This window comes from Megalops cyprinoides, chromosome 3 (assembly GCF_013368585.1).
Source record: "Megalops cyprinoides isolate fMegCyp1 chromosome 3, fMegCyp1.pri, whole genome shotgun sequence".
In the NCBI taxonomy this organism is placed as follows: domain Eukaryota; kingdom Metazoa; phylum Chordata; class Actinopteri; order Elopiformes; family Megalopidae; genus Megalops; species Megalops cyprinoides.
In genome coordinates, this window is record NC_050585.1 from 36,829,914 (window position 1) to 36,974,092 (window position 144,179).

General features: G+C 42.8%; 3 protein-coding genes across 8 annotated transcripts; 2 read left to right on the forward strand and 1 right to left on the reverse strand.

The window, feature by feature from the left end:
• The first annotated feature begins 19,182 nt into the window (after positions 1-19,182).
• Positions 19,183-66,561, forward strand: tiam1a (TIAM Rac1 associated GEF 1a). Of its 4 annotated transcripts, XM_036524179.1 has the most exons (28): positions 19,183-19,341; positions 34,855-34,950; positions 35,371-36,295; positions 37,582-38,053; positions 38,766-38,938; positions 39,330-39,554; positions 40,432-40,617; positions 42,137-42,283; positions 42,520-42,594; positions 43,568-43,738; positions 45,470-45,574; positions 46,178-46,259; positions 46,504-46,590; positions 48,065-48,277; positions 49,266-49,366; positions 55,110-55,163; positions 58,995-59,180; positions 59,555-59,623; positions 60,133-60,258; positions 60,488-60,596; positions 61,161-61,340; positions 61,565-61,683; positions 62,651-62,759; positions 63,237-63,295; positions 63,962-64,064; positions 64,920-65,007; positions 65,487-65,659; positions 65,856-66,561. In XM_036524179.1, exons 3-28 carry the CDS (start codon positions 35,381-35,383, stop codon positions 66,362-66,364), a joined length of 4,836 nt encoding a protein of 1,611 aa, XP_036380072.1. In that variant the 5' UTR covers positions 19,183-19,341; positions 34,855-34,950; positions 35,371-35,380; the 3' UTR covers positions 66,365-66,561. The 4 variants fall into 4 exon arrangements, with proteins under 4 accessions (XP_036380072.1, XP_036380070.1, XP_036380069.1 ...); XM_036524177.1 differs by lacking the exon at positions 55,110-55,163 and having other exon boundaries at positions 34,855-34,973; XM_036524176.1 differs by lacking the exon at positions 55,110-55,163.
• An 8,968-nt stretch (positions 66,562-75,529) lies between these two features.
• Positions 75,530-116,803, forward strand: grik1a (glutamate receptor, ionotropic, kainate 1a). 3 transcript variants are annotated; one of them, XM_036523358.1, is made up of 17 exons: positions 75,530-75,920; positions 88,413-88,580; positions 89,050-89,307; positions 94,332-94,513; positions 96,072-96,125; positions 96,358-96,531; positions 97,060-97,203; positions 99,555-99,662; positions 100,033-100,077; positions 101,329-101,442; positions 101,864-102,067; positions 102,669-102,892; positions 104,386-104,504; positions 107,849-108,066; positions 110,774-110,999; positions 111,662-111,912; positions 116,370-116,803. In XM_036523358.1, exons 1-17 carry the CDS (start codon positions 75,803-75,805, stop codon positions 116,523-116,525), a joined length of 2,763 nt encoding a protein of 920 aa, XP_036379251.1. In that variant the 5' UTR covers positions 75,530-75,802; the 3' UTR covers positions 116,526-116,803. The 3 variants fall into 3 exon arrangements, with proteins under 3 accessions (XP_036379251.1, XP_036379252.1, XP_036379253.1); XM_036523359.1 differs by lacking the exon at positions 100,033-100,077; XM_036523360.1 differs by lacking the exons at positions 100,033-100,077; positions 116,370-116,803 and adding an exon at positions 113,226-114,835.
• Positions 116,804-135,551: 18,748 nt separating this feature from the next.
• Positions 135,552-141,861, reverse strand: bach1b (BTB and CNC homology 1, basic leucine zipper transcription factor 1 b). The gene is made up of 5 exons (XM_036523860.1): positions 141,759-141,861; positions 139,922-140,173; positions 138,463-139,650; positions 136,508-136,714; positions 135,552-136,001 (listed from the first exon to the last, which is right to left on the reverse strand). The coding sequence occupies exons 2-5, from the start codon at positions 140,171-140,173 to the stop codon at positions 135,552-135,554; spliced, it is 2,097 nt and encodes a 698-aa protein (XP_036379753.1). The 5' UTR covers positions 141,759-141,861.
• Between the last annotated feature and the right edge of the window lie 2,318 nt (positions 141,862-144,179).

Consider the following 144,179-nt stretch of genomic DNA (forward strand, 5'->3'; position numbering starts at 1 on the left):
AAGCATGTCCCTTCAGTCCATAGTTTAGTGCTCTGTTTGAGCAGTTTGTTACATATATACAACTGCACACATTTTTGGTAGACTAAAATCATAAATGTGCCAGGTTAATTTCCACAGGGTGGTTCCATCATGTTAATTGTCATCCTGGTGCGCCTTCTATGCTGAGAGTCTGTCACATACAGACGACCCAAACTGAGGACAAGTAAAACCAGAGATACTCTGTGATGACAAACCGCTTTGAAGTAAATAGAAAATATGCTGTAATAGAAAATATGCTGTACAACAATGAAATTTTCCAGAATGTTGCAACATTGCAATGTACTTGGTATTTTTCCATGTGATCTGTGTTTCTGTGGGTGTGAATGGATGGTTTCAAAATAAGCTGTTTTCCCACGTGAGTTCGCCATTAGCTAACTCAAGCGGGAAAACTGATGAACATGGTTCGTAGCTTCACCGCATAAGGTTATACGTTACGCCTGGCGATCGATTTTGATGTTGCTCTGAAGCGGACATATGACTCTATTTGATGCTGGTATTATACAGCTGCCTATGCCGCCAGCCAACACACGCAGATGGTGGCCCTCTCAGTGCTGAAATTACATGCTCTAAGACCTGGTATCAATGGAGGGGTTTCCTGTCTGAAGAAATTGAGCAGTCTTCGAGCATCCTGTGGAAAATGACACATTAATGTATTTAGCATAGAAAATTCTCTGGTGATGGCACCCTCGTTTGCAGCTGACACATTTTTTTACAATAAAGTTCTTAAGTGTGTGTGTGTGTTTTTTTCCCCAGAAAGCAGGGATACACATTTAAATCAGCTGCCAACAGCTGATTTTTTACGTTATATATTTATAGGCTGTATCTCAGGATGCAATGACTTTACAAAGAATGACAACAGAGATGTCATGTTACCAACACAAAAGTCATCGCTTTACCTGTAGAAATTCCGTCAAGCCGCAAATTGGCTCCTGTGTGGAGTGAGTGGCATGTTTAAGCTGCAGCCGTGCACCGTTGCCAGGCGTATGCTGCGCCTCCCTTCGAAGCAGTGCTGTAACAACGTGGCAGCGTGTAAAATCTGGACTCGCTGGTGACTGAAACTAAGCACTGCTCGCATATCGACCACTTTATAACCAAAGTGAAGATGGTGTTGGTGGGTAAATTTCTAAGCAACATGCAATTTTCTGTCGTAGATTGCTGAAATAACGTTGACGATGCCAGTTAAGAAAAACAGCCTACCCCGGGTCCTAATGATTGCGGAGAGCGTGATTGTTTTTTGGTTTTGCTGGAGTGCTAACTGCTACAGTTTGATAGACAACCGGACAATTAATAGCTTGCTCCTATCTAAAATGAACATAATTGTCTTGTCGTTTTACTGATTAAATCCAAGGTTGTTAAATATTTAAACGTTTTAATCAAGTGTGCTTAATGCAACATGCCCAGGTGTGTTGTGGCAGTGTTTCAGTTGCCAGTTACCGATTTCTAACCTATTTCCCAGACATACCAATTTATGTATTTTGTTTTTTGGTAGCCACGTGCTCTGATAAAAAAATCAGGCTGTCAGTTAAATTTAGTCTTATATTCCTTTGAAATACATTAGAATCCACGTGAGATTATGTTAATTTATGTCACCTCCATCTCCCCAGGAAGCCTATAGATATATATCAGTAAATCTTCTTGATCTACCTGCATCTACCCATTTTGTTTCATGTGGAAACGCTGTGAACTACACGATGGGATTTACTGGGGATTGGTAAACAGGAAAATCGAGTGTTGTTTACCACCAGAATCCACTTCTTGTCTACTTCTGTCATGGGATGACTTCCTTCCGAAGGATGAGGTCCTTCGACTTTGCGTCCAAACTGTATGATTTTAACAGAATTCAATTCAATATTATAATTTCCCCCCAAATCTAAATCTAGGCAGATATAAAAATTTTGCTATGGGTGATGAGGAGTTTAGTATGCTGATTGTTGTGAGTTTTTTGAGATGTCCCCAGTTTACACGAGCCCGTGAAAAATCAGAGGATGTGGACAGTGAGGGAAAACGTCCAGGACTAATTAAGCTTTTCTGACAACAAGGTTATGGTCGTTCATTGTTTGACGCAAATAATTTGTGAAGTGTGGCTAATTCCAGTGCGATTTGACGTAATATGTAGAGGTGACTAATCTGCGAAAGCACATTAGGGTACTCTGGGCTGATAGGACCAACTGGTCATTTAAATGGTATAACATTTTCCAACTTGCCGTCAAGCGATGTTTTCGTCATGAAAACAGTTGTTGAAAAAATGTTGAAGGTTGTTTTTCATCATCATTACCCCTGTTAAATGATTTTGTAGAGTGCCACAAAATAAGCAAAAAAGGTTGAAATGCAAAATAATGTGAAGTTCGGTTTTTTTTTAAATGTGTCATCGTGTTGATCTGCCTACTTAATAGTAACTGTATCGTGGACGTTTCCAGTTATATAGAAAATTGGACCACAAGACATTTCCGATGTTTGCTCCCTGGCACAATGTTGTTACAAACTCTTTAAATGACGATCGTGACGGGTTGTTGACTCAAATTTGATTCTGAATCGAAATTAAATTCTCACTGATTTTGCTCCTATCTCCAGATTGAGATTGTAGTGTAGCTGACATGAGCTGGCGCTGTCATGAACCCTCAAGAAATCAGGAATTTAACACGCAAACACATTTAAATAGAGACTCAGTCAAATTGTTGAGTGGTTTGATGCTTTGTACTTAAAATTTTAAATCTAAAGTTGAAGCCAGTGTTACATTTTATGCTACCACTGACCGTTTTATGTTATGAGGGTGGACAGATAGTGAGAGAACAGTTTATATGCAGAGAAATCACAGAGGATACACAGCTGGGGTGAATAAATTGACATATTCGCTGAAGCATATGCAGTCAGTCAAGCATGATGACAGGAGAAGCCCATATAAATAGCCATATCAAAAATATTTATGGGAAGAAGAAGCAATGAATAATGAATGAGATGTCCAGTGGAGCCAGAAAATTGCACACAGCCAGTCATACTCAAGAAGATACAGCCTGCTTAACTAAAACAAGCAACACTTCAAAAGTGAGACTGACGCTTGAATCATTATTACGTTTCTAATCATTTACAAACATGACAAAAAATATATATTTCTGTTTTTTTATATAAATTTTTACAAACATTACATATGCACATAATCACTGGCACATTACTACAATGCTATTTTACAGATGTATGATGCCAGTATCTAATGTATATAGGTCACACGTACATTTATGAAACAAAAAAAACAAAAAACAAAAAACACTGAATGCATTAATTTCATGCTTTTGAGTTTTGAAGAGTATGATTACTCAATGACCAGAGGGCTTTTATCTTCCTGCCAGCAAGTCACATGACACACATACTTCTACTGAGGACAGTGTCAGCCCTAGTGAACCCAGTAGCCTACATTACTAAATTTCACTGCACTTTAGCTATAAAGCTATCTACAGTGGGCAGTGTAAAGTGGATTGTGTATGAGAGTGGGTGGGCTGGCTTATTGCAAATGGGACCTGGGAGGGAATGGGGGAGGGGAGGGTCACTGAATAACAGAAACTAATCTGTCCTCTCATTTTCATCGTCTGCGGGTACCAGGTACTGTGTAATAAAAATTTCTACTACTGAGGGACAACCCAATTAAACTGAAAGGGAGTCTTGCCTTTACATCCAATAACAGAGTAAGAACAGGGTAAAATTGTTATGGGGAAGGCTGCACGTTTTGAAAATGTGAAAATAGAGAATAGAAAGTAGTAGTAGAGTTTTCACTTTCTGTGAAAACAGAAAGTGCCATCTGTTTGCAAAGGGATGGATCAGATGGATTAACTTAGTGCTCAACAACTAAATTGCCCTGGCAATTCTGATTTACAAGTTCTTGGTGCTTCCAACCAGACACTTACCTTGAATTTTATTTTCTCACAGAAAAAGTCAACATGTCAAATAACAATTTGTTTTAACTACTGCATTTGAACCATTTGTTTTAATTTTTTGTGACTGTTTTTTATTTTCACGTGAAGTCTTTAAGGCACTGCCAGACAGCTTTGGGCAGTGCCTTTTTGCCTCCGGGCAAGCGGGCTTCCAGGGCACTCTGGTTATTACAGCTGATCTTGCTTGTCTGTGTCTGAAGGTGTGAATGAGGGCTCAGCGTGGGAGGCTGACTGCGCAGGACAAGCACCTGGAACGTAAGCTGCTTGGCTGAGTGCACCGATATGTTGCTCTCACATGACCACATAGAAAACAAGTAGAGCTCCCTCTGCAGGTGTACTAGGGGACTGTGAGGGTATCAGACAGTGAATTTCATCTACTAAGCCAAAATATTGAAATATCTGTTGAGCTTGTGTCTTCATCGTCTAAATGACAAACACAACAGTGTGTTGTTAAGTTGGAATTGCATATACTGGATGGATCAAACACTAAGGAGTAGACATGAGCTGGGTTTTTGACTTTATATTTCAGAGGTGCTATGGGTAATAGAAATAATTATTATCTGTAAGCCACGCCGCATAGTCACAAGAGCAATGTGGAGTGTGTTATACAATAGGAGAACGTGGTGAACATGGATAGGTGGAAGCAACATTTTTCTCCGAATCTTAGAGCTTGAATGGGCAGAGGCTGGTGCCATCATTTGATAGCTTCATGTTTTTGAATCATTGAAGGGGATTGTTTACTCTCCTCCTCTGAGTGAATAGAAATCAGTCTCCTAGCAACACAGGTTTTATCCCTGTAGTTGTTCGGCAGACAGAGATATGGAGGCGGTGCAGTTTTTGTTGTTGAGGTTACATAAGACACGCTGTGTTCAAAAGAGCCCTCCTGACAACAGCATGTCAGAACACATTTTCAAGGGTTTCCCTCTTTCCAGATGTGGCTTCAGGAAGTAGGTTCACTGCTCACCGTTGATCTCTAATTATTTAAAATGAAGTAGTCAGTTCTGAGTTTTCTAAGAGTATGAATTGATGAAGATGATTAAGTGGTGGTGATGATAAATGTCTGATTTTGAGTAGCTAGAGGGAACCATCTCCTTTTAGAAAAATCATTATCAGTTTCCTTCAAATTAAAGTTTGCTGGAAGTTTGTGACTTGACTTTTGGTCCTTATGCAATTTTTGCTGATGGTGTACTCACTATAAGCTCTTTCAATTTAGAATATTCTAATGCTAGACCAATCCAGTTCTCTGGTATACAAATATTCAATGTCGCCCCACTAAGTTAACCATAGCAGTTTCACAGTGATGGCTGCTCCTTTTCTCTTCACATCCAAGTAAACAGAGCCAGCTTCCGCCCCACTCAGTTCTGGTGCTCAGGAGACATTTTTGACTTGCTGTTAGATGTCAGAGGTCAAATGACACACATGCCCTCTCACAATGTACTGGGTCAGTGACTACACTCCTTCAATTGCTGGCTCGTGACATGAGCTTTGACCTTCGGCTTAGCTGTTATTTGCCTAATTGTTCTAAATAAACTGTCTGAGAGGGGGGCTGAGGACCAGTCTGTTTCCCACATTCACAAGGATTCCTATGTGATTTCCATTGCTGGGGAGAACCTTCTGGTACAGGCTTTTTCCCTCAGACGTCATGCGCTTGTAAGCTCCTAATAGAAAGGCAAGTTCAGTGGGTTATGCTTAAAGCTCACTCGAGCTTCGGAGCCCAGCACAGCTGTGATAAATCTCACAGGGCCATTGCTAACCTATATTTGAACCTATACATATTTAAAGGAAATAGAAAGCAGCTCAGGCAGAATCGGGGACATCTGCTCCTGATTTGGAGGCCTTATCAGATTAGTTTGAATTAAAAAACTGGGAGAAAACAAAACACGCAGGAATGAAACAAAAAGCTTTTCTTCGCTGCCGGTTCCATGGGTGGAAGAGGTCACACTGCAGCCTTTACTTGTTGGAAGTGTATTTATGAAGTTATTTGTCACTAAAAGTGGTGGTGTTGTTTTCCGTGTCAAGTGGGGATTACTCATCATTGTTTCATTCAGCTGACCATCCAAAGTAATTTAAAGATATTAACTAATTTGCGCTGCCGTTTCAATCACTTCTTAAGGGCACAGCAGCAGTGGCTAAATTGGGAATGGGATCCATGAAGACCTCTGTGAACCTGCACGAAGGGAATTTGACCCCTCACCCGATCCTTACAAAGTGCCAGACGGTGTTGAGTTAGCCTTCTGGCTCTCTGCTTGTCCAGAGGTACCAGCTGGAGTCTGATTGCTCAGAGACATTCTACTCTCAGCTGCCAGCTCTAGAAGCAAGAGGACCCTGTGGTCCATAGGGGATGTGAATCATATTTCACTTTGGTGTACTATATTTTAGTAAAAATCTACTCAACAACCTGCTACCTGGAGCATGTCTTTCCATAGTGATTGCTCGCCTGGTAGTTTGTTAAGGTGATCTAAGCCTTATTTCTTTAGATAGAATTCAAAGGCATTTGCTGGCTGCCAATCTGTTCTAACATGTGGACGTAACTAGACACATTTTGTGGTCACACAAGTCAAAGAACACTCCCGAGGATACCTGCCAGCCCTCTGAGATAGTACAACACACACTCTTTATGCTAAAACTGTAGCCAAGATTCTGTGCCCCATCGCTAATGTGTACGCCTGTGGGACTTTGACTTCTTGGCACATTCCTGCTATAATGCAGGGAAGAGCTGGAATTTAAAAGGTCACCTCAGACATATTAAGAAGATAATGGGTTCAGGGTGTACTTGGCACGCTGAGCAATTGCACATTGGCCTTCTTGCAGGTGGCTAAATAGATCTCTCACTCTCTCTGATTTTTATGGTTGTAGGGCGGTCCGCAAGAGCAGAGGGAAGAAAGCCAGCTTTCAAGTGACGGTTTGAGTAGCAGCCGTTCAAACACCACAGTCAAATACCCGCGGCAATGCAAATGATTGCTATAAGTGCTGAGAGGTTAGGTGACTGTTTCGGCAAATTCAGAGTGCACTGGCACTCTCTTACAAATACAGTGTTGACCATGAAATACAAACAAGCAGCGCTGATTGATTTGGACCACTGAAACATAAGGCCAATCCATGAGAAGCATGCTGATCAAGGTAGGAGAGCCGTCTGAGCATGTCGTAATAGGCATTCTGTATTCGAGAAGTGTATCAGGAGCTGTGCCTTCAGAGCCACCAAAAACAGGCATCAATAACATCTGCAGCTGTGTGTCAGCTAAAAAGCCAGTATAAGTGTATGCTGTAGGGGTGGCAGGGGGAGGTTAGCCTGGGAGTGGACAGACCCAGTCCCAGGGGGCAGGAAGGTGATCTCTTGGGTGTGTGTGAGTTCTTCCATGCAGGTGAGAAGTACTCTGATGCTCGCTGTGGAGCAGACTGGGGCAGGTCTCACTCTTCTCTGCCTGCCAGCAATAGGGTGAGGCCCCATTGCCTCAAACCCTTCCTGTTTTTTTTTTATTATTGATTGCTTTCTAAAGCAAGTGAAATTGTCGCTCTTCCTCATTTAAAAAGTTTCTGACATAAAGTACAAACGATTTTTTGAAAGGTACGCACTCTGCATAATTTAATTTTTTTCTGGCACATATCTAATTGTTCATTCATTTGCTAAGGATCCTAAATAAGGACTTTACCATTCTTGTTGAGGTTTGCATTTTGTGTGTGTATTTCTTCAAAGAGATCCCAAATTTGCATTTTTCTCTTTTTTTGCATATCTGCAACTTTTTTTTTAAATCAATTGATGTTGATTCCAAGGCAGAAACATCTGAAGAAATTAAGATTAAATAGACTTTTATTAGAATCTCAGCTCTTTGGAGCACTGGTTTTCCTGGTTTATGAAATGTTAAGAAATTCTATATGAGCTGTTTTAAAATGTTGCCAGGGCAAATCAATAAATCAGAAGAAATTTAACTTATTGCTGCTGATGCACTGCAATGCAGTTACAATGGGAACACATAGCATTATATAACCACTTTTACAAATCTCAGGCAAGTTACCAAATACGTTTGATAATGTTCTCGTTGTCAAATCAAAGAAAGTATAAAGGTGTTTCAGTAATTCTGCTTCATTAACAAGCTTCTGTCATACCCACAGCTCCAGCAATTGAGGCCCCCCAGACCTGGGCTGTAATTAGCGTGTTTTAATTAAAAAGGTAATATCTTTGTCAGGATACAGCAGACACCCCAAGGCACTTTGAGAATTTCAGATTGTGAAAAAGGGAGAAGTAATTGGAAGACATTGTGTTCTGTGTGCCCTAGCATTGAAATGCAGCAGGCACACAGTTCCCTTTCAGATGCTGAGAAGAGGACAGTGAATTTCTGGAAACATCTGAAGAATCTTGTCAACCTCAACCATAAAACAATTCTCTGCAGATTGATGTGCACGCTATGTTCTGCACTCAGTGGATGAGGGACTTGGGGATGGGGGGAAAAACATTTTAGCTGTGCCCAGTTTCATAACAGTTTTCCTCCTGACAGATTTATAGAGGTATCATTTGCAAGGTCAATCTGTTTTCATCAAACATAGTTGTGGACAACAATCAACTTGTACTGAACATGACCATGGACAGCAGGTTTCAGTGAGGTCTCTGAAAGTGTGGTAACAGGGAACAGAAGTAGAATGTTATTTAAAAGAACACTTCTCCTTTCCTCATCACCCTTCACACATTTCACGCACTAATGGTTCTCTTTGTGTCTTGTGATAGAAATTAACCCTTGGCTCAGGGTTATCCCAGCATTCTTAACTGTGCTGTCATGTAATCACCAATGGAGGGGGTTGCTTCTGGTTGAACGTCCCAACTTGAAAAATATTGGTGATAATGAGATTGTATTTACAGACTATAAAAGTGCATGCGTGTTCATTTAAATCCCCTGAAGAACCAACATGAAAAGGTTTTCCCTTGAAATTTTTTTTTCTTGGCAGTGCGTACAGTATATTGCAGCAGAATGTAAATAATTCAATATGAAATACACAGCTTATTGTAGCAAGAAAGGAATTGTTAATGGAGGGAATTTTCTTACAGATGCATGCCCTACTTTCTAGTGATTCTGTGTTTCCTCCTGTTTTAATATATATGTGTGTGTATATATGTAATTGGTGTAGTTGGACTGAATACTGGGAAAATGACTCACTCATCTGTTTGTCAATGTTCCCTTGAAACAAGGGCCTGGTGCCAGTACTACACCATTGTAATCTGTCTATACCTTTTTTGGTTTATTACATAAAACTTTTATGGATCCCACAGACTGCTGAATGATATGTTTTTAACTAAAAAAGTAAGATTTGCTTAAATGAATTTCTCAGAATTAAGTACAAATGTCAAAGCGTTATTATGGATTTCAGGCCTACTTTTTTCTTGCTGAAATTATACAAGCGTGCACATACCATACCATGGCTGTAAATGCACAACAAAAGATATGACTGTTGAAGAATTTTGGAGGGCAAGCACTTGTGTCAGATTGTGATTCATAGTACACCCACATTTTAAAGGCCTTCAGCAAATATCTAGAGAATTTACACTACTGTGGCATGTTTATCATTTTGTGAAGTAACATGTCTTTTTTCAAGACCTCTCGACTAAAAAAAAGGAGGGATGGAGGTGGTTGTGGGCGGTGGCTTTGGTGAATAATAACTTTTGCTGTGTTTGCTCTCATGATTTTAAATCCTAGTAACGTTCTTCAGCTCCCCCCCCCTCAACTGGTTGGTACATGCTTAGAGCTTGCACCAAAGAAACGCGTGTGGTTGCTGATGGGGCCTATCCTCACAGTGGGTGGCATCAGTTTAGTGTCTCCATTGAGGGAGGATTATACCAACACTCTCCTTTGGGACAAGGTATCAGCCTGTCTCCCAGGGAATATTATCCTCTGATGTCTTAATCCTCATCGCCACTCCTCCTGCTAGCTCTCTTCTGCAAGTGAAGCTTAGGTGTTTTTTTACAGTAAGTGGTGGTATGGTTTTAGGTGGCTGTAGAGACTTAGAATGTGCAGTGTGCGCGGGAGAAATACTTAAGGGACAAGTTAATGGGAACGGACATATAGAATTGTCAAGCTGGAGCTGTAGTCTGATTATGTCGTTGTCGCTTGACCTGGAAATAAGTGATCCCCATGTTGGGTGGGTTCGAGGGGGGGAGATGCTGGCGGCAGACTTTTCTGGCTTTGGCATGCCAGTTTTCATTTGTATGCTGTGTGTCTCTTGAAAGGGTCTCTGTGTTTCATTTTTCAAAGTAATATATGCAGAGGAGGATGAGGGGTTACTGTGCAACATCAGGGTAATGCTGATGAAATCGAAGGAAGAGGCTATTTGGAGGAGCAGGTTGTCTTTATAGGTCAGTGCTGTTCTTGTAACATGGTTTATTAATGCCATGAGGTGCATGCCATCCTATGAAAGTAAGAGAAAGAGGAAAATATGGGTCTAAGTGTAATGTGAGCTCAAGTGATTTAGTGGTTTCACAAACTGAACGCAAATGACTGCGTTGCACCTCAGATTTAATTTCACAATTGCAAGTTGCTAAGAGCGATACTGTAAATGTCTCCAGACACAAACAATGCCGCATATCCCATGCCCCACAAAATGAGGTTATCCTAACATTACATATATTTAGTAGGGACTCATGGGAAATGCATCTAATGCAGGATTAATAGATACTGTAGGACACAAAATGACCCATTGGTGTGTTTGCAGTTTCACTAAAGATTAGCCAATAGGGACTAGAATGAAGACAGGAACACACAGGTGTCCTTGTAAGGAAAAAAAATATGAATGCTGCATTTTCAGACAACACAGTCTAGTGCTTTGACTTTCTGCTAATTTTATCTCATTCCTAGCATTTATGATAATATTCTGATTGGTTGGATTTTTTGGTCCAGCTCTGTATAGAAAGCTTTGAGTGAGGGGGTTGTGTGTATGTATGATTACCAGCTTGTACAGAACACTGTCTGCATTGCTGCAACACTATAGCAGAATGATCGTGTAAGGTGCCAGTTTCTTATAGTGAGGCTGACAGTGATTAAGGGGAGTTCGTGTTCTGTGGTGACAGAGATCATTTGGAAAGACATGCTGTCCAAAAGAGAAATGTTGTAGAACCAATTCAGTGTTATTCAATCACAGTTTGACATTATTCATTTGCTCCGCAGATGCCCATGTCTAACATAGTGTACATTTTTCACATTACGTATTGAGAAGACATACTTACTGCACCTGCAGTTGGCTACCTTGCTCAGGGGTAAAAGGCTTTAGCACCTGTTACCTTCTGTGGCCTGTTGCATATATATTTTGAAGATGATGGAATCCTAAAAATTAGATTAGATTAGATTCTTTGTGCTTTTTATTCATGCATGAATGTTGTTTGTGTTCAGGGCCCTGTGTGCTCATTCACAAACCCTTAGTGCCTTTTGTCATCAGGTCCATCTTTGTCAGTTAGAAAGCATGACAGTGTGTGTGTGTGTGTGTGTGTTTGGCTGGACAGTTATTGGATAATTAGTTGCCTGCTTAATTGAAAAGCCACACCCACCAGGTTATCTCATTGAAAGGGGCTGTGGGAAAAGGCCAGAGCAAAGACAAGACTAGGGGTTTTTTTTTGGTTGTACTTTTGGTTGTACGCCTTTTATATGTTTTTGTCCTTGTTTTAAAATGTTTATCCATTTTCCATATGCCTGATTATCCTGCTTTTAACATGCCTTATTTGTGTGTAATAAATTACGCATTGATCTCCATCCCAGTGTGTTTTTATTTTAAACAAAAACTTTTATATGAAAAGCAGTGGCCAGCTTCTCAAATGGCGGTGGCTGGGAGCCTGAGGCAAATGTAACATTGCTAGTGATGGCTGATGCACAAGGAGGACAAATTTACCCATAAATACATTTGTTTCAAAATGCAATACAAAACAAGGGACCTAGCCTCAAGCATAGCCACAGCAAACAATTCCTGAGGAAAAACACGGAGACTCCTGCTTACCAGCCACACTCCTGTATTTAGTAGTCCCATTGATAATGTAGTACAGGCTTGTTAACAGAATGGCTAGTTCACATATACAGTTACACAGGCTATTACACAGACAATGACAATCACCTGTGTAATAACCTATTCTACATGAATTGATTGAGGAGTACTACAGTTGTTAATTGGGACAGATGAAAAACAGAGGATCCTCAGTTAAACACTTTTAAAGAACAGATTAAACATGAAACATTTCAGTTTTGGATGGGGTGTGGCACAGATATAGGCTCTCCTTCACATATATTGCGTCATACTGTATGTGGACTGATTGCCAGGTTTGTCTTGTGAGAGAGCTCTGCTAACCCCTCAGAGAACAAGGAAGGCCTTATAGTGTCCAAAGACTTGTGAGGACACAAGTGCATCTGTAGGCCTACAGGTTTTCCAAACAGAGGTTCCCTTTGTTCAGTATATATTTTTTAAAATACTCTGTTTAATGTCACTAAATATGCGCTGGATAACTGAGTTAAGCGTTCTTGCATTGCATGTTCTGGAACGTGCTCTGCGGTGCTTGGCTCCCAGTCAGCAGATGGTTTAGTAAAGAAGATGAGCCGTGCGTGATCTGCTCTCTCTACAACCCCACGTTTGTTTACACACAGGTGGTCTCAGACGGACCCGGGTCCGGGAGCAGCTGCTGCACGAAAACACAGGGCGCTAGATTCAGCGTGCGATGCGCCGTGCCTGGCCGTTGCTGCCGACTTGTCCTGTTTGCGTGCCTTATCTCTGTGCGTGCCACGGGTTATCTTTCCACCTGGGTCTGGTTTTGCATTATGAGGAAACGCAAATGGCAACGGTGCCGCTCGTGTTAGTGATCCTATGAGGAAATACCCAAGACCGCGCTTTTGGGATTTTGCTGGATGATTGTTGTGACGCCTCAGATTTGTTTGTAACATTTCATCTAGCGAGCATTAAGACCATTTCAAAGCCTGAGCTGGTGTAGCTTCCTGGGGTGGTCCTCATTCCTCATAAAAGCAAAATCCCGTGTTTTATCACCATCCTTGCTCATCATTTAAACCTGAAGAGCTTGATGTTGCGTTTTTCTCCTTTGTACAAAAGCTTCTGAGTGCTGTGTGGAGCTACTCTTGTATATAATTATACAGAGTAATTGCTAAAGGAAAAGAGATCTTTCAGGAGCCCAGTTTTATACTTTTAGAGAAGATTGCTTTCTGTGGACTGGAAAGGCTTGAGAAAGAGCTTCGTCCTGTATCAAAGCATTAAGGTTGGGGATGAGGGTATTTTTAAATTTTATCTTATAGATGAGACTGAAATACAAGTGTCACAGTCACTGAGGTCAAATGATAGTGCATTTAAATAGACTTCTTTGTAAGTCCTTTTCCTTAATCTGCATTCTGAGAAGCTCATTGTGCACCCTATTATCAGTTTTTCTTGGAATGTCGAGAAAGCACAGACGTCTTGCGTCCAAGAAAATAAATAAGGGCAGAAAGAGACAAAAATAAACGGCCAGCTTGAGCGTTTATATTAACAAGGCAACTTCAGGACTTTGGATCAAGACCCTCCTTGAAAGGTTCTGAAGTCGTTCACCAGGCAAAGGGATTTTAATAAGGATTCTTGTACAAGTCCAATCGAAGCTGTTTTGGGGAAACAGAACCAAACATGACCAGTCAGGACCAGTGGAAAACATGAGAGGAGAGGAAAGAAATGTAACAATTTCATTGTGGTGAGTGAGTGTTCACACATATAACTGTAGCTGACTTTCATAAAAGTTGGAAAGCACTGTCTGCTGGTGAAAGACTGGAGTTGGTGTGTTGATTCTATTATCAGGAGGCATTTCTCCAGTGATCACTCCTCGGGAACTTTTGCCAGATGAGATTTGGATGCTGTTCCACCCCATGGTGGCAAGATGGCTTCTGGTGCCTGGATCCTGATCTGCGGCGGCAAGGCTGGAATGGTCAGATCTCCCGAGAGCAGATGGCATCTTGTAGCTTGTCTCGGGTTGCTGAGGCTCGCTCTCTAGTCCCTAGGAACACTGTGTTGGATATGGAGTGCTGAGTGCTGTGGAGTGCTCTCATTCCGCGTGGAAGCTCCTGTCCCTACGTGCCCATCTTTTATATATTAGGATTCATCAAAGTTTGGTTTCATCATATAATCCTCGCTGCCACTTTAACCTGTCAGCGTGCATATAACATGGCGCTTTGCATGAAATTAACCCATTTTTACTTGACATCCACGCCGCGCAACAATCAGCCCTGGTGCAGCGTAAGGCGATCAGCGAATGTTATAAAAAGAAGGGGGATAATTTGACTACTGATCAACCTTCATGTCGCTGGCATGTACGCCTTTGCATACATTTACATGCTAATTTCCCCACCGCCATTGCGACTGCCAAGTTCGGGATAAGGTCTAAATCCATGTGTATATATATTCCTCATATTTGGAGGGGCGGCGCTCACCACCCCTGGTTCATTTTTGCACATCATTTGAGCATTTGCCTTAATTTGCTCTCTGCACCAGAGTTCCCGGGCTTTGATGTAAATTGGAGAGCGCCAGCTCTAGAGCAGATCACTGCGGCTCTCCACTAATTATCTTGAGGGTTCTGCTCTTTCAAGTGCCTGAGTGCGCTGCATTTCTCTGCATGGCCCCTGACTGTAAATCTGCACACTCCTCTTTCCTGGGGTGTGTGCTGCACCAGGGGTGAAGGATTCTCAGTGTGCTCCCCAAATCAAATGAGCCCTTAAAATATCCCATCGCCCTCGCTCTCTTGCCTGCACCAACTGTGACTTTTTGGTAACTTCTCCCTTGCGCTTGCTTGGGCGATTGATATATTTAAGAGGTATTTAAAGAGGCTGGTCAGGCACAATTTCTGTGTTTGAGCAGCCTGTCTCTTCTAAAGTAACAAAATCTCATTAATGTGGGTACAGCTCAGTACATTCTGTCCGTGGGAATTACCTGATTTAAGAGCATGTACAGCACAATTTTTCAGTATTCTCTCAAAAATTGTAACTCTACAAAAATATTTAGTGAACTTTAAACCTGTGAATATCTGTTGGAGAAAGCCAGTGGGAGCACTCTGTGCACTTTTGGTATTGATGCAAAAGTAGGTTGTAGTGCGTTAACTTAAATAAGCTCCAATTTATTGCTCTTCTTCTGCAAAAAAAGTGAACATTCTGTGCTGTAGATATATCACTCCAGCTATCATTGTGAAAAAGAGGGATGTCTTATCAGCTCCCATAGGCCGATCCTGATAGTTGTGACTGCTCACCACTGATTGCTGATTGCTCGTGTCAGCAGCGGAAGTTACAGCATGAACATACGGAGATAAGGCGCTGGTTTTAGCAACTAGGAGAAACACTAACAGTAGAATCACATCCTCTGTACGTCACATTCCCCGTTTTAGTCTGTGAGAAAAGGAATCCTTGCACACTCTCTTCCCCCTCCTGGGTAAAACCTCCGGATTGTGTCACGTAAATGTGCATCATGTTTTGTTCCTCCTTTCGGATTGCTGCAGTCTCAGTCCCAGTTCTGTAGGTTTATAATTCTGAATATTAACCTTTGAAAAAAACATTGCTAGCAGACAAGCACAAGGGAATATATTGGTTTTTTAAATTTAGCCAGATCCACTGTTTGCATAAATAGCTTTTCCCTGCTTTTGTTAGTTTCCAAAGGGCATTGCAGTGCATTATCTCTCCGGCATGAATATTTATAATTTGGTTATAGGGCTCTAAATAGCTACAAGCAAATTTGGAAGTGACCTTGGCACATGTGACAGATATGATTAAGCTGAAATCCGAGACAGAGCAGCGCTTTTGTGTAATACCTGGCTCCGTACATACAGTAAGACCTTTCTGATGGTAATGGGGAATTTAATAGCTGAAGACAGGGAGCTGCTGAATTAACTGTAAGCCAGTGCTATTGTTAGTCCTGAGGTAGGTTTATTATGTATCCCCTCAGTTTGACTGGTGATAACTTTATCAGATTTGGCAAGATGGGGAAAAGGGGGGTGGGGAGTGTGGCGGTAAACCAGGCAATGTGTGGGATTACAAAATGTACATTAAATGCAGAGAGCAGCAATGTGGGTGATGACAAAGTGACGATTAAATGGGTTAAATGCCAATTGTGGGGATAGCAAAGTAATGCTTAAATGGGTTAAATGTCACTTCTTAGGATAACAAAGCGGTGAGTTAAATGGGTAAAATGGCAATGTGGGGGACTGAAAGAACGGTGATTGAATGCGTATAATAGCAATGTGGGACGAAAATCTGTATTAAAGCAGAGGAAATCCAATCTGGCTCAGATTCCCCATGTATGATTTGGACTGGTGAGAGGCTCTAGCTAACTGTCTTCCCTGGACCCAGCCCACTATAAATAACATAATTGAAGAAATCAGCAGTTGTTGCCTGACCTTTGACCTGAGGGTGGGTGGAGCTAAAGCCTGAATGCATGTATGGTGGCTAAAGTTGCAGTGATGTAGGGCCTGTAATGTGCACTGCCAGCCTGCGGGGCACACCAGTGGGGAATCCTGTGCATTTGAGATTTTGGCAATAACAATGAGGAGGCAACATGTGTGGGCACTGCATGCCCGTGAAGTGGTAAATGTGGTGACACCGCCGTCTGTAACTACTGAACCTGCCAGGCTGTCTCGGTACGTACTGGGCGGTAATTCAGACTCAGCGCAGAGGGCTGTGGCTTCACATGCTGTGTGGGACCCAGTTGCATGTACTCTTTCATTGCCCGAGAAATTAAAAAAACAGCGGTGGGAAAACCATTCCCAGCTTGCTGTGGATGAAAGCCTCAGTCAGAATGAAAGAGCTGTATCAATTGGCGCGACGGAGCCGTTTCCCAGACTACATGTCTGCTATACTGGAGGAGGACAGAGACAGACAGACTGAGTGATAGAGAGAGAGAGAGAGAGAGAGAGAGAGAGAAAGAGTGTAAGGGAGTCTCTTCTGAAGCAGAGCTGTTGAAATGACCCCCTCGCTGTTATCACCTCGTGCTTCTGACAACAACTGCTCCTATCACTGCCTGCTCTGGCACCAGGCCAGTAGCTCTGAGCAGAAGCGAAGGTTTGTGGTGCAGGGGGTCGACTGTCCACATTGTGAGGCGGGATGAGTAGACAGAGGGTGCCACAGTGAACCCCTAACCTACGCTGAAACATAAGACACTAAATTGGCCTGAGCCCATATATTGCAATGGGTGACAGGGAGAATGTTCATGTACAGCACAACTGTTCTCCATGATGCATTGCTAAAAATGAGAATTACAGTGTTGGCCAGAGAATAGATGTGGTAAAACTTCAATTGTCACTTCCAATCATTAATTATTTATTATTTTTATGAAGTCATTGGTTATTCAAAGCCCCTTATCTAGGGCACCTTACACCGTGTTAATCGTGTGACATTACTAAATTAACACAGAAGTCAGTATTCCTGCACACAGTGGATATTGTAGTTTTGTCTGTCTGCGCATGCTGCAGTGTTTATGAGAGAATATATTTTTTGTTTTATTTGTTTCATTTTCCCTTCATCACAACATTAAAAAAAAAATTATAGTAAGACATCTACAAATACCCATAATCCATAGGATTTTTCTTTTCAGTTTCATTCATGATATAAATATATAAAACAGGTTTCATTTCGGGATGGGTTTTTCAGGCAGTGAAATTAAATAAATAAATAAATAAATAATACCTTAAAGCAATTGGGTCAAGTTAGTATACAACAGCTTAAGTGGACTGTTTTAATATTATATTCACATTTGAATCATATGGTCGCATAACGCTGCCTTTATGACAGAGTATCTGAACTGAAGTAGGGCAACCTCAGGCAGGGAGGTCCCTACGCCGCCCACCTTACCTGGAACTTTATCACTGAAGTGTGTTGCCTTCAGAGCAGAGGAGGAGGAGACCGATAGCAGAGGTTTTGTCTGTGTCGAGAGAATGGAATGTCTCTGAAGCCCTCAGGAATATAGGTGTGTTCCTCCCCCATTGTCTCTGTTTGAGTGAGGTTTTTCCTGCTGGGGTAGTCCTAGTTGTACATTCTGTTGCCACTGGTGCTCTGTGCTCTAACTGCATGGTCACGTGGCTTGGTATGTTGTCATCAGCTACTGGAAACCATGAGAAACTGAGAGAAATATCATTGATTTGCTTTTTGATGACGTGCAAAACTGCCTGACATTCTTTAACTAGTAAATATAGTAAAAATAATCTGTGTTATGATTAGGAAGCCAAAAACACAGGGCAGTTAGTTATTTGTATCTGTAGCTACTCACAGTTAGCATATACAGGAAGACAGGCACTGATTTTAGACAGCGCTAAAAGGCCCAGCTAGATTATCAGTACGGATTGAGGAAAAAGTTTAGGACCGGCATGTATGCAAAGCAGGTAATCGAGCATGTGATCTGAATGCTGTAGCGCTTATATCCATTTCTCTCCCTCTCCTCCTCCTCCTCCTCCTCCTCCTCTCTCTCTGCAGTTTTAAGGGGTTTTAAGTGTACCACACCAGGTTTTCATCAGTGACGTTAACCGCCTCACTCACTGCATCACCGGTGCTATGACAACAATGCATGGTTCATTCACAGTTCTATTTTGGAGCATAGCGGGAACGACACGGAGCACGCAGTCTCCCCGCCTCCCCCTTCCTCAAACAGGCTAAAACACCACTGCTGGAGCGCTTTCATCACTCTGTGTTTTCCCCACAGCACTTTTCATAGTTGCCTTCCACCAAGCAAACAGGGTGGAGCACTTCATGATTTCAATCTGCTTCTTTCTGTTTTAAGCCCTTTTCTTAGTCATAAGAGATGAAATATCTTTTCCCATGCACTGCCTCTGATAAGAAATGAAGTCAAAAGATGATGTGATTTTTGAACTTGATAGATTTTCTTTCAGGTGCAGTCAGGTTGGAAACCTGAATAAGCCCCGCTGCCTTCAGTGATAGAGGGGTGAGAGAGAGAAAGAGGGGTGTGTCCATGTGTGTGCGTGTGTGGTGTGTCCATGTGTATCCACAGAGGAGTGTTTGCAGGCAATTAAAAAGGAGACATGGGAGGTCTGAGGGCTTAAAGCAAAAGGAGCAACATTCACACCGGCAGTCAATTGTCAGTCCGGGGGAGGTGGAATTAAGCAGAGAGAGAGAGAAAGAGAGAGAGAAAAAGAGGGGGAGAGAGAGGGAAAGGGGAGGGTAAAGTGAGTGCGTGTGAGTGGGTGAGCGAGAGAGAGAGAGAGAGGCACAAACACACACATTGCCTCTTCTCCCCCCTCAGTTTGTGGACTCATCCTCACATGCAAGACTTGGGCTGCCGTGGAGTTGGAAGCGACGTGTGGGAAATAACCTGAATGGAGCGTGAAATCCCCCCGATGGTGTTGCTGGAATTTCTCCGAGCTGTCTGAAAGGAGTACCCTTGTCTAGCTGCAGCCGGCAAGGTAAGGTACTGTCACTGCCACTGTATTTTTTGGCTGTTTTTACTCTGTCGTCTGCGCTGCGTGTGTGTGTGTTTGGAAGCCAGATCTCAATCACCCCTTGGCTTGAATTCCCTTTCGCCCCCAACGGAGGTGTTAAGAAAAAGGGAGGACAGGGATTTATTCGCATCCGTTAGGGCATTTTTGCTAGTCATGCTTTCATATAATGAGCTTTATGGAAAACACATTGTGTTGATACTGTGTTAAAACAATACCTTGGTAAGAGAGGTAGTAACTTTTGATTAATCGCACGTCAGTTGAGGGCTTTCCCAGACTCAGGGCTGATATCGTTTATGACATGTAAAACAGTATTTTACAGTGTTGTCAGTGCTGTTGGGCTTCCTCTTCCTAACCTTCCCCTCCCCAGCGCCGTAGTAAATGGGTAACTAAAACTCATTGGGACAGATACCATCGTGCCAGCCTTCACACTGTGACAGACAATACAGCCCAGGGTGTGCGTGCACGTCGTTGTAATGACAATGCAGACAGAGCAGGGGGAAAATTCTGAGAGTGAGGGATGAGCTGTAGTTAAGGAAATTTGCTCAAGCTAAAAGGGAATCCAGAGAACCAGGGACGGGGGTTGAAGGACAGAGTTCCTGAAGTCTCTCCGCACTGAGACTATGCCTGTGTGTGTCTTGACTGTGCTCTTGAGAAGCGTGGACAGAGAGAGAGGGGGAAAGGAAGAGACAGAAAGGGGAGGGGGGGGTGAGATCGCCACGGTGGTGTTAAAGCAGAGGAATCCATTGACCCCTGGTGGGCTTATCAGGGTGAGGAGGTCAGGGCTCCGGGTCTCAGCTGTCCGGGTCACATAAGGCATCCAGACGGATTCCTGTCCCCATTCCGCCAGCCTCTTCCTGAGGGGAGACTCGCTGCAGTGGTGGCTGCTGCTTTTTTTAAAAAATAATAAACCCCGTTCATTTGTATGCCCATTCGTTCATGTGCCTCTGATGTATATGTGAGGTTTTCAACCTTTCAGACAGGAAAATTACTGTGATCAATAAGCAGGACAGAAATAAGATTACATTTTATGCTACCAGCAAGTGCAGTGGTTTACGTTTGATGAGCGGGGCTCCTTTAAGAAAGATTATTTTGCTTTGTCACGTTTTCAATCTACCCGGTCCTTTCAATTAGTGAATGCTAAAGATCACATGACAAAGAGAAATTGAGCACAACGTGTTGTTTGCTCCTGCAGCTCCACGTTAATCCACAGAGGAGTTGAACATGATTATTAGTTTTCCTCACTGACATGTAAAATGGTTTATAAAACATGTCCACAATATTCAAATTCTGTTCTGAGGGACGACACAACTGTAATTGTTTCATTGGCCTGCTTATTGAAGCGTGAGAGGGGATTTTGCGCTAAAGTCTAATGAAATCTCGTGAATAATTTGTGTTCCCCTTAGTGGATCTATCGCCCAGAGAAGAGGAAAATAAATGAGTAACAAAGCTGGTGCTGTTGCGGGGGGGGGGGGGGGTGCCCCACCCAATGAAGTAGTCATGCGGGATGTGGAGGTTAGGGGTTGGACTTGGCCTAAGTGGGTCACGGCAGAGCCACTGTGTGTCCGTGGCAGATATTTAGGAAACCAGTAACTCAGAGCCATGGGGGATGAGCAGTGACCCATTTCTATACGGCTCTCACACCAAGTTGTCTCACCTAATGCAGTACAGTGCTGGCGGCAGCCCCCACCCAACCCCCACCCCCTCAAACACACATGGCAGTTGAAGACCTACAGTGAGGACCCGCTATGGCAAAGTTGCGGTGTCTTGTGTGTGGTTGCGAAGCAGAAATGCGCAGAGCGGAGCTGTGCCCATCATGGAAGTGATGACGGGTGTCTTGGCGGGTGTTGCGGTTTGCTTACCCACCAAAGGACATTCGCACTAGCAGGACCAGGGAATGGCACTGCCATGTCCTTGTCACTGTGCCACATCTGAGAGTGTTACCATCCCAAGCCTGGGTTAACATGCAGCTGTTAAAAGCGCCAACCCCTCTCCCCCCTCAAAACACACACACACACACACACACACACACACACACACACACACACACAGTTTAAATGTTTGTTTATGAGACAGAACCCTTGGGGGGGTGGGGGAAGATGGGGGGGGGGATTGGGATAAAAGTAAGTGCTCAAACGAGACACATTCTTTTGTTCTTCCTTCATCTTCTGTGATTCATAATTAATGCATTTCTGTTTTGATGGTGGATTTTCCTGGGAGAAGGCCGTCATTGCTGGCGTTACAGGAGTGGGGGGCCTTCCCTCCTAATTGCTCGCTGCTCTTCCTGTGCTGACCAAAGAATGGTTCAGTCTTTATAGCTGGGATTAGCTGCATGTGAACTCAGAGGCACCCCCCCCCATCCCCCATCATCTCTTAACCCACTCTTAGACTAAGCTCCATATCATAATTGTCATAATTTTCAGGCTATTGGTTCCAGGGCATGTCGTGAATAGCATTCACATTCTGTGCATTAGGCGTGTGCTAATGCGCTCATATATTCAGATGTGCTGTTCAGCTAGATTGGCACGGTTAGATGACTGGAGCATTACATCATGGGTCTTCATGGATATCTTTATGAGTAGTAAGTTGGACTGTCCTGAAGGATATTGTTATGAGAAGGGGATTGAACAGGACCTCCTGTGTTCTACACCCTACCTATGAAAAGAATATTTTTTGTCAGCTCTTAGCCCTGCTGATAAGCGCAGGGTTTCCGATGGTGTCTCTTTGTAATGGCAGGAAGTGTTTGAGCAAAGGAAGCACTGTCACATTGCTGTGCGATTCCAGACAAACAAACACGCATGCACCCAAGCAAACACACCCTTATTCCCCAAATCCCCCCTCCTCTAAATAGACAGCGGGTCCTTGGAGCGGTAAGAATGGGGACTGTGTGGCTGTGTCACTTGGCTGTCACTAATTGGGGGAGAGCAGGGGTATCGCTGTGCTGGAGGGCGGGCGTAGATTATCAGTCTGTGCTGAGTCTTGTGATCAAGGCTGTGCGGAGCATGGAGGCCCATTCATGCCCGGCTTTGTGTCGCCATGCGAAGGGGGCTTGTAGAATCCAGCCAACCGTGCCTCGCCTCTTCCTTTCCAATTGGATATCCATGGTGCCAAGGAGAGGGGAGGATTTCTTTTTGCTGCTGGAGAGGAGGGGGGTTTGTGTCCTCTGTCTAAATGTTTGCATTAATCCTTAGCTGTGTTTGGCTCAGGGGGGATAGGTGTCTTTCTCAATGCTTGGGTAAGACTGCTAAGGAGTCTTCCGGAGACCACATCCACACTGGGGAACTGTTGTCCTCTTCTCACTGTCAGCAGCACTTTCTCATTGTTAAGTCAAACTCTGAGTAATGTGTGGTCAGCTACGGCTGTTAAAAGCAACTGCAAGGGAAATCTAGGTCATGCGTTTAGATTTTTTTTTTTTGTGATGGCTCCACTGAAAGAGAAAGGGAGAGTGCTGGGATGGAGATTGAGGGTGACCGATTTGGATTTGTTGGTGTTTGCTCATACAGACCTTTTCCCCTCTTCTGCTCGACTGTTGATTTCACCGCAGGGAGCTACTCGGCCAGTCACGCCAGAGCGCCGTCTCCGTGCGGCCGCGCTCGAGGCAGTGTGTAAAAGAAAGCGTGCCGGTCTGCGCAGTGTGCAGCGAGGCGATTGGCTGGCTCCATATTCCTGTGCGCTGACCTGGAAGCGCTGCGATGACTTCGGGGAAGGATATTTTGGAGCATGCTGATTTATCTTTCAAAATACACATTTTGAGTACATGCTCGCTAGTCAGTGGTTTTTGTTTGCTTTTGTTTTGCCCGCCTCCCCTGAAGCAAGCAGAGAATATCTGTTCCTTGCCCCTGTGGCCAGTGGAGGAGGAGCTGTGTTTTTCCTCTACAGCCGTTGAAGGAGGAACAGTGTTGTTTCTCCTGTAGCCAGTGAAATAGTAACAGTGCTGTTGCTCCTAATGCCAGTGTAGCAGGTACAGAGTTATTGCAGTGTACGAGGCATCCTGCACTCAGTGGTGCAATGTCATTCCTGAATACAAAACACACAGCAGGCGATGCAGCTGACTCTGTTTTTGGGCCGCCGTGTTTTGGGCGCCGGGGTGAAAATTAGCGTGCCGTAGTCCTCTCGGTAATCTCGCAGTTTTGCTGACATTGTTCAGCTCCATTACGTGCGCCCTTTTTATGACCAGAGTGCCGAGCAGTTTCCGTCAGACTCACGGGGAGTGCTTATTCATCTGTAATGTCGAGCCACAGCAAAAAAAAAAAAAAAAAAAAAAAAAAGAAGGAGCTCCTACGCAAAACAAAATGTGAGCTGTATGTGCTGACGCCCGGAGTCAGGACTCCTGCTGAGAAACCTGACAGGATGCGAGAGGTGAAGAGTGGGAACGCTGCGTCTGAGCGTTTTGCGCTTGCCCCCTCAACACTTGCTCTCGCAAGCGAAATGTCATCGCCACACTTGAGAGAGTCATCTGGGAGCTCTCTGGGGAAGGGGGGGGGGGGGGGGCGGTAAAGTGTAGCGGCAGTATCTGCTGCTGCACGCTTTGTGTGGCTGGGTGGAGGTCAGGGTCTTTTGTCTCTGACGGTCAGGTTAACCGGCTCGGCGGTGTGGAAACTGTAATTGGCACTTTCACAAAGTCCTCGGAGGAAGTTGAGCTGAATGCTGTTGTTGTTGTCGTCCTGTGGCGGCGCATTGATTCGCAGTGACCTGCTCAATAGCCGGTGTTGTCTGTTGTAATGGGAGTTTTGTCTTCTTATTTACAAGCCACATCGCTCTGGCATGCATTTGGATTCACCGGTTAAGATGTCTGTCATCTCTTGTCGAGAGGAAAATGCAAACACAAGAGTCTTTCCTGCCTGTTGTCTGACTGCCGTTGTTTATAATGCCAAATGTTATTCTTTCTCTTCACCCAGACAAGGCTTTGTCTGCACAGTGTACTCCATGCAGGCTTTTTGTGTGGAGTGTCAGGGCAAAGCAGGAGAGCACGGTTTGTCTTATGCGTTGTGTATGAAAGGTGCAACACATACCTGTTTTGTTCATTACTCCTAATCTTTAGCAGAGGAGCTTGAAAAAGAGAAGGCCCTTATGGCGGTGGTGGGAGGGGGCATATAAGTTATTAGTGCTTTGTGCAAATTATGCTCCAAGCTCAAACTCACAGCTAGCAACTGTCACGCTCAGGTAGAAACCTCAGGCAGCGGGGCATGTGTCTTGGGTGGATCGTTTGCCGTTTGTTCGCGACATTCTTGCCAGCCGATGCCGCCTGTCCGCCTGGAAAAACAAAGAGGGAGGCCTTCCCCCGCGTCCCCCTTGTCTTTTTTCAGGGGAGCAGTTTGTTTGCGAGCCCTGATTGTTTACCCAGGTGCAGAAGTGTAAGATATCTCCCCTCCCCTCCCCTCTCCCCACTACCCCCCACCCAGCAACATGAGTCCCGAGAGCACTCTCCAAACCTCTGCTTTTTTTCCCTGGGATCTGCTGAGACTTGCCTGGGTTTCCATATAGCACCTGTTCAGGGACTTCAAAGGGGCCAGGTGAACCCCGTATCAGGGTTTTTGCAGAGCTTGTGAGTGTCTGCCTCAGCCCCCACTCCCCTGGCAGTGCAGGGCCACCTGGATCAGTGCTGAAAGCCCCTCCCTCCCCCCCTGCCAGGATTCGCTCAAGAGGGCCTTTGTCAGTCAGGTCCTGGGGCAGACCCTCTTATCATGGTAGGGCCCACTGATCTGACAGTGTCACCTCGCCAAAAGAAAGCAGAATGTAAGAATCTTACAGAGCATGCAGGGAGAAAGCTTGACCTGTGCTTGAAAGTAGCCCGGTGGCACAATTCTGTGGGATTCTGCTCTGGGTGAATAACTCAGTGCAGGAAGAGCTGTCCCGCTCTCTGGTCTCATGTGTTTGTCGGCTTTGAGACTCCACTGCAGTGGTGTGCTGTGCGTGAGTGGGTACCTCACTTTCCATTTCCATTTCTTTAAACTTCACAACGTGAGAGCTTAACCGGGGATCTGTATTAATGTTAATGTGTGCTGAGCACTTGACAGGAGATGGGGAGTGGGGGTGGGGGTGGGGGGGGGCACACATATGCGGGGTCTGTATTCAGTACGGGGGCTGAGTAAGTTAGAGTGGCCTGGGACTGGGAATTAGGGAGGGGGTTGGGGGAGGTGGTGGTGGCTCATTTCCTGCAGTTTGTTCCCTGTCCTCGCCTGCAGAGTAGCTCCACACCTCATCAAACAAGGCCTTCTCACCTCCCCCGCAAGACAAACTCCCTCAGACAATCTCAGCTTCCATCCGCCCTCACCACAGCTCTCTCCTGTCCAAATGCTTTTGTTCTGGTCTGTGATTGGGGGGGGGGGGGGTGTGTCTGTGTGGTGCTGCCCCCTTGAAGAAAATCTGCTGTAAGACAGCAAAGTACCACCTCTCTGTTCCTCTCCCTCCCCTTCTTCATCCAGAGAGCAAACTGTCAGCTGACAGGCACAACAGCTTCTTTATCTGAAGTCTGAGTATTCACTTAAAACCATTAAACATCTGCTAAAATACACCAAGGTTCATTTTCAGTGTGTGTGTTTACCCAAAGACCAAACGAAAAAACACACCAGGGCTTAGTTCTGTGCATGATACACATGATCACATGGCATAGCCAATTTGTGTAGACTCTGATGAGGCTCACAGCAAAGGGTTTAAACAGGTTGGGAATATGTAGCCATGCTTCAGTGCAGAATACTGTTCTGACGGTTACATGAGGCTCATTCCATCACAGTAGAGCCAGGACAGACAGACTGGCCAGGACCTGTGGCTATAAAAGGGAGGGAGTGCCAGGCATTTTGAAGTTCCAGAGCAGATTGACCTGGCTGGTGTGTAGTGTCGGATGATCAATTGAAGATATAAGGGGGAGTTTGCTGCCTGGCTGGCTAACACCAGCAGCTTGAACTGGATGTGAGCCATTACCAGTAGCCATTGGAGGGAGATCAGTAGGGGCAAGACTTGGCTGTACTCCGCTAAGGATAGCTCAGTAGGCAACTTACAGTGTTTTCATCTCCACTCAAAGGTCCCCAGCTGCTTGTCACTCAGTGTCTCTATTAACACAGTTTATATTTAATATTTCAAAAAAATATTCCAGTCCAAAAAAAAAAAAACAGAAGAAAACAAAAAAGGCCTTTCAAATGTGGCAAGTGGAAAAATCCAAAAATTTTCCCAGTCAAAACAGAACAAGCACACAAAAACGGCACTGGATATTTCAGGTCTTACTAAATCAGGGGCTGGGAGGAAGAAAAGAATGGCTTATGGAAAACATTAAACCCCCTTGTGAACGCCAATGTATTCCCTTATGCTCCCAAACTCTGCAGTGAAGGAGGCTCCTCACAATCAGGAGGGTTTAAGACGGAGAGAACCTGAGAACCAGGTGCTTTATAATCCTGGTCTTTCTGAAGTAGCAGACCATGGAGACAGAGTCAGATAAGGCTTAGTTTAAAGGAAAAGCACTCCTGATCCAGGGGGAATAGATAATGGTACTTGTAATGTCAGCTACACTGTCAAATGTCCCTACTTCATGAGCATGTGAAGTTCTAGTGCATAGACTGATCCCAGGGGAGAGGGCCTTGCTTTCATTTGTGTGCTTACTGGTGTGTTGGAATGGAAAGTGGAGAGCAACATCTTTAAAAATGACACAAGAAACAACTCCTTGATGGTGCTTTGTTCCAAATCTTTGATGATCCACAGAAGAACAAAAAGCCATGCTCTTGATAATTACTCCGTTAGAGCTGTTAACAGATAGAGCAGCCACTATAGCAAGAAAAAGAACAGAAAACGTGATACAATGTGGGAGAAATCGTGCTCACGAATTCATTGGCACGCGCGTAAATTTGGTCCACCCTCAGCCTCTTCCGTGCTTCTTCTTCTGCGGCGTGGTATTGCGCATTACCGTGGTGCTCCTCATTATCTATGGTGCAACCGGACACACCATGCATTTTTGTTGCTCAGGAGTACGTCAGAGAGAGGCCCGTCTGGGTTCTGTATTTTTTTTTTCCCAAAGCAAAGGACTTGTTTTGCTGCTTGTTTGCTTGTTATGTAACAAGGCAGCGAGCTCTGAGAAGTCAAAACAGAAGTAATAACGAGGAAGTCCATTAGGGCTGACACTGATGAGCTTTGCTGCCCGTCTCGTCTCGTGCCACTGCCGCTGGAGAGAGTCACAGGTCAGGCTCAGGCCAGAGTTGTCCCTCTTTAGCTACTTTCACGCCAATGATGCTGGCAAAGCTCTGGCTTTGAATTGCCGGGATTGCTCATTGCTCACATTTATACCACTGACCATATTAGTGGTTGCTACCCTTTCACATACACCAGGTAAATGGCAGGGGACTGCAACGTCACATTAATACTATAACTCTCCTGTTTTTTTGTGCATCTCTGTTTACCACTTCACTGTGACAGTAGTATCTTTAGCATGGCCCAGAGTATGTTCGTTTTTCAAATATATTTTTGTCAGGTTTGCATGTAGTCATGATTGTAATATTTCATGACCTGACGTTTTGGTTTTAATTGAGATGAATCCATTCCCGTCAAAGGGTTTGTAATGTTTTGCCTGCTTCCGTTAGATTTATGGCAGTCGCGGGTTTAGGTCCGCTGCCCTGGCCCGTCTCTCAACAGTTTTACGGCTCTGCCAATGATGAACACCCTTGTTTCATATGAGAGCAGGAATCCCCTAAGGATGGGGATTTAAATCTTTCAAAATCCATTAGCGCCGAGGTCCTATTAGAGAGCTGGAATTGCCATGTTTGTTTTTATTATGAACACATGGGCTGCGGCCACTCACAGTCTTCAGCTGTAATAGCCGTTTGTTTTATGGTGTTGTTTCTTATGAGCCAGTGAAGTGCATCCATCTAGATTATTTCCATTGTCCATATTATCATATTGACTTGCGGGGGAAACAAAATTAAATATTCAAGCCTTTGAACTGGGAAGTTTGCCTTTGTTGTAATTGACATGTCAGTAAATAATCCAATGTTATTTGATTCGGCTTTACTGCATACCTTTATATTCCTAGAAGCATTTATTTCTGATTGATTCTTCTGGATCACTCTTGCAGGGAATGTGTGTTGACTAAAATGTCCTCAGACCGGCTCTGCAGACACGCAGACTGAGGAGAAAATGTGAGATGCGTCACATTCTGGTGGAGCTCCAGGTCTCACCTGGCATTTAAAAAATGCCATAATATTTAACTGCTTCATATAATGATTATTATTATTATTACTAATAGGTATATTGCATGTAATTCGTCCTGTGGAAATGTTACAGAGTAGAAAAGGGATTTGTATATGTCAATGAATATCTTGTTGACTAGAGCCCATCCCCCCCATGCTTGAGAGATCTGCTGAGGAATGTGAGATATGGAGAGGCCTCTGAGATGGGCCCGGTGTTGAGGTGGGGCGAGGCTGTGGGGGGCACGGTCAGGGATGCCAGGGGCTGTTTGCTCAGTGGGTGGTCACTTGCAGGCTGTACTGTACCGCTGACAGGACACTCAAGACTTCAGACACTGGCCAGTCCTTTCCACCCCCTTGTGCCATCTCTGCAATGGAAATTTCCATCAACACAATCGTGCTGCACCCCTCCCGACTCACAAGTCAGATTTATGTTGCTGAATGTATTGCAATTACAATAAAAATTTCTGCCCACGTATGGTTTGATTCACCATAGGATGATTTAATATAATGGGATATAGTATTTTACTCCCTTTTCTTTCATGCTTTAAGCTCCTGCCAGATTTTGGAATATACTTCCAAGTGGTTCTTGCACTTTTATTCATTACAAAATCAGGTCAGTAGTCAGAGTTTGGCTGCAGGGCATTTTTTTCCCATCAGCTCCTACTGTAATGGACATTGTTTGACCTTGCAGAGCCGGGTGCAGCAGGACTGCAGGAGATCGGTGTCGGCTCACAGCGTGTGTTTGCCCTGCTCCTGTCCCAACAGGCCCAGGTATTTGACAAAGGAGAGGCTGCACCGGCGAGCTCTGTAATGACAAAGGGCCAGATCAATGCTCTCTTTAATAACAAAGGGCCTGATATCTACCTGTCACACAGTTAAGGGATGACTGGGGCCAGGAAGTCATCATTACAGGACACCCGAGTAAGGTGGGGGGGGGGGGGGGTTTGGCAGCGGGGAACTCGGTCAGGTTATCCCCCCAGCTGTGCTGCTGAGCATCATGGGAGGGATGTCACGAACAGTTCACTGCAGCATATCTTCTGGCTGGCGTTATCCGGAGGAAGATATTTGACTTTTACAGATAAGAGCCATGAATATAGGGCAGGGCTGTTCGGCAGGGTGTACATGGCTGTCAGCTAACAGAGAATAAATAAGATGAAAGGAGACAGTCAGATCTCAGTCTCTGTGTCTGATTTTCTGGTTTCTGATGTAATTCGAAAGGGAACGCATCGAGGTTGTTCAGTGCGAAGTGGGGCCTTTTGTTGCGACGGTGTTGATTGTGAAATGTGAGGTCTCCGGCAACAACAGGGATCTCACTGCGCCTCGTGCGTCATTTATCACTGGCTATTTTTGTAAGGGGTTGTTAAAATGAGACCAGAGCGCCTGACTTCTCAAACATAACAAACTGAGACGCGTTAATTCGGGGATGAAGAAAAGCTACCTGAGGAATTCATTGCAAGGTCTGAAACGAACACTGCAATTAATGGATTATTATTAAAGTAAAGTTTATCTTGAACTTGTACAAGAAACGCCATGCTAAAATTAAGTGCAGGAAGCTTCTCTTGATCCAAGGACAATTATGTAGTCATGTGGCAGAAAGCTTTTAATATAACAAGGAAACTTTCCTCAACCGGAGAAGACATTTGATTTGAGCACAGCAAAGGAGAAAACTGAGAAAAACAGAGGCTGAAAGGCTGATGGCAAAACCCAGGAGCTTATGTAAGACTCAGTCTCAAGGGCTGGTATACCTCTGTGCTCTGTTCTCTGTTCTGGCTATGGGAAGATTTGTTATGCTACAGAGGCAGAAGAAGATGTGATTACTTTGTTTATCTCTTTAACAGGTTTTCTCCTTGTCCTTGTTCTCACAGTGGTTGCTAGCTTTTAGGATGTATGCTCATGTAAATTTGGTGTCTGTCTTTGGGTTTTGAAGGTGGTGCTAGTGTGTGTTTTTAACCTCATGAGTACAAGCGTGTAATGGTCATTAGATCACAATATTGTAATTGTGTGACACAGTTTCCTGATCTATCATTGGAAGCAAAATGTCAATAATTAATCACTTCAAGGAGAAAGGGGGACCATCTTTCAAAGTGAAGTGGCTGTCTCCGTATCCCTCCTCCGCAGAATTCAAAGAGGCAACAATAACTTGGCCCCCCATCATATTTTGGTAGCATATGTGAACGCACCCTAAGGAGAGAGAGAGAACAGGAGGTGCTATCAATGGGGTGGGTGGGGAGGGGCTAGGATCAGGGACTCGAACTGGAAGAGAATACAGCCCACAGCCATCTTTCACCTCTCTGCACCGTGGTGGGGTCTGGGGAGAGATTGCACATCGCTTCGGCAGCTCAGCTTTGCCTCGCGGGCAGAGAGGCACTAAATACTTTACAGATGGAGCTCAGGAGGAGTTTATCTTCCCCCGCTGTACTAAGGAAATGTTTGCATGACATCACGCACTCTCGCATTTGTCTTTGTTCATCCCCTCTTGTTTGAGCGCCGCTGTTATTATGGGTAATTTTTGCTGTACTCTTAAGCACGGGAAATCGGAGAGAGAGGGGGTTTTTAAACAGTAGTTTGTGACAGCCTGTCACTGTTTGAATGACAGTGCTGTCAGTGCGCCGATGGCCCCATGCCAAGATGAAGGTGGGTCGCCCCGTTTCAGCCCCCCGTCCCCAAGATGCCATGACAGGTCAATGAATGGGAGGTGACGGGGACCCCGCGGTGATCTAGGGACACAGCCCGGGGTGGGATGGGGGGTGGGAGGTGTGGCGGCGGCTTTTGACAAACAGCCCCATGCTGGTGGGACAGTGCTGCTGATTTGTTCCACAGCAAGCCCATTTTTGTCACACAGCGGCGGGTGGCAGGGCAACCACAGCACACAGTAGTCATTTATTATCTGATTGCGATGCGCCGAAGGTCCGCCGTGCCCATGGGGTCGGCACAGCGGCACAGACACTCATCCTCACATCCTCAAGACAGATGGACGGTTTCCGTCCTGGAAGCATTTGGTGGGGGAGGGGGGTGGAGGGGCTGAGAGAGGACTGTCTGTTTTTTGTGTATAGACCTATTATTTGTGCCCTTACACAACAACATCCTGAATCTCAGTAGCTTACAGTCTAGACTTTTAATGTGCCGGATGCAGAGTTTTTTTCCATTTCACATCAAGGCTTCATTTTTTCATATTTAGGATTCTTTACTGAAAGAATGAAAGACTGACAGCTATGGTGTACATATATAAATACATATATATATATATATATATATATATTTGTGGCCTGTGTCTCTCTGTACAGTTCCGTATTCCATTATTGATGGAGTGAAGTGAGCTATGCCAATGTGTCCTCTGCAGTGCAGAGGCGTTTTAAGTGTCTCTGATTAAAGTTTTAAAAATAAACCCCAGCTGCACAGCTCAGTGGGTAGTTCTCCTCAGGCCCTCCTCTGCACTTACGGGCTCCCCCGTTACATTTTTCTAAATGGGACTGGTGCCTCAAACTTGAGCAGTTTGAGAGGACTTCAAACCTTGGTGCTGGTGTATGACATAAATTATACCACTCCCTTGCTTTCCCTTTTTTATTTTCGTCCGCCTGTCACTTGAGCACTTGAGTAGTCAATCGACCGTCACGCATTGCCCGTCGCCTCAGAATGCAGCATTAGGGAGGTTTTCTCTGCTGGTTTCCCCCAAGCTATGGACATTGCTGTCGGTTCAGTGCTTGGCTCTGGTCCACCCTGCTCTGTCAACTGACACACAGACACACACGCACACTCACAACCCAGAAAAAGAGAGAGATAGAGTAAGAGAGAGCAGATGCCGAGAGATAAAAATGGGAGTTAAAGGATGTGAAGAGAACAACAGCCATCATTCTTGTAGGGGAAGTGCATGAGCGCGGCAACATTTGTCTGGAATTTGTCTTTTGAGTGTCACATCTCTGCCAGTGGTTTATTTGCCTCGGTGAGGCTTCCCATTGATGTAACCTTTCTGTAATGCAATGCAATGGCATTTGCACCATCCTCTCCCCCCTTGCATCATTTCCCCTGATTTACAACCTGATAGGAAAGAAAGCTAATCCCATAAACCCTGATGCAGCTAACCTTGGTTTGACTCGACTAGAAATGCAATTGAATGAACATCAGAGCTTACACAGAAGTATAGTTCCTGGGAGGAAAAATAAAAGAAATGGAGAAGGAAGAATGTGAGATGGGTGAATAGGTGGAGAAGATGAGGCAGAGGTAGAGAAGATAGAAGAGAGAGGTGGAAAGGAGGGTGGATGGAGGAGGCAGAGGAGAAATATGGAAGAGAGAGGTGAGAAGAACAGATGGAGAGGGGGTGGAGGAGAAAGGTGGAAGAGAGAGATAGAAAAGAGAGATCGGTGGAGGAGAAAGACAGAAGAAACAAAGTGGGTAAGAACAGTGAGGGAACTGCAATCCGTGATTGGATGAGAAGAGGGATGATGAGGAAATGGTAAAGAGAGATGGAGAAGGGGGGTGGAGAACGGAGGTGGGTGGGGTGGAGACAACAAGAAGTCGGTCTGTGAGAGAACAGAGAGGGAGATGAATATGGAGGACAGTGAGGGGAGAAGAAGAGGGAAGCACTAATCAGGAAAACAGGGTCAGCCCCTGTTTATGTAACTCCTCTTCACGGTGAGCTTGAGCGCGCTAGCATCAGCACTGAGCCCCCCACTATGCTTGCACGCACAGACAATGCCCCTCAGGTCCCGTCCCGAAAGGAACATCAGCTGCTCTGCCTTCCTCCCGTCTCTCCTCCATCTGCGTAACACTGCTGGGCTGCGTCTGCTGGAGAGCACATGCACACACACACACACACACACACACACACACACACACACACACCGTCTGCTGCCCCCTCGAAGCAAGCAGGTTGGCTGTGCGTGGCTGGAGCGCTCATCTCTGGCGGGGTAATATTCCTTCACGGAAATCCCCAAACAGTGTGTTTGTGCAAACACAGACTTTACCTTTCCCCCTTTACCCCCCAGGCAAGAGAATGGGAGACTTACAAAGAAATGAAGAAGAAAAAAAAACACAAAAACCCAGCACAACAGTGCATTCCAGGCTGCTTCCGTAATGGTGACTTGTTGATTTGATAACCTGTTTATCCTTGTTGTGTCCTGTGCTTCAGGGGTCTACACAAAAACACATTCCTGTCGAGAAGTCTTGAAAGGACTGCCCCCTTCTCCCACAAGAAGAAAAGGGCTATTTTTCATGTGCTTGATCAGGCCGGGCCGTTGACGTGTACAGACTGAAGGGAGGAGAATAGACGAGGAGATTTAGGGCAGTCTTGCTGAAGGTGCGCAGACAGTGGAGCTCTTCTCTCTCTCTCCCTGTCTCTTTTTCTCCCTCCTGGTCTCCGTCTTACTCTCCATTCCACAACAATCAGCAGCCCAGCCACAACAGAGACGTATCGCTGTCTCCACGACAGTCACATCCAATCCCCTCACGGCGTAAGGCGTCTCTACAGCAGCCGTCATTTTTTATTACTACTTACCACTATATGTTAATGAGCACTGTCGACATTGGATTAGACGAAATTGGGTCACGCTGGCGGTGATAGACATATAATTGTGTTTTTTTTTACTTTACTATTAAGCTGCCATCTACTTAAATTGCATTCAGATATTCTGATGACATTCGGGAAGGGTCCCTTGCTGAAAATGAACTGCATTTAAATGTCCCAGGGGATTGCGCAGCTGCAATCAGTTTTCAGAAACCCTGGAATCAGAAGGGACATGTAAGAGCATTCTTGTTCTTGATTTGATATTGGCTGCTGTGTTTTGGCTCGCCGTGTACAGTGCGGCATTGTTTGCAAAGGTCAGCGCGTGTGCGCGCGGCTGTTTGCGCTGCGTTCCGGCGGCTTGCGTGGAAAGGGCAGACTTCTGCTCTTTATGCAGTCGGCGGGCGTACCGTCTCTCTGTGCAGCTACAGACGCCACGGTAGTCTGCATCTCGATCCGTGAGCGCTAACGGTGGGCAGGAGCTGCCGCCGTGTGTGGTCCCGCCCATCGCCGCTCTCTCGGGTCTTTAATCCGAATGGTTTTTCCCGAGAACGGCTTTCATTGCTTCTCAGCAGGCGCCCTGCGCAGTCCCACCGTCTTGCGTTACACACAGCTCCTGCCAAGCCGCCTTAACTCAAATGGCGCGCAATCCGTAAACCCCAGAGTGGTGTGCTGTCATAACAAGACGCGCATGTGTAGATTTGTTTTAGTTCCTCTGAAAAGCGTCTGTATTTGATTTCCTATGACTTTCTGATGCAAGCGGATAGTTTAAGTCAGCTCTCTTCCCCCCCTTTCTGTGTTTCTTTCTTTCAGAGCGCCGCGACCCCTCACACCCCCCCCCCCCAGCAGTGTTTTCAGGACCATGCTGTCTCTGAGGGAGGACGACGCCTCGTTGTTCCGGAGATGCCAGTGAGCAGGCCGCCCTGTCGCAGGTTGTGCTTTCTGCAGGGTTGTTCTGTGCCGTGCGAGAGCGGGGGCGGTGAGGCAGCTGGGAGCCTCTCGTCATGGCTTCACACTTTCCCTCCTCTTGCACGTCAGAGTTATTCCGAGTCTTTTGCGTGTGGGTCATGTGCTCCGGCGCCTCTCACGCGCGATAAAACACCACAGCCTCTTAAGCTCGCAGGGATGAGAGAGAGAGAGAGATTTTCTCCCTAGGAGGTGCTAAGTGAGCTCTGTCAATGGTACAGTTAGCTTCAAAGGACGCAGGAAATTGTCTCTTCTTTCATTGAAGTGGATCTGTATTGAAGTGCATCCTGGAGAGAGGTGATTTGTTTGCGACTCTCTGGTGGGATACTGGAGGTAACTAAACTGCTTTGCTTGCTTCTGTAGACACTGAACCATGGGAAATGTAGAGAGCCAGAATGGGGACCACGCTTTCTACGGAGGAGGTGAGGGCCATCTGTCCCGCAAGCACATGTCGCGGTCCCTCCGCATCTCCAGCAAGCAGTCCCGGCGGTCGCGGCACGCGTCTTCGGGCAAGGCCGAGCACAGGAACTCCGAGACCAGCACGCGCTCCAGCAGCACCCCCAGCATCCCCCAGTCCCTGGCCGAGAACGGGCTGGAGCCCTTCAACGAGGCCGGCATCCTGGGGGACTTCGGCAGCCCCATCTGGGTGGACAGCGTGGCCATGAACCTGCGGCCTGTGTCCTTCCATGACAACCTGGCTGGCGCCCCCGCGGACGCGGCGCTGACGCCGACCCCCGGGGCGCGGGAGGGGCCGGAGGAGACGCTTTACGCGGACGACGTCACGTACCTGCAGAGGATGAGCGACGGGCCGCGGGAGGGCAGCAGCTTCAAGAAGAAGAGGTCCAAGTCTGCGGACATGTGGCGTGAGGACAGCCTGGAGTTCTCCCTGTCCGACCTCAGCCAGGAGCACCTCACCAGCACCGAGGAGATCATCGACACGGCGGACGAGAAGGACTTTGCTGAGTGTGACGGGCAGCTGCAGTCCAGCCCGCAGGGGATGGAGCCGCTGGACTCCGGAAACAGGGCCAACTCCCTGGACGAGCTCTGCAGCCAGAAGAGCCCTGCTCTCAGAGCGCCGCGCAACCGATTTGCCAAGTACTGCCGCGAGGGTGACAGGGCCGCCGGCGAGGACCACGATAACATGCTGTCCCCATCGGAGGACGACGGGAACGGGTATGGCGCCTACACCCTGCCTTGCCGCCGCTCCCACTGCCTGTCAGAGGGTCTGCCGAGCCAGCAGGTGGCGCTGTGCCCGAGTATGCAGGGCCGAAGGGCACAGACCACTCATGTAAGTCTCCGGGTTTTGCCATAGTCATAAGAACTCTGCACTGCTTGAAAACATGTCACCCAAATGCCTCCTTAACCTCTGTTTTAACTGATTGATTTCTAGTCTGAAAAACAGGGGCACGCATAAATTATTTGTGTTTTTGTTTGTTATTTACATTTATTCATTTGGCAGACGCTTTTATCCAAAGCAACTTACATAGGTTACAGTTCTTTACAATGTTATCCATTTATACAGCTGGATATTTACTGAGGCAACTGTGGGTTAAGTACCTTGCCCAAGGGTACAGCAGCAGTGCCCCAGTGGGGATCAAACTGGCAACCTTTCGGTTATGAGTCCTGCTCCTTAACCACTACGCTACACTGCTGCCCATGTTATTCCTGCCCTTGTGGAGATTTAACAATGCTGCACGCATGAGTAATGTGATTTGAAGTGTTTTTGCCTGTTCACGGATCCTCAATGCAGCGGGGGCGTAGGAAGTAAAGCTTCCACGTAGACCTACATTTCATTTCTCCTCCTGTGCCCAGCGAGTCTCTCTGTTCCTGAATTATACGGCTCAGAGCCCTTGAATATATAAACCCTGCAACACTTCTTAATGTATTCGGGGCGTGCTCATACATCACAGGCCTCTGTTTACAAAAAAGAGAATATTCCTCATTTCAGTTTCATAATGTCTACATCGTGTCTTTGCCTTCTCCTCTGTGCAATTAAAAGGTAAAAGTGAACATTTTCAAACTGCAGGCAAGTGATAAAGAGTCCATTGGATCTCCTGCTCGATGATACTGACTTCTAAGTGTGCTGTGGTTCGGAAAATTCTATTTCTTTTTATGTGTGCTATTCATCAGAAATGCCTTGCTGTTTTATAGTGAGCTCAGCTTTGGGTAGGTTTAACAGTGAGTCAGGCAGGGTTGTGATACAGCTCCTTCACGTGGGGGTTCTGTCACAGACGCTGACCTGATCTTACGGCCAGGGGCTCTAATATCCCATCATCCCCTGCCCAAGAGGCACTTGTGTCAGGGAGATTGTTTCGCTCCCTGTGATGACGCTGCGATCCCAGTGCTGAGACATATAGAACAATCACTCTTATAACTGCATCTGGCGCAAGAAAAGCCCCTGTGTCCGTGTCACGCCACCCTCAGAAGTATCACTTCAGCCTCAGCTGCAGCAAAACAATGCTGCGTGCATTCTCAGAATGAGGGGGAGATGTGTTATTGGTAATGAGGGGGCCTGAAAGAGGAAGGCTTGTCTGTGTGAGGAGAGAGCGACACCCAAGCGTCTCGTGTTTGCAGGATGTGACAGAGGGCAGCGAGTATGAGGACAGCGGTATCGACGGGGTAGCAGCGGAGCCGGAGCACCAGTCGCGTCGCTGCAAGGCCATGTCGGCCTCCTTCTCCGTGTACTCGGCGGCGGGCAGCAGCATGTTCGCCGGCAGCGACAGCGGCAGCAGCAGCAACGGCTGCGGCGCCGGGACTGACGGGGCCGTGCAAGGGGTGTACGAGAACTTCCGGCAGGAGCTGGAGATGAGCTCGTGCCCAGTGACAGAGTGCCAGGAGGAGGCGGGCTCGGCCGCCAGCGACGAGCGGAGTGGCGGTACGCTAGGCTCCGCCTATCAGTCGGACCCGCTGCTCGGCGTGACGGCCCAGGGCACGGTGCGCAAGGCCGGCGAGCTCGCCGTCAAGAACTTCCTGGTGCACAAGAAGAACAAGAAGGTGGAGCCCGCCACGCGGCGCAAGTGGAAACGCTACTGGGTGTCTCTGAAAGGTGAGCATCATCCTAGCCCTCTACATGATATCTTTCACTACCCATTGCTTTTGATTGGGCTCGTTGATGAATTGTACAACTCCCTCCTCTGATGAGCACCAACAAATTAACGTTACATTCTGAAGCTTTGTAATATGCTTTGTGATAGTTGTACATTATAAGGTTGCTGTACGTACATGAAAAGCAATTTGTATTCAATTTCTTCTTCCTAATCAATCAAAATCTTGTTTGTGCTGGTGTCAATTTTAATTGTATTCTGCACTCTTTAAATATTATCCGTTAGTAACATCTATAATGTTTCACCCTCCTCCTCTGCCCAAACTGTAATCTAGTTAATCCAAATCTCTAGACCTTGTGATGTCAATTATATCTAATATGACTTGACCTGGTTTAAAATCAAATCAATGTTCCACTGACACATTTCCTTAAGAATTCTTGGCTACACTTCTAAGTTTGGTCAGTGGAGAGCAAAATTAATTTGACAGGCTAAGATTCCCCCACTCTGATTTTTATTCTTTTTTTCTGTAGGACTATGACACAAGGGAGTTTTGTAATGTAGATTACTTACTCTTTGCTCTGCTTTTAGAAAAAAATAAAACCACACACACACACACACACACACACATGCAGTTCAGAAATAACTCTTCTTCAAAACTGATGTGGCTCTCCTAATTACTCTGACTGATTCCAGTGCGTAATATCCTCCTCGTAGGTTGTACCCTGTTTTTCTATGAGACGGATGGACGCTCTGGGATTGACCACAACAGCATCCCCAAGCATGCAGTGTGGGCAGAGAACAGCATCGTCCAGGCCGTCCCAGAACATCCTAAGAAGGACTTTGTGTTCTGCCTCAGCAACTCCCTGGGGGACGCCTTCCTTTTCCAGGTGAGTAACCATTGTTTTATGTCCAGATGTCAATCATTTCAGCTTCACTATTCTGCTGTCTTTCCTGTAATGCCACTGCTGAGCTGATAATATTGGTGTCCCCCTTTGAGACTGTTAAACAAATTTTTACCTCCTTTCATGCCAGAGATAAGAATAGTTCTGTTGAGTCAGGGCTTTTTTTATCAGCTACATGGGATGAGCGCAATTTGCGTATTCTACCATCTTAAAGTGATAATGCCTCTTGGCCAGAAAGTAAAATGCCACTATTTCACGTGTTGATAACCAAACATGCATTACATATTCTAATACAAATATATCAGCATCCGTAGGGTAGTAGGTAGTTATTTATGCCCACTTCATACATTTGTCGACCTCCGCCCTCGGTCCCCAGACGTCCAGTCAGACGGAGCTCGAGAACTGGATCACGGCGCTCCACTCGGCCTGCGCGGCAGCCGTTGCCCGCCAGCACCACCGCGATGACACCGTGCGCCTGCTGCGCTCCGAGATCAAGAAGCTGGAGCAGAAGATGGACATGGACGAGAAGATGAAGAAGATGGGTGAGATGCAGCTCTCCTCCGTCACTGACGCCAAGAAGAGGAAGACCATTCTGGAGCAGGTGGGGCTTCGAAGGGCCTGGCGTTTCTGTTCCATTCTGACTCTCAAAAGCGCAAATGCAGTTCCACAATTTGGACGTTACCGTGGGTGAACACTCATGACATTACTCGCGGTGAACACACACATACACGATGAGCTGAGATAACCTGATAACGTGGGATTGCTTAAACACTTGCTAATTCACACGGTTTAAATTTTGGTTGGAAATCCATGGAAATCTGAATCAGAGTGCAGCCTCTGTCATTTTCTGCATTGCCAGCTTACACGAAACACGAATAATAGCTATTGTTATTCTGATAATTGCTTTAAAAGCTCACATTTTAGCTCCAGAGTTTTAACATACACGGGCAATTGAGAAGCCTTTGTTCATGCTGGGAGGTATGGTGTGTGTGGAGCTGTGTCAGGTGTGGCTTTGTGCGAGGCTGAGAGGTAGTGGGGGGGTTACTCTTAGGGACCATGGCCTCCCAGCCCTCCAAATGAAGCAGTTCATCCTGCTGCCCCCCTCTGCCCTTTCTCAAAAAATACCACAGACCCGTTTATGGGGGTGGGGGGCATCTGAATAAAAAAATCGAAATGCCTCCCCTCCTTATCTCATGATTACTGCCGACTGGGGACTCGCTCTGCGACAAAACACCACATACCCCTTGTGAAACCTGAAACAAGGTGTGTCCTGCTTGGAATCAAAGGACCCCCTTTGACACACAAGAAGGTATTGTTGTCGAACAGTGCTGGAAAACCCTGCAATGTCAATCCTCGCAAGCCACACTGCTCTGAAACTACTTTGATGTGCATTCAACAAATAATATGTGCTCTCTCCCATCTGTCTGTCTGTCTGTGTTTAAGATTAAGAAAAGATTTATTTCTTTTTGTCTGAGCAGATCTTCCTCTGGGAGCAGAATCTGGAACAGTTTCACATGGACTGGTTCCGGTTCCGCTGTTACCTGGCCAGCCTCCAGGGCGGTGAGCTGCCCAACCCCAAGCGTCTCCTGGCCTTCGCCTCCCGTCCCACCAAGCTGGCGATGGGCCGCCTGGGCATCTTCTCCGTGTCCTCCTTCCATGCGCTGGTAACTGTCTGCCACCCCGTCTGCATCTGTGTGTGCTTGGCCTGTGGTGGGTGGATGGGGCGGGGGTGGTAAGAGAGTGGTACAGGGGGGTGGTGGGAGGGCGGGACAGGGTGCTTTGGTACTAGACTGAGAGCTGTGTGCGTTGAGGAAATTAAATTTCAGAGTTCTCATGAAAGGGGAATGGTATTCTTTCATTTTCTCTAAGGAGGAGGAGCTGCTTGTAACACACACACCTACACACACACACATACAAAATACACATAGAGGCATACAGTCACAGAGAAAGAGGTCAAATAGAGCACAGTGGATTTCTGAAGGTGGAGAAATAACCCAGCCTTAATGGACTGGCTCAGATTTATCCACCCCCATGTTCAACAATGCAGACATTTTTATTGCATTACAACCGTTCCATGTTCTTGTCATGGAACGCACAGCATGGGGTAACACCCTGACAGGAATGTCTCTCGCTGACTACATTGCGTAACAGCATCTGTCACCTGTCACAGCCACCTGCGAGCGTGCAGGAAAGAAGACGGAGAGCACATCTCTTTCAGCACCCTTCACTCTGGACTTTGCAGCTAATTGATTTGTGCTTAGAAAATGCTGAAAGCTTCAGAAGTGGTGAGCGGTGCTTTAATTCCGAGCGCAGAACCGACAGATCAATACTCTCCCCGCTCCCAGGTCGCCCTGCAGGCGGTTTCCCACGTACGCTTTGAGTGCAGCTCTCATCTCGCCCTGCTTTCTCCTAGAAATAAAAAAAAAAAACAGAGAAGAACCTGAAAAAGGCCATTAGTGCACTGTCTAAGAGAGGGGACCTAAGGAGAAAGAAGTTTAAAAAAAAGTTAGATGGCATAAGTTTGTGATGCAGTGTAGTCACGAAAGAGTTCATACTGGTAAAAGGTATATACAGTTTGAGTTATCAGAGGGAATATTCTTTTCTTTATTCTCTAAGGTGAAGTAGCCTAGAAATGCCAGATTACATTACTATCAGCCTGAGCATAAGGAGGGGTGCCAATGACACTATCGCTGAATGTTGCTTCACGTATATACAGTATATAGAGCTATAAATATTTTATTTCATTGTGATGTATAACCAGTAAGGACATCAACTCCAGGAAAAATGTTCACAAACACAAAAAAGGAAATGAATACTGTTTCTTTACCATTTGTCTGTGTACATTGCTCCAGACCCGTATTAGACCAAAACTTTGTTCTGGAAATTATTATTTATAAACACAGTGCCATTCTTGGTTTCTGTGCTAGATAGAAATGGCCTAACAAGCAAACGCAGCCTCTAATTGCATGAGGTTTGCTATTTTGGATGAGTGGGCGGGTCAGTGTTTAGATTCGGTTCCAGACGTAGGCTGGACGTTTGATGGTTTGCTCTGTGGGTCCCCTGCAGGACTCCAGTGTGTCTGTGATCGCAGGGTGGGGGCTACCGTGAGGGTGTGGCTCCCAGGGCGGGGCCGCTCCACGGTCTCTGATCTGACGGCGGTCTCTGCTGATGTCTCTGCCGCAGGTGGCGGCGCGTACGGAGAGCGGGGTCAGGCGGCGGACTCAGGCCATGTCCAGGTCCTCCAGCAAGCGCAAGAGCAGGTTCTCTTCCCTCTGGGGTCTGGACACTACCTCAAAGAAGAAGACGAAAGACCGACCCAGCATCAACCAGGTTTGGGTCTTCAACTTGGTTTCACAAGGACAAATGGAAGAAAAATGTGTTAAAGAATGATTAGACTGATGTGATACCCTTGAACATAACAGACAGACTTGGAGACATTGTAGCAATTATTTTTCACTACTGTTAATCATTACTATAAGTAGATTGTGAGCCTTGATTTGGCTCCAAGTATTCCCTCTGTACCCCAGACACCAGGAAGCATCAGTGAATTCTGTGTGTCCCTCTAGGTGTTTGCTGATGGTGAGGAGCCGTTGAGGAAGTCCCTGGAAGGCATGTTCGAGGACAGCTCCAGGGACAGTGTGGTAAGATCTGAGATCCCTTAATCTGCGCGTTTCTGGCAGCGAACCGCTGGCATAAAGCTGCCCTCAACCTTATGATGGATCTGGATTCAAACTGAAGCTGAAATGACGGAAATGGTGGCGCATCTGGCTCCTAGTGCGGTTGGGGGCCGCGACGCCAAAGGCACATGGGCAGGGTGGCAAAGCAGGCAAAGCGAACCTGTGCTCTTGTGGAGCAGACGCGGCTGCGATGGGGGTGGGTCAGAGGCAGATGGAGGGGCGGGGCTGCAGAGGGGGGGTGCATGCTGATCCCACGGTTTGCCTCTGCATGTGTGGGCCCCCCCTCTGCAGGCCTGTACTCCAGACGTGCCTGGGCACGGTCGCACAAGATGGAGGTCGCTGCCATGCGGTCACACCGCGTAACTTAGCAGCACGGCCAAGGAGGGTCGTGGAGACAGGGAGAGTGGTGGCGTGACTGAGAACATGCTGTAAAGGTACTCACCTGCTGATAATGGTGTTCTGGCATTTCTGTGATTAACGATGCAATTGACAAACAAACCTGTTCCCCCATCGCTTTGGACCAGAGTGAGCTGCAAAAAAAAATGGATTGCGTGAGCTCAACAGTCAGCAAGGCCAGAATTTAGAAAATGCAAAGAATTCATCAAGAATGTCATTGCATTTGGAATCCTCTCCTTCTCATATTGATTGGGCAACATATATTAGATATACAAGATGTAATCAGAATTTTTGTCATCTAGGCCTTTCTCTGGTGTTGTCAGTTTGGACCAGTCTGTGTAATTATCATAACAAAAAAATAATGCAGAGATAAAAAATTGCAACAAAACTAAAATGGTGTGAAAACTTCTTCTGTGTTAACAGTCTTTACAGTTTCGCTCACCATTTTGGTGAGCCAGAAAGCCTCATCACCATTTTGCACCTTATGAAGAAGAACATCACAGATATAACCACTATACTGCAAAACTGTTTGTCTTCACAGAAGGAGAAGGAGGGGTCTGTGAAAAGCATTCCGCACCACAATGCAGACAGTGACATCTGGGTTCCTGACTACCTCACGCCTTCCTGGGTCTGTCTGCCCAATGACCAGCCGGTGCTGGCCATTATCCAGCCAGGGGAGACTGCACTTGACACCCTGGAGAGTGTCTGTAAGGTAAGAAATCAGAAGCGGGCATCACTCTCCCTAATAGTCTAGAACTGTCATTTCACACACCTGCCAGCGGCAGCCATGAATCTAGTCCCCATTATGCCTGTTGACTTTTTTTAAATGAATTATGTGCATGGTTTTGTGTCCGACATTCTTTTTTCCTCTGTAGAGCTTTGCTGATTAGATAACACCCAAAAGAACAGCATTTCAGACTCAACTGTGGTCTTCCCAGACTGGAAGTTCATGTCCTTGTACTCTTTGGCAGATGCTCAGTGCAGTGAAAGTCTTTTTTTATCGTGGTTGCTAAATATTTATTATATTCCTTACCATTTTAGTGCAATCTCATGTCTATCCTCCTTTCACTAATGTGTGTTGCCTTCATGGTTTCTTACCGTCTCTTCATCCTTGTCTCTGGGGTTGTCACCACTCCCTTTTCTGTATTTAACCCCCTCCTCACCTGCTGCCTCCCACAGACTTATAAAAAGGAACAAAAACAGAACTGGGCAAGGCGAATCCTTTTGTTTTGTTGAATGTGCTGGTCGGCTGATTTTCGGAAGCGATGCATTGCGGAGTTAAGCTTGCGTAACCCTCCCGCAGCGTGTGCGATATCTGGACTTCCATCGCAGTGTTTTGTTCTGGTATGACAGAGAGCTTGGAGGCCTGCAGATCATTATCTCACGTTTCTGTTGTGCCGAAACTAAAAACAAGCTCCCTAGAGGCCTGCTCTGGGATGGTGCAGGAACCCCACAGTCAGAGGGAGTCAACCGTCATAACACGCGACAGAGAGGATGAGTTTGATAATTATGCTGTCATAAATAACATAAAACACCAACCGGCAAATGCGGCTCTTCCCTCTTGTGCACCTCTGTTTCCAGTAGCCAAGGGGATCTGTGTGTCTTTGACGTTCTGCAGCACACTTTCAGTCTTGCGGTTTGTGTAAAATTCCTCAGGCTTTGTAAAGCATAGAAATCCACCCTCCAGCTCTCTCCTGGAACTCACGCATCTGCACTGACCCAAGCCTCATATAAGTGCTTTAGAGGGAACTGGAGCGGCAAATCAGCGTTTCCATGCCATGAAATCAGAGTTACTAACGTGCCATTTCATTTCTTTCTCAACATCATTAATCGTATCATTTATTTATCATTTAAGTTCTTTTTATTTCTTTTGCATCACATTTTTTCCCTCTTTTTTCCCCTCTCTCATTGTTTGATTCTTCCATTTATTTGACTTTGGCATCCCAGATAAGACTTGAAAATCTGGAATGATAATCTTCTTCGAACTGATGATCATATTATCAAGCAGCGTGAACTTTATTGCAGGTTTTTTGGAATTCTTCAGATAAAGACTTTACACACTTCAGGTGAAAGTTTTATGCCACACTCTTTAGTCCATAACTGACCTGGACATTTTCCAACCTGGAATGAAGTCTTGATTTGCTTGATATTTGATTTTATATTCTGGTCAGCTATTTACTGTTCTTTTTACCATCTCCTAAATACCTGTGTTGTGTTTCACAGCTTAAAACCCTCACACATGCGCTCAACCTCTACGCAGTCTGTAGTGGAAAGAACAACAATTTATATTGGACTAACCCTCTGTGTGCTAATTCCCACTGTTCTTCGAATTACTGAGACAAACAGAGTTTAGAATTCGGAATACCCAACAGTCTTGCATGAGAATTCATTAGCTAGTTGAAACAATCATCCTTTTCATCTGTCCACATGAAACATTTTGCAGGCTCATCAGCTTGATCCCAGGAAGCACTACCTTCGCCTAAAATTTCTAAAGGAGAACCAAGTGCAATTCTACATCCCCAGTCCAGAGGAGGAGGTGTGCGACTTGGTGAGTGTGGACTGCGCCAACCAGCTTTTTTTCCTTAGAAGACAAGATCACAGGCTGTTTTGGAACCCTGCTGAGCTTCTCAGCTGTGCCGCACACTTCCATACCTCCGTCAAATGTTTCCATTTCAGATTCCGTGGATGATTTAGGACTAGGTTTAGCACAACGCCTTGGATGCACATTGCAATATGGATAACATCCCTAGCGATGAAGAGAAGCTATATGCCATAAATTATTCATTTGACAGTGCTTATACATGTTGAAAGGTACTCGACAAGGTCTCCCTGGTGTACTGTTGTGCGTTTTTTAGAGCAGACCAGAGCATTTCCAGAGTTTCCATTTCCCCCAAAATTTGATTTCTCCCTCATCTGTTCCGTTCAGCCTCCGTATAGTGATGGCACCTTTCAGAAAAATTAATTTTACAAAGAATAATAATTCTCTTCTGCAGCATCTTCTGCTTTAGATATACATTTATTTCCTCAGACTGGAATGTTAAACGATGAAAGCATGGTTGGTTTCTGTTCACTCATGCAAAGATTAGTCAAAACTGTGTGTTTCAGCGGTTCAGCAGATAATGGGATTAATAAAAACCTAATGTCTTTGCAGCTGTTCAAGGAGATAGAAATTTGCTCCAAAACAACAAAGCTCATCCAGTTCGACCGAGATGAATCCTGCACCATTGGTTATGGTAAGTTCCTCGCAGCCAGTGACAGGATGGGACAAGACTGAAAATAAATGGCATGAAATGCTGCTTCAGTATCCCCAATGCAGACATCACGCTGCTGTCTTTATTTCAATATCCAGTTTTCTCAATGTTAAAATGGCGATGAAATTTAAAAAGTGGATTATTGCCGCCAGTAAATTTTTATGACTCAAAAATGGCACCCCCACCCCTTCTCTCTCTCTTTTCTGCCCTCTCCTCTTCTCTCTAGGTTTCTCAGTCACTGTGATAGAGGAGGACAACATTCAACAGCTACACATCTCTCATGTTAAGGAAGGGGGACTAGCCTTTGCCAAAGGTAAATGTGTGTGTGTGTGTGTGTGTGTGTGTGTGTGTGTGTGTGTGTGTGTGTGTGTGTGTTTCCGTGTTTGTTCATTTTCAGACCATGCATATTTTTCAGCTACCATCAGGCATTCTGTAAAAACACAAGATGGTGGTCAAATGCATAACACTAGAATTAATCAAGATAATTCATGCAAAAATTCATTCTGACTAATGCATTAAATTTAAAATGCCTGTAGTAACCTGGGGGAGGTTACTGTGACACTGTAACTGAAAAAAGCCTCGTGGCCAGAGTTGGTGAAAAAAAGCAGAATAAAGAGACATGGACAACCTCTAAATGGGCCTACAGTTCATAATAATTGTCCCTCATTCACGTGATTTATTCAGCCTGAAAATATAGGGTATCCTTTCATGCTGCAGTCACTTTCTTTAAGCCATATCCTGTTAAAGATTAATGGAAACCAGCTTTTGTTCAGGTGCATTCTCTAGTGGAGCTCTGGGGTGTGCTTTGTAATCCAGGGCAATGGTGAACTCGTACTACTAAGAGCTCTTCTCTATGACATCACTAATGTTGCTAGTGCCGGGGGCTGGGGCTCCTTGTCCAATGGGAGTCCTCTGCTACTGCTGACATTTCAGATGGCAGAGACAACTGGGTCACATCTCAGGGCTCTGAGAGTTTGTTCATGCATGCGTGCATACACACACAGGGACACATGCGCACACATGCGCACATACACGCACGCATACACGCACACAAACGCGCGCACACACACAAACACACACACACACACACACAGACACACACAATGAGTCATAAAAGGAGGAAAACAGAGATGATTCAACACACTCATGCACTCATGTACAAAGAGGAAGAACGGGAGTACACTGATGAATCCACACGCACCCACACAAGCGTAAAATACACACACATGCAAGCATACACATGAAGATAGAGAGGAGTGATGAATCCACAGATGCATGTGCCCACCCATGCATGCACGCGTGCACACACACACACGTACACAAATCCACAAAAATTCACATGATTTATAGATCTTCTTGCTGCTACAAACTGACTGTTGGAGTATGGGTGAGATGGTTAAGGGCTGTCCATCATTGACAGGATTGTTATGTCTGAAATGCTTTCGAAACACCTTGCCAAATATTTTTGTGCAGGTCATTCAGGTGAGCCAGATGTCCATCAAAGGTCATCCTAGTTAATACAAGAAGACCGTTAATGAGATAATGGGTGTTAACTGAAACATTAATAAGGTGCTAATTGGTAATTAGATGAGAAGGTGCTTCAGGTGCTCAAGTGCAGGTTGGTTGGTGTCCATATGGAAAGCTTGGTGGGGGAAGAGAAGAAAAGAGTACACCTTGGCTTTTAAAGACAAATTCTCAATGGACGTCAGTGTTCGAAAACAAACGCCCATATAACTCTATGTACGCTGAAGGATGAACCCTGCATCTCCCACTGTGATCTACTGTAGGTCTGCAGGCAGGGGATGAGATCCTGCAGCTCAACGGGAAGGACGCGGCCAGTCTGAATGTCTCGGACATGAGGGCGGCGTTCTCCCAGCCTTCCCTGTGCCTGACCGTCAGTGCAGCACCCGCCGTGGACCCACAGCGGCTGTGCCAGCTGCCCCCGCGCCGGCCCGAGGGGGAGGAAGACCTCTGCACCGACATCTTCTCCCAGAGCCAGGGTGAGTCAGTCAGAGACCCGGAATCGCTGACACGACACCCTTAAAGGGGGGCGTTATAGCAAGGCGGTTCTTCGATTCATTTATGAATGCACACACACACACAAAGAGGGAGAGGTAGGAGAAAACAGCGATGAATAAATACTCGCACACACACACACACACACACACACACACACACACGCACACAGTCATTAGGGTGCACTCAGTGGTTGTACATTATTACTTTCCTTTGCATAGCTTACATCTGGCTGGGTTGCCTGGAGCCACTGAAGTTTCATTGAATTTTTGCCTTATAGTCGGCCCATATCATCTTCAGTGTCAGCAATCACTCTTATTGATGGTGAATACTTCTTCTTTGACAGCATGTACAATTCTGTGTGTGTTGAGCATTTTTAATTAATATCACACCTTAATTTCAGTCTTGTAAGTGGATGACTCAACGGCCACCTACTAACATGGAACATTGTTGATTATTGGTCCTGCTAAAGTGGATAGAGTTATGCTAACGTCAATACAGCAGGAAGGTCCCACCCCAGATTCAAACTTGAAACTCGCAGTGTGCAAAGTCCAAAGTGCATACCTTTGCCCCACATCCTCCTGTACAGTGTAGGCACTACAGGATTATGCAACCCTGGTCATGGAGTGTGGCAGTGTCTGCAGGCCTTTGTTCTAGCAAAGAATTTCTCCACCTGACTCAACCAGCCATTGCTCTGATTGAACTGACATAACATCCATCCTTAGTATGTCTGGTATGAAGAAGGTTTGAAAAACCTGCTGGATTGTGGCCTACCAGGGCTGGTGTTGAGTCAGCAGTCCCACGTTCGACAGCACAAAAGGACCAATAGTCAGCTTTAGTTTTACGTTCTCCCAAAGCATTACCTCAGTGTCTTCACCTCTGGCAAATGGTTAATGCGGCTGGCTGCTGATTTTTAGATGGGACATCTGCTGTTGTGCAGAATCTCATCTCTCGTCCTGTGTGGTCTTGCAGAAGACATCCTGGATGACGGGACAGCGCAGGCACTGCAGAGCCCTGGGGACAGCGTGGACGACGAAGCTGAGATCTTCAGTGAGACAGAGGAGGGCAGGAAGGTAAAGACAGACCTTAAGGTTAAACAGACGGCGTGCACAGAGAAATGGAAGCCTCACGTATCACTGTTACCATGTTGCCGTATTAAGTATCATTTGTAATCGATTTTTGTATTTCACACCCATAAGTCGGCGACTTTATGGTCTTACTGGTGGGACAGTGATCGGGTTTCCCGGGTGGGTTTCATGGATCCAGTTTCAGTTGGATTGAAGAGGTCTGTCTGGGATGTTATCAGTGGTTTCTGTACTTCTACTCGTTTTAGGAGTAAATTGTTGCACATGGTACCTTTGTTCAGCCTGTCTTCTAAGTTTTCTAACTAATATTGAGCAACAGTATGGTAAATGCCTCTCAGCCCTAGCTCTTTCAGCCTGTAAACATGACCTCATTCAGGGCAGGCGTGTCATGTGTCACCGCTTTGTAAATTGTCAGAAAATGGAAAGTGATACTCGTTGCGAAGCAGAAGTTCTCTGTGTGATGGCAATGACCTTTAATTTAAGGGCATCTGATGAGCTGCTTCAGAAGAGGTAGCAGATGTGAGGATCTGTCAGCCCTTTTATCAGAACCTGACCCCCCTCCAGCCATCCCTCCTACAGAGAGAACTGCGGGGGGGGGGCGTCTGTGCCTGTGTGGGCACATGACTGTGTGGGCATATGACTGATGGGTAGTGACCCCCGACAGTTCCGTGCCTGCTGTGGGGCTGTAATTTGGAGTGTGCTCAGCAAAGATAGGCCATGGGGGATCACCAGAGCACCCGGCAACACCGCGCCAATCCAGGCCCCCCCTGTAAATGTAATCCATACATCAGTGTTTGCTGCTACACTAACTGGGAGTTTACAGGGAGAACAAAATTTACAGGGAGAACAAAGAAGGATGTCAAAGGCTGGAAGGTGCAGTAGAAAAACAGGCGAGATGTTTTTTCACCAAAAATGTTGCTGTAGCCAGTGCCTTACAAGGCCAGAGCAGATTAGATTAGATTGGAGCATTCCAGTCTCAGATCTGAGATCCACCATGTGCTGCTACACCTGTATGTGAGATGCCTTCTCCCGGATTAAAACCCAGCTACGGAAGTAGTCTGGCAGAATGTCGCGTTTGCGCAAAGCAGAGCCAAATGAGCAGACAGCGACAGTGACGTTCCCTCTCATTAAACTCAATTCTGGTTTTCTGATCTTTGCCAGCATTGATTAGCATGCGTCTCGGCAGCCCTCCGGAGGGGGTCACGGGCACGGGGGAGTGGTTGTTCAAGGCTTGTCATTTCAATTTCCACAAACTGGTGGATTGATGCTGGGAAGTAGAAACAGATCTCTGTTTTACAGTCTTTGGATCATGAACATGAAGTGGTTGAGATATAGAGTAATGACTACAGAATCTGTTCTCTGTAAAATAATAATGTGACTATCTTTGATGCAATAATCTATTGTTTATTATCCATCCATCCATCTATCTAGTGTAGCATAGTTTTAAGGAGCAGGGTTGCTGGTCCAATTCTCCACTGGGGCACTGCTGCTGTACCCTTGGGCAAGGCACTTAATCCACAATTACCTCAGTAAATGTCCAGCTGTATAAATAGATAATGTGTATAAATTGTCACCTATAGAAGTCACTCTGGAAAGGGGCGTCTGCTAAATGATAATAATAATTTCATGTAATGCAAGGTGTATATATATATATATATATATATATATATATATATATATATATATATATATATATATATATGCGTTTTATTATTCTTTTAGGTATTTTCAAAGTCAGTATGTATGTCAAAACAAAACCAGGGTTTGGTTTGGCAGCTAAGAAGGCAAACAAGAAGTAGATGGTCTGTCCATGTCTGATTTATCAGTGTTTAATTTATCCAACCAGTTTGCGCTAGTTAATTTTTTCAGAGGTTAATCCTTGATGTGCTTCCAAATGTATTGTCCTGAACCTTTCCATGAGGCGCAGATGTGCTGCCGTTCCCCTTTGCCTTTGGCCAGATTTTACCCCTCAGAGTGTCACCGCAGTGTCCCCACACTTCCATGCCCTTGTGTCTCGCACTTTCTCTGCCAACTTCCTGTTCTTAAAAAAAAAAAAAAAAAAAACATCTGAATAATTAGCGTCTCTCGTTGGTCATCTCCCTGACAAGCCATCTGCTGCAGAGTCCAAATTTATTCCGAATCATTTCTCATTATTCAGCCTGCGGGAGAGCAACAATGTGGACACACAGTTGTGTATTTACATTTCCTCACCGCGGGTCTTCGCTCTTCAACGCGAGTCCGCGAGAAGCCTGTTCTCGTTTGACCTTTTAAAACCCAGTCTGCCTTTTCTCCCTCCGCTCTAATTATGAGAGGGAACATCACGTCTAACTGTGTCACAGCTCACTGGGTTGAATTCACTTGTAAGCCTTTTTGTAAACTCTTGGTGACATACCCTGGTTCTCTGATTTATAAACTAGCTGGTGCGCTGGAGCCGGGTAGTTGACTGGAGACACTTCAGCTGCATCCTGCTTTCGTCCTGTCTCCCGGTTTAGAGCCCTGTCACACGGTACATCTGTCTGCCAGACTGCAACTGAGGAGGGGAGAGTAATTATCTGATTTTGAAGGGAATGAAAGGGAGACGGACGCTCCTTTTTAATTATCTTTGCATCCTAATTGCTTGATTATGTGCGATGATTGAGATTGCTTAGCGCACATGAATTATGGTCTGAGCTGCTGGGGAAAAAATAGAGGGACATGAAACTAATGTAAATGCTGAAAAAAAGATTTTTTTTAGCCTACAGAGAAGGGGGGGGGGACAACGGCCAATAAGGTTATAGTACTGGAGCCAAGGCTTTGAAAGAGAGAGAATGTGATTATCTGGGAATTTCACTCTGCCTGTCACAGTGAACACGACGCTGTCACAGTCTTCACAGACAATCATCGCAAAGATGGTGAGCCCTTTGCACTGGAGTAGACAGAGGATGGATATGTTTGTATGGATCCTTGTCTTTCTTTTTCTTTCACACTTGGCTTGTTGTTGCTGCATTGCACCACTAGGAGGCGAAATAGAGCGTGACCAAGCAGTGTTGTGGAATGTTCAGCAGGCTGGATTTGTAGAACTAGAGCGCTGAATAAAACTTCAATATTAAAGCACATATGTTCCAGCTAATCTAACTTAAAGTTGTGTAAGCTTTGTAACTACTTACAGGATTTGCCTTTGAGTATATATTAAAAGTGTTTGAAAATTAAATGGTATTGCAGTGTGCATGTAAGAACAAAAAGCGTTGCATTTCGAAAACGTTGTCCCTAATTTAAAAGTACTTTATTTTCTGTATCTTTGGCAACTGCTACTAAATGTTGTCATATTTTCCATGTTGTTGATTCAAACATGTACCTCTTTAAAATAACTCTAAGCTGGGATTTACAGTTTGATATGAGAATACAGCTTGAGTTTTTACCTTTAGTATTGTTTAGATTTTTTCCCTGCTGTGGTAAAGGCATTTTACTGTTCTATAGACATGCTTTTTTTCTGCTACTGGGACTAGGACTTCACAGAACCAAATCAAGATTTAGATGGTGGGGTATTCTTTTATAATGCGTATTGCTGACTGTGTCTGAATTGTACTCATACAAGGGTTATACAAGGGTTTGCATTTCTAGAGTCTTTGAGGTTTTAAGATGCAATGCATTGTTGTCAGAGTGCTTGGTTCCGCGGCAAAATTGCTGACATGGTGACACTGCCACAGAGACACATCGCTCTCAAGTAACCACTGTAGGTTTGTCCCCGTGTTGTCCAGAGACACGTGCTGTGACAGAGGAAGTGATCGGGGACACCACAATGATGTGCCCGCTTGTGTGGCGTTGATAATGTGCCAGCTCATTTCCAGAAGAGGAAACGTTGCCCTTCCTGTCTCTGAAGACAGAAACGGCTGGAAGGCTTTCCCCCTGATAAACTGAGAGTGACAGTGCACGCTTGCTGAACTGTGCCATTCAAGCAGATGTCGCGGTAGAGGGTGGGAGCAGTTCCGCGTGTGTGCGTGTGTGAGGGCATACCTGCAGCGCCGGGTGAGAGCCAGCGCGTGGCCCGCCTGGTTTCAGATCCACATGCCAGTCTTGGCGCAGAGGAAAGGTGGGTGCGTGCCTCACCTTGCACCTGTCTCGGCTTGTCTCCGGCGGAGCGCTGAATTTCTGAGTGGAAAAGTCATCGCAGCTGAGAGCGCGAAGATTCCTGTCTTGGTGCAGTTTGCTAAAGAACAGGTTTTGACTCGCTACCCCCACCCTTGCAAAGTGAGAGGTGTGACTAGAGCAGGACTCACTCTCCTTGGGAGCATGGAAGAAAGTATGCCTGTCCTTACTTCTGCACTTTCAAAAAATGCAAAACATCAAGCCTTCAGTCAGTTTCAGCCAGTTTCTGGAGAGGTGAGTTGCAGCATACTGCTTAGTTCTCTCTTGTTTTATTAAGTTGTATTTTATAAATGTAGCTGTCTGATCATTCTGCTTCTGGCTTTTGTTCTTATCCCTGTGTCCGTCAGACTGATGGCACATTTGTTCTCATGGATACTTCACTGCCTTCTTGAACTTTCCAGCGAAGTTGCATTACTATTTACAGCTAAAGTGCAGATTTGTATCTGCAGCGAGGTGATTATGTAAAAGGGGCGGGTGTGTTCGGGGGGCATTTGAAAGGCAGTTCATGAGTCAACAATTAAGCAAATGCGCATTCACCGCACAAATGCATTTTGATGTCTTGAGCAGTTGAAATATTTACCCTGTGTTTGTTTGCTGGACCTCTTTTGAATGGGGTATCCCCCGCTATTTCTCCATATTGAAACACCGATACCATTCCCAGAGCTGCGGGCCTCTTTCATGTCCAGGTGTTGGCCTGTCATGGCAGGATGGAAACGGTCACATGCTTCTGTTTGTGAAAGTCTCTGCAAGACTTCTGTGGGTTGTTCCTTTCAGTTCCTGGGTGTGTAACAATGTAGCCTCCCTTCCGCTTCATACCGGAGAGAGGTCGTGCAGGGGTGCTGTTATCAGAGCCAGCTCTTACTCACATGCCTCTGCAGCTGCAGTCACCCAATGTAACCTTGCGCTCAGTGTCCTGCAGCCACTGGTGTGGCCTTTGACTGTGGCCCCAGCAAAGGCTCTTACGTTGTCCTCTTCAGCTCAGGTCCTGACTGGCTGTGTTTCTCTTCCTCTGTGGCGCTTTTCGCACAGTCAGCCCTGCTCCGCGTGAACCACGGCGAGGAGGCGAGTGACATGGCTCTGACAGCTCCGACTGCCGCCCCCGTCCCCAGCCCTCCCTCCTTTCCTGTTCCTTTTGTCTTTCCTGGCGTCTCCGTCTTGCGGACGCAGTAGCTGTTGCTGTTATTGTTCCTTGTTTACAGTACCGCCTCTGCTCGGCTCGACTGGATCCTCAGACTGCCCACCAGCGCGTGCCTAGGCGGCCGTCAGAGGGAGAGCACTCCTCAGATAATTCACTGGAGTTACATCTGACGGCAGCAGGAGGAGGAGGAGGAGGAGTGGAGCACTGTGGAAGTGCTGGTGGGTGAGGAGAAGCTCGCCCACTTGGCCGGCTCCATTCCTTCCCCTTTCTCTCCGGGCGCCGTGTCGCCTCTGTTTTTAGACGAGGCGTAGCCTAGCGCTCTCACTGAGGCGTGGTACCGAGCGTGTGCAGAGCGGTGCCGCGGGTTTGACAGGAGCGGCGGGGCTCGGACCCGGGAGGACGGGAGATCAGATCCGCTCGACCTTCTCGGGCCTGCGAGCGTCCACTCCCACCATGTCTGTCCTGAAGAGGGGCAGGCAGAGCAAGCGCTCGTGCGACTCCATCTATGACATGCTGCATCTGGTGAGCTCCGCTTTCTGCTGGTGGTGGGGGGGGGGGGGGGGGGGTGGGGGTACTGTTTGCTTTGCTCTTGTCACGCAGGTGAGTCATCTCCTAGCCGCTGTTATTTCAAAGACGTGCCGGTCTGACCGCTACGCCGAGTGGCGGGGCGTTTTTTTTGTCCGCTCCTCATCGTTTTTCCTCCTGACAGAGACCTGCTGTCACACCTTGAGCCGGCTGGCTGGGCTCGTTACGGGCAGCTGTGACACGCGTCAGTGCTCAGCCTGGCTCTGTCAGCGGCGTCCCTGTGACAGAGACGAATCTCCTTAGTGGCAGTCCAGCTGCCGTCTCTCTCTCGCTTTGTCCTCATTAATTTGCTTCACCTTGGCATACGTTTCTAATCGGCCCTGTCACAGGCCGACAAAGAATCTGTGTCTGTGTCCGGGCGTATCTGTATGTGTGTGTATGTGAGAGTAAGACCGTCTCAGGTGTGGCAGCAGTGGGTAAAGGAGTAGAGTGTGCTGAATGGGAGACAGGATGTTGGACTAGTCTGCATTCAGGTGGAGTGGTTCCAATTGTGGAAACATTTAGTGATCCCTCAAGGTGAAATTGAAGTGGAAATTGACCATTTGACTGGGGTCATTCATTTCTGTCGTGGAATCACCTTACCCCATTCCTGGTTTGTAGTAATGATCAGTTAGATGTGTATTCATAACAGCGATAAAACAGGTCAGACAGCCATTTACCATTTAGTTTTTTAACAACCCCAGCAAAGGTATTATGTATCCATTGCTTTTGTTGGAATTTGATTGAAATGTTTAGAATAATGAATCTATGAATTTAAAGTGACACTAGGCAAATCATGTTTTTGAACAAAATAATCACGTATTTTAATTTCCCCCATCATTTTAACGGTGGGAGAATCTTAAGTGACAGAGTTGTATGGTGATTTGTTCGTTAGAAACCAAGGTTGTGTTAGACAGAGACTGAAAACTGGTTAAGATGCCTCTAGGGAAAATAAGCAGTTTGTGCCACAATTCACCTCAATTCATCAGCCAGAAATTTGTTAACCACACAAAGAAAGCATAATGGCAACTGAAAAAAAAATTATTCATGATGAATAGAAAGAATGAAATGTCCCAGCCATGTCAATATGACCTTTATTATGCCCCGTTTAGACACCGTGAAAAATAATGGTTTTGTGGAGGGCTAGAATTTGACTTGTCTCACTTCCGATGTCAGGAAACCTAATATTACTGCTACATTTCTGTCCTTGGAGAAGTGTTGGCTATTTTGCTCTTTGCTCATGAAAAATGGTTTTTGGAATTGGCCAAAGATGGCCAAAAAATGGTTTCTTTCATTTTCTGCTTCTCATGGCTGAGCAGTGGATATCTTTGCCTTATCTTCCCATTTCAGCTGGGGAACATGCAGCCCTCTCTAATATATTTCCTTTTTTGTGGAGGACATGAATTTTCTCACAGTGCTTTTGCAAAGCTCTGAAACCTTGTCTTTAATCCATTTGGCCTAGTTAAGCCCCGTGGAGTTTGCTGGGATTGGATCACCCCCCTCCCTTTTTTATTCATAGTTATTCCCCTCTTTGAGCTATGAAGCTCCTATTAACAGTGGGAGAGCCTGCAAAGAGTGTCCTGACCCTTTGTGAGTTTTATGCAAGTTTTGCATAGTTGGTGAAGACGTTTTGAAGAAGACAGTGATTTAAAAAGACAGCATTCTCAATGTCTGTGTGAGCGTGCATGTGTGTTTTTAATATCACCCAACATACATTGAGAAGGACCCTTCTGCCCATTAGAAAGAGTTGGGAGGTTATTGCAGTGAAGGTTCATCTTGGCTTGATTTATTCCACATGCAAAGGGTAAAGAGTCTGTGATTGTCTGATAATCCCATCCCTTGTGGCATCCCTCAGCAGAGACGCCTGCATTGTGCTCTGTCTCACCCTTCATGCTCGGTTGAGGTGGATTCACTGCGGGCTCTCCAGTTACATCACAGGCCCTGTTTACATCACACGGCTCCTCCACAGCTTGCGGGTGATGTGCTGCTTGGTGCAGTCAGGTCTCTGAACCGAGACAAGGCAACGCTCAGCCCCACACAGAGCTCTATTTATATTCCTGTTTGGAGGACTCACATCGCTCTGTTGATCTGTATTTTTTATTTTTTCCAGCTGCCCTTTAAAAAATCTCCCATGAATCTCCATGGGGCTCTGGACCATTTCTGCCCCTTGAGAGCTGTGATGAGCACTACAGCTGAGATATCCGTTCTGCAGTTGGAGACAGACACAGAAGGAGCAGAATGTTCAAAGATGATGACTTACAGAGAAATTCTCTGAAGTTCCTTCACCGACAGATCGTTTTTTGGTATAAGACACAGAGAAAATCAAAATGCCAGGAAAAAATTAGTCAACATGGGGAAAGCTGGAAAATGATTCCCTCACCTCGTCTTAAGCAATCAAGTTACACTCTTGGAAAATAATTGGATACTAAAAATTAATTTCATGCTAAATAATTAGCATGTGAACGAACACCATGATTACGGGAAGGTGGAAGAAACTGATTTAAAATGATTATGTGATTGGCTTGATCTTGACTTTAGGATTAAAACATGCACATGTACGTACATATGTCTGTGTGTGTGTGTGAGTGTACGTGTGCGTGTGTGGTGTGTGTGGGGATGTAGAGACCAGATGGGATTATGATGAAAGGAAATGAGAGGATGTGCACAGCACAAAAGCCTAGACTGACTGGAGCAATTCTAGAGAGCTGACAGTGGGAGAACAGAGCTGAGAGCTGTTCTCTGGCCTACAAAAGTTCCTCTATTAATAGTGTCTGAGCCCACACCATGTTACAGTGGGCCTTCAGTTCCAGGACCTACAGTATATGTGCTGTATCTTCCTCATGTGGTAGGTGGTTCAAAAAGTAGCATTTGTGTTTCTGGAAAACAACAAAAGTGCAGACGGAGAGAAGCGATGTTCTTGCACTTGTGATTTTTCAAACGTTGTCACATCGTAGATCACCTCATTGTAGATCACCTCTGCATTTGCCTTGGCTGTGGAAATCGTATTGTGCCGAAGGTGGGCTGGCAACGCGGCAAAGATGTAAATGAGCAATAACCAGCCCTCTGCCAAGTATCCTCTCCGCCAGGTCTGTAAATACTGATGCTGAACCTGCTGTGGTGGGGGCAAGGAAACTTTACTTTTAAAGCTTTGGTTTGACCATGGAGGCGTCAGGAGGGCTGCTGTTGAAGTGGGCGTGTGGCTTGTATAACCTGCAATGCAGTATTTCCCCCCCTGCCTGTAGTTCCGGGTGCCAAGTTATAGACAGTGAACAACCTTCCAGCAGAGCGAACCCAGCCAACGCACCATAGCATTCATTCCCCTGGTAATGTCTGCTTACCCATGGAAAGATGTCTCACATGTTCTTTTGATTTGGGATGAGTTGGAAAGATGCAACACTATAGCACCCAGCAGACAGAGGGAGAAATTGAGATCCAGGCAGAGAGAGGAGATAGAAAGTCAGGGAATGCAGAGAGAGACTTATGATGGAAGCTGGAAATAGCTCAAATGAGAGTGCACAACTTTTTAGAGCTGCGTCTCTCTCCCTCTTTGTCTCTCTGTCACGTTGAACTCATGCAGCCCAATTTAGCCGCAAGAGGAGCTTTGTCATTATAATTGCCAGTTTAGTTTGTGTAGAAAGAGCTTCAGAGGATTTTTGCATAGGAGGTGGACAGATATAGCGGTGAACAGAAGCTGACTAACTAGTCGCTGATTCAGCAGTTGAATATGCCTGCAAGAGCATAGTTCAAGTCAGTGGTATTCATCTTTGCCTTTCTCTCTCTCTCCTTCAGAGCACGGAGCAGGTGGCCTCCTTCTGCCGCAGTCTCCATGACATGAATCCCTCGGAGAGCGCCTCCTCGCCCAGCCCGGACTCGCCTGGCCCGCCGCCGCCCACCACCCCACGCCAGCTCACCGACGCAGACAAGCTCCGCAAAGTCATCAGCGAGCTCGTGGAGACGGAGAGGACCTATGTCAAAGTCAGTCCCAGAGGGCGCCCCGCCACCTGTCTATCTCACCTGTCCGTCTTGCCTGTCCCCCTCTTACATCTCATACTTGCATATCCACTTCACGGGTCCCTTTGCTAAGGCATAGAGTGATTTCCTTTGCCTTGCAGGAGCATGTATTTTCCACAGACAGCTACGCTCTGAAACAGCATGAAAATATGCATGAGCAAATTCTAAGAAAGAACAACTAAGAAAAAAGTTGGGGGCAAACGTTGACAACTTTGATGCTTAGTGCTTGACAACAGGCAAAGGCAGCTGCTTCAGCAGTGCTTTTCGTGACAGAACGCAGCTGAGATGGTGTCAGCCCAGTGCACCCTACTGAACACTGGCCTTTGCTTGTCTTCCAGGATCTCAACTGCCTTATTGAGAGGTACTTAACGCCCCTGCAGAAGGAGAGCTTCCTCACCCAGGATGAGGTACGTCAATGTCACTTCTAATGTTCCTCTCAGTAACAGTGGAGGAAGTGGAGTGTTGGTCCTTGTCGGCGAGATGCTCTTTGGGTAGCGGCGGAGTGAGAAAAGAGGCGTGTGGGAGTACAGAGGGGGATGAAAGCACAAGGCCGTTTCAGTGATGGAGCTCGTCTATAGGGCTGACGGAAAGCACTCCTGCAGAAGCGCTCTACACCCACTCCCTCATTGTGCCTTTTACTTGAGCCTTTCAAAGAAAAATGAAAAAAAGAGATGTTGCCAAGTGGTCTATGTCAGGAGTTTCAACTGAAAGCGCAAGAGTTCATGTTATACTGACAACCAATCTCCAGTGTAAATATTTCATTCGTTTAAGTGCATCTCATCTGTGGGTATGTTACATATGGCCAGCAATGCACAGAAGCATGTGGAATATATAGCCCTGTGTTGAGGTCGGCGTCATCGATGAGTGGCAGTGGGAAACTGAGAGCAGGGCTAAATGTGTCTCGTACTGTTTTCAGCTGGATGTGCTGTTTGGGAACTTGCCGGAGATGGTCGAATTCCAGGTGGAATTTCTCAAGACACTGGAGGATGGAACACGACTGGTTCCAGATTTGGAAACGCTTGAGAGAGTGGATCAGTTTAAGGTAGAATATTCTTTTGCAACCTGAAACAGTTAAAATGGAACAATTTCAAGAAAGACACATTTCAACCAGGGTCAGTGTGTCTTCGTTAAGTGATCATAGTCACAGGAAATTAAATTTCACTGCTGTTACTGTTTATGTTTCTGTTGCACATTATAACTGAAGAAATTGAATCAAGACCTTGTAGGGAAGAGTTGTGTTGTAAAATCATTGTTGGTTCTCTCCTCCACAGAAAGTTCTTTTTTCTCTGGGAGGCTCCTTCCTCTACTACGCCGATCGCTTCAAGATCTACAGCGCTTTCTGTGCCAGCCACACTAAAGTCCCCAAGGTCCTTGTAAAAGGTATATCCTGCATTCCTTCTCCACTCTTTGATACATCACAGAACTCCTCCATTTTCTCTGAAGGGACACTAACATCATATGTGAAAGATCATCCTGCACACTTGCTTTTCTTGTTTTTTCTCCTGAAGCTCTCTCCTGGCTAATGTGTTCCTGGCATATTTATTCTCTGCAGCAGGGTGTATGTCCTAGTTCCCAGGGCAGTAATTTGGTGATGGCATTGGTGGAATGTCTTTCTTTTCGCTGTGTTCAATGGAACAGAAGTAGGCCAATATTTCTGGAGAGTGCAGAGAAAGCTCAGCACAAACTCAGTATTGCCCAGGGGAAGCACAACGGTAGCTAGACTATATTCTCAGAGAAACCAGCTATTGAAATAGGAATCCCGACTTGCTAGCAATTTAAGCTCTTTAAATCAGTTCAGGCTTCTGTTGTAATCCCAGAAACTCTGGATCAACTGAAATGTCCATTTTCATTGATTCATAAGCTTTTGTAAGGGTGTTCACGGTTCTTTTGTTTCTTGGATCGAGTGCCTCCCTTACCACAGTCTGTGTGCCTGTTTTGTTCCAGCGAAGACAGACCCAGACTTCAAAGCCTTTTTGGACGTGCGGAACCCCAAACGGCAGCACTCGTCCACCCTGGAGTCGTACCTGATCAAACCCATCCAGAGAGTGCTGAAGTACCCCCTGTTACTGAGAGAGCTGCACTCACTGACCGACCCGGACAGCGAAGAGCACTACCACCTGGATGGTGAGGCGTTGTGTGCACGTGCATACCTGTACGAGTGCTGATCTGGTCGTGTGAATGCATGCACATGGGTGCATGTGTTAATGTCTATGTGTGTACCTGTTTTTATGTGGCTGTGCATACCTGTGCTTGTGTGTGTGTCCGAATGCATACAGTCCATCAGCCATGGAGAAAACAGTCACTGGATCATCATTTTAATTAATTTCCTTTCCCACAACTCAATGCAGTTGCCATGAAGGCCATGAACAAAGTCGCCAGCCACATTAACGAGATGCAGAAGATCCACGAGGAGTACGGCGCAGTGTTTGACCAGCTCATCGCAGAGCAAACAGGTGACAAGAAAGAGGTAAGACGGCTGTAGCCAAGCCTCCGAGTGCCGCTTTAATGCAGGAGCAATCTTGATGAGTCAGGTCTGATTTACTCGCCTCTGCCCACACCTCTGTCTCTTTATGCCTCAGTGAAAAGGCTCAAGGCAGAAAAGGGATAATCGCCACCGAACTGGTCTGATCCCATCCCATATGAGGGTTTTCCTCACACAGCTGGGCTGTAACGGCTTAGCTCCCAGTTAATTTCATGGTAGTTTAAAGTTACAGTGTTTTCTTCAACAGCATTGAACATTTGCCATAAATACGAGTCTTTCTGAAACAGTGTTTTAGTGGCTGTTTCTACAGCACTGGGTTGGGTGAAAATGAGTCATATTTAGCTACTCGACAGAAACATCACCCAGAGCTGGTCCATGTCTTGCTGTGTATAGTCCCTGACTCACAAGTAAATATTGTGCATATATGCCTGTCTCAGTGTGTTTTTTGTGTAGGTGTGTACACGTTGTGTGTGTGTGCATCTGCATGCGTGATTGTGTGTGCTGCAAATTTGCTCGTGGCTAAATGTAAGCTGTGTATTGTGTGTTTGTGGGATGGTAGCAAAGTCACTGACTTTCTGTGATCTGCAGTTGGTGTGAGTGATACTGTGAGAGTGCTGCAAGCTATGTGCATATGCGTATCTGTGTACAGCAGTATGGGTGTGTGTTGCAGTATGTGTGTATCTGTATATGTCTATGTTGCAGTATGTGTGTATCTATGTGTGTCTGCTGCAATACGTGTATATCTGTGTCTGCGTGCTGCATTATGTGTGTGTGTGTGTGTGTGTGTGTGTGTGTGTGTGTGTGTGTGTGAGTGTGTGTGTGTGTGTGTGCCAGGTGCAGGATATGTGTATCTAAGTGTGTTTATATGTATGTATGTCTGTGTGGGTTTGTATGTGTGTACTGCAGTCTGTCTAGGTGTGTGTGGACTGACTCTGGTGCTTGTGTGTCACAGGTAGCTGACCTGTCCATGGGTGATCTGCTGCTGCACACCAGTGTTGCCTGGATGAACCCACCCACCTCCCTGGGGAAGGGAAAAAAAGACCCAGAGCTGGCTGCCTTTGGTGCGTCTCCTCACAAACAATCCAGGACCCCATTCCCTCGGTCACTCTCTTCCTTTACTTAGTCTCTAATTATTTATGGCCTCCTTTCTAGTGGTCGGTGAAAGTCTCTGTAAAAGGCCAGTTCTGCCACCCAGCACAATGTCACCAGAAACTGCCCTATCAAATGGCTTTTAAGGCATGAATATTACATTTATTTCATCACAGGCTTTTTGGAGACGAGGAACTCCTAAAAGAAACCTCGCAACCTGTACATTAATGATCATTTATTGCAGTGTGTTTTGTAGTAAAAGTATAGCAAGATTGAAGAAGTTTCTGGGTCATTTCTTCCCTGTCTTAAGTGAACATTTCTTCAAGTAATGACTTTAAAAGCATAAAAGGACATTTTGCTTGAAGCTTTATTGGTTGAATGGTTAAGGGAATAATCATGTAATGGCATGATTTTGTGTCTTTTAACTTAATGTGTTTTTTCCCTTTCAGTCTTCAAAACAGCTGTTGTGTTTGTCTACAAAGACTGCTCCAAGCAAAAGAAGAAAATAGTGAGTGCTTTTTCTTTTCATTCCATCATTAAGCATTAATGAATAACTGAACAGTAACTTTTCACAGCATAACAACATCACGTAACATAACTAACCATTTAATTCTGATACATGACATTTTGTTCATGTATTATTTTTTAAACCACCCTCGTTTTCAGTCATTCAGTGTACATAGTGCTTGATATGAGAATGGCATTCATCAAATGTCAAAAGGAGTTAAACGTGTGATTGATCAAAATGCACTGTAGCCTGGCCTTCCTCACTCTGAACACAAGTGTCTGCCCTGGCAGTGTGCACTCTGGGCTTTGGGTACTTCCTGCCCTTGACAACAGATCTAAGATTAGCTTGCCCATACCCAATCCTAACCTGAACCATTTAATCTAAAATGTTGATTCTGATCCAGTTGCTAAAGGCTAAAAGTGCCTACACCATACTCATTTTTAACTCCATTGTCTGCTCTGTCAGCGTGTACTCTGGCCTGCCTCACTTTGAACCTCAGTGTCTGCTCTATCAGCGCTGACTCTTGCCTTCCTCATTATGAACCTTGTGTCTGCTCTGTCAGCGTTTACTCTGGACTTCCTCATTATGAACCTCGTTTCTGCTCTGTTAGCATTCACTCTGGCCTTCCTCATCGTGAACCTCGTGTCTGCTGCCTTTGTTTTACAGGGAGGATCACACCGAGCCTCCATGTCTGACGAAAGAGTCCCCTTCCGGTTCCGTCACATGATCTCCACAGATGCCCTGCAAGTCCGTACCCTAGCAAGTGCAGGTAAACCTTCATTCTATCTATCTTCACTCTATACATCTCTCCTTCTCTTCGTCCATGCTTTTTCCCTCTGTCGCAAATCACTCTTTCTCCATTCCTCTCTCTCTCCTCTCATTTTGTTTTCCCATTCATGATGGTTGTTGCTCTGTCTCCCACTGGAGGAGTGAGCATTTGAGGATACTTGGCTTGCATGGATGGGACATTCCTGAGAGGTCAGAGAGACAGTGCTGATTCTCTCCTCAGAGGAGCTGGGAGGCCTGGGTGGTGTGTGAAAGCTTCCCTCCCTGACTTAGACTTAACGTGAGGGGTCATTACCAGCAATGTCCTGACCCTGTCCCTGGCCCTGTGAGGACTGAGACAGTGTGGAAGACTGTAACTCCACTCAACCATTCCTTTTACGGACAAAGGGTCTCATGGGGGATGGGTAACATACACATCTGCTCGGTCACCGTCACGCAGAACCTCCTCTATGATTGCTTTTACAAGCAAGAAGTCAAATAACTCAATTTCACCTCCTTTTAAAAAGCCCTTATCAAGTTTGAGGCTCGTGGGAAAGCATTTGAGGAAGAGAGCGATCTATTTTCTATGCACAACCCAGAGTAACCATTGAAATGCATACACTGCTTTTGTGCTGTTGAAGGGCAGCAGACATCAGGGAACAGCAGGTGGTGTGCTGGTTAGAAAGCTGGAATCTCGCGTGGGACACTATGATACACTCGATCAATACATTTCTGCTCTACTGTCATTGCAATGGGTGAATTGTGAATTTTTCTGGAAGTCATCTACAGTAAGCAGAAGTGAACAGATGACACATAATGTGCCATAATGTCGTGCCACTTGTGTTTGCTTCCTTTTCAGACGCGGAAGGCTCAGCTATGTGTGAGCTGGTTCACGTAAAGTCTGAGTCAGAGGGGCGGCCCGAGAGGACATTCCACCTGTGCTGCAGGTGACGCCTTGAGGGGGAGGAGGGGTGGGGGGGGGGGTGGGGGGTGAGCTGGGTGTGTTGTTCTTATCAAAGTGGAGACAGTTGTTGGATGCTGCTTTTCAAAATATGCTTCACTTGTTGTGACCTGGTTTATTAGGTCATGGGATGAATGTTTACCTTTCTACATTTTTTAGACTGCTGTCAAAAGAAAAGCAAGATTAAGATCCTTAAACCATTGAGCACATCCCAGGTTTTCAGTTAGCTGCTGATGAGACATTAGCTGACTTATCTGATTAAGCTACATTCCAATTTAAACATTTTCATGAAGATGAAGATTCAGGCATTTCGGCAATCTACCTTTCATTGGCTAATTGTGTTATGCTAAGAGAAAAACATTCGACTTTCAACTCTGTGTAATCATTGTTTGTTTGAAATCGGATCTCTCAATGCTACCGGAGCCTATTTCCTGTTCAAATGACTCTCGCTGTCCACCTGTCTAGTTCCCCAGAGAGTAAGAAGGACTTTCTGAAGACGGTGCACTCCATCCTCCGGGACAAGCAGCGCAGACAGCTGATGAAGACGGAGAGCCTGCCCCCAAATCAGCAGTATGTCCCATTCGGAGGAAAGCGCCTGTGTGCCCTGAAAGGATCCAGGCCCACCATGAACAGAGCAGGTACTGAGCTTTCTCTCTGCAGTGTCCTACCCATTCCCTGCCATTGCTGTACTTGTCATTACCTCTGTCAGCTCCCTGTAAATCTGATGACCAGGCTGAGGTAATGACTTTCTTGTTCAAGCTTGTGTTGATGGACAGAGCGGACTTGAGGCCAGCTTGTTCTGATTCCTGCCTCTTCTCCTGTCCTTCCGTCCAGTCTCTGCCCCCTCTCGCACCCTGGGCCGGAGGAAGCTGGTACGCAACCGCATTACCGTGGACACAGACATCGTGTTCGACGGCGCCCCAATCAGGGACGCACCCAGCCAGCCGGCTACGCCCCCGTCTCCGCCCCAGCCCCCACGGCAGCAGCCGGCCGGAGACACGGACCGCTGGGTGGAGGAGCAGTTTGACCTGGACCGCTACGAGGACCAGGAGAACGTCAAGGAGACAGACATTCTCAGCGACGATGATGAGTACTGCGAGTCGGTGCGCGGCCCATCGGCGGAGCCCAGCCTCGAGGCCCCAGTGCGAGCGCTGTCCCTGGAGAGAGAGGGGGGCAAGAAGCGGGCAGAGGAGGGGGGCGAGCGAGAGGCCCGGGGAGGCTCCCACGGCCTCAAACTGTCCCACCTGAGGAAGCAGTGCGCGGTGGAGGGCGCTGCTGACCGGGAGGTCATCTGGGTGCGTCGGGATGATTTCGGCAGCGCCCACAACAGTGACATCTTCTGAGACCTGTAGACGGCGAGAGCAGAAACACGGTGCCTCGTTCAGTAAGCTTTAAACGAGCTTCACGTGAAGACACATTGGAGCTGGCATCTTGTTTTCCAAGCCCCAGTCCCCACCCGTGACACATTAGCATCAAGCTTTTCTCTAATGCCAATGCATCTGAAAATATGAATTTACCTTACAAAGCAAAAGGGTTTGAATCAAATTTGGGTGACTTGAGCCCAAGCAATTTCCACGATTGCATTTTATCATTTGCATAAAAGCAATAAAGAACTCCCATCACCTCATCTGGTCTTGCATACATGTGCCGATGTCGATAATGAAGCTTGGCAAGAGGAAACTCTGTACAATCATGATATCTAATTAGCTTTTCGCGGGGCATGATTTGCACACAGACTTGGGCAGCTACATTTTCTGGACTGCGATTTATTTCCAAATTTATATTTTTGAACTTTGGAAAGGGGGTCCTTTTTCCTTCTGATGGTGAAGAGAAGTTGTATTATACTCAAGGGCTGTGTGTTATTTATTCTGTCCTGTAGAGGGCGCTCTGTGAAGACTGCTGTATAATCTCCTGCAAGGTTTAGCGTGTTTGTACTTCTGCAGACAGAAGAGCTACCAGAGCACAATACTCTATTGCTTTTATTTTACATTCCCTTGAAATGCAAAGACCTCCTGACATTAGTTTTCATTTTCGCTTTGTTGAATAGGAGGAAGAAATAGTTGCCATTGTCCAGCTTTTTAAAATTTCTATTTGTGTTCTGTTTACATAGCATACAACTTTCCAGTATTAACTAACCCTCTTCACATAAGAGAAGGGATTTTTAAAAATATTACCAATCCTGTTTTACTTGAATTTTCATAGTTTGTAAAATGTAACAAATTCCATTGACTGCAACCATATAAATACTGCAGAAGTTGTTTCTGTTGCTTTTCTTAAGATAGAATCTTTCATTCAGTTAATTTAGTAGTATCTAAAATTGTGTTTGGACTGTTCCAGCTGTGGACTTTACTGCTCTTAAATTCATCTGCTCTACAAACTTTGTGAAAAACTTTGTACAAACACAGACTGATCAGTGCACACTTTCATTCCAATGAAATGGCACTTACATCCTCTATCTCAGTTCTCAAATGGAAACAGTCCTGCATGCCTTTTTGGAATAAAGACTTAAGACATATCCACTACCCTTGGTGAGTTGGAAAACAATTTTTGTTCATTTTTCTAAAACTCTAAAACATGTTTATTAATGAAATATTAGACTCATCACAACAGACATAAATATATTTTTAAATAAAAGAAATCCCGGATTGTGAAGTGCAATCAAACATGGTGCGAAAGATGGCTATTGTGGTGGGGAGGGGTGAGGGGTCATTTATAAAGCTACCCGTTGTGCTACCGAGATCACATTTTTAAAGCTGTGTATGTACCTAGGACTGTGTATTAATATTATATTAAATAAATTTGTTTCTTAATGTGTGTTGACTGCTGTAATCATTTCACTGTTTTCTTTTAATTCAATTCAATTCAATTCAATTTCAATTCAATTTTAAAAATGTTTTGTGGTGCATTTCCTCATCACAAGCCCCTACTTTTTTTTGGCAGACATCGTTACTCAGTGTGACTGGCCCAGCACTAGCAGTTAGACAAAGATTTAAAAAAACTGACTCATGGTTTTCCCTAGTTCCAACATCATGAACATCACCGGGTCCACTGGATAGCTCCAGATCCTGTTGTTCACATGTAGCCTTCCACTCGCCCGATAAAGCGTCATTACCATGTGCCCACTTCAACTTCCTGGATAAGGCCCTTCTATGAATTGTTTTGCAGCTGTGGCGGCAAGCACAGGCCTCCTCTGGACTCATAATTGGTCTTTTCAGGTCTCTCAACAGTGTGGTTAGTTCTTCGAGGTGCTATTACATTCTGAGTGACCACTATGCTTACTGAGAAAATTACTATGAAGTACATAGCCAGTAAGTATTTCAGATTCTGACTTGTGTGCCATAACTAAAGGAAATGGTGAATTAGCATTCAGGTATAAATCTAGCTACCATTTCTACAAGTGATTGTCATCCCATTGTCATGCAATAACTGTTTGTGTCCTGCAGATGGAGGACAAGGATGACTTTTGAAAATGTAGCTTAATACAATGTTTATCTCTAACAACAGTTTCAACATACAAATACATAACGTTACTCATATGTATCAGTCACATCATTTTCATATGTCAGGGCATACAGGTCATTTTGCAAAGCAGTGCTATCAACACGATGGTAACTTACAACTTAATCTAGCTTTGCACACATGCTCTTATTTACTTATTTATGGAAGTGATTGTGTTTTAATGTAATTTTGCAGTTTTTCATTGGTGTATGTTTTTATGTTGTTTGTGAGCCCCTAACCCAAGACAATTTTCTATCATTACGTGATTGACAATGAAGTTTTTTGAATCTTGAATCTTGAATCTCCTATGTCTGAAAAATCAAATGAAATATGAAAATGAGAGATGATATTTAAAAAATTTTAAGGTCAAAAATACCCCAAACTCTGATTCTTTCAGCATCCCTAGATGCTTCACCTCTGTTTCAACAAATTCAAAATTTTCAAATGTATCCATGCAGCCAGCTTTGTAGTAACTCAAATTCAGTTTGAGGACATTGGCTGTATGTTTGTGTCTTTATGTGAGTGTGTGTTATGACAGACCAGTCCACGCCACCAGTCTCCAGCACCCTGGTACTGTTTTGCTGTAGCTCTGGTGTCTGTCCACTGACCTATATTAGATCTAATTCAGTGTGTCTCAAATCATGCACAACATCCACTGCAGAAATAAAAGGGTTGATGTCACATTTTAAGATGGTCTGTCATTGCAAAAGTTATACGTTATGATGGTTTCTATCTGTATGCTCTATTACTACATGCAAATATTGTAAAGTATAAGATCCATACCTCACTTGTTGAAGGGCAGCATGGAGTGGTGCAAATTTGGTGTCATGCACTTTCCACTGTTCAACCAGCAGGTTCTTCCACACTTCAAAATTTTAATTCCAATATTATAAAACTGCATAAGCCATATTGATCTCTGCAGACCATGCTGTGACTCTCGCTGTGTGCAGCAATCTCAGACAGAGTGTGAGACGTCGTCTAATGCCATGTTCAGTATACATATTAAATGAGATTTCTATCTAATTTAATCTATGCTTGATGGATACATAGCTGACGTGGAAAGTTCATGTGATTAATGGGCATTGTTTACGACAAAATATGACTTCATGAACACAGAAACAAAAATGTTAAACTAAATAACACAGTCTACTTATTATGTGGCACATTTTATAGTAATTCATAAAGCGTACAGTTTTTTGTAAATCTGCACAGAAGACTACTTCCCTCAATGTTAGGTTTAAGTACATGGGTGCCCCCTAGTGACAATTTGGGGTACATTGTGGGACAGAATCCCACATTTGGAAGATACGGCTAAATGAATGCTTACCTTTGCCTTTTAAGGTATACAGTTAATTGATATGTCTGTCCCTAATTGCATTTATTTAGTACTGTTTCAGTGCTACTGGGGAAATGGGAACTATTAACCCTTAACATGGGGACCATTTCTGTCCTTCCACTGAATGTGTACGTCTATAAATGCTGTAGCTCTACATGTTATGCTGTAGCAGTAACAATGGTGGTGCAGTGATTTGTTGTTGTTTTCTGGTACTTCTACAGAAATTGTGTGTTTCCTACTGACAACATGTATATGACAAAATTCACACTGTACAGTAATATAGACTACTGTATACAGTATTTGCAACAGTCAACATCCACCTGAATTACACAATCATCACAAAACATTATTAGGATAAGTATAAAAAAGTGCTTTCTCATTAAAACTTACTGAATCAATGGTTGAGCATGCACTAGTACAGGTTTAGCAGCATTCCAGCTAAAAATGAAATGCTGAAACAAACCCTTGGTTTCATTCAGTCACATTCAGTCAAACCCTTGGTTTCATTCAGTCACACCTCACACTGTCACAATTTCTGAATCAGGAAGTAGCATGGAGTGTCAGTAATTACTTCTGTCACAGGTGGAAAAAGTGGAAAAGTTCCATTGTGAAACATGTACCTTATAAAACAAAAGCCCAATACAGCCTTTGCCTGTGATGACATCACGAAAACACATGTGATCTCAAAGCATTTATTGCCAGGCATAGAGCATGACGACCTGTGTCAGGACACGTCTTATCTGGACAAGTAAATTTAGAAGAAAAATTTGGGATCAAGTAACACATAATAATTCAGGAAATAAAGGTTTGCTTTGGAACAGTGTTTGGCCAAAGTGGCCAAAATTGTGTAATGTAATTTGGCTTCATTTTGATGGCCTTAATTTCAATGCTAGACCTGCTCTTCCAAACCTTCCAATCTTTATATGTTGAAAGCATTGCTTGTGTTGATTCTATACACCATTTCAGTTAGTCACCTGTTACTTGAGGGATGGTCTTTTTATCATTGTGTTGTTTGACTGAAATGTGACAGAACTGCTAAAAATACTGTAGCTTGTATGGTAGCCCACTGCCAGGCCTTATTTCAGAAAACCCACAGCTTCCCCTTCTAATGACAATGACTTTGAGACAAAAATGATCTATAACATTATACTACCATTATTTTGACTTTCACACAACAGACTTTTTTCCACTGCAATTTATTTGACAAATTCACCAATAGTAGGTTAGACTATATTTTCAATGGTGTGTGTTTCAATATAGTGTGTTATAGTAAATACTTATCATATCCTTATGCATCATCCCAACTAAAATGGTTCCTCTTAAATGCAGAACACCATGGAAAAATGAAATGGTTTGTGAGCTGAAATGCAATTGTTGCAAAACAGAACGTGGATGGAGAGCTACAAATTTGCAAGCGCATTTTGAGATTTTTAAAGGTCATCTTATGAGCTATAACAAAGCCATCTGGTTGGCCAGAGGAAGCTGCCTTTCCCAAGTTATTGAAAGTAACAAAACGATTCGAGGGTTCTTTTCTCACCTATAGATAGTCTAATAAATCCACCTACATCTTCCTCTGTTAGTGACCTTCCATTCTCTAGTTGCATTTCTTGCACCTTTTATGGAGAAAATTGAGGTCAAGTATAGAATCTACTGTTAGTGATGTCACATCAACATCTACTCCTTGTGAATCAGTGTTGAGTACCTTTATGTAATTAATGCAGAGGATCTGCTTAAAACAGTTTATCAGATGAAATCCGCTAGCTGCCCATTAGATCCTTTACCAACCAAAATTTTTAAGCAAGTTTTTAGCAGCCTGTCTACTGTTTTCTTAGCAATTACACAGTTCACTCTCCACAGAGATTTTTCCAGCCAACTTGAAAACAGCTATTGTTAAACCTATACTCAAAAAGGCTAATCTTGACAATGCTGTTCTAAGCCATTATAGACCCATTTCAAACCTCCTTTTTCTTAGCAAAGTACTTGAAAAGATTGTTTTGAAACAACTCAGCCAATTTCTAAATGACAATAACATTCTTGAGAAGTTCCAGTGAGGATTTCGGTCTCATCATAGTACAGAGACCCCTCTAATTAAAGTGGTTAATGACTTGCAGCTTAATGCAGATGCTGGCTGTCTTAACATTTTGATTCTCTTAGACTTCAGTGCTGCTTTTGATACAGTGGACCAAAAAAAATCTCAATTAATTGGCTCTAAAAAAAAGTTGGGCTATCCGGAACGGTACTAAAATGGCTTGACTCTTATCTCACCCATAGAAAAATGTTTGTTGCTCTTGGTGAGTCTGAGTCAAGAAAAGTCAGTATTAATTGTGGTGTTCCACGAGGATCGATTCTTGGTCCTTTGCTGTTCTCGCTCTACATGCTCCCACTTGGTGATATTATTCGTAGTAATGGTGTGTCTTTCCATAGTTATGCTGATGATACACAGCTGTACATTAGCATTAAGCCTGGGGAAAACTCCTCAGTTGCGGTTCTAACTAAGTGCATGGCTGATATAAAAAACTGGATGTCGGAAAACTTCCTTCGGCTAAATCAAAACAAAACTGAGGCTCTTCTGGTAGGTCCAAAGAGGCGAAGAGAATTGTTTTGCATGGATCAAATTTCCGAAATGCTCAACTTTACGTCTGAAGTTAGGAATCTTGGGGTAATCCTAGACTCTGAGTTAAGTTTGAAATTACATGTGAAATCTCTTACCAAAATCTCATTTTATCATCTTAGAAATATGGCAAAGATAAGATCATTTTTATCATTACCAATTGCAGCGAAAATAATGCATGCTTTCAGCTCAACTACACTGGACTACTGCATTTCCTTGTTTACTGGCTTCCCCAGCTATGCTATTGCAAAACTGCAGGTCATTCAAAATGCAACAGCCAGGGTTCTGACAAGGACTAAAAAATATGGTCACATTATCCAGGTACTGAAATCCCTGCACTGGCTTCCAGGTTCTTTTAGAATAAATTAAAAAAATATATTTTTGGTTTTTAAGGCAAAACATGGGATGGCACCTGAATATATTCAAGACATGCTCATACTGTACGAACCAGAGAGAGTACTGTGATCATCCTCTGCTGGCCTACTCTGTGTCCCAAAAGGTTTTAAAACTAGAGGCCAGGCTGCTTTTAATTTTTATGTCCCAAAACTGTGGAACAACACTCTCCCACAGAATATCAGAGACTCTCCCTCAGTTTCAGCTTTTAAATCACGACTTAAAACATACTTTTTTGAGGCCTTTTATTGTATTATTTTATTATTATTATTATTTATTGTTTTTATTGTTTTATTGTATTCCTGGGACGTGAGGGAGTGGAGAGGAGTTTTATAAGAATTTATGTACTGTGTATCCCTGTCTTATGTTGTGTTATCATTTTATTTAGTTTTTTCTTTCTGAAAGCACTTTGCGTTACAGACATGTATGAAAGGTGCCACATCAATAGACAAATAAATAATAAAAAAATCCATATTCACCTACGATTACGCAACAGACTGACTGCTCTTTCGGTTCTTGGAATTTACACAACAGAAAAGGAAATGGCTGCCATGAACGGCTGCCATTGTAAAGGAAAATATAAAGATTCTGTTATGTAACTAAAATGCCATGCTGATCTAATACCCTAAAATGGCCATATATTTCCTCTTTTGGTTTTCCTCTTTTTGATCTTAGATCACTGCAGGACTCTACCCTCTGTTTTCAAATACCAGATAACTGTAAATAATTAATTTCACATATAACTAATCCTCTAATTAATACTTCAACATTGAAGCTAAAAAATGTTGAATCATGAGCACTTCCAGGACATATGTAATGGGAAGCATTACACCAGAGGCAGACAATCCTGGCCCTTGGGTCCCAAATCTTTGTTTCTAATTTTTCTAAGTTTCTAATTTTTGTTCCATCAAGTCCATTACATATTTGGGTCAATTATTATGCCAAAATAATACAGGTTACACATACATTTGTTGAAGTGCCTTGCAATCACACACACATGCACGCAGATTAACATAAGCATAATAATCAATCCAACCATGTAATTAAAATATTGGATGGAGGGAAAGTCTTTCATCCTTAGGAACCAGGATTGCCTATCCCTGTATTACACAAACATATTGAATATTTATTTTTGTATGAAATCTTGAACCTCTCTGCAAGCCACTACCTCACATATCAAAAAAAAAAAAAACAGAAAACTGTAGTGTATAGCTAAGAGGCGTTGGCTCATATGGGGCAAACTGCTTTGCAAATTACACACAGCTGAAATCTCTTATGAAGAACACATTGCAGAACTGCATTACATTTGTTTTGCTTACTGCAATAACTGGTCCATTTCAGTAGCTTCTGTTATCTACACTCCTGTTTTCCACGTGGTCCCCACATGTTTGTATGTCAGTGGTTGGACAGCCTGTATGTCATGTTGTTTCATGGGCAACACGTACTACGCAGAGCACAGCGTCGGTTACCCTGCCTTATTAATTCTCACTAATGCTGATGTATCAGAAACCACTGAATGCACTAATTTAAAATTTAAAACTTCTAATCTAAATAAATAAATAAAAAATTCTAATACTCCCCAAACTTAGAACTGCAGATATTGTACTACGCGTGGCAGTTTTTTCCGGCAGATGGCGATAGAGAACACACGTTGGGTTGAGTATGTGGTTTACCTGCCTACTACCTGCCCAGCGCTTATAACGATGACCTCATTGACAAGATTGCTTGTCGACCTGTCCTCAGTTGGCCGTTGTCTCTTTATGTTGACCTGGGCGATTAATGAATAATTTCTAATTCATATCCCTTTTATAATAGCGCTCTTTCATTTTAATTTCTTCAGTTCATTGACGGCTTACGTGAACAGCACTGTTAATTACCCAAATGAGAGCTGCACCCCATAGACCAACCTCATTTTTCGCTGTCATGGACTGAGAATCTAATCAGGGTAATGACTACTTTGACTACAGTTTCACACACCTACCTGTAAATGGTGTCTCAGAAATTAACCTCACGTCAGAACCTGTCTGCCAGATATGCATCTCCCAAATAACGTGCATCAAATTAAAGTCCTCTTTTTAACATATTTGCTCCTATTTGAAAACCCTGCATCAAATGTGGATGCTTACAATCACCAAAACAGTTTAGTGATTTATGTAAATAAAAAATTATCATTAATTGTGGACATATTCCAACATACCTACATATAGTCACTCTGACATACACATATAGCCATATCTACATTTAGTGTCAACCTGAAATGATGAAATGATTAACGGACAAATTTAGCCTAATGATTTTTTTCACTTACTACAGTGGGCGTCTTTCAAAAACACCTTGAGGATAAATTTTACGGTGAGATAAAGTATTCGTTCCCAACGTAAGATACACTAAAAGAATCGGTTTCAACAGTAGTATTTTTACCACTCCGTAGCTGATGTGTAGCTACATGAGGTATTTAATCTTGCGAGAGCTTCACCGGCTGTTACGGGGATTACATTTGTATTTTCATCAGTACGTGAGCAAAGATTTAATCATATCTCGGTGTACCAGCTCAAAGAAGACGTCGAGGGCGAATTTTTTTTGCCAGATCTGAAGTTAATCCTCAGATCGTATCTGGAGTGTGGGGAAGGAGAAAGTGTGCGGGTGATCTCCGTTCAGTGTGCGCGCACAGCAGCACGCTCTCAGTCCCTTCATACGATTCTCCTCTTACTCACTGAGACGAATAAGTGAAGAGATGCATTCATTGGAAGAACGTTTTGAATAGGAAAGTGTGGCACTGTGTGGAGTGATGGGTTAGCGCGGATAAACAAGGCTCGGTCTGAGCTGGCAAGCAACAATTGCGAGAGATTTTTTCCCCCTTCATCAGTACGATGGAAGTTGGATGCCAGTTTAGTTGTGGTGCGGATATAAGAGCTGGCAAATGTTTGGCGTGAATTAAAGAAAATGGAGATCGATGTTAAGTTTGACTCCAAAATAATGGAGAAGAGAAACAGACTGTTGTTGTGGCTGCTCTACTTCATGGCAGAGTTTTGTCTGAGTTCGCAGCAAGTCCTTAGAATTGGTAAGTTGCACAAAGTGTCAATATTTTAAAATCTTTTAATCTTGACATTTGCTTTACCAATTTCCACTAAGCACCCATGCATGCAAATTGTTCCGCTACACACCGCTGGTAATATAGTACATCCCTGTACGTGAGATTCTAGACTTAGTAATATGCAATTTCATAAGAGTTAGCCTAGTAGCTATGAGGAATGGTTATTCTCGGATAGCTTTTTGAAATTCCTCCTGGTTTAGCTGTTATTATTATTATTATTATTATTATTATTATTGTTATTATTATTCAATAATCACTTGTGCTTTGTCGAATCAAGTTGATATACAAATTTGTTATTATCGCTGAAGTGGTTGCAGTGACGACCTGAATTAGTGAATTTCGAATACAACTTTTTATCGATATTTTGACATAAGTTTGCTATTTTGATGCATTGCTGTTCCTTTTATTTTAAATGACACTAATTGTGAGATGGATTTAGGTCGTTTGAATCGATTAGATCGCCACTTTGAATCTAAACATCAATCCTGCTGTCTGGATTTATATAATGTTTGGTTAACCCGCGGCGTGTCCCTTAGAACACAAAAAAGCACGCTTCGAATGTCAGTTTCAAAATAAAGGGTCCTATCTGAGAATTGCAGGGGCGATTCTAGGATCAGACCTTTAGGGGGGCTTAGCCCCTAATGAAAATGTGACATGCATACAGTGTCTTGCAAAAGCGTTCAGCCCCCCTGCTAAATCACAAATTTCACTGGATAAGAATTAATACATTAATATTTTTCTATATATGATATTTTAATTTACAACAATAATACTTTTAATGAATTACTAGTAAGTAACATGAGTTTTTTTAGGGGTCTTGTATTTCAGGAAGTGCTTTGGCCCATGCTTCACTTTTAAGCAATTGAGGTATAAATCAATGCAAATCATGGCCCCCCAGTCTGTGTGACTAGCCACCTCTTTAATGGTCCTGGTACAAAACTTTAAAACATAGGCTTAATCACTATTAACAACTTTCTGGGTCAGTATTAGAATCAGTACAATCTCAAACTGAACTATGAAACTATGAAGTAATTTTAATATTTTCTGGGGTGAGTAAACACAACTGTCAAAAGTATTGGGTTGATATCTAACCTCCTTAGCAGTTTGTTCACAGAGCAGAGTAACTTGTGCAATTATAACGCCTCTTCCATCTCTCAGTGGGAATGTCCTCATCTGTCACTAATGCTGTTAATCTTTAAAATGTCTCTCACTTTTTGAGACCTCCTAATCTAGTCTTGTTCCCAAGAAACTGTCTCTTGCTCCTAAGCTACTCCATATGGTGTGGCATTCAATTAAGTTTCTATCTTTGTGGTGAGGTCATGTCCATCTACTGATTATAACTGGTGTCTGTTTCATCTGTTCTTCTTGGTAATAATGGTATGTCTTCTCCCTCAAACAGTTTTTAACAACCCAACCTAATCTTCTTTTCGCAGAAGGGCTTGATTTTACTTTCCGCTCCTATGACTGTATTTAAGCAGACAAGCAGCATAGGCTCTAGCATTGTCTAACTGTATATAGTTATGGCTCTGGGTGTTTTAAGTCTGTTACTTTGTTTTTGTCTCTAACCCAGGGAGGCAGACAGTTCAAGTTAACATGTAATATTCTCATGGCCTTTCTGTAACTTCATAGCAACCGTATCCATGAACTAGAGTATCAGGTAGCAGAACAGCATTGTGGGAGCATTATGCATTAGATGGGAAGTTTTTCCAAAGGATTTGCCTTGTGGAACACTGTTGATGGTTGAATTATCTCTGATTCATTGTAAGGATTTTTCTTGTTAATGGAACACACTTTTCATCTCTATCATTAGACTTTGCTCATCTGAATTTGGAAAGTGTTTTTGAAAGGCTGGGTTTCTTTCTTTTGCTCCTTTTCTTTTGAAAACCTTCCAACAAACAGAAGTGCATCTGCGGTCTTGACTGATAAGTACGCATGCCAAACTGATAGTTGACTTTGTGAAAATTGTTGGACTGTTGGAGTGATTGGAAGCCTCAGGTGGTAACTGCAGATGAAATGTTTATACTTTAATACTTGTACTTAAAAATAATGGCATCAGTGTAACATGCTGCAAATTTATATGTCCATAGTTCTGGGTTCATAAAATTACACGGTTGACCATCCCTTTCTTGAATCCCTGGACAGGCCCATAACAAGGAAAACCTGTGTCACAAACTGTATTCAGTCCCAGGCAGTAACCTTATGACAATACTGTGGAGACATTGTGTCAACAAAACATTGCTACAATATTACAGTTAGCAGAGTTCCAGTTACACTAGCCTGGAGGTTTGCATGTACCCACGGGCAGGTGTCCACATGTGAGTGACGGGTTAGGGTTGGGCTGGGGGCAGGAGGCTGTGGTGGTGTTGAATAAGGGTGAAAGTAGCATGAGGGTGCCTTTGTGGTGTGGGAAGACAAGTGTCCCATTGTGTGTTTGTAGGCTGCGGTCCATCACACATGCCAATGCGCAGAGAGATTCGCAGGCTCGCAGGATTCACATCAGTGCGAACAGAGTGTCCTCTTCTTTCTGATTTGGAGCCAGAGTATACACAAATGATATCATTGTTTACATGTACATGAGAATAGTAAAGATGATAATTTCACCTGAAGCACCTTTTAGAGGGAAAAGGGGTCAGTTATAATTCCTTGACTCTGTGTCCTTGTTCTGTGCTTTGTGTTATGAAGTTGTTTGGGATTAGCCTATAATTACACACAGTGAAATCTGACTCAATAAAAAGCCTCTATCATCATGAAGGTGAAGCTAAGAAGAAGCACACTGGCATGGCACTAGGTTTGGATTATGTTCACCAATTTCTAAGTGAGAGGTTTGCCAAACCAGCTCTGAAAGGGAAAGAGGGAAGAGTGGTGAGATTGTATTTGCCCATCTTGCTGATTAGATGCTGAGTTCTGTCTCTCTGTGACCATTAAAGGTCACCCTTCATTCTTCACAAAGAGCAGTGGTGGTACCTTGGTGACATTCAAATGACGCATACATGTTTTAACTAGTTAGTCAGCCCCCAGTCTAATTAGTAATTGATCATTAATCATTGCCTCTCCATGAGTTGTTTGTTACTCAGGTGGGTGCTACAGCTGTGAGTGAGTTTTGGTTTGGTCCATTCCCTTCTTTCTAAGGGCTTTCAAATCTGCATACAGAAATGCTCTATGAATTGCATGCATCCCAGTAACCAAACGGGGAAGCTTTTCTTCGCTCATGTGTAAAGAGAGCTGGTAATGAGTGCAAAAGTCCCAGTAGAGCTGCTTTCATGGCTGTTCTCCCAATTCAGGCTAATCCCTTCAGTTCCTGTTCATAAACGCTCGGGTATTAAAGATTCCAGACAGTCCTGAATTTAGTGGAGATCTAGAGATCATCTGCTGGTTAATGGCTTATTGATTCTGAGCATCCAGCCACTTGTCGCCTTTACGAATAGAAACCCACGGGAGTCGCGTAGTTCACCGTGTTATTTAGTGGTGATCCCCACGATAGACAGCAGACGCTTGTCACTGTGTCAGCCTGCAACAGCGCCATGCTCTGTGACTTAAGAAGAACCAGTCAGATGTAATAACAATCAGATGGATGGGCCAGTAGAGATGTGTCACGGCTGATTGTGTTCAGCTTAAGTGAGAGCTGCACTGAAAGTCAGGCCTTGGGTGGTAGAAGGCAAGGATCACTAGAATGGGTAGGCTCATTTTGTGCCATCTAGGTTGCGCTGCAGAACTGTCAACGCTAGCCAGACCTGTTGGAACTGCAGTGTCAGGTAATGCAGCAAAGCTTAAATCTGTACTCAGCCTCATCTCGCTGTAACACAGTGTCAGTGCAGGTCCTGGTCTCAGTTACATTCTGCAAGACAGCTGGACCAGGACCTGTGATAAACAAAAGAAAGGCATGTCCATCCACCTCTTTAATGAACCCTACACCCCGCATTTCAGTGCAGAGAAAATAAATTCCTCATGGTTCCTGGATCAGTACTAGCCTTTTGCGAAGAGTAGAAGTAAATCCATTTGTCGTTTGGCAGTTAGTTAAACCAGTCAGAATAGAGGCTGGTTTCATGCGTGTGGATCTCCTCACCATCCTGTTAGCACAGCACTGGATTCAGGCCTGTTTGTATTGACTGTCACAGTGCTGCAACCCTTTAAGACTGAAATGTTTCAGAATCAGTAGAATTATCCAAACTAGCATGCACCACTGGGGGAAATGAAGGTAAGAAAGAGCACAATTTAACAACAGAAGAAAGGTTTTGTAAAAATTAGTGCACAGTAATTATGAGTGCAGGGAAATAGTTAATGAAAGCTGTAGTGGATAGGTAATGAAAGTTTTAGTTATGATAGTCCTTGTCTCCTTGATGATATAGAGCGAAGAATTAAGCTTTAGGAGGAGTATGACAGAAGTGAGGTATGAGTAAAATAGCCAAACGTAATAGATATGAAGCTCTTTAAGATCCGGTATTTCAGTGTTTTCCATCAGTGATGCTGGGTGTTATTGGCAGTGGCTTGTCGTCTGGACTTCTGTGATGAATGGCTGTTTCACATCTAATTATATTACCTGGACTACATTATTTCATTAGATGAGAAATTGATTTAGCTCAATTCTTTGCGCGTACTTCCAGGAAGACATAATTTTTCTGTCTGTAGGTTTTTTATTTAGCAGATGGTCTTAACCAGGGCTACTTGGTTCAGCTAATTTTAGATCTGACAAGTCTACTACTTTATGTTTGTTATATGTACATTTACTTTGTGTTGCAGTCATGTATGAAAGGTGCTATAGAAAGCGTTACTACTACTACTTCTACTTCTATTATTATTACTATTATTATTATTATTATGTGTTTTTCATGGATATGAATGTAAAATCAGCTCCACCACCTGTGACTTGCGTTAAAGTGGTGGTACACATTTTAAGGCCACAAGCCCTCTCATTTTTTCACATCCACAGATGGAACAGTGATATTTCAGAACATCTGGGGCTATTCCAGAACCTCAGGCCCTGCTTTCCCTCCAGTCTGAGATCTGGCTGGTGCTCTGTGGCGACATACGTTGCCCCTCTGAAGGAAATAATCCTGTTACGTCCAGCACCTCACGGTCTGCCCGCATGCTCCTTGGCACGGGATGTGACTCAACTGTGTAGATAAGCGAAATTTATTGAAGTCCAGATATGCCCAGTGAATTTGATCAATTTCTCATCCACAGCCGAAGAGGCAGCGGCCCGGGGGGACGGGATGACTTAGAACATTTACAGGCACTTAAGAGTTCCAGCAGATTTTACATTTAATGGATTTGCTTCGCTCTGCCGTTCTCCAACATTATCTTTCAAGTTATATGCATCCTAAATTACAGCCATTCCTCGCACTGAAATGAGGCTCACATCTATTGGGCTGGAAAAGGCACTTTTTTCTTAATGCATAACATATTAAACTTTCCATATTTGCTGAAGAGAAGATGTAAATAACGTGTTTTTGGTATATATGTTCTTAAGTGAAAGAAATGAATTCCAATGCCTTTTTTTTCAAAAACACTTTTTTCCTCTCGCCGTTAAAATCATCTGCACTGCCACTGCAGATCACTAAAGGACTTGTTTGGAAGTCCTCCTGCTTTGAGATGATCCATGTGTTCTCAAACTCATTGTTGCATCTTTTGGGAAATTAAAGCATTTTGCAAGAGTGAATGAGCAGTCCCTGGAACCTACAGACTCAGCTGGGGGTTTCCTGTCATCCCTGCAACATGTTCTCAAGGCAAATCACTGAATATGAAAAAAAAAAACACTCCGATTAGAGGAAGATAGGGACAGGGAGATAGGGAGATTGTGAAGGGTGTTCTCACTTATGGCACAATTACATTGCCTTTCTTTTTCTCTGAAGTTGCTTTGCATGAGAACCCTTGTTTGTTCTGTTTAAAATTTATGCAAGTGTGCATGTACATGTGTGTGGTATTGAGATGTGTTCAGACAGGATTCAGTAACTGACAAGAGAGACAATAAAGTGTTGTAATGCTGCACAAGATTTATACCACACAGTTACAGAAATGGGGCAGGATTGCTGTTGGACTGGGATGAAGGATGGGCAGTGGCACCAAGGTGTTCAAAATAAAGCATTCAACCTGGCAAGGTTGTGGCAGTCCCTGAGTGTGCAACAAAGGGTTCTCATCTGTTTAGAACTTTTTTTTTCATTCGTGTATGTTAATTTGATAACATTTTAAATGGCAATTGAACCCAGCACAGTATATTAGCTGCACATTTGGGCATATATTGGAAAAAGGAAGTCAAAATATAAAGCTGATGCTTTATGCTGGCTTCTGCTTTCTGCAGTGACCTTCTACACATACAGATCTGTTGGTTCATCAATAACCCCCATTTACCTGCAGGATTGTGTTCGAAGGGGTAGAGCTCCTGAATAATTTTCTTATGATGAATGGCTTGTTCTGAGGGACAAAAGAACCTGTGGCATGAGATGATACGCTATCAGCTCACATTGCTGAAGTGTGAATGCCTCTCACTACAACCCATTTGCAGTGACACACTTGTCCAGGATAGCATAGCCTGCATACATTACACGTCCATTTTACAGAGCTGGATATTTGATAAAGAAATTAAATTTATGCCTTGGCCAAAAGAGCAACAGCAGTGCCCTACCTGGGATTTGAACTTGCAAGACCCCTCCACTAACCGCTAGTCCATACTACCTTCTCTCAGCCTTCCTGCTCATGGCTAGAGGGTAGGATGCTGCTGTGTGTGGCTTAAGCTGCATGTGCCAGGGCAGAACAGCAGTCGAGCTCCAGGATGAATTATGGATTCCTGACAAGCTGCCGTATTGAGCCCCCATCGAGCTACCCTGGTCCCGTGGTGGCTGAGGCACTTGTTGGGTAATTTGTCCATTAGGTAGGAGCAATTTTACTTGTGTGGCAGAAGGCGAAATCAGTTAGCGCCAGTCTGGGAGTCATTGTTAATTAATGCTGAGGAGGGAACAATGGTGAACAGCTCCTGACATGTTGAAGGGGCTGGAACCTGACAGCCAAATCCATTTGGAGAGCTTCTAGCGAACAAGCAGTTCTTTTCAGGTCTATGTAGGTGTATAGGGTATGTGGGTATACCCTGTGGGTAGAGTAGGGTAGGGTTATGTTAACTGATTTTGTCAGAGCGTGACATTCATTTGTGTACCCTGGTAGAATATATGCTAAACACATTTATTAGTTCTAATTCTGTTGAATCTCTGATGGTCAGTTTCTTGTTTGAAGAAAATGCATGAGTTGCTTGGTGGACATAGTGGTCATTGTTGTGTGTTGTTGTTGTAAGTGTATATATTTGGCCAAGATTTGTCAGTACATAGGTCGAATGAAACAAGTTTCTTTGCTCACCTTGATGACCAGCTATTAATTGCTATTGTTGCACCTCCTACACACAAAATAAAATAGCTATGTTGTCATTGCCTGCTAAAGGCCATGCTTGGAAAGCAATGCAGGAACCAAAATGAACTGTAGGTTTCATTTACCTGTCATGCAAATGTGTTTCTTCTTCTTCTCTGGATCTCAAAAAGGGACAAATGGCATGTGAATTGACTGGGCTGCCCTCCACTTTTTGTCCCCCCACTAGAGAATAGAGAGAAGCTGTGGTCCTCTTTCCTAAGTGTGTAAATTATCACTTTGTAGACATTTAAGTTATAATTTAGATTGGAAATGTCATCAGAGCAGTAGTTCATAGCATTGTTGTCAGTGAATAGGACTGTTTATTTTCTGGCTGTCTATTTTGGTAACAAAATGTTAGAATATTCCATGAAGCTGCTGAGATCAGCTTTAGGAATATAAATAATGGAGAAAAAAGTCACAAAGAGCCTTTTAAACAGACAGATAAATCTTCTAATTGGTAATGCGTTAGGCTAATGTTAGGCTAATGCAGCATTTACAAGCAGCTTTTGCGGCCAGCTATATATTACAGCAGTCAGAGTGGAAAATCCTTTTGGTGTCCTTCAGAATGTTGCAGAACCAGGCATTTATTTTGCATTCTTTGTGTTAGCCGATGCCAGCTCCTTTATTTGTTCTTTTTAACTCTGCCAGCGAAAGACACAAAGAGAGAAATTGAGAAGTGATGGCACCTATTTTAATACTATTGTTATTCACTTCATTTTGCCTACTTGTGCATGTATTTATTTTTAATTTACTTATGCATATATATGTGTCATACAAATGTGGGTATACGGTAAATATGTCATATGTGTGACATTAGACTTTACACCTAATATTGCTTCAAACTGCTTTGTCAAATATGAATTTGAGAATGAAAGCGAGGAACAGGGACAGTGAGAAGATGGGTGGTGTAGAGCCTCTTCAAAGACAGTGCAGTATCAAAGACAGTACCATAGTTCCTCTTGTTTCCCTGTAGTGCTTAGGAAATAGGTATTTCTCCATTTGGGACCTGCAGTTTGTAGCAGTCTCCATTGGTGGATGGTACACTGGCATGCTTTTGAATTCACTAGTCTTTGAAGAGCTTTGTTCAGGTATCTGTTGTCTTGTTACGCCAACATTTGCATCTAAGTCACGGATATCTCCAGGAGAAAATAGGTTTCTTCAAAGAAAAATGAAGCCTGGTATCAGAGGCTTGGTTAGGCTGCAGTCTCCAGCATTGTCAGCTGAAGACCCCACCCATTCAGACAGCATCACCATGAGTCCTCCACTGTGCCCAAAACTACCTTCTGGAGGCCCCTGTGCTGGTAGCTAATCACAAAAAGAGGTTTACCTGCAGTTCAAATGACAGCATTGCTAAATCAAAGCAAATGGTAGCATAAGTGAGTTAGATGCAGAGATCTTTGAAGTATAATAAGAGTACAGTTTTGTGTAGGGTGATTCTTGACTACAATGTAAAATTACTGAGACTCAATAAGTTCACTTCATTGTTCTTGTCAGTCATTGTTGATCCTACCTGTGGGTGACCTGTTAACATGTTCTCTTTCTTCTTCTTAACAAGAGTTTACACATTTAAATTCTTCATTAAAGTCTGAGGACATATGACAGATGCATAATCTTGAGAAGTGTTGCACTGGGGATATGACAGTACTAAGATTCCATTGTGGTTCATCACCACTTGGAAAAAAAAGACATTTTCAGGCACTTAACCTACGCATGACTTCGGCTTTCTGTAGGCTTTGCACAGAAGAATGGTATTAAAAAAAAATCCAAAAATGCATTGCTGTTAGGTAACACATTCCACTGGATGTTGCTAAGGTGATAAGCCTTCCTTCTTCCCCCTGAGATTTTTATAATAAATAAATGGAAATAAAGTATTTTCTGCTTTCAAGCAGCTGTACGCTGTAGTTGGATGGCCAGCTTTTGGGCTGGCATACTTGAAGTGACATGCGCTGACTTAGTCTAATGTTGTAAGAAGTCCATTGACTGCTAGAGTCCCAAAGGGACTCCACGTCCTTCCATTCGCCACTTCCTTGAACTATGTTTATTACCCATAAAAGTCTATCACAGTCTCACTTACAATGCCAGATTGCGTTCATCAAGAGGATGAGATTTGCAGGTTCCAAGCGTTTCCCTGAACAAGTTAGCAGTGAAAGTTAACAAATATGTACCGTCCTTAATTACCCAGATATCTTACACAAACACAATACAGACAAATACATAAATTCATTTTGAAAACTGTACACTTTGCCTTGATGTTGTTGACAGGTTGTCTAAAATGTTTGCGGTTCTTGTGTTTGAGCATTGTAAGTCTCTCTGCACAGCTTTAGGCAGTGACAGGGCCTATAAAATTGTTCTATGATACTCAGTGTCTTCCATGTCGTGGCATAGTCCAGTTGCATCCAGGTAAGTTCATCAGAGCCATCAAAGTCCCTTCAGTGCATTTTCAGAGTGAACTTCAGGACAAAACTTCCTTAAGTCATGATGCTCTTCCTAAACACGTAACTCAATTAATTATGTGTGATGTAAGATAATATACAACCCGAGCTGTCCATTGATTGACCGTAGAGTCCTTGGGTGACCGAATTGAATTTAAAGATGGAAGGTTCTGAACTCCCCCCTTACCACACCTTCCCCTTACTCCCCAGCCCACCTTCAGCCAACCATAGCCCACTAACCCAGCAGCTACAGTAAGAAGCACTCATGCTTAAAATAGAAATGCATCTGTAGACTCATTTCTGACAGATTGTACATATCTCAGCTCATTTTTATCACCATTTGTTGGAGTTTTATTCCCTCCACTCCCTTAAGGGTAGTGAAAAATCTCAAAGTGATACCCTCAGCAGGTCACTTTGACATGGGCTTAGTGCTTTTCCCCCACCACTGCGAAATGGTAAATCACAGCACTGCTATCTCTGCAGTGGAGCTTTAATCCTATTACTGTAGCCTACTGGAATGCTGTGGACAACTGAAGGCCGCCCGCTTCCCCTTGCAGCTGTTATCACCATCTCCTCTTGAACACGGAGCAGGCAGACCCATGTGCCTGCATCTTCCCACTATCAGCATTTTACTGTTGGCATGCACTACACTCCTTGTAAAGCAGATTTGATTGTATTTCGGTAATCCACAAATAATAGAAAGTAACAGCTCACTTCAGCAGGTCCTAATCCCATTAACAATGGCATCATCAGTGTTGCGCTTGTGGGTGAAAACTTTTTCTGGACCCACGTCCTTGACTGTCTTTATTTTGCATTAGACATCAGCAGGAATTTGGCACAGGAATGATAAGGAGCCCTGCGGGGTTTATGATGACCTCACTATCACATGGATGCAATACAAAACTAACACCTATTCATCAAAGGCAGATTCAACATTAGTGGATGAGCATTCTCCTAAGAAAGGAGTGCTGACTGCAATGCTGAGGATGGAGGAAGAAAGCGTACATAATGGGGATCCATAAACAGAAACCGAAATTGACTTTGTGATACAGGGGAGCATGGCTGCGCTCTAAACTGGATTTGGGGCGGATGATTAGGTCGTTGTTTGGCGATGGTTGTGAGAATGACTGATGGTAAGGAGGAGCCCCTTTGTGTTTGAAATCGTCTGTAGCCCTGGTGTGCTGTGCTTTACTACATCGCTTCATCTCCGCTTTGTGAAAACACATCTCTTATCCCATTACACTGAGGCAATTGAAACATTCAAGTGCATTGGGTTGTAATAATCTTAATTTTACACGAAACCCCCCATTAGCTCCACATCAGAACAGTGCTTCATGCAGACAGCCAGGGCTTAATGATGAGTGTCTGGGTCCTTCGCAAGGCTATGGCCTCCTTTCTTTCATGATGCTCCCTTTGAAAGAAGTGTTAAGATATGGTTTGTCAGCAGTGCTTCAGGTGTATTTCTTTTAAAAACAGTTTTTGAACAGTTGAAAGATGAAATGGTTTAAATATACAAGTCTCCCTCTGCAGCCTCTAAATGGGAGTGTCAGTGCTTTATGGTGTTAATTGTTTCTCATTGCTTGTGTTGTACTCTACCTCACTTGCAAGTCACTTTGGATAAAAGCGTCTGCCAAATGAATAAATGTAAATGTCATTGTAAAGGTCCAGGTATTCTAATATAGCATTTGACCCCAATTAGGCAAGTAGAATTTCCTTTCCAGGGGCCAGATGTGAATTTAAATGACCTGTTTGCCTTTCCATAACCACTGAAATAAGTATGTCAATTTCAAAATGCATATACAGTATATGCATAAGCATTTTATGTATACATGCTGATGTATTCACAATATTTATATCAAGCTATTGAATCTTGTCATTTACTCTTGTATTATTTGTGCTGGGGATTGTTGATAAGAACTTTTTGAGTTAAATAAGTAGTTTTCAAAATATTAATTAGTTTTGCATCAATGTTGATACTGTCAGGGCTCAGGCATAGACCACACGTACTCAGGTTCCAAGCGGTTTATTGGAATAATAGGACAAGAGCGTAATGGCAAAACAGACAGGGTCAAAACCAGACAGGCATTCTGAAGGCAGAGCAGGGATCAAAAAACAGAAACAGGCTGGGTAAACCGGGTAGGCAGGCCGATCAGGCAGCCAAGGCAGGGCGGCAGGCAGGGACGAGGTCAGAAGCCAGGCAGGAGTCGGTATTGGACACAATACACAGCGAATAATCAGGCAGGTACAACACGGACAAAAACCGAGATGAGCCAGCAACAAGACTGAGACAAGCAGGGAATATCAAGGGCTGGCGCTGATGAGGAGATAGGATGCAGGTGGGCAGGCAGGCAGGTGGAGGCGATCAGGTAATCAGGTGGGCGGGGACAGAGCGGAGAGCGGGGCAGGGCCAGAAGATATGGGCACTGTAAACAAAAGCACATGGACGACACTGACAGACAGGGAGAAACACCAAAACAACAGCTAGGGGGCCGAAGCACTGACAGATATTTTCTGTTATGAAAAGGGAAATATATGTTTTTTTCTGTCTGTTTTATTACAAAAATAAAACCAAATATTTCATCAACAGAAATGTTAGTAACATTGACTGTTCCTCTTTCTTTGTCCGTTTTCTTTACAGGTGGAATTTTTGAGACTGTCGAAAATGAGCCTTTAAGTGTAGAAGAACTAGCTTTCAAATTTGCGGTGACCAATATCAACCGAAATAGAACCTTAATGCCGAACACCACATTGACCTATGACATTCAGAGAATAAACCTCTTTGACAGCTTTGAAGCATCAAGAAGAGGTATTGTTTGTATTTATAATATCAAGTTTTGACTTCTGCCTTTCAGCTAATTAAAGTAATGATATTTATGTATTTATTGCACCATTCACAGTGTTTTATAGGGATCCCTTTACAAAAATGTAACAGGTAGTGTAACAGGTTGTGCTTGAGAGAAATAAAATAAAGATGTAATTGTTCTGACTTAAGTATATTTTTAATTAATCTCTGTGTTATGTACCAATGCAGAAAATCAACTGTTGTTACTCCCAAGTCACATTAATATTAAAGAATAATTTCATTGAAGCCACTCTTGGGTGAAATGTTTGTAAATAGCCTCCCCTCCTCTGAAGGTTTTTTTCAGCATTAATCCTTAATTGTTATAAATGATATATAACAGTAGAGGCTGATTTAGATAATGAAGATGGAGTAAGGTGAATGTATTATGGGGTGTCATGCTTTGCTCTGTGCTCCTCTCTGCTCCTGCCCCCAGCCTGTGACCAGCTGGCCCTGGGCGTCGCAGCGGTCTTCGGCCCCTCGCACAGCTCCTCCGTCAGCGCTGTCCAATCCATCTGCAACGCCCTGGAGGTCCCCCACATCCAGACCCGCTGGAAGCACCCGTCGGTGGACAACAAGGACACCTTCTACATCAACCTGTACCCCGAGTACTCTGCCATCAGCAGGGCCATCCTGGAGATCGTGCAGTTCTACAAATGGAAGACCGTCACTGTGGTGTACGAGGACAGCACTGGTGGGTGGTACGCTTGGTTGGGGTGGCAGATATGGGGTGAGGACACATCAGAACATTTGAGGAGGGCTTTGTGAGCGCAGACGCAGCTCTACCCCTAAAAATTCTTAGTTTGATGGCCGATGTCAGTTTTTCTTCAGGGTTCATTTTTACCTACTGAGGCAACATGTCTCAAAGGCAGCTGTATGCATACATCAGAAATGAAAACAGAGATTTGCTTTGAATGAAAAAGTAGGTGGATTCCGTGAGGTTTGTTCTTCATCAGTAGAGTTTTCAGCAGAGAGACAGATAACACGGCATTCTGTATACAGGGATGTGTTCCAGGACCTGCAAAACAGCAGTAATGGGCAACTACTGAGAAAGTAACATAAAATAAATTGTATGCACATGAATTATACATTTATTCAATAAACATAAATTAAACGCAAATTAATTTACATACATTTACACTCACATTTCATTTGGAACTATGACTGTAATCACCATTGTCTTAGCTCCAGATGTTACTGTCAGTAGTGTGCTGCACTTAACTCTTCCTTTTCTGGTTGAGAAAGATGTCAGCCATGTTAGCTTGAATAAACACACCTATTAATTTTTAATTTCTCCTGATTCTCCTCTTCTTGTACCCTGCATGTTATTCCCTGGAAAATTTAATTAGTCAATCACTTGCAATTGTTGACTGTGCAGCATACTAAATAGACAATAAACAATGTAAATTTGTGTGACTTGCATAACTGCAGGCTAATGTTGTAGAAATGATATGCAATCGTGCATCCTTACTGCACATAGGTGGTGTAGCCTTGGGTTCAGGAGTTAGTTCAAGCTTTGATTTATGGTGAGAACCTATGTTATGCTAATGTGTGTGACTAGCATTATTCATACAATACGTAGTAGACACAATGTAATTGCAGATGCACTCTTCACACTTAAAATAAAGCATTACCAAAATGTTTAATAGAATTTCACGAGTATGGTTATTTTTATGGTCGTCAAAGTTAAACAAAAGAATAATTCCCATAATTTGTTCTTCATTGATTTATCACAACACAGTGATGTACTATAAAATATAACACATGAATTTTTTGTTTGTGTCTTTGTGGTCACTGGAAACAACAAGCTGTCTGAAATATTAGGTTATTCAGTTGTATTGACTCATAGGGCTGAAAACAGGCCTGCTTCTGTTTTTAGGGGAGACCCTTCACAGGTTATGAGTACGTGGTGCTGGGTGAAACATCCCCTAATCCTTCACTGATTACCAGTGTGCAAGATATGTTTTCAGACTCAGCGAATGTCCCTCTGAGGAGATTTCATTACGTTCTCTCTAAAGGTCACATAACCCAAGCCTGAATGCTCCTCAGCTCATCTCAATCCCTGAAGACAGACAATTCTGGAAGCATGATAGGAGAAGATCAATCAAACTTGTATCTACATCACAATATATTATCCATATCACCCACTGAAAGTCTCTGTAAGACATCGCATTAAATCTCCTCCAAAGTGCAGATTCTAGACCATTCCCTGTTGTGGGATAGCAAAGAAGCACTGTGTATTAGTATTAGTATTAAATATCAGAAAGGATATAAACTCTAGGCTTTTTGGAACTTTGTGACCTGAATATTCTTCATTCTAATCTGCAGTTGAGTAGAATGACTAAATTAGATTGAATGAGAATGAACTCGTCATCCTTCATTTTCTTTCATTTTTCGGCTTGCGTTTCCAACACTGAACAGGTCACCATCACCGTATTAAAGGTCATCATGCATCACAGAACTAATGAGATTTTCTCGTTTTTTGATTCTGAAATTATTAAAGTGGGCTAGTATGCATTCATTTACAGAAATTACTTTCTAATGTGCAATATTTGGTTCATTAGGAGAGCTTTGTCCCAAGTCGGCCAACATTTCAAAATCATTATTAAAACTGGTTCTTCATCACTGGTGTGGAAACAATATTATTACAGAATAATTAAAGGAACTTGGATTTGAAGAAGCTGTGCTGAAAAAGTAGGGTTGTTTAAAGCGATCCTTCAAGATGATATCCTGGTGCTGTCAGCATCAGCTTTGTGGGGGATTTTGTTCTGTGTGCTATGTGCTGGAAGGCTTTGTGATGCTCTTGAGATATAGGGCAACCAATTCAATTTATGGTATTTTTTCATCAATGCTAGCATATATGACTCATTAGGGGCCACTGTTGTTATTGTGCTTTGCAGTTTTGCAGTATTGGCATGTTGTATTTGTATATCTCAGGATAAGATGGATCCTGCTGATTTAGTTAGCTGTGTGCCTCATTGCCTGTGGCCTGTGACCATGAAATTAATAGGTGGTAATAGAGAACCATGGAGGGGGGTGTGTCCTGATAGCTCTGCTGTTACATATATTGATTCCGCATAAATGCAAGAAGTTGAGGAATTGTCCATTTGCAACTGGGTCTGCGTTGGCATGTGTGTGGGCCAAGGTTACCAGGTGCCCAATCAAAACTTATGAAATTGTGGAATGGCTAAATGTTTAACATGTTTACTTGTACTCCATTTTTTTTTCAAAGCACAGAGCTAGGGTTTTAAAAATTTATTTCAGGTGTTAGATTTCTGCCTTTCCCCTCTGCCGTTATCTTAAAACCGTATTGATTTAAGATATTGATGTTATTCCTGTTCTCGCTAAATCCCCCTGTGTTTGGGAACCAGAAGAAGCAGGGAGGCTCTGTAAATTTTTTCAATGAGTATAGTTGATTGTAGAGAACTGCTGAAAATTAAGTTCATTGCACGTTTCCGTTTCAGCCTTTCCAGTACATGTTTTTTAAATAGTTATCAATTCAAGTGCTTCTGACAGCCGTTTATAAATTAACCGGATGGAACATTTTTGGGGGGCCATTATTATTATTACTCCATTTCCTCCACACGGTCCTCATTAACTTCTGATTGAACTTGTGAATATTTAATTTCTCATATTCTGATTTCACATGAAGGATTTCAGTAGTTGTACCAATTTGATGCAAATGGATTAGCATAAAGTCCATTGATGTAACTGTAAATATTCATGAGAGAATAGAATGGTGATTGCTCTGGCTGCAGTAAGTGGGATATGGTAGCTGTCACCTATGGTCTATAGTTTTGGCTTTGGATGAAAATGTTTGTGTGTACATGCATGAGTGTTTGTGAGGATGAAGATGGCAGTGATGTCATTGTGCCTCTGTGGTGACAGGGTACCAGGGTGTTTGCACCAGTAAGGCTTACTTCTGTGGCAGTGTCGCTTTCCATGGAGAAGTTTATTTCTTATATTTTGCTGGCAGCGCATCTAATAGGTGATTCATTCGCATGGTTCCTGCTCATAAGAAATTCATGCTCCCAATATTAGTCTGTGATTAAACTGCACCAGGCACTTGGAGAGAAGCACATTCTTTCAAATAGCAAAAGCATTGCGCCGACCAGGCCTGCATTTAATTTTGAATCTATCTGACAATCTCCGCGAGGCTTTTTTTTTTGTTTGTTATTTTTGATAATGGAATCGGAGCTTTCCGTAGTTCTTCACTGTAGACCAACAACTGCTGCAGTGTTCACACCCCGTTGCCTTCTTCAGCTTCTGGGATTTGCTGAGGTATAATATCAATTTTAATGTTTGGCTCTGACTATCCACTCATTTCAGACAGGTCACCTTTGTGGCACGTATGCTCAGTGTTTTGACTGACAGGCCCAGTCACCTGGGAGAAGGCTGGTACAAATAGAGACACGCTGACGACTGGCTGAGAAGAGTTCTAAAAGTCTCACACTCTAAAAGCATTACATTGGAATGCAGATGACAACGGCACACGCCTCCAGATGAAGAGGTGGGAGCTGTGTGATTGGCTAGCTGAGACTGAGCTGTAACGCTGAGGTCCAGAACGTCTGTGCGGAGCTACCGCCCTGGTCCCCTGTGTTCAGATACACACAGACGATCCTGAGACTATGCCCGTAAGCCGGAATATTCTGGGATGCCCCGGTCCCAAAAGAGAAGCTCCAGTCAGCACAGCTCTGACGCTCATGCTTTTATCCCATCTTCTTGTTCCTGGGCTCTTCTGAGTCACCGTCATGTGTTTGAATGTGAGACTAGAGTAAGCGGCCTAGGGGAGTAATGTTGAAGTAACTGATTGCAGCTTGGTTCTTAATCAGAACCGCAGAGTTCATTGCGTGTGAGGAAACTAATATCCAGACGGCGACAAACGAATATGCACACAGAGAGAAACTAATGAGTGTGGAGAACAAAACGGGCACTTCGTGGATTAAATGTGAAACAGCCACCCGTGGGAGACCATCTTGAGTGTATGACCTCCCATTATGCTGAAAGTCAAGGTCCTCCACTGTCATGTGCAATTTACATGAAATAAGCAAGGTTACTGGTTTACAAGTGCGCTGAAGGAGATGGTGTGTCGAAATGCATCAGCACACCATGTGGGTTAGAGGAAAAAAATGATTTGAAATTATTAAGTTGCAGTTTATTGCTGGGAGTAGTCCACAATCCTGTTTTGCCTTTGGCTGAAAAGAGAATCTGTCTTTGCTGGTTTTCTGTGTGCCTCTTGTTGCATCAAACCCAATTTTCTTCCACCTACCATGGGGAAATCATACTGCATTGACCCGTGTTGAAGAGGGTATGTAATTGAAACTGAGCTTTCTGCATTACAGATGGTGGCATTATAGTAGAGGGCATTGCTTGAGAAAAGGTGGCAGGTTTAATTCTCAGATGGAATACTGCTGGTGTACCCTTCAGCAAGGTATCTAAAGATGAACTGCAACGGTAAATATCCATCTGAATAAACACAGCACTGTGGATGATTTGTAAAGGTGAGCCACATAAGCCACACTGGAGAAGGTTATAGTATTTGCTATAATAATAATAATCATCATCATCATCATTATCATCATCACAGAAAACAGAATCAAATCCATCCAACTGCTCCCCGTATAGAATACTGCAATTGCCTAAGCAAAGGAACCTTAGAAGTTGTGTGATTTTTATCCCTACATTCTAATACTGCATCAATTCCTCTGTTTTTTGAAGGCTTGATGCGTTTACAAGAGCTGATCAAAGCCCCATCCAGATACAACATTAAAATCAAAATCCGACAGCTGCCCATGGGCAACTCAGATGCCCGGCCACTGCTGAAAGAGATGAAGAAGGGGAAAGAGTTCTACATCATCTTCGACTGCTCCTACCAGACTGCAGCAGAGATTCTCAAACAGGTTAGCAACCTCAACACATTCTATCATTTGATTTACTTCATGGCTTTACAGTATGTCTGTTCTTGTGAAAAAGTGTATTGATTAAACTTGTTTTTTGTAACACTGGGTGTGCTTTTGCTGTAGAAATGAATATAACACTTATGAAGGCACAGTAGGACGGTGGTGGGATTATACAGTGCCATACTTTTACAAAGAAAAAAGCTTTCTGGAAGTTTCCAAGGTGTTAGTCAAAATCACAACAACATCTTATATTGCCTTTTTTGCACTGTAAAAAAGATCAGTAAAGACTGGAAGGAAAGACTGGAAGCAGAGTTACTAGTGAAATGTTTTGAGGCCATTGAATCAGACTAAAATGCATAAAAAAACCTTTATGGCATAGCTACCGAATCTACCTGCTATGTGCTCAGTAGTATTCAGTTCACAGTTTAAGGCTGATGAGTCCTCTAACAACGTCTGGTCATAAAAGTCACCTCTACAAATGAATGGGCTTTTTACAGTACAGCCATTACTGCATGTACAATCAATGCATGGTATCTCGGGTAGTCCTAACAACAAAAGTAATGTTGGCAACTGCACAGATAATGATTGATAAGAAAAGAAAAAAAGAAAATAGTTTTCACAATCGTAAGGTAGCTATCTAACTGTAGCGTGTCAACAGAGTTGTTCAAGATTGTTTGATGGCTATCCCACACAAGCCTTGCCATTGAGTTTAGATTGGTGGTTTTTACCCTTCAGAAAAACAAAATATACAATCAAATGTCAGTAATGTAAGGAAAAGTGGCACGTTTTTAAATAACACCAACATCCTTACCAAACTCAGTCTCAGCATGTGATTCCCAAAATGGCCTTATTTGGTTTTGGGAGGCATAGGCTAGCTATAAACTATTAGTAACAGCTGTACTACGGTTTTATAGTAATTTTCAGTGTAAGTTTAATATAGTTATAATATAGATAAAAGTGTTATATCTATAAGTTAAAGTTGAAGTTTAATACGTTTAATATAGTGATATAGATTTGTGTCTTTCAAGAGGGGACAGAATAGTATCATGCTGCCTGCAGCACTTTGGATGAAGTCTGAGAAAGCCACGCTGTATTGTTTAAGATTAAGGTTTTCACACCATATATTTTATTGCATTTCAGCAGATAGAGTTATTGTACTAATACATTTTTTATTTGTATTTCACAAGATAATTATTTTTTATGACAGAATTTAATATCCATTCCACAGTCCAACCAAGAACTGTCTCCACAATGAAATACAAGTGTAAATCTTTATTTAGCACCAGCAAATTCATATTTAAAAATCTTGAACTAAGCACTCTTGTTCCAGCATTTTATGTGCCTCAAGATATGGACTGTGGAATAAAAGATTGTCCATTTCTCTTAACTTTGGATGCTGATAAAGGCAAATTGGAGAGCTGTTATTTAGGAAATGGAAGTGTGATTTGGGAGAGAGTAGATGCAGAGGAGGCTACTGTGAGGTGAGGAAGGCAGATAGCATGGAGGCTGTTGGAAATGCATGCATGTCATTCAATCAACATTGATGTTCTTTTTGCAGATTATGTCCATGGGGATGATGACAGAATACTATCATTTCTTCTTCACTACACTGGTAAGCACAATATTAAAACATCCCTCATATGTAAAAAATATGTTTTTGTTGGTATGAAATGTAAACGCTTTGTCAACATCATTGTGCACATACTATAATTAATTGAAATCCTGGGTATTGTAGCCCAGTGACAAAACTAGGTCCTGGCTGCCAGTATTTCTTATGAGGTGATACTTGGGGGGGGAGCAAGTGGTGAGTTTGCAGTAGGAAAACCACTGGCCTATCGCTGCAGGATTTGTTTGCCATTGACCTGGAGCCGTACCGCTTCAGTGGCGTCAACATGACCGGGTTCCGCCTCGTCAACATAGAAAACCCCCAGGTGGCCTCTGTGATGGAAAAATGGTCCATGGAGCGCCTGCAAGCCCCGCCTAAACCCGAGACAGGGCTCCTGGATGGCGTGATGACGGTCAGTGCTTGTGTACTCCCTGCTTCTTTCATGCACTCACTCACTCACTCAGTCACTCATGCATACACTTTCTCAAGTACTGTAGTTAATGGCTCCACCAGAAGACCATAACTATTGACGTTTCCATAACTATTGTAATTTTAATGGAAACATTTGTTAAAGTCCTAGGGTTATATTGTAACAGGTGCAATGGCCAGGTAAGCTGTTGTGCTCTTGTTCAAGGCTCTGAAATTGTTTAGTAAATACCCAGCAGCACACGTGGATGATGGATAAAACATGTGGTAGTGTGGAAAATGGAAGTTATGCCAGTTGCCTTGGATAATGGAGTTTTCCAAGTAAATTAATACATAAATGACTAGGGGATGGTGTTAACCATGACTGAGGGACAAAGCCAAACTGATTTTTATGGAATGAGTGACTGTGCCACATAGTGTGAGTGTCAAGGTATGGGCATTATAGTCATGACAACAGCAGATTGCAGCATCTGTGGGTTACCCTGTCGTTCTCAAATGCTCCTGGGTCCCACAGACGGAGGCCGCCCTGATGTACGACGCCGTGTACATGGTCGCCGTGGCAGCCCAAAGGTCCACCCAGATGACCGTCAGCTCTCTGCAGTGCCACAGACACAAACCGTGGAGGTTTGGCCCCCGCTTCATGAATCTGTTCAAAGAAGTAAGTGTTTCCACCGCTCCTGATTCCTACTTACTGCGGCCCGCTGTTTATTTCACAGGACACGCCAGCTGTCATGGTAGCAAACAAGAAGTGTGAGGAAGGCTGTAGCTATAAATTATCCCGAAGGGATAGCAGAGCAGTCATATGTGATCCATGTGCAATGTTACATATGTCCCCAGCCCACTCAGGCTCTCACTGGTGCCATCTGTGTTGCAACTCGTGATGCCCACTTAGATTCTGCTTCTCTGCAGATGAGAAGTCATCAAGCGAACACTGAGCTCTAAATGACTCATTCTTGAGCACTCATTCTCACTTATATTATCATCACACTAATAACACAATTTTTTAAAGAGCCGACGAAATGGAAGCTCTGAGATAAATACCAAAAGCAAGACTGGATTTCGTTGATTAGTGATTTCTTCACAGTTTAATTATCTTAGCCGCTGACTGCACTTAACTCACTGCATTGAACATGCACGTAAGGCTGGCTGAAAGAAGCAGGCCTGACACACAGACACACAAACAAATGGATGACTGGCACAAACTGTTTTGGTTTAATATTTAATTTATGCGGATGTGCTAAATATGATGTACCTACTACTATGAACACCAGTATATAAATAGCTATACACACTGGATCATTGTTAGGTTTTAGTGTGTCCACCTCATTTGCAGTAAAACGGGATGCGGGTTTTCTAGGTTAAGAATGTATTAAGTATTGCAGTTCAGACTTCCAGCATTTCTAAACGGTTTATTTTTCCTCCATAAGCTTTTTCTAGCTCTAAGCCAGCAGCTGCCACAAAACATCTCTTATGGAAAGATCATACACATATTCATTTCACTCTGCAGCTTGAAAAAAGAACAGCTCAAGCCCTTGCTATAGGCCAAACATATTTAATTTAACAGTCCATTACAATGTTTTATTTTTTTGCACTTTCTTTCCCTTCAGTATATGTGATAAATAGTCTCTTCCAAGGGACCAGGACAGAGCTACATTACATTGCAGGTGTTTTTAATCACAGTTCCACACTATTTGTGTCGTTGATAGCCATCCAGTATGGCTCCAGGCACTCACTTAAAATTCCACCGCATGACCGGGCAAGAGAACACGTTGCATCCTGGGTTTGTAAATTTCCCCAAATCGCCTCTGGCAGCACTGAGTTTATCATCACTCTTTATATTAGCTGTAATTTAAAGCCAGGGAGGGAGATGACACCTCCATCTTGTGATGATACAGATTGCTTTAACCCCTGCCAAAATGGTCACCCCCACACCCACCACATGCTCTCCCTCCCTGCCTGTGGGGCACTGTGGTCTGAGGTGAAAACTCGCAGTGATCTCCAAACAATGCCAGTTAATGAAAATAAATGCTTCTCCCCAGAGAAGAAGGAAGTGGATACCAAGGAGATAATTACGCTTTCTGGTGTGGACAGTGCAAAATAATTGCAGCAGTTTTATTGTGTCGGAATCAAAATAAAAAGGAAATTGAGCGAACCCATTCTGCAAAGTTGTTTTTGTCTACTTTAGAGAGAGTGACTAAGTTGGTAGCAGATTAAGGTGTCTCAGGGCAATAGAAAGTGTCATATTGACTGTGTGACTGTGTTTTATAGCATCAGTTTGGTAATGTACCGCCATTGCACTTATCGATTTACTTCGCAAGTGGAAAAGATCATTAAGTCATGTAAACGAACTAATAAAGAAAGGACTCTTTTTAAATAGTCTGTGCTGGGATCTAATGATGAAACAGTAGGCTCTGTAAAGGAAGGCTTCTTGTAGACTCATAGAGATGAAGCTGTAGAGTAAGATGATCTGTTATTGAGAATTGCTCTTTCAAGGACGGTCGTTCTGTGAAAGCGGCGGTGGCCCTCAGAAGCTCATAGTAAAGGAGATTTAAGCTCTGACTCCCACTGCCTCTTTAGATGTCTGAAATGCCCCAGTGCATGCTGGATCCCCTGTAGCACCCTTCCCACCCTCTCATGGCCACACTCCAGTGGAGAATTATCTCTTGCAAGCAGTTCAGGACTGAGGTGCATCAGTACTAATGCTCAGTGGGGCAGCACTTAAAATTGACTAAAGAATTGAAATCGACAAAATCCCTTGCTGCTGCCATTAACTGTGCGTGTGCATGTGCAAACAGGTGCATGTAATGAATGGGCTTGGCATTCAGTCAACACAAGATGGACTACAAGCACCGAGTCCTTCACTGTGCTTTGATCATTTTGGGCCTCGTCATTGTTGAGCCAGACCTTGCTAATTCCGTGCATTTTCAACAGCTGTGGCATTGTTACCAGAGTTGCAGCTTTGGATAAAGAAGTGAGGGTTGACTGTTTCTGCTACCTTGTCCTGCTTAGGCGCAGTGGGATGGTCTGACAGGATACATAATCCTAAACAAGACAGATGGCATGAGAAAAGACTTTGACTTGGACATCATTAGTCTCAAGGAGGATGGCATGGCAAAGGTGAGTAGGCCTGTCTTGTCCAATACCTTTTGCTTTGGATTTTTATGGTTTAAGTTGGTAGATTACTTGGTTAAACATAATTGTGTATGTGTACGCGAGTGGATTTACTACAAATGCTTCTTAAATTATTTTCATGAACAATTCCTAGCAGTATAATTATCCAAAACAAGGGATGTTTGTCCCCCCCTGAATTTTGCCACTGCAGTAATTATGAAATGACCAATTGCAAATGTTAAAAGCACAGATCCAAACAAGCCAATATTTTATTTTTTAATTTTAATATTTTAGAATGCAAGATAACTTATGGTATATCAGCTTCGACTTATCTGTACTTATGTCACTCTCTGTTGACCTTTTCCTATTTCACAAGGGTCTTTCGGAGGGCGCAAAACGTCCAAAAAAAGTGTGGAGAAAGGTTTGTACTGAGGCCCCCTAGTCACTGTGTGGCGTGGTGCTTACTCCCAGCATCTAAAACTGCCCCAGTTATCCTTCTTCAGCACCCTCCCCACTCCCCATTCCTGACCACAATCCCCTGGACTCTGTATACTGCCTAAAATCAGCTTCTTGTTTTCCTACTGCTTTGATGCCTCAGTAATCACCATATCCCTCAAAGAGAAGCATTCATTCCTTACAAACTGTGGCGCAAAGCCAGCAGCAGATGTTTAGAAGGCAGCACTAATGTATTTTTTTGGCTAATTAGTTCAAATAAGTCGTTGCGTCAGACAATCTCAAGGAAATACCACTGTATGACAAACGCCACACATAAAATGGGGGTTTATGGCTGTGTTGAAAAATGAATTACCAATTTGTGTCAGCCAAATGCCTCCTGTGAAGCCGTGGTGTGTTTAATTCTTCCGGCGGAGACAGCTGCTGCTAAATGGAACTAAAGCGGTGCATAAAATGAAGGTTTTTTTCTCTTTTTTTTGGGAGAGTTGAATTTGAAACCATCTCCCTGTAGGTTTTTTTGGGGGTAATTACCGTAATTTCACCGTAATGGTTTTCCACGCTCTGGTTTCTCTGTGACTGCTGCTCTTCCCTCAGCAGGCGGCTTTATTGTGAATTGACTTTTTAATATCAGTGTAAGAGAAAAATGCCCTCATCTGCATTTAGCTCGTCTCTGTAAACTGCTTTTAACTGTAATAATTCATGCAATTCTGCGGAATGCTTCCAGGTGGGAGTTCAAAGTGTTAAAATCCTACATGTGCTTAGTATACACTAAATGAATATTGTAAATATTATCAACAGGTATTGGGTAAGAATCTTTTTAGCTTGGTTATTGATACTGCATTGATGCTGCTCTCTTGCCACCCATTCCTTCAGTGACTGCCCCTTAAGAAGCATATGATGTTATGATTCTTTGATTACACTGCTTTGAGTTTTCACTGGACTGAACTGTCAATTTATGTTTGATAGTTTTACAAATAAAACAGAGGTAATTGTCAGTGTTGTTAACAAATCAAAGTGTGACATGTTCAGATGAACAGAGTTGGTTATTGCCAAGATCATGGATCAGAGATGAGAAAACAGACTCGATACGCTGATGTTTTTTGGGCTATTATTCATGTGGAATCTCATGTGTTCTGCTGTTATTATGCAATGGTATATTTTACAGGTTCACATTTTGTAGTCACTGTTGTGGATGTGTATGTGTGGAACTGCATTGCAGATTGCTGTTTGGAATTCCATCAGTGGCCTTAACTTGACCGATATCAGCAAGGAAACATCAACAAATGTCACAGACTCCATGGCAAACAGAACACTTATCGTCACTACTATTCTGGTAAGAGTGCTTTGTTAGCAATGCCTACATCAAGCCAATGTTTGATAATTATCCTATCCCTTTCGCACATATGGTCACATCGGTGTGATTAGCTGTTTAGCGTGTATGCTAATGCTTTGATTAGAACATGAGATTGGGAAAAAATTCTAGCTAATTTTATCCTTGAGGAAACAGCGATTTAATATTGAAAATATAGCATATGCGGCAGTGTAAACTATGAGAAGCTTAATAACGCTAATGAAAACATAACGAACCATATAACGTAACACACGCACTGCATTGCATAAAATAAGTTATGTGCGAAAGGGCTATATATCCTTCCACAGGAAGGAGCCATCTTTAATTACAGAATTGGTAGCCACATATGAGGTCATATACTATAGTAGTTTTTTAACTTGGCACATTTATTTACATTTTACAGGAAAACCCATATGTTATGTATAAAAAATCAGACAAGGCTCTGTATGGAAACGACCGATTTGAAGGCTATTGCTTGGACTTGCTGAAAGAGCTGTCGAACATCCTTGGCTTCACATATGAGGTCAAGCTGGTCTCTGATGGGAAGTATGGTGCACAGAATGACAAGGGCGAATGGAACGGCATGGTCCGGGAACTCATAGACCACGTGAGTTACGCCCATCTGATGGAGGCCTAGCACTGGCGCTCTCCCACTGTCGTTTAGATACTCTCTCATCTGCAGTGTTGCTATTTAATGTGCTCTGCTTGAGGTTTTTAGCTTATTGTCTGCACATTTGGCATGCCTTTGCTTAGAGTAAAATCAATGATCAAAACTGATCTTGCCTTTGACTGTAATCCAACAATCTCACCAGTAAAAAATTAATCAATTAATGAATTCTGTTTGATTTAATTTACTGTGGTTTGCCAGTGACATTACGACAGAGTCCTTTAAAACATCTGATCAGATTTCAAGGGTGAAGTAATCCAATTATATTATAATTAGACCTTTGGTGTCTGAATCAAATCGCTATGTTACAGGTGCAAGCCAGCAGGAAAAGAATGTTTTGCACTCTGATCACATGTTGTTGAAGAAATAGTATGCATTCATAGATGCATTTAAAATTCTTTTAAAGGTGATTGAATAAGGAAGAGAAGCTGAACGCATTTTCACCACTGGGCCTAAGAAGGACTTTAATTAATGAGGATGGTCATATGATTAACATTTGTCATCTGTCTATGAGCCTGACTTTTTTTCCTTTGTGTGACAGATAGCTGACCTTGCAGTGGCTCCTCTGACCATCACCTATGTGAGGGAGAAGGTCATCGACTTCTCCAAACCTTTCATGACCCTGGGAATCAGCATTCTGTACCGCAAGCCCAACGGCACCAACCCGGGGGTCTTCTCCTTCCTCAATCCGCTGTCCCCCGACATCTGGATGTACGTCTTGCTGGCGTGTCTGGGGGTCAGCTGTGTGCTGTTTGTCATTGCCAGGTAAGGAAGGTGTGAAATCTGGGGGGCGTGAATGGGCATGTTCCTCTGTATGGTTTTCTGTCACCTTGTTTGTATTTCAGCATAAGCTGCTGTAAAAGATTAAGCATAAGCTGTGGTAAAAATACCTAAGAATAGACAGATGAAGAAAACCAATGCTACAGCAGACCCTGGATATTTCCAGGCTTTTGGGGTCTCTTAATAGGTCAATGTATGATAGAAGAATGCATGGATTTAATTCTTGCAGCAAATCGACATACTGTATCCCAGAAAAGATGTGATGCAGCAGCACGCAACTGTGGCTGCTCCATTGTAGTGTCACTTCTGGGTTGTCATCCCACACAGACTCTGAATCTGGCCAGCTCCTCTTGCACATCAGCGGGCAGAATTCCCTGAGCTGTATTTCTTTCTTTTGCACGGTGTCGAGGCCAAACGGGTGTGCAGTGGCTACACATCTGTTTGCCCCTCAGCCTGTTGTCCTACTGAAAGTACAAAATCCCAACTTGAACTATTACTTGGACAGCTCTCCTGTACAAAAGCCCAGTATTTTAAAGTCTGGAAGCCATCGTGGGCAGCTGGCAGGAGGGGACCAGCTGGTAAAGGGCGCCCTGATTAGGAAAAAGGTTTGGTTCCGGGCAGTGATTAAAATCAGTCCCCTTTATTGGATGGCTTTATCTTTCACAGGCGTGTTGTTGTTTACATGTCCCAGAGTTGGGCAACATTTGACTTAGAGAAGTGCTAAAATACCCTCAGTTGTAGTTATCATAGGATCACTAAAATGATCTGCCGAAACATAAACATTATATGACCATCCAGCTCAAGGAACACAAACATTTGTGTCTCTACAGTAGAACTGTTTCTGCATGGTATACTGCCCACTTTGCAGGTTATGTGATAATATACTGAATGCTCATTTGTGTGCACAATAGGCAATGAGCCACAACCCCAATGAAATTGTTCAGTAGGAAAGGGTAATTTGCAAAAGGATTTGGCCAGATTATGATAATATCCTTGAGTGTATTTGCCTGTGCTTCAGAATGAGCACATTAATCCTTTCCCAAGCAGCAACCAATAGGCATACCATATAAATAACAACATTTCTAAATTCTACAGCTGGGATTGTTTCTCTAATATTACATTTTGAAGAATTATATTTTAAATGTTTTACAGTATGTGCTTTGAGACTGTTTGTATAATGCAAGATTGCCTCCAAAGACCTATGTTTTGATATTTTATTTGTTTGGTTTATCATCCAAAAATATTTTGTTCTGAATGTTTTTCTAGGTTTATACTCATTTTGCAGATGGGAAAACACAAAGTAGATCATGGTGATATTGAAACTATATACAATACTATAGTATTTTACTGTTTACAGCATAAGATTCTTTAGGTGCATTGCATTAATGATTGTTTTCCCCATGAGTTGTGGTGGATTACTGTGCTTCTTTAAAAAAAGAGCAATGTTTTATGCAGTTTTCTTGTTTTAATCACTGCAGGTTTACTCCCTATGAGTGGTATAACCCACACCCGTGCAACCCCGATTCAGACGTGGTGGAAAACAATTTTACTTTACTAAATAGTTTCTGGTTTGGAGTTGGAGCTCTCATGCAGCAAGGTACATAGGTCACGTGTCAGTAATGCACACATCCCATAGTCTGCTGGGGCCTTTGGGCTGGTAAACTCCATTTTCAGAAACTTAACCCTCCACTGCTTACTGTAAAACCTGATCAACCCTCCTCGGTCACCTGAAATTAGCACCTGTGTATGGTAAACTACACCAGGATCTTCTGATGTGTACACAAAGTTCTGGGAAAAAAGACCAAAACCTTCCAGATACTTTACTAGAATAAAATATAGATCTAAATAAATATTTATATACAAATACATGCAGATATCACTCATGTTTGCATTATTCATTTGAAATTTTTTTTTTTGAAAGATTGGGAGAATGGTTGATAAGATGACCACATGAAGACACCGCTAAAACGAATAACATTGCACATTACACCCTCCCATTGCCATTTCTTTCCACTGTTTTGTCATGTGTGTAAGCTGGGTATCCAGTAATTGCAACACAGAGCATGTATACGCATGCTGCAGGGTCCTGCCGGTCTTTTGCATGGGGCATGGTGACAATGGGAAGTCTGTTTCTGGTCGAAACACGCTTGTGAAGCTACAGGTGTATGGTGGTGAGACACAAAGAACATTTGCCAGTTTCTGTAATCAAGCCTTTGCAGCCATTTAATAATGAAGGAAGGAACATAGACTTCCCTGCAGGATTTCACAATTGGTTTTTTGTGATGAAATACACACATACAATCCCCTGGTTTGCAAGCAGACCCCACATGCATATTAAATCACTACTCTAGGGTGCCTGTGGTATGTATGCTACTTGCCATTGTTTTATAATGCTGGCTTCTGCTTGCATTATAAACACCTGCCTCATTCAAGCCCCAGCAGCAGCCAAACCCCATAGGGCTGTATCAGGTTTTACAGTATTCGCCAGGTGTGTGTGTGTGTGTGTGAGTGTGTACACGTGAGTGTGTGCATATAAGTGTGTGGCTGTCCCCATGGTGATGAGTGTGGTGAGTGTGCACCATAGCTCCTGGTAAAAATTCTCCTGTTTGGAGTTTACCCTCATCCACAGCATTCTGTGGGATGCCGTGTCTACTAGTTACCACTACCTTGGGTACATGACAGGCAGCCCCAACCAGATTCTGCTTGTCTTTCTCGCAAAGCATAATTAAACATTTGTGAGCAGACAAATGTTTAAACCGGTACAAATGTCATGGTTACTGTAAATGTAAGTAGGATCCTTTCTCTTTGTTGTTTGAGCTCTTTGGGGGAAAATGGAAAAAAAGAGATTAATTTGAAGAGAGGATTAGCTAGTGACTGCTAACCCCCTTCACTCTTAGCCTGTGTTTATATGTTTTGAATCTCTTCTTTTTCTTTATTTTTTTCCTCTTTGTGTGTTAGCAGTGGTGTTTGATGTGATGATCAGACTTTCTCTTTCCTGCAGAGCGTGAGCAAAGTCTGGATCAGGACTGGCTTTCATGTCTGCCATTTGGCACTTAAGAGACTTCAGCAAGTACCGAATCTGTCCCCAAATGTTGCTATAGTTACGCATTCTTTCCTCTGAATGGTGCCGCCCGGGTTGGGAAACATAGCTTGAATCGACAGCGGCTCCTTTGCGATTCGTCTCTTTTGGTGTGGACCATTCTTCACACTTTCCCCTTAATTCAAAGTGTGATAAAGAATAACAACCATTGAGGGTGTTTATATCCGTGCATATAGAATACCCATGGCCAGATAGCTGAGTGGTGGAATTAGGGGCTTTCATTTCATGCTTCATTCCAATATTTCTTTGGAAATATACACACATACATACCGCCCCCTCCCCCAAAAGGATGTGAAACAAGTCCTCTCTTATCAACATATTCCTCCTTTACGGCCTAATGTGTATCTGCATTATTACTGTGAGCATTGAAAATTTTCAACAAATTGCACAACTTGTGGAACTTGAACAAATAGATCAAAAGCAAGGAAAATGATGAGAACAGAGAGGGGAAAGTGTCTTTCCCAAATCAGGAAATGTTCAGCGAGCCTGCACGGGTGTCTTTCATCCTCTGCCTCACATACTAACTGCAGGCTCCATTCTTAAATCTGCGCTGACTGGCATGTTTATGAGCTGCTGGCATTCCCTGACTTGTGGATGGTGCTTGGTGAACAGAAAAGCAAACAGTACATCAAAAGACAGAGTGGTGTAGGCTTACCTGTATATGCAGCTGATCAACCACCCACAACCCTAGCGCCCCCCCCCCCCCCCCCCCCCCCCGCACCATCGGTTCTTCCTCCCCATTTTCCATCTGAAAGGAAGAGCTGATACATGCAGAATGCACCACGTTCAGCTTGCAACAGCATGTTCGTTAAGACTGCGTTTTATGCACTACAAGGATCAAAGTGATAGCTTTATCTGGTGCTCAGAGTGTTTCAAGGTACTGTATGATATGTGGCAATGAACGAAACCTGAGTTGGATAAAAAAGGGTATGTCTGGGTCTGTTGAACCATTCTGTATCTTCACAAGCTCATGGTTCAATGATCCCAATCCATAAAAAGGGGCTGTAGCAGAAAATAAACTTGAGTCATTTCAGTGGTGTGGCTGTGACAGCCTTGTAGATATACTTAGGTAAAATGTCCCTCGAATACATTTGGGCACCATTTTGGGGCGCACTCTTTATAAAGTGCTGACATTAAAGAGTATGTGGTTAACTGCTACGGGAAGTAGTGGTCTGAACCTAGAGCAATGGCTCAGTCCATTAAAGCTCACCTCGTGCCCGCAAGTGTGGGTATGGGGGTGCTGGGGCACAATACAAGTACATATGCTTGCAGAAAATATGACTGGAGTAGTAGTTAGAGTAGGAGGATTCATTTTCCATGAGCAGAGAGGATCTCCCATTAGCAGAGATAAATGCTGCTGCTGGAGTCCCTCTGACAGCTTCATTTTCCATTGATGTATTACTCACAGTCACCGACAGTGAGCCCCAGTCTAAACTGTGCAAGTTCACTTGCTACGTTGAGCCCTCCGTGAAGCAATAGACTCGCATTGGCTTTGTCAGGGTATTGATTATCAAAAGCTCATTTGAGTAAAAGCAAAGAAAAACAGATTGAGACATTAGACGTTAAAACTTTGGCTGCACAGGATTTAGGGACAGTGCCTTTATGAAATAACAGATAAATGTGTTTGAGAGCTGAAAACCCCCTTATGTACTGTCCTCATTCATACCAGTCACCTCCATGCATGTTTCATGAACACATCATGAAAATGTGTCATTGTACTCAAAGGGAAAATATGCCATTGTCTGAAGTGGAATACAGTAATGTCTGGCTGTACTGTCTGCTGCCAGTCTGGCTCTGTATACCCTGCATCTAACCATGTGCCATTGCTGCTGTTGTAACAGGATCAGAGCTGATGCCTAAAGCTCTCTCCACCAGAATTGTTGGCGGAATCTGGTGGTTCTTTACGTTAATAATAATATCATCCTACACTGCCAACCTGGCTGCCTTTCTGACTGTCGAAAGAATGGACTCGCCAATCGATTCCGCTGACGATTTGGCGAAGCAAACTAAAATCGAGTATGGGGCTGTGAGGGACGGATCCACCATGACCTTTTTCAAGGTAAGAAAATTATGAATACTGTTGCATACTGTTGCAAAATGACACATTCCATTCATATCAAATCGCCTGCAGTATTTATGTGATTCACTTCTCGTGGCTAACATTTGAAAACGTACATCAATTTCATAATTTTGCCAAGTTTTAGTTGATTTTGAGATGACATTTGATTTACTTAGAAGAGTCTAATCAACAACATAGAACACAATAAAACAAGAGTAGTCTGTAAAGTATCTTGGCTTGTAATTTTGCCTTCAGTATATTTATAATAATGATAATAAATTTGATATTTTTATGGTGCTTTTTAAACATTTAAAAATGCTACAAATTTTAAATTTTAAATAAAATAAAAACATGTCTGACACAGCCATAAAGTTAAAAGTAGATTAGCATGACATTATGTTGAGTTAAAGTACTGTAAATATTGTCACAAACAATGAAAGCATGTTTGTCTCCACTACAAATCCATTAAAACTTACATTAATCTGTGTAAAGCAATATTTTCTACTGTTCACTGTGTGAACTGTGCTTGTAACTCCCTCTGGTTCTGTTGATAGATTTTAGCATGAAAAAGATTCCCAGGCCCACCTTATTAATCCATTCTATTGTTCTGAATCCTTCAGTCAAATCCCTCTTTGCATGCTTTCACTCAGATAAAACAGATTTTAGGGGGTAGCTTACTCGTGTGAGCACCAATGTCTTGCATTTGTGGCGTGACAATGTTAATACCAGATGGTGCAAACAACACCCTTCACCACAGTTCATTTAGACACCTCCCACAATAAATTGCAGACTGCATCTTTGAACTTGCAGCAAATTTAACTAGTAAACAAGCAAACACATGGCCCAAAAAATTCAATCGTGCTGGAGATACTAATAGAGGAGTCAATGTGTCCAAGACTAACACGTGAGCATCTTACAGTTATAGCTGTATGCTGGAGCCATATAAAAAGAGGGAATGTTTTTAAATATTTTGTTGGCAGAGAATCCCTGCACATTTCACTGTTTGTTTTTTTTATGATTGCAAAACCATCCTGTAATTTATTTATGTTCATATTGTGCCTTGTGACTTTGTTTACCATGTTGATTTTTACAAACATTAAAATGCATAAACCTGCCACTGGAGTTGTTTAACGTGAGGATAAAAAGCTTATTGATTGCAAAGTTTATTGCACACATTTGGATGATTCTAGAAGTAAAATTAATCCTGCACTGCCCCGAGTTGTCTCTATAAGGTTATAATATAAAAAAGGCAAATATAAAGATAAATTAATGATTATATTTGTTGATAGAAATAAGTATACATTTCCATCTATATTTATTTAGGTCTATAATGCACATATTTGTGGATATGTTTATTGATTGACAGTTTTAGGCCTCTTTACAGTAGGCCTTTTTTGTTCAAGATTGGTCATTGCTGGAGAATATTCAGCCTACTTTTTTCCTGCAGTGTTTTTGATCCCAGGGTAACACTCTTACAGATTTACACCTGGTTTTGAAAAGCGCAATTAGTCTTGCAGTGCACTACTGCACTTCTCCTCCCATTTAATAAAACCATTTGCATAAACATTAACTTATTATCATACGATTGCATATGCATGAGGTCTCACATGCAGTCCACTCTGGAGGACAGCACATTCCTCATCTGAACTATGTCTAATGCATGATAAGTAGATACCGTCCACAAAAAATCGGTTAGAAAACAGTGGGCTTCAGAGTCATCTGACCATCTCTTCCCTGTTACCCTTTTTTTAGTACTTCTTTTCTTTTTTATAACGTGTTGACAAAACTTAACTCTGAATTCTAAATGAACTGCAACTAATGTGTCATTTACACAGCACCAACATATTTCTAAGATGCACCAACATGTTTCTAAGATGGTCAGGTTGACACACAGTCTGATTACAAGTGAGACCTGACTGTTTATAATGTGCTATTGGGCCTTGGGTCATGCTAAGCACATGTTCCCTGCAGCTTTTAGGAATTCCTTAAAGGTCATTGCTGTTGATCCCCTGACTCCCAATGTTGGCAGTTGTTTCTAACTGCGATGCTGTACTTCTGTAAAAGCTAAAGGATGTGACATCACAGCGATACATCACTGGCTGTATCTTTCCAGCAGGGCTGACATCACCCTGATGGCAAGTGAATGAAAGATTACATTGCCCAGGATTCAGCTGCTACAGACCCGTTTAAAATGTGCCCCCCCCCCCCCCCCCCCCCATCATTCCCCATATTCAAGCAACCTCCCCAGCAGCCCATCAAAATTGAAACCTGGGCTTTATCCACGGAGATTGCCAAGCATGATTACGTGCTCCTGTATTTCAGAGTTACAGGGCTATAGATGTGCAGAATAAATCAGATGAAAGAGATTTGCACGCAGCTGCTCTATCTTCCCCCTGAACAAGGACAGAGAAACATAGACAGGGATTTCCCTTTATCCACAGGGATCCAGACAACAATGACAGCTCTGAATTCAACAGAGAGCATATCTGTAAATTGAAGTTTACATTTTTTCATATTGCAATATTTTGTTATGCATTTAAATCAATCAGTCACAGCATGTGTACTGGCACTTGAACCGCTTCAGAGTAGCATAGGAATACAAACATTGGGTTTGTAGCTGAAATGCCTGATGAAACCTTCCCCTAACACTGGAGTGAAATTCTCATGTTACGTTCACTTACAAGTCTGTCTTATTTCTTTGTCTCAGAAATCCAAAATCTCCACCTATGAAAAGATGTGGGCATTCATGAGCAGCAGGAAAAACACTGCCCTGGTGAAAAACAACCGTGAAGGGATCCAGAGAGTCCTCACCACAGACTACGCACTCCTCATGGAGTCCACCAGCATTGAGTACATAAGCCAGAGAAACTGCAATCTCACACAGATAGGAGGCCTCATAGACTCCAAGGGCTATGGTGTTGGAACCCCAATTGGTAAGTCCCAACAGAGCTGTTTCGACTCTATGGCCTGGGCCTGTGTCCATTGTAGTTTCGAGGACTCTTTTAGTCAATTTCATCTATTCATGCTGGAACCTATGAACAGAATGTGAAGCACCCTTAGCACATTCTGAACTTCTGCTCATGTCAGCATTTCACCGGCATCTTTGGTGATTGGTACATATTTTTTATATATTATATATATTAGATATATATTACTGTCTGTACACTGAGCACAACCGCAGTAGTTACAAAGGAAAAAAAAAAACACTGAGATGGAGACAGCTGAATCTTAAATTTCCGTGGTTTGATTTAAGGAATCAGTACATTTCTACTGGATTGCAACTTCACCTCCTCCAAGGAAATAATGCTTGTTCATTTCATTATTTTTCATAATGTATTTTTCATTGTTTCCCTGAAAAAAAAAACAAACCAAAAGAGGCAAGAGCCTTTGTAATTGTTTATAAGTTATATTTAGGATATGTACAGATTTAAGGTCCTTATATGACTTTTAACCAAATCTAGGTTAAATTCAGATACACTTGTTAAATGATCACTTCAAGATAAATTACTAGCAGTTTAGCTATGCCACGTGTTTCAGTGCCCTTGGGACCCTTTGAACGTGGAATTAATTTCCCTGTCTGCTGTGACCTCCCCAGGTTCCCCGTACAGGGATAAGGTGACCATTGCCATTCTCCAGCTGCAGGAAGAAGGGAAGCTGCACATGATGAAGGAAAAGTGGTGGCGGGGAAATGGCTGTCCAGAGGAGGACAGCAAGGAGGCCAGTGCTCTGGGCGTGGAAAACATCGGAGGCATCTTCATAGTGTTGGCCGCTGGACTTGTCCTTTCTGTCTTTGTAGCCATTGGGGAATTCATATACAAAGCCAGAAAAAACACGGATATCGAGGAGGTGAGTGTGAGTCAGTGCATATGGCACAAGTGCTGACAAGAAGAGTCTACTGGTGGATTTATGAATGGTCTGAATATGTTGGCTAAGCAGATTTTGCATAATGTGCATAAAGAAAAGATACACATTTATAAACATTGTATAACAGAGCAAAGAAATTAAGCTGCTGTAATTTTTAGAGAAAAATCTGTTGAATCAGGCAAGTTGAAATTTAAGCTCCTCTCAGTCTGAATGTGAAGAAATGCATTGCTAGCCACAGGCAAGTATTGTCTGGGTATGTCCTTTAAATTTTACGTTCAGTTGCTTAGCAGACACTCTTGTCTTGAGTGACATTCATAGGTTTCAGTTTTTACAGGTTATCCATTTATACAGATGGATATTACTGAGGCAGTTCTGGGTTAAGTACCTTGCCCAAGGATACAACAGCATTACCCCAGCTGGGAATCAAATTGGCAATCTGTAGGTTACGAGCCCTGCTCGATTTGTATTTATATGCAGTTACAAAGTAGTTATAATTAATTACATGAATAGACTAACAAGAATATAATCTAGTTTGACTAGAGAAAAAAAAATCAATGGCACTTTTCAACAGATACTTTACTGTTTTAGCCATGCATGATCTTCATGTTTCTGACATTTTCCTTTGCAGAATTTCCAAGTACAGATGTAGATGTACATTTTTTGGTTGTCATAGCAACATGGATATGTGATGAAATAACTATATTCAGGGTTACTCCAAAGTGACACTGATCAAATTTACAATTGATGGGTAATATTTGGAATCAAACGAGATGTTTGGATTGCACACAGATAATACCCAACCATTGATATTTGCCAGAAATTTTCCAGATATAGATAAATAAACCCATAAATTAAAAATGCTCATAGGCACACCCCAGTGGAAATGCTACAGCATACATTTTTCTTTTTTTCTTTCAAATGATTCATGTATTTTTGGCTGAAGGTTTGTTTCCCTTACTTGAGAGTTCTGTATACTGTAACCACTACATATTGGGTGTCCTTTTAGTTATTTCCTCATTAATTCCCCATGGTGAAATGCACCACCTGTAGGGAATAAGGAAACAACTGAACCTGAAAACACACCCCACAAACTTTTTGGTTTTTTTGTATCATTTTCATTAGCTGATGTTCATGAAAATGGATACTTTCTTTACTGGGTAGACTGTACGTTGGCTTGAAAGCTATGTCTTATTCATGACTTTATTATTTGTTTTCTATGTTTATGTGTATTTCTTTTTAATTTTGCTCTCAGAATCTGTTATGACTCATTTTTTGTTGTTTATTCTGCATGCAAGGCATTTTGTTTCTTTTATGGAGTGCAATCCAAGCAATTACAAAGGCGCCCCTCCACGTCTTCCTCTGAAACCTCTTTATCAACGGATTTAGAGTGTGGTAAACTCCTCCGAGAAGATCTGTTACGATCTCCACGCTAGATTCCACACTGTGTAGTTGTTGCATTGTAAGGTGTGTCCATGGCCCACAAAAATGTCCCTTGCCCCTCTCCCAAAGCCCCAACCTTTAGCCCCCAACTTACAGCCCCTGGACCCACCCAGTCTTCTAGTTTCCTTGGTAGGGGTAGCTACTTTACAGGCACCTACAATGTGGACACTCATTCCAGAGAATCGACAAAAAGTAAAAACAAAAACATAGTAATCAGGAAATAGCCTTTAGGGGAAAGAAAGCCTCTCACTCTTTGAATGAAGGTTTTTTTTTTCTTTTTTTGAGGCCAGAAATGATAATTTCTCAAGTTAATCACATGATCATTTCTTAAGTTGTTGCATTTTTTCTTTTGTCCAGTTCACCTGGCTGACAGAGTGCTCATCACAGTCAGCTCAAGGGTTCTTTAAGATGACACTGTCTTCACTCACCAAAATACAAGACATTCACAGATAGCTTTATTTCAAAATGCAAACATGCACACATGCCTCTATAATGGAGATTTTCCCCTGTTTACTTAGTATTATTATACTGTAATGTGCACCTTATCAGATGAAAGCCTGAAAATACAAAACTTGGTACTTCAGAGGCAGAACAGGAGAATGCCCAGTACCATGTGTGGTGTATTTTACTATGGCTTGATTCTTTGATTATTGAAAATGTCCAGCTTTTGTTAGATAGAGTACACCTTACAGCATAAAAAAATAACTGAATTGGTGGAGGTAATAATTCAAAGTGTCAAATGAGCTTATAAAAATGAGTAAATTCAGAATTACAACTCATTACAACAGCATTTTTAGAGCTGAAGGTATCAGTGAACTTATGACTGTGATGCAAACAGAATCTCCTTCAAAAGCAGATACTGAAGCTTACAAATCTGATGTTTAAAATTTCTTAGCATACTGTAAAATTAGTATATAAGCACAACAGCACCTGCAATGTAGGTGCTACGCTTTTGATGTGCATTGGAGGTCTATTCTCCCATTGCCACTCCAGCCTCCTACTGACCTGTGACCTAGCTCTTACATTTTATAGAGCAATATATATATACATAAACAGTACATCAAGCATGTCTTGCCCCTGTCTAAATTCCCTTTTTATGTTCATTGTATTTTAGTCATAGTCCAATAAAAGAGAGAAATAGAGAGATAAATTTGCAGCACACCAACTTCAGCTCAATGTCCTCTCAAAATTTTACAAGAACTGCCGCAATAAATAATGTGATCATTATGGATTGGATTAGGAAAGTCACTCATGCGGTTAAGGTTTAAGTTGTAAAAAGTAAGGAGAGAGATAGTCACCCACAGTAAAAATCACCTTAAGTGACAGGATAACCGAAGAAAATCGCTGTGTTTACTGAAACAATAGAAAAGAAAAGTATTGTCCTTTTAACAAAATTGGAAGAAAAGACTGGAGAATAAATGATGGAGAATAGTCCACAATGTTAAATCATAAGGTAAAATAGAAATAGCACAATTTAATAATACTCTTTTGAACTACTTATAAGACACAGTAAATATAAAATAAGTGATATCTAATCTAACCATATAGCTTATGAATTTCTTTTTCAAATATACCATATTATTGTTATAACAAAAGCTACAATTAGGACATTTAGCATTACCTGTTAATGTATGCTGAAGATAATTATTTTAATGTGATAACTTGATAATTACTTAAAGGGCTCTTCAAGTTAGTGTAAATTGCATTAAAATGTTAATGTAAATCAGCAGGAATTTTAATGCATAAAAAATCCAGACAAATAAAATCTCTGTAAATAACTTAAAATTAATATCTTTTCATACAAGATAAAAAAGTATAGGTTTACTCAGTAGTATTAACTTTTTGTATGTTATTACAAAAAAGAGAAAACTGTCAGCCAAGGCAGGCATTTATCAGCGTTGTGTCATGGTAGAATATTAGCGCCACCCTTCACTCACCTGTGAGGTCTTTCCAGGGTCTCCATCGTCCGCTTCATCTTCTTGCGAGTTGCGGGTCATCGGTCATCGGCCATCGGCGAAGTAAGTATCGGTGCGAGGCGCGAGATCCGAAGCGCGAGGCGACCCCGGTTGAACTGGCAGGGAGTCACTGGGTGACGCCAGCGGTATGACGCCAGCAAGCAAGCCCCATTGGGGGAAAGCCTGATTTTCCTGCTAACTGGAAGTGAAAGATCTAATTTAATTATAGAAATAAAATGGAATCTGGTCAATTACTTCTGAAGCCTCCGGGGCTTTGATAAGCCTCTCTTCGTTGACAGTTTTTAATTATTTTGTTCTTAATTTTTTAAAAAGCCCAGCCACAGCAGGTGGAGCTTATTCGTTTTGTGAGCATTGGACTTAACTTGAACTGGAATTCAGTTTGAATTCCTACATTAGACCACATTTTTTGATAAAAAATAATAATCTCTAAAACTTTCAGTTTACACTAGTGGAAGAATCCCTTTAAGGTATATTTTAGTCCAGTGCCTTTAATGATACTGGACCTAAAATAGAGAACCCCTATCCCTCCTATATTTCTGTCTGTGTAGAACTGAATACAGGGAATCATGATTTGGAATAGAAAAAGGAATGGTAGAACCTTCCGCCCTGTTTTGGATATGTAGTGAAATATATGCAACATAGATAATTTTCGTTGTTTGTAAGTGCCTTCCAAAAATGTCTAGCGCACATCAGAGGTGGTGTTTTCAGGGGAACAGGCAGGTAGGCCATGCTCCTCTGATACTCCCACAGCTCTGGACTTTCTGAAGTCTGCTTTTTCATTAAACTCATCAAAACCTGCAAAAGCGCCAAAAAAAAAAAAAAACAACAAAATATGTATGTTTTTAAACATTGTTATCATAGTGTTCTTCATTTCAAAAAGCATGCATCTTTCTTTTTTCTCCCAAATCATTATTATTATTATTATTATTATTATAAATAATAATAATAACAGTATTTTAAGACTCAAACCAAATTTAACAGGGAATTTGCTGCTCACTAAAGCCACTTTGTTCTTTTCAACAGTGTATTTCCTTTAGTGCTGTAATGGAGGAACTGGGCATCTCACTTAGGTGTCACAAAACGATTAAGAAAAAGTCGAGAGCCAAGGGACGAGCGGGATTATCGAACATTTTTTTGTGTCATCCCAAACGTATTCTGCGGAAAGGAACTATGGCATAGATAATGGATGTCTCATTTCCTGTACAGGGGGTTGGGATGGGTTACGAACTCACTACTTATTGTTCTTCGGATCTTTGTATAACTATTTTGTTCATTTTGTTTCTTTTACATATAACAAATAGCATACAGGATGTTACATATGCTGTACATGGTTTTAACTTTGTGCTGACATGAACAACATGCTGTGAATGATGGAATATTAGAAATGTAACTGTTTGGGGTAAAATGACCCCCTGTCAGTCCTGTTGTGTGTAAATCCTTACATTCTCCTGTGCTGTCCCAGCTTTTCACAATAAAATTGTAATTTTCCACTTCTGTCTTTTTCAGTATATGTTTTCACGTTTGATGCTGTAAAGTCTGCAGTGTTAATGGATACAGTGACAAGTTGGCCTGATGACCTTGATGTTTTTTTTTTTTATTATTAAGGATGCAGCTTGAAGAGTAACTATATCGCATACATTTTACATTTTAAATGATTTCCTTATCAGACACACTTATCCAGAGCAACTCCTATAGCTTACATATCATCCATTTTAAAGAGTTGGATTAACATTCTAAACTGCAGGTTCTAGATGAAGTTTAAGCAATAGTGGCTGACATTTTGCTTATAGTTCTAAGGGAAGCTGCTGTTCCGGCTGGGCAGAACTTATTTTGATCAAAACAAATTGATGCAGGGAATGAATGTAAAATTACATCTGAGCATGCAGAACTTGCCCAGAGGTCATATACTTCCTGAAAGTGTACAGTAAGTGTAGCCAAAGTATACCCATGGATTCTCACATATATGCACTCACGTATGTGCGCACACACACACACACACATACACAGCACACACACCTGCAGTTACACATGCAGAGACAAAGGCATTGCCGTCCTTGAGTAACACATCTCAGCTGAGTGAGACATACCAAATAACGAAAGTTGCTCAGTCTGGAGTATAGTATTGGAGGGTGAGGGAGAGCAGCTAACGGTGTTGTTGACGAGCCCCCCGCCATTCATGAGATCCTTCTATTACAGTTTGGATGTGTCAGAAATGCACGTTTTTAATTTCTTTTTCCATTAAGCATTGGAGGTATAGTAAATTCAGGCTGACAGAGGAGCACCTGATGTCGTTAACTGTTATTACAGACTTTATGAGGCCAAGTAGCAACCCTGTGAGAGTTTTTGGCCTGAACACTGAAGAAATGGGGCATGAAACAGATTTGAAAACAATCAAAGATCCTTACAGTGGGATTCAAGAGAAAGACAGAAAACCAGACCACCTCTTTCTGTAGGCAGAGGGGATTGTGGTACTGAGCCTGAAATAAACCTGCTATTCAAAGCATAAGTATCAGTTGGCCTGCTTTGAAATCATCTGCTGCACTGGTAGATAATTGACAATGCCTTCCCACATGTGAGTCTTACCTTCGGTTGAACAGGGAGCTTATGATTATGTATGGACAATGCAGACAGATTCACTTGGAGGACCAGTGACAATGGCATGACAACCAGAAATGTATCACGTCAGAATGTAGGACATGTCATAGAAGCTTCATTTTAAACTCCCCTCCCACACCCCACCTTATAAGGCTGCATCCCATTCCAGTACCCCCTGTGAAAAAAATGCATCATCCATGAGACATGGTGAATTTCACCCTCTTATAATGTAAATCGTAATTCCCCTGAAAAGACCCAAAGTCTCCATCTGATGGCAAATGCAACTAGTCCAGCCTCCAGAGGCTGCAGATGGAGTGGAGGATTGCCCTCTCTGTGTCATTCCAGTTCAAGGGTTCATTCTGAGCGCACACACAGATAATCTAATAAAAGTGATCCTGCCTGCCATGGTGGTTGGTTCATAGCTGTGTTCAGCTATAATTTATGTACATTTTACTATAAACACATAATACACTAATCATAGTTTTATGTTTTACATTACAAAATTCCTCTTATTTGTATTTAATGTTTTTTTTATTATTATTTTATTGGGGAAATGTGTCATCAACTTTTATGGAAACATTTTACCAACCAGAAAATACAGGCTTTGCTATAATGGCAACAAATTCTTAAGGGCAGGGGACACAAAGGCTACATGCTTTTCTGAATCGGTCAGGTGCACAGAATTGTGCGCTTTGATGTAAGACCACGACAGGGGGAAAATTATCTTGGCAAGTGCTTACTGCAGCCTTTGGGAAAAGTTAATTGGAGACACACGTCAGTCACCCCTCATTAAGCAGTAGGGGGAAGGCAGGTGTGACAGGCCAGAGGAGAGCAAAGTCCCTGACAGATACTTGATTGGACGTAAGTTTCCTGTCTAACACTGACTTATTATTATTCAACAGTGTTACTAACACCTGCAGTCATTTCATAAAGGAGGAGGCACAAAAAAGAATGGAACTGGGTTTTCAAGTGAATATATCACAGAAACCTTGAAGTCCTTAAAGTGCCATAGTTTTAAATTAGAAGCTGACCCATGCCATAACACTGAAGCGAGCCTCTGAACCTTTAAAATAGCATGAAGGAGAAAATAGAATACTTGGAAGGATCATCTTTGATCCCCCCCCCTCTATATATCAGTGAGGGTGAGCTTTGACATGCTTCTTTCTGGACAAGAGCACTCAGCCCAGAGGAAGGACTATGCAAACTATGAAGCATATAAAGTCAGTTTAATTTAATATAGCCAATTAATCAGGGAAGGTCACAGCAGCTTCGTTAAAATCCTGATGGAGGAAATGTGATCTATGTCAGGCATGCTGATTGCCTTTTGTTTATTATTTGTTTTCCAGATCATTACAATGGAAAAAAGGGGTCACCGTCTGTCAGATGTCTCAATGTGACATAGTAAAGCCATTGGTGCAACCCTTATAAAAATGTACTGTGAGACAAGGCAATCTTCTATAAAACGCAATGGTAAATTGTCCGTCCAGTAGTTAAGTAGTCAAATTCCACGATAAATTGGCTTACCCAAGGTTGAATTTAAATGCTTATATATTGTCTCTGAAAGCACAAAACAGATGCCTTTATTGTTGTCTGCATTTTGCTTGTGGATGCAAAGTTAAAATAAAGGTATGGTGGTTCGATTTCGTCATATAAGCATCCGCAAGCCTCTTTCCTTCACTGGAGTTCTCTGCACCCCTGGTTACCATGATGATGGGTCTCACCATCAGCACCGGAGTTGCACAATTCTTCCAGAGTAAGTAACCCATTGTCAGCTTTGCATCAGCTTGGCAGAAGATGGAATAATAGCTGTAGACTAGAAAGTGAAAAGGCACATATTACCCTATGCAAACCATTTTGACACAGCACCTGAGAACAACAATCTTAAGTCAATCAATAAGCCAACAAGATCATGACCCCCAGGGATTTGTATTGAACATTTGTATTGTATTGAGCATTTCTCATTTCTTTTGGAAAAGGAAAAATTGCAGTTTAAGTGTGAGGGTGGTGAAAATTTGGACAGGATTGGTCTTCCCTGGAGACAGTGTGGACGGTGTGGCCAGTGGCCCAAAGCCAGCAATAATCTGCCTTTTCTACTTCCTTACCCACTGACCTCTCCTCTCTCTCTCTGGGAGATTACAGTGTTTATGGCCAATGCAATGCAATCTTGTCAGTGGGATATGGAGCCCATCCTATGCATTATTCCTATAATCAGCCAGTCTGTGCTAGCAGTAATCTTGCTTGGTAGCTTAACAGGAGAAAGCTATTTCATCCCAGTGCATCTGTGCTGTCAAAGCTTGCCAGTGAGAGTGAACTGATCATGACAATGAACAACATGAAGGCATGAAGACAAGGTTCCCCATGTTGACATGTCCTCTTAAGTATGCTGCTGCTCCCATCTCTCTGATAGAGCTATCAAACATCAGATCTCCTCCCTGGGGTAGTAGACTGGAGATACAATTCAGAGGAGAGGAACCAAAAATTATCTGGGCCTGGAGCTAGCTCTGAGCAAAAAGAGACGTCTAGAGAGCCAAAACAGATTGACCAAAGAGATTTATCCTTTTTTTTCAGTCTTCAAAGAGAGAGGGTGGGTGGACCTAAGACAGCTCCCACAGTTGAAGAATGTCCTCAGTTTTTTAATTCTCACTGATTTCCCGTGTGGAAGTACTGGGCCTTTGCTGTTGTCTTTGATACAGAGGAAGTTGAGCACATAGATACAAATGACCTCATTGGCTCCCTCCATTGAGATTACAAATCAAACAGTCAAGTGATGTAAGCAGGGTAAAGAAGCCACTTTGGCAAAGTCAAGTGGCTTTTCACTGTATGTGCATCCATTCAGGGTGAAGATATTAGATAGGGCAGTGTCTTACAAATCAAATCGAGTCCAGCAATTCTGTGCCTATGTTTACCCATTCTCATGGAGACTGGTACTGACCAGGAGTGTGCTTCAGGGACAGAGCTTCAGTCTGAAAATCCTTCCCTTTGCAGCTGGTTTATGGGCTTCGGCCCCTTTCCCAATCAGCTGCTGTGAGACACATGTTTTAGCTGCAGTAATTCTGAAGTGTGAGCTAGCAGCATAAATGCATGACTGCCTCCTCATGAAATGACAATTTAAAAATGCCCAAAATGTTTGATCTCAGAGAAGGGAACATGTCTGTGAACGACTGTTTGCAGGAGCCAGATAATAATTCAGAGGCAATGACAATGCCACCATGCCAAAGAGCATCAGTCAACATCCTGGTCCCGGCTGCAGGGAAACACCACCAGCTTGCCCTGCATGGGGTAAAGCATATTCTGCCAAGGCACATTACCATAGACCATTCATATTATAGAGCACCGCCTTGTGCCCTTGCTCCACAAAAAAAAACTGATTGATTCATAACCACCATGTATGAGGTGGCAAAGCTGCTCCCTTCTGTCTCCTGACCCACCCCCCCCCCCCCCCCCCCCCCCCCTTCCATGGTTTCTGGTGCCCTGACTGGCATTTCACAGTTGTTTCCAGCTCTGACTCTCCTCTTTGTCTCTCACAGTCTACTCTCTGACCTTGGCTTCTGCCTTTAAATTGCCAGGATAGAAAGGGGAGAGAAGGCTGTCTGGGACCTATCCAGCAATAACCAGAGAGAGAGAGAGAGAGAGAGAGAGAGAGAGAGAGAGATGGAAAGAGCAATGAGAGAGAGCATAGAGAGCAATGTGGGTGGGGTATTATTTGAGGCCTCACAAACTGAGCCAAAGGCAAGATTAAGACCCTGGTTGAATGTCTTGGCCAAACAGAGCACATCTGAAAATAATGAAAGATCCCTTCTTGGTGCTTCAAAGAGGAAAGAAGGAAAGAAGGAGAAAAACAGAGAGTTGGAGAAAGTGTGGAGAAAGAAAGAGTGAATGCACCAAAGAGGACAACAAAACATATCAGAATAACCTAGATTAAGAGAAAACAAACAGATGTGATGCAACCTTGAATATAAATAGATCTAAAAAAGAGACTTCACATGCTGACATGCTCTGTGACATACACTGGCAAAGAAATTGATAAAAAATAGTAGACAGACTGGCAGCACAGGTGCCCGGTAAATAATGTAATATTTACAATGTATTTCTGTGAATGAAATTACAAGGAAAATCCACAAAATTATGGTCATTACCTTTAACTCAGAGTTTAAAATGGCCAACTTAATAAAGAGTCTTTTGTTAAAATACTGTTGTAGATTGCTATTTCATAGAGATTGACTTCTATTTCATAACCCAGTTCATAAAAGATTCTTAAATGTGAAATTAGGTTAGCTTCCAATTTATGTGAAAAGCTGTAAAAAATATCCTCATAGTTTGCAGGCAAACATAAACGTTATGTTGTTTTGGTCAGAAATTCGGGTAACATTTACATAAGTCTGTATTCTGAAATTTCATATTTGTGTACATGAATGTCAGACAGAAAGATTTAAAAGGTATTTGGAAGCTGAAGACTTTTAAAACCCACTTTAAAAAATGTATTTCTTTTTTATGTTTGATGGGGTAGACTCAACATACTATCTGATGGATGCCCTATTGAACAGGCAACATTTAACCTAGATGATGTGATTAAACAGTGGAATAATACCCTGCTGAATAACTGTGTTTACCCTTGTACACACGAACACAGAACAAATACTGGGACTTTGGCACTGTGGTTACAAAACATTAATTAACAATAATCCAAAGCGAACGATTTAAATAACTTTTCAACATACACAATGCCTGCTGGGGAAAAAGTTAAATCACAAACGGGGACTCTCTGCCCCCACCCCCACACAATACAACGCTATTTGAACTCAATATGATAACTTCAAACTTTTTGAGGCCACTGAGGTGAACAATGCAAAATGCAAAAACACATTTACAGCTTAGTTTGCAAGTGTAACTGCTGTATATTACATGTTTAGCAGCCAAAGACCTGTGCCTTTTATCATAGTGGCTCAAAGAAAGCAAATTGGCCACTGCAGGTGCAGAGCTGCTACTCCACTTCAAGATTGTGTTTTGTGGCCTTGTGTAAATTCAAGGAACAAATGCTGTTGTTTTTCAAATCTTAAACTTCACATCTTGCAGTGCATTTATTCAGCCTTATCCATGGTCACATCGATTTTACGAATCTGTGTTGATTTTTAAGTGAAAATGAAAAGACGTGCTCAGGCATTTGATGGGCTTTTCCTTGTAATATTACAGTTATGACCTTTTAAATAACCTTCAAATAAAGGCAAAAGTCTTCCATTTTGTATTTATTGACTACTGCAGTTATTTAATGGGAAGAATGCTTAAATATGGCTTTCTTCTGTAATTTCACTAACCTTTTCCCCTTCTTTTCAAAATAAAACCGAAATAAAACGTAAAAATTACAGTCAATAATCTGTTGAAATACTTAATAATAAGTACATTGAAATACATAAGCATATAATACAGCAGTAGATACTGACATGGCATAGACTCAGTGGCCACAGCCTAGCCATTGTGCCTTTTTAACTGGGAAGGACACATAGAACTGTCATCTGTCAGGTATGTGGCAATGTGTCATAGACAGAACAATAGTTGATTGAATAATACCTACAATGAATAATACCTAACATTATGAAAAAAATAATATGTTTTGGTTTCCTCATTGTTGTTGTTCTGTAATTGATTAATAACTTGCAATCCTGATCTGGAAACACTCTCTGAGTTTTAAGCAGCAGTATCTATGAAAACCATCAAGACAATAAGCAGACCCCAGAGAGGAAACACAAAAACACATAATCAAGCAAAAGTAAACAGCTCGACAAAATATACAGTTGATTTAACCCTCAGTCTCACCAATCAATGCCCCTACCCTGTCCACATTGAAACTTACTCATTCTACAGCCCATTTTTAAATGTAACAACATTACCCTTCATCCTGTGAACAGCAAATTTCAATTGTACTTTAGAGGCAATCAGCAAACATAAAATAAGAATGGGATTTTCAATCCCTTGCCTCTCCCGCCTGGCCTTATGAGATTCCAAGATAGCTGGCTTTGCTTTTCCGAAAATGAAATTTTCAAGTGTACAAGATGCTCTGCTTTGCTTTGAATATGCCATAAAAAAACAGTCATTCTGAGATCTATATCCAATGTCCTCCCGAGGGTTTTAAAACATCAAACAACGGCCATAGTCAGGAACAGTGAGAGAACAGGTAGAAAGGCATTCTTGACTACATAACAAAATAGGCCCTTCTCAGTCCCAGGTGTATCCTGCTGATAAACTAGTCTGAAGCAAAACTGTTACGGAGGATTGTCCACTGGAGGTCACCCAAGCATCTGGTGAGTGGGCATTTGTGAAAAAGCCTCTAGGAGTGGCCAGAAGTTCCCCCAGCCTTTAGTTTAGGTGGTATTTAAGCAGGCCTGCAGTTCCAAACAGCAGATTCATTCATACATTCCAGCTTCCCCCACTCCCCTCATGCTCCTGAGGATTAACTCTCAGGTGTGCAAACAGGGACTGCCCCTCTGGCCCTTGTGCACCTGCCAATATCTGAGGTATAAGCTGATTTTTTTTTTTTGTCAAAGTGCACTTTTAAAACTCTCTGATGTTCTTTACTGTTCTCACAGAGGGGATGCTAATATGTGCAGCTAACAATCCCCTCTACCTGGCACTGACAGAGCCTGGTGAATACTTATCAGGAGTAAAATACACAGAAACCTGAACTGGAATGATAGGCTACTCCAAAACAAATCCCTTCCCCATTCACCTTTATCGACCTTTTGCCTGAGGCCCTGCCACTCATATAAGTATGGCATTGGTACATGAAATCCAGGGCACATCTTCAAAGGGTAGCTGCCATCATGGACTTGAGCTGCATCAATTACACCACACACACAAAACATGGCAATGTAACTTGCCCAGTCTCATTGCCAATAATGTTCCTCTTTTTCTTTCCAAGCAAGCCTATGGGTCTACAAGGGTCCATTACATTAATCCAAGAGGTGGAAACTCAACCTACTATTAGTTTGTGAGGACAAATGAGCCCATTTTGTATCTTGCAGGACAGACTTATTACATCTAACTACACAGCCCCGACAAGGGACTGCAGATCGATTCTGTTCAAAAAAGCTAAATTAATGCAATGGCTACTCTCTTTGAATAACTGACAAAGACAAGGGCAATTACCATTAACTCCAACAAGTTATTCACTTTTTTGTCAATCAGGTCCAGCAATTCTTATTGTTTACCGTTCATTAAAATAGTTGTTGGTTTTTTCCATGAAGTAAATGGTGAGGTGAATGCTTAATACAGCACTGTTGTGTGTCTGGCTACTATTTGGTGCTTGCACCCCAAAATAAACACCATTGGTAGCCTACATGTCTCTGATTGACATAGAGATGCAAAACTAGTGCTCAGGATTTTACAATCTGACCTACATGGGTCCTGTTGACTCCTGTTCACTTCAGAATACCTCATTGACCATTTGGGTCTTAATGATTAGTCAGGTTGATTTTCTAGAAACCCAAAGAGTCTAGAAGCTGTGGGAAAAGAGCTAGGACAAAAAGTACTGCCACATTGGTTTTGCTATCCATACCCATCCAGTTTTTTTCTCATAAAACATTGCTCCCAAAGAAATCTCCCAGGTCCCAGGAACCTGTGAGAACATTGCTCATTTTGAGCTGACATAACACGAGAGAGAAAGAATCAGACACTATACTGCCTACTGCATTTGGGAAAGAATGCCTATTACTAATATTAGTCTCAACACAGTGTTCTGGACGTGTCATGCAGAGGGGATGGCAAAGTCTCTCTTCTCTCCAGCTAACTGTTATGAAGAAACACGGTGCAATGAGACTGAAACAGAAGGTATTTGTTCTGTTCACAATAAAAACCTGGTTCAAGCTAAGCTGGAAATGATATTATTACAGCACGCTACACCTATTCTATTAGCACCATTGTACACATACAACAGGATGCCATAATATGGTTATCATGTACTTGTTCTTTCTGATCTGATCTGATGTCATTTTTTGATCTGATAATGCCTGTCAAAACGATGATAATAACTATACTGACTTTATTCCCAGGTATTTAAAATTTCCTTCCCTTGATATCTGTGGTCATTGTTGTTTCATACAAGTAAAAATGACATCATATCCTAGAGGGAAAGCAATATTGAACCGACTTTGTTTCAATGTTGTCAGTTTCCACTGAATTTTTAAAAAGTCATCAACGATTTCGGTTTGATCTCTGATATGATAGGCCACACAACTGGTCAGTTCTAGATATAACTGATAGTACACAATGGCTGTGCAACTGATTGGGCTTAAAAATAGCACTCAGTAACATTGCCTTCCTCCACTCAGTAACATTGCTGCCTTCTAATTAATTCAATGGCATTGTTTCTACTTTGGAATAAATGGGAATTCCCTGGACCTTAAACATTTGGCAATGCATTTTCAAAAGTTGCTTGTACTATGCAGAAGAATTCTGAATTCATGGGTGAAAAACGATGGAGTTGTGTCCTGTATTTTAACATAACCCTTTAAAGCTTATTTGAGAAAACACTCCAGGAGGAGCAATGCATCGGACTAACTAATCAATAACACTTCCAGCCAGAACTTGATTTACCTGGAGATCTCCTGCCAGACATTGACTTGGTCTGGACTTCCTTCACATTGTGCTATTTGACAGCTGGACTCCAAGAAGTTATGGATCCTCGTAATATCTGGCTGGCAAAACCCATAACCTTGTTTTCATACAGATAAGTATATGGGAAATATGCTGATTATTACTGATTATTTCCATAGTATTTTCAATACACAGATATGTGAGTACTGATTATTTTTCTTTCAGTATCTCCTTGTTTATTGTTTTCATATTCTCTGTATCACATTCAGACATTCTAGGATGAATGAAGTAATAACACAGAAATGCAGAAATGAGTAAAAACACATATTTCATGTAATTATATATCCCAGAAAGACGAACAGAAATGGATTGGAGTCAGGTTTCATATTTTGTTACATGAAATGTGTTCTAGAAACTCCATTAATATCCTTTTCAAATAGGTCAACATAAGTCATGTCAAATGCAAAAGTATTTACGATATAATTCTGAACTGAAAGTTGAATGCTATATAAGCACAGAGACATGGTTTAGGGAGTGTTATTTAAGGTTTTGGTTCAGTTTTCTGTGACAATACTACCATTTTATGCCTCTTTGTGTAATATGAAAAAGCATAAGAGTGTAGGCCATCAAGGACAAAAGCTGACAGAATATTTGCCTAGTTGACCACACATGAAGCTTATAGTAGTGACACTGGTCCAAAACCATATAAATAGGCCCAATGAGAAAGAAAGAGAGAGAGAATGTGAGAAAAAGAAAGAACAGGAACAGGAACAATCATAGGTTACATTTCCATTGTTTTGATTGTATCGGTTGTCTGATATCGCCTGCTGTGAGTAACTTTCCTTTTTTAACAGGTATAACCTTGGACAAGGTCAGGAGTCTATTCATCCAACAATGTGTTGCCCATATTTCATTGTGAGGTCAGACCATGTCAATCAGACATGAAAAAGAAAAAAAAATCAGATGAGAGTTCAAGGAAGCTTTGGGTTAATCTCATGTTGTAATGACATCTTAAGGTTTTTGGTATTTTGATTAATTTTGGGATTGGGCTTAAACCGCTGCAATTCCGTTTGCTATTCTTTAATCTTCTAACCCTGCATTCTTAATCAAAACTCCAAGCAGGTTTTTTTTTAATCTTCCATGAATGAGGGCGTGGATTATAAGTTTTTGACCTTGCTGTACACCACAGCAGCTTCCTCATATAAATGCTCCTGTCCTGTAGGTTTAGACAGTGCAGATGGAAATCTTTCTCCTGGGTTGGATGGTTCTAACAGGCAACAGCAGGTGTGTAGTGCGACTGATGAGAAGAATTCTAATCTACACTTACAGTACGGCTGCTACTGTATCATACAGTGCTACTATTAATGGGTAACTAGTTTATGACTGGAGGGGAAGAAAATAAATATCTATCTGCTGCTCAGAAAGGGTGACGGCAGCTTTTCCTTGTTGATAATGATCTGTTTTCATGGGGATGACAAGCCCCAGTTCGATTGCACCATAAAATACCAGAAGCAATCTCATCGTATCGACCAGGCCTCTATTTTCTCCTCTCCATGATTTCAAACAAATAATCCTGACCTCCTCTTTTTGCTAACCCCCCCCCCCTTACTTTTTCAATAAGCTGTTTTGTGAGGACAAAAACCCATTTATAGAGGAAAAAATATTATCTTTCTCCAGGTGGACTGGACGTCATGGGGGTTTTGAACTCTGTTTCATTTTGAAAAACCATATGACAAATTGAAGAGAAAATATTATCTCTCAGCTGAGAACAGCAGACCAAGGACTACCAATTCTCACGCTCTAGACGCATTATTGGAATATGCTTTGAGCTAATCAAGTACATATAAAGCACATATCAAATGAGGCCAAATCCCTCCACTTCAATTTTTAACATGTAAATATGCCAGGCATGATGGCTTTTTTCCACTCACACCACTAACTGGCTGAAAGGAACATAATTAAATGTCAGTATAATGGAGGCTGATAGCAAGTCTGCGAAGCAATCCTTTATTTTAACAAATTTGGGTGACACAGAGATTGTCGTAGGGATGCCAAAACACTCTGGCTAGCATTATTCTGCTGAGACCATCTTTGGTGATCTAACCCAGCTCACAACAGCAGCTTGCTGAGAAGTGGATGAAGATGACATCAGACATAACTTATAAATGTTACTAAATCTCCGCCGGGGTGCTCCCGAGTGACTCAGCCAGCTAACATGATTGTTCTGAGAGAAGGCTAAGCCTGTGGAGAAGCTGGCCAAGGCTCCTCACAAAACAAAGAACAGAACAAAACAAGCAGAAGGAGAAAAACTTACAAAAAAATTCCTTTAAAAAACAGCAAAGAAAAGAACCAATATTAACCCAACTTCTGAAAAAAGTGAGCTCTCTAACAAAAGCCACACACCTGTTTTAAAAAGCCTTAATAATGCAAGTGGGGCTGGGTAACATGGCTGCTATACAATCACAGTCACCATTACAACAATTAACCTGTTTGAAATGAAGCTGATTGAAGTAGATCTATTATTGTTAAATATGAATTGGTGATTTAGAGAAAATATCCTTTATTAACACACCAAAATTTAACAGTGAAAAAGAAATCAAACATCAGAGAATCAACAAGCAGTTTTGTGGGGGACAGGTGAAAGCACTCCTTCACAGAGCAGAGGCTTTCGTTCAATCCTGAAAATCAATGGGAGGCCAGCAGTGCCTTCGTTCTGCCAGGTATAGGAAGGGTGGGTGTGTCAGCAGGGTTCCCTTGCCTCTCTGCTCTCATGAGGGGACCATGAAGCCCCTCTGTGATGTGAGTGGGGATCCGCCCATCCTTCAATCTATCTGTATCCCACTGTGGTGCACCGTGGGAAATGCAGTGTGAAAAATAGCCATTGGCCATGTCTGAATGTATTGGCTAACATTTGCTTCACTTCAGTGGTCTTGTGTGAGCATGAAGGGTGTGCGATGGAACAACTGGAGGGATAAATAAAAGTCTGCTGTACAAAGTATACGTTGTGTTGTGAAAATTTTATTGATTCTCGGGAATATGCAACAGCAAAAGGCCCATTTTCTCGGGAGGTGATTATCAGCCAATTTGAGGTGGTATGGGAGATTTTCAGAGTTTCCATTAAACAGTCTTCTTTATATTTCAAGTGAAACAAAAGGAAACATCTATTTTAAATATTGCGAGAAATGAGTGGTAAAGCAATTATTTCATAAAACTTTCCTCACTACTGGGTTTGCAATAAACACAACAATAATACTGCAAATAAGCACAAGAGCAAAGACAACATTGCTGTTGTTCATTGCTGGAAACAAACAGGTTAAATAGCCTATGAAATCAGCTCAGATAAGAATCAGATGAGCTTATCCATTTTATTCAGAATGAGCATTACTCATGCATGGAGTTTGAGGCAGGGGAACTTGCCCATGCCTATATATAATAAAACAATTGAATGATTGTGAGTGTGAGGTTACCTTTACATCCCACATGTTGTGATTGTTCCTGACTGATGTCACACCATTCTCTGCAGAAGGTAACCCATTCTGTGGCCGGAGCACATGTCTCATAATTAGCATGGAAACAATAGATCAGCTCTGTGTAAAATCAATGCCTCACTTCCTTCCAACGGCTGCATGCTGGAGAAGGTCAAGTAGATATGCCAGTTCATTAGCAATCCTGCTTGCCTCTACTTTGGACTCTGGGTTAAACACATTTCTGTTACAAATTGTGACCCTGGAACATTCTGTCCGCACATGTTTATCCCCCCTCATTTGTGCATCTTTCCTGAATTTTGAACACTCAGTGAAGCTGGGTTCACACCATCACATGACTACAGATGTCACTGGTCAAGACTTTGACAGTAACTTTGATTTACAAATAAATTCAAATGTAGACTTTTTTTTTAACTTTAATTTACTGTATGAGGTGAGGGGCAATAATATAAAAAGCTCCTCTTAAATGGATATAGTTTGTCAAAAACACTTGTTTTCTAAACGCTAATAAAATATCCTCTACATTAATTGGGTCATATCTTCATATTTCACCTTGTGTATTCTCAGGATCATACCTCATGTAACAAGCTGTAAGACAACTGCAGTATTGAATGAGATCCAATTAAATCACTGTCTTGGCCTGAATATAATGGGGACCTGTTAATACGGCAACTGTGTGTGTGTGTGTGTGTGTGTGTGTGTGTGTGTGTCAGAAGATTGCACCCCAGCACTCCTGCATGAGTACATTGGTTGATCCTGCGAAACGATGACTGTATTAAATTAGGGTTGCAGATGCAAATAACAAAAATACACCAATGGAAACCAAACTTAATTTGAGTCAATGGGGAGAAATATTTTCTTGAGCATTACAGGTGTCAGCAATGTGGTAGAGCTTGTGTTTGTGATACAATAACAGAGTTTAATATCTAGCCACCAAAAACTGTTCTGATGTAATTAAAAACCACAATTTTTTACATTACTCTTGTCTATCACCTGTTCCCAGTGTACACAGTGAGGTTATGCCATCCAGAGACAGCAACATGCAATTACTCGTACTCGTCCTGTTTTTGAGGTTTTGATTGTTGAGGAGCTGCAAAGCTGTTGAGGAACCACTGAAAATTTATTCGCAAATTAGCAACTCTTCAAATTGTTTTATTGCTGTGCCTAAGAGAATAACTCTTCTTTTCCATTCCTAAAGGAGAGGAAGGACAGTATGTTTGTGATTTTGCAATTACTTTGTCCTTAACTGGCATTATAACTCCCTCTTAATCCCCTGGATACTTGTTCAGCTTTTCATTCACTTTTTGTGACATGGTTACTGCAGTCAGGTCACTCTTGTGATTGCTACACTCAACTGCTGACTGCCTCCTCTGTGCCTTCCTCCACTGTTAACACTTTTCCTAATGGCATCACCTTTCGCCACTTGGAATTGTGCGTTTTGAATAGTCCAGAAATATAGAATGAGTTACATGTGTTTAAAATGTATATTCTGGGGAAAAAAACATGCCTGAGAAAGTAATGGTTACAACATGTAGAGGAATTGTGCACCCTCCAAGTATACTTGTGGGAGAGACCTTTTTCCCCATCCTGTAATTTTTTTTTTCTAGCTTGCAAATGATCACATGCTGTCAGTGATACAGGCTCTGACAGAATTAGTCCCTAGTTCTACTGAACCTTCTACTGAAACTGTAGAGTTGACATGTGTACAATAACCTGTGGTGAGAGCTCCACCTACAGGCTACAGCTCAACCATGCAGGCAGTCACTTCAATTGTAATTTGGTTATTATGGCTACAAAAAGGCTAAGAAATGTCATGGGCTAGCATTTTCCCACAATGCATCAAAAATGTTATAAAGTAAATGACTGCCACTAGATGTTAAATTATGAACCTGAAAAAACAAAATGTGATGATAGTTTCTGTCAAATATGCTTTGATATATCATTTCTTAAATATGCTCTTTGATGAATTTAGGTGGTATATTTTGCCAGGATAGTACTTGTTGTTGAGGCAAAATGAAACAGAACCAGTGGTTATCTCCCATTAAGGCACTGAATAACCCCAGATTGACTATAATGTGTGTGAAACTGTTGAAACACATGGTAGTCTGCTCATTTAAAACAAAAGATAAATAGCAGTAATAATCTTGACTGGCACTTTATCTTAACTATCAGCTAATAGCTATTCTTCAAGTCTTTAGGTCTAATTAAAAGTGTGAATGCTACAGCTAGTAGGACTTGTGATCAACAGGACATGCTCCAACATTCAAGCTGAATTCAGTCAGAATTCCAACTTTGCTGTGCAATTGTTCACACATGCTCATCCTATACACACAGTAATTAATGAAGAATAATGTAAGAAATAATTAACGATAATGCCAGGACACATTTACTTCATGTTTTCCTGTATTTCCTTTAATTCAAGTTTTAAATGGCCAATGCTGAAGGGGGTATGTATATATATATATATATATATATATATATATATAGATGTGTGTGTGTATATATATGTGTGTGTTACTTATGTCCATTGATACCTTTAAAATCACAGGGCCATAGTGACCACAGTGAACGTGTTTTTCAGAGTGTGAATTCTAATACAAAGAATAATACTGGTAAGATACTGGGAAAAATTACTCTGTTATTACAACCCACAGTCGCTTTCTGTATTATGTTGGGACAATGCGCATACACAAATATTCCTGTTCTAATAATTCACAATGTGCAAGTGTTTTCTAGTAACTGAAATATTTTTCTTCATGGATTGTTGTTCATTGGAAGAAATCATAATGCTGACCGTGCTTCATCACTACACTTGCCCGAGAAAGAAGCAGAGAGGATTTACTGGTAGACTACAGGCAAAACCGGTTTTACAAAACACTGGATTACATGCTGCTCCTCTTGAAAGGAAGCCAAAAATGCTGTAAACATAGGATCCAGTACCCATTACAATGCACTGCTGTCCTTCACAGTGCAAAAAACTGCAATAAAATGCATTACAAATTAATACTTTAGGGAATGCACAAATAGTATAACGCATCATCACAGTTTCAAGGATGCATGCTTGGATTCTTGGATTTCTGTTTATGCCTCAGGACATAAGCCTCTACGGCTTTCATACTTGGAAAACCAGTTACATTAAAGTTTGATTAACTGGCCGTTCCTTACAGTTCTGCATAATAATGCCACCAGAGGGTGCCAATGCTACCTACAGGCTTTCTTATAAAAGCTGAGTTACAACACTCCAGCAAGTCATCATAGACAGACGTCACGATCCAAATCATATGACCTCCTCTGCCCAATCAACAGGATTGACAAGTTCTAGTGGACAATAACAACCTAAACCAGGTTTAACTTCTTATTTCAGTCTTTACAGTGTACTGATGAGCAGGAGCACAACCCTGGACTCTGAAACTGGGGTGCATGGGTTTGGATTCCATTGAGGCACTACTGTTGTATCCAAGGGCACCTGAGTTTTCACAAGTAAACTGTTAACCTCAAATTTGCCAAATTTTATCATACGTCTTACAGCTGAGACGAATACACTTCACAAGCAATGTTAAAACAATAACAAAAGACAAGTCAACTGAAGCATTTTTATTTCTTTACGGCTTAAAAAAAACAACATTTCCTTGTTAAGCAACGGGTAGCGAGTCACATTTAACAAAATAAAACAAGCATACAAGTACACGCTGAACAGAGATATGGAGAAGTAGGACACAGTCAGAGTTAAAAGTGCAAAAGTAACTGGCAAACAGAATAATGCCACATGCTGAAAACTGGGGGAAAAGGTAAACAGTTCCCTTCTCAGACTTCCTGTAAAGGGGCGGTACTACATCAGGTCACATTGTTTATATCATCAATGCTATGATATGCTATGCTATGCCATGCCAAGCAACAGACCGAAACACAACAGGAATGAACAGTGTATAGTTTCTACTACTGTAGTTTGCTGCTACAGTTAGTGGTTTGCTAAATGAACACTAACGTGGCAATGCCATCATCAGTAAATTATACCTATGAAAATTTTGTTAGGATACTATGTTTTACCCTTTTTTAAAGTGTATAACTCTCATGAACAAACAATTCAAGACCTTGAAAGACCTAAAATCTGTATAAGAACAACTGACTTAGCTGGTACATGTAAATGAGCTTCTGTTTTACATGTGGCTAAAGTTGATCAGTGTTGTACAATATATGCTGGGGAAGTTAACCATCGCAGCACCACAAACTCAAAACACTCCTGACTAATGCATGACAGACAACAAAAAGGACAACAGTAATAGCACTAGCTTAATAATACAGCAAATGAAACATAGTATCATACCTAAGCCCATTCGACACTATTAGCATTGCTGTACCATTGTGTGTACGAATAATACAAAACTCCTAAACCAGGAAGCAGATTTAAAATAGCACCAAGTGATTTTCCACGATTGTTCCTCAAACAGTATTCTTAAATTTCTTCAGACAAATGTGAGTGCTGGTATTTAAATAGTGGTTTGAAAATTTCAGTGAACATGAGTCTTCACAAAATAACCCCTCCTGAAGTTTGACCCCTGGGAAGGACACTGCATACACAAAGACAGACTGCCAGGGGACATGAACAGCTGGTTAAGCAAAGTGTCCTGATTGCCACTGAGCTTACATACCCCATACCCCAGAGATTCTGATACATCAACATTAGTATAGTCACTGTACTTTAATTTATGGTGAATGATTTGAATCTTGCGACTGGATTATTGCAGCTTTAGCATTTCAGACTGGTTCCACTGAACACGCAGCCCATATTTATCCGCTTTGATTTGTTAAGATTACATTCAGAGATGTCTACTAGTGAAGCAGTTCGGCAGTGAGGTATGTTATGATGCATTGGTCCTGAGGCTGCATATTGAGATCTGACTCCCTGACAGACTAGGGTTAATCCATGCACAGTGGTCGTATTTCTTCAAATTCATGACCAGGTTTCACTTTGCTCATCAGTCATACTTCCCGATTTTAAAGATCTGGGTTCAATAGTTAACAATGATCATGTTTTCCAGCATTGACAGCCAGGCTTTTACCACGTATAACAGTCTTAGATGAGATGACCTGGGTCCCACTGTGGAGAATGGTCATATTTTCTCCTGAAAGATGACCACGGTTTGATTGTTTATGAGGGATAAAGTCTCTATCAGACACCAGGCCTCTGAGCAACACTTCCAGAGGAGTATGGTACATTATGTCCCAAAAACAAGGTGTAAGACTTAAGGCATAAGACTTAAGTAGACAGTGTTATACCAGGGAATGCCTGGTATAACACTGACATATGAAAATCACTGAAGAATTAAGTAGCAGGATCCTACAAAGGACATACAGATATAGTACCATAGTAGTGATTACATTGAACATAATAAATCCATATTCATACTGAGAGTGTAAATATACATACATTTGGTAATTCATGTTTATGTTAAAAAAAGAGAGTGTTTGCAATAACCTAATTATGAGATTATTTGAACACAGTCATTTCTTAAAAAAAAGGCATAAGTGCAGCATTCTGTCACTCATCTGTGGTGCATTTGCTGTTCATGTCCAGACAGACGTCTGTGATGGAGCTGGGGCCACATCCCTCTTGGGCCGAGTTATCCACTGTCCTAGAGTGGGTGGGTGCTGGTCCAGACCTTGGAGAGGGGGCCGTCTGCGGGCCCTTGTGAGTCTTACCTGCAGAGAGGTCCATGGGGGGGCAGGCCAAGATCCCCACAGGGCAAGTGGAAGGGGGTATCTGCTCCTGGTTATGGGTGCCAAGGCTGGCAGAGGTGGAAGGCATAGGGGTGATGAGTGCGGACAGGGGGCAGTCTGGGGATGAGTACCTGGCCAGGACCTGCAGCTGTTCTGGCCGCAGTGCTGCCTCACTGCAGACCTGATACAAGCCTGAGAGGCTCTGCCAGGTCTTCAGCTTCATTTGGTTGAGCCGGTTCCTCTCCTGCATCAGTTTCTCCTTTTCAAAGCGCTGCAGGGCCAGAGTACACACACGCAAGAACACACACACACACACAATATTAGGACTCATGACTACCATGACGTTTAGATTTTTAGGCAGGGATGAGCAGGGATGGGCAGTTTGTCATTCTACCATGCCTCTAACAAGTCGCTTTGGATAAAAGTTAATGACTTTGCTTAACCAAAGTCATTAACTGGGGAGAAAGTGAACACAACACATGTTCTGGGTTTAATTTAGCTGCTAATTTAGATGTGACTCTGAAACTTGCACCATCCTGGTGAGGACTGGTGTTGCCCGTCCCTGCTGTAGGGAAACGCTGTCCTGATCTTTGTTCTAAATGTGTTCTTTGGTGAGAGGAATTAAAATGTATTACGATCCTTGCTGTACTGACAGACATACCTAAATGTAATGTTATTCCTTTGGATGCATTTTGTACAGAGAGGAGGACAGATGGGAGACAGATAAGAATATGCAACGGTATAAATTAAAGGACCACTGCGGAGCCTTGGCCTCACCAGCTTGTCAATCTCGCACTCCAGGTTGTGGATGCAGTCCAGCTTCCTCTTGCGGCAGCGCTGCGCGGCGATGCGGTTCTTGCTGCGGCGCCGCACGTCGTGCACAAAGTCCAGCTGGTCCCGGGTCAGCGGGTGCTGCTTCAGGATCTGCTGGAAGTCGTTGCGGCTCAGCGAGGCAATCCGCTCCACGGAGAAGGGCAGCTGCACCTGCAGACATGGGGTTCAGCAGAGTCAGTGCTCAGCACGCTCGCCCCTGACCGCTCTAAGGAGATGCTAGCATAAACTTGCACTCATAAAGCTCTATAGGGAACCCAGCTATGGAAAGTGATCAGGGGTCATTTTCCTTTGTGATCTGGCATTAAGCTCAGGGCTAGTCTTGAAGCAGTTACCACTTAGTTGCACTGTATGCAAGCTTTATTTCAGTGATTAAACCCCGACTAATGAACCTCTGTTGGGATCCCCAAAAGTCTTTAAAAAGGCAACTTTAAACCATCACTTCCTCACAAAAATCATAGCCTAGCAGCACCAGAGCTCAAGTAATGTTTTTTAGTCAGGTTTTCGACATTATTATAGCACAGAGACAGCCTCAGTCAAGGCTGTAAACGACATATTCTTCTCCACTGACAATGGTTGTGTTTAGCAACAAATATTTGCCTTGCAAACCTTGCATGTATAGCTGGCAGTGCACCATTCTGTTTTAGGTCTTACTCTTCTGATACCTTTCCGTTCAGAAGAAATTAAAGTAGGCCCTTCTAGCCTCTGCCAAATGTGTCAAATGTGCATTCCCTCAAAGCTTGGTTCCTGGACTGACGCCTTTTGCATTACAGAAACGTCAATGACACCCAACTCTACAAATCAAGGAAGCAAAATGAAGTGCAATCTGTCACTGTGTACCTATGCGATTAAAGCATCAGATGACATCCCATTTCTTGCTGCTAAAGTCAGATAAGGCAGAAATCATTTACACCCTCCTAAATATCTGACTGGCAATAAAGCAGTTGAATGTGTCATAATAAGAACAGGGTCTGTAAACTTTGAGGAAATAATCAAAGGTCTTCGTGTGAGATTATTTGTCGCCTGTTCCTTTTGAAGTGTGTATCAGACAATCAGACAAATACAATCAGACAAAGACAATCAGACAAATACAGTTTGACTTTGACACTACTTTTTCCAGCTGAGAGATGCTGATTTGTGGCTTTTACCAAGCAAGATCAGACTACCATAATACCTTACTGTCAGGCAGCACAAAAATCACCCTCCTCTCTCTTTAACCCTGCCCAAAGGACCTCAAAAACCAACAACAGAGCTGTGTAAATCTCCCTTCACCAGGAGATGGCAACCTTGCAGCAAACAAGCAACAGAAGTTTTCTATTATAGCCTTTAAAATGCTCTGTGACAACACCTATTGTGAAGGTCACCATAAAAATTAATCAATTAGTGCGCATCTACACTGATATCCACTGCTCATCTCACAGCTGCAGATAATCCGCACGCCTACTACAGGCCAGGAAGAGAACTGTCAGAGACAGTAATCATATGACCTTGTTCACTTTAAGTTGTACATCAATTGCGTCTGGATACGCATGTGCATATCTTTAGTAAAAGGAGTCACACCACTGGTAAATGTACTCTTCTGTATTTGGTAATAAACGCTTACTATCCTGACCTCCTGACTGTGAACCACTCACTCCGTTTTTGGTCCACAAGCCATTATTGGCCAAGTTGGGAATATAGTCACTGCCCAACCCTGTTCTGCAACCTCACTACACTGGGTTAACTCTGAGCCCAGACAACTTCCTTATTCATACATCCAGTGCCAATTCAGGATAGCCACCCACAGACAAGCACAGAGCTCTTAAAAAAAAAAAAAAAATAAAAAAAAAATGAAGCAGTAATGCTCAGCAACTTCCTGGTGCAATTTAGACTGGGAAGTAAAACCAAAATGGGTTACTCACCTCGTGTGCTCTGACATTAATGTAAGACTCGCTATCTCCTTCTGTGTCAAAGTCAGAGTCGTCTCCGGAGTTGAGAGAGGAGTCATATGGCCTCTTTTCTGTTTGTGATGCCCCCTCACACTCGGGGAGCTGCCCCTGCTGATCACCCAAGTCCCTGAGAAAGGGACATTCTGTCATGTCAAGCTGCTTGAACCAGTGGCAGCCAGGGGCCTTTCCCTTTGTTGACTGGTCCACAGGGTTCAAGCATTCAGTCTGTGGGTGGCCCAGGTCAGGCCAAAAGCCCTTGGCCAGGTGTTCAGCCACCTCTCGCTCCACGTTGCTCCTCATCTCACCCTCTCCGCTCTGATCCTTCAGAACCAGGCTGCTGGACGGGATGGGGTCTGTGGGCATCGAGCCCATCAGTCTCTTATTATCGCTGCCCTCCTCCCCTCCAGCCATGGGATTCATACAGCATATTTCAAAGGGACCCAGAGGACAACAGTCAGGTTCAGCCCCCACCGACCCCACAGATGGACTGCAGCCGGAATCTGGCATCCCGCCGAAGTCAGCGGCGCTAGAATTCACTGGGAGCGGTGGCGCAGCTGGGGGACAAATGGCCGCTATAGCGACCTCATTCTTGCTTGCCTTGTCCAGGTCAGACTCGCGTCTGCCCGGGCGGTCGCCTCCATCACTGCCAGGGCACAGCAGGCGAGAAGGGGAGCATCCGTCGCTGGTCAGCTGGAACTTGCAGGCCATCTGGAACTTGCGGTATCTCGGACAGAGCAGGGAGGTGTCTGTTGGCAAGCCAAGATCCGGGCACATGAGACTGCAGTTTCCAGAGACTTCTGCTGTTGGTTTAGCGCTTGGGCATGGGGCCTTAGCATCTTGCTTTTTAAGGACCACCTCCGGAGAGTCCACCTCCACGCTCTCCTCTTTGTAATCATCATCATCATCACTGTTGCCACAGCGCGCCCTTGACGATCTCTCCTTCCAGTATTTACTCTTGCAGCACACCTTCCTCTGCGTGGCCTGAGCGCTTCTGCTGCTGTCAAAAAACTTTGGGATGAGGAATTCAAAGCAGGCTTTGTCCAAGTTGCGGAAGCCCAAAATGGTCGCACAGTTGCGAATCTCAAGGATGTTTTCTTTGGTAAAGAGGAGTTTTGCAGTGTATGCAAACTGCAGCAATGGCTCAAACCCTTCCACAGTAACCTGGAAGAGAAAGATTAAAGGAGTCATTACACAGTAGACCTCCTCAGACTCACATTACTAGACTGCCAAGCAGACATTACTGCATGAGTCGAACCGTACCCACTGCAAAAGTTTTCATTATCAAGGACGGCTTCTCTTTCAACATCGGGTTAGGACCAGAACAACAGCATTTTAAAGTTCATCTCTATCAGAGAATTGTTCCCTTGCACCGGATAGTTTTACACTGACTCTACCCCACCCTGCTCAACAAACCCTCCCAACAACCCCGTACCTCATCAGGCAGTGTGATCACCAGGCCTTGTCCCACCAGGCTGGTGACGCGGGAGTGGAAGTAGTCGCTGCAGGAGGCCAGCACAGAGCGGTGGGCGCGGAAGCTCTGGTTCTCCACCACCACTGTGAGGTCACAGAGGATGTCCTTCTGCCTCTGCTCATTCAGACAGAGGAGCACATGCGAGCAGTGCACCGAGGACTGGAACGTGAACACGGACGTCCGGGGGCTCTCGAAAGCCATGGCTTGGGACATCTTCCACAAATCAGATTCAACAAAAAGGGAAAAATGAAAGCAATTGGAGGTGTTAGAAAAGTCACTGTTAACTGACTCCACTGCTAAAGACCTTTCCTGCAGAGACAGTACTGAATACTATGTGGCTAACTGTCCTCAGTTATTGTTGTGAGGGTCCAACTGGTTTAAAAGTCTCCAAGTGTTATGTACAGATGCAACACACATTGTCAACACCTGCTACTCACACAGTTTCTACCCAACAAGCTTTCCTTCCCAGACACAAGTGTAAAATGATCAGTCTTTAATCATACATGAGTAGACAGGTCAGTCTGACTGGTCTCTACCAACATCTGACATTAGCAGAGTGATTTCATCACCAACTGATGTAGCAGTCATACTACCTACTGCGCTCGCGCGTCTGTACACTCACAAGTACACAAGCTATCCAAGCTGTGAGTGACGAGTGAAAAGATGCACCGTATGAAAAAAACGGCTTGAAACATATTATTTATTAAAACATATTATTTTAAAATCGATTCGACGCCTAAAATTTAGTACACATGATAGTCACTTTGACTAATGCTTATAGCATTCCAAGAATGTGCAGTTTAATTGTCCTTATGCATGACACGTTAGCCGCAGCGAACAGCCCTAAATCTTGGCCATGGATACTAAGCTTCGCTATGTCAAGTCACGCACGGCTGTGTTGCAACAGCGTGCACTGCTGACTCACGCGCTCCTGCTGATAAAGGATGAGCAAGCATTTTCCCGACATTCTCGGATTTTTTATCAGTTCCTGCAAACAGCTTGGTTTCCCAAGTAAATCATCATTAAATAAAATATTACAAGAAAATATCACCCCGGTTCTTATGTAGTTGTTATCCTTACGTCGACCCCCTTTCGAGAAAAATAATAATAAAATGAGGTCTATGAGCGGAAAAAAAAATTTTGCCTTGTATACAGTATAGCTGCTTCATACATTTATACCTGATATTCATGCTTCCATTTAAAAAAAAAAAATCAATTAACAACATTTTCTTGACTTCGATTTTATTTGTCGAGTCTACTAGGCATTATAGAATGGCACTGTACAGTAACAAACGTATACGGGGGAGTCAGGGCGTTTCTCATGCCATGTTTTGTTTACAAGTCTCATAGATTCTTGCTCACAGTTTAACATGCTCTGTCCCTGTCATGACATAAGTTTTTTTGGTAACGTGTTAGCAGTATTCGCTGCATTAATTTATTTGTATCAGAAGTGCGCGATTGGTCATCGGAGATCGCTCCCAGATAAAACATCAGAACAGAGAACAAGTGTAGAAATAAGCTACAATTGACTAAAGGCTGACTAAATGCTTCACTCACTTTGAGAGATCGAGTGCAAAATCCTCACCAGAAAGTCCATTTTAAATGAATTTGAAGTGGCAAGCTACTGAATTCGAAGTATTTTTTTTTTTACTTCATACTGTCAAAATGCGCTCCCTTCGCCCCCAATTTGCAAGCTACAAAAGTTACTTTTACAAACATTGTTTCTTGAGAAAATTACGGTACATTCAAGCTTTAGAATCACCAAGAGGAATAATACAATAACAGTGCCAATACTCACCTGTCACACCAGTGCGGTCGGACAATCCAGTTTTAGAACGAAGACGCGTCTGCCGACATTGTAAAACACTCTTCTATGTTCTCAGTCTAATTAAAGTGAAAAAAGACGCCAGACTACAACCTTTCTTTCGAACTGGAATCATGTGACATTTAATAAGCTCCCCTTTCCGCCCACTCATGCAGGGTTCTTCCCCTCTATTGGCCGCAGTGGCTGTCATAATGTTGTGTGGCTCACTGCTTCCGCATTTTGAGAAGTCCTCTTCTGTTCAGAAGTGAGTTGACGGAGAAGCCTATTTTTGCTTTCTGACTCTTACTTTTTCTGTGCAGTTTCTTCCTGCTTACGAATGCACCTTAGTGAATGATATACAAAATAAGCTAAGGTTGTATTTTAGCTCTTTTAAAATCAGTTAACCTAAATATGAAAGCCTACTAGTCAGTTTGTTTTACATAGTACACAATAAGACATGACCAAATCTAGGTTGTCTTTTATTAAAATGTAGGCTGGGCAGGAATTATTTGCAAACAGATTAAAACAGCACTTGACGTGTAAAATATAATGGTATTCTTAGCTTTCCCACCGGTCGTTTAAAGCAAGTCATAATTGGGCCGCGGAGCAATCTTTATGGGGAACTTGGGGTGTGATGGTAGGCCAGTTCTGTGTTAAAATGTCACTGGTTCAGAATGAACAATTATTTGGAAAAAGTAATGTAGGTATTTGCAATTTATTTACATTTGTTATATTGACATTGTTGATTCTCGTAATTCGCACTGCTCCGTCGAGACCTTGTTTTTTTTTTTTTTTTTTTGCCAACACCTGCATTGTTACATTTTCAGGGCATCTGAGTGATGTTTGAAGCTAGTCTTGGTGCAAAACTTGCTCACTACCTTCCCCGTACCACAAGGAAGTTCACAGCATGCTAGGTCGATGTTACAAGCAACTAACTTAACCAACTGGATTTTAAAATTGCCCTCACCTCCCCCTCTCCTTGACGAATTGCTTCGGTTGTCCCGAAGATCACTAAAACGCACAAGTGTGTTTTCCCACTAAATCACGCCATCTTTAAAGTAGGAATCCGATTAATTCATGGTTTTCGAAGAGGAACCCTGATACAAGTGTGATATAGTACGTCTATAGAGGAAAATACTGTACTTTGTTTTGACAAATTACTACAAGACTCTGGCGTAATGCATAGAGTAATTCAACGTAACGGTGCCTCTGCTGTTTTATTTTTCTCCCCTGTGTTTTAATACGATTTTGGCGGCTGTCGCTGTCCCCCTTGTTTGTTGTAAATGTAGTAAATTAATGTCTAATGTCAGTTATAGTCCCACATGATATCTGACCCATCCCACTTTTATGGTAGCCTCATTCAAGTGTTCAGCGTTAACCGTTTGCTTAGGATCCCGTAGTAAATGTTTTACGGAGAGCATGGAATTAAATTGTAATGAATGTCTACATTGCTCTCTTGAGGAAGTTGTGCCGGGCATGTGAGGGTTAAGTCAATGGCACAGTCCACATGACTTACTGGGAATAAAAAAAAAAAATCTGCTGATCACTGTTTCACAATCATAGAAGGAGATGCTGGCATTGTGAAACATGTTTGCGTTTCCCTCAGGTGCTACAGACTTAAACGTACTCTGCTTCAAAGTTATATATCGTTAGCAACTCATTTGCCCGGCCATCTACTTCTTGTGTGCTTGGAATGTCCAACCACATATTTCTACTTGATTTCACTTTGTAATACTTCTTCATTTGTTAGAATAATTGAAGCGTACGCTAATGAATTATAATTGCGTTATGATTGAAGCATACACTGATAAATTGATATTAAAATATTAATTTCTGGGTGTCATACTGACTCATATTAACTCTTGGCACAAAATGCAACTAGGAATAGTTTCAATCACAGATGACTGGGATACAAAAAATTCTCTAATGTCTGTATGATGACAGTTATAAAGAATGTATTTAAGCAATCAATGTTTACGCCTTTCCTATGAATGAAAATAGAATAGGTAAATTTAGGTTTATTGTGTCTTGAAGAACAACATCCTGATAAATAATAAAAATATACAGGTCCGCATGAATTTACCCGATGAACTGATATGTCAAAAATCTGTACACTAAGAAGTCAGAACCCTAGGACATCATGGATCTCTTCAACTAATGTTGCTCAGATAGTGCTTTAGCAGGCAGGGCAGAACAGGGAGTTGCTGATTTCTTATATGCCATCTTTACAGTGCATGGGTTTCCCCTCCTTATGTCTTCTGTGAAAATACAAGCAGTAGGATTGATGGTAAACACCTGCCAAAGCAAAAACAAAATGGAGGTGTTCATTATGACACAAAAAGAAACACATTATCAACACCAACAAGATGATATGTTAATTAAGTCCAATGATGTGGTAAAATATACAATACAAAA

Excerpts from the sequence above, each read along its gene's own strand:
- tiam1a (XM_036524179.1), top strand. The coding sequence starts at position 35,381 with ATGGGAAATGTAGAGAGCCAGAATGGGGACCACGCTTTCTACGGAGGA. Across the intron at positions 61,684-62,650 it reads AAACAGGTGACAAGAAAGAG|GTAGCTGACCTGTCCATGGG; the intron begins GTAAGACGGCTG and ends TGTGTGTCACAG. Across the intron at positions 65,008-65,486 it reads ACATTCCACCTGTGCTGCAG|TTCCCCAGAGAGTAAGAAGG; the intron begins GTGACGCCTTGA and ends CCACCTGTCTAG.
- grik1a (XM_036523358.1), top strand. The coding sequence starts at position 75,803 with ATGGAGATCGATGTTAAGTTTGACTCCAAAATAATGGAGAAGAGAAAC. Across the intron at positions 88,581-89,049 it reads CTTTGAAGCATCAAGAAGAG|CCTGTGACCAGCTGGCCCTG; the intron begins GTATTGTTTGTA and ends TCCTGCCCCCAG. Across the intron at positions 94,514-96,071 it reads CAGCAGAGATTCTCAAACAG|ATTATGTCCATGGGGATGAT; the intron begins GTTAGCAACCTC and ends TTCTTTTTGCAG.
- bach1b (XM_036523860.1), bottom strand. The coding sequence starts at position 140,173 with ATGTCCCAAGCCATGGCTTTCGAGAGCCCCCGGACGTCCGTGTTCACG. Across the intron at positions 139,651-139,921 it reads TGATCACACTGCCTGATGAG|GTTACTGTGGAAGGGTTTGA; the intron begins GTACGGGGTTGT and ends TTTCTCTTCCAG. Across the intron at positions 136,002-136,507 it reads AGTGCGAGATTGACAAGCTG|CGCTTTGAAAAGGAGAAACT; the intron begins GTGAGGCCAAGG and ends CTGGCCCTGCAG.